At 45.2% G+C, this 144,179-nt stretch overlaps 2 protein-coding genes and 1 pseudogene across 6 annotated transcripts in view; 2 read left to right on the forward strand and 1 right to left on the reverse strand.

Annotated features, from left to right (window-relative positions):
• The first annotated feature begins 17,489 nt into the window (after window positions 1-17,489).
• Window positions 17,490-84,765, forward strand: LOC134346132 (torsin-4A-like). 5 transcript variants are annotated; one of them, XM_063047436.1, is made up of 4 exons: window positions 17,490-17,609; window positions 31,987-32,195; window positions 81,363-81,518; window positions 83,670-84,765. In XM_063047436.1, exons 3-4 carry the CDS (start codon window positions 81,379-81,381, stop codon window positions 84,757-84,759), a joined length of 1,230 nt encoding a protein of 409 aa, XP_062903506.1. In that variant the 5' UTR covers window positions 17,490-17,609; window positions 31,987-32,195; window positions 81,363-81,378; the 3' UTR covers window positions 84,760-84,765. The 5 variants fall into 5 exon arrangements, with proteins under 5 accessions (XP_062903506.1, XP_062903507.1, XP_062903509.1 ...); XM_063047437.1 differs by having other exon boundaries at window positions 31,987-32,184; XM_063047439.1 differs by lacking the exon at window positions 81,363-81,518.
• Window positions 84,766-136,668: 51,903 nt separating this feature from the next.
• Window positions 136,669-139,671, forward strand: LOC134346135 (torsin-4A-like; annotated as a pseudogene).
• Window positions 139,672-143,804: 4,133 nt separating this feature from the next.
• Window positions 143,805-144,179, reverse strand: part of LOC134346136 (uncharacterized) — a 7,979-nt gene continuing 7,604 nt past the window's right edge. Inside the window, exon 3 of the mRNA XM_063047441.1 lies at window positions 143,805-144,179. This exon is cut by the window's right edge and continues 210 nt beyond it. Within this exon, the coding sequence (XP_062903511.1) occupies window positions 144,015-144,179 (165 nt within the window). The 3' untranslated portion in view covers window positions 143,805-144,014.

Genomic DNA, 144,179 nt, shown 5'->3' on the forward strand with positions numbered 1-144,179 from the left:
GTTGCACCACGAGTTTGTCCACCTTACTTGCTACACACATTTAAATACAACAGCTTCAGTCCTGCATTCTTCGCCCTTTTGAATTTAGCCTCTGTGATACAATTTAACTTGTTGCTCTGTCTGCATTTGTACCCAATCATTGGCTTGTTCTTCTTTACATTCACCTACTTGTAAACCTGCTGGCTCATCCACAGCTCTATCACACTGGTTCCTATCCCCCTGCCATATTAGTTTAAACCATTCCCAACAGCTCTAGTAAACTGACACGCAAGAATATTGGTCCCCCTCAGAATCAAGTGCAACCAGTCCCTTTTGTACAGGTCACACCTACTCCAGAAGAGGTCCCAATTATCCAGAAAACTCTCGTAAACCCCCTGTGAACCCTCTCTAATGCTGGCATATCCTTTCTTAGATATGGGGCTATACACAAATTGGCCACTTGTAACTAGAGATGAATTGTATTAGGATGAGACAGATAAGTTTGAACTCTGCAATAGCCAAGATTAAAGGACACAGCAAACACGAGGAAATCTGCAGATGCTGGAATTTCAAGCAACACACATAAAGATTGCTGGTGAATGCAGCAGGCCAGGCAGCATCTCCAGGAAGAGGTGCAGTCGACATTTCGGGCCGAGACCCTTCGTCAGGACTAACTGAAAGAAGAGCGAGTAAGAGATTTGAAAATCAAGAGCTAGTAAGAGATTTCAAATCATTTCGGATCTCCCCTTCCCCCTCCCACTTTCAAATCTCTTACTAGCTCTTCATTCCGTTAGCCCTGACGAAGGGTGTCGGCCTGAAACGTCGACTGTACCTCTTCCTAGAGATGCTGCCTGGCCTGCTGCGTTCACCAGCAACTTTGATGTGTGTTGCAGGACACAGCAAAGTTGAGGTTGCAGTCAGATCTGCTACAATGAATGGGCAGAGCCACCTAGAGGAGCTATCTTGTCCACTCTGTTTTACGTTATCAGATCATGACAGGTTTGCAGTGATAAGCTTACAAATTTCTCCGGAGTATTTCTAGGGTTTTCCAGAATACAAAGCCAGGACAGCTCCCACAGTAGCTCCTCCGAGATGAATACTCTCCTGAGTTGACTGTGTCAACACAGAGACAGGTTTCTAACAGCTGTCTGTATACAAGGCTCTCTCCTTTGGAGCAATGTTTACATGGATGTTCTACCAGAGATTCTTCCAAGGACAGTGGTATGGGGACTTCAGAGACCCTTGTTTCTGCTTCAGGATGCGTGTGGTCTTCACCAGCTCTCAGTTTGGATAGTGTGGAGGGCTGTCAGAGGTTACAGCAGGATATTGACAGGATGCAAAACTGGGCTGAGAAGTGGCAGATAGAGTTCAACCTAGATAGGTGTGAGATGGTTCATTTTGGTAGGTCAGATATGATGGCAGAATATAGTATCAATGGTAAGACTCTTGGCAGTGTGGAGGATCAGAGGGATTTTGGGATCCGAGTCCATAGGACACTCAAAGCTGCTGCGCAGGTTGACTCTGTGGTTAAGAAGGCATACGGTGCATTGGCCTTCATCAATCGTGGAATTGAGTTTATTAACCGAGAGGTAATGTTGTGGCTATATAGGACCCTGGCCAGAACCCACATGGAGTACTGTGCTCAGTTCTGGTTGCCTCACTACAGGAAGGATGTGGAAACCATAGAAATGGTGCAGAGAAGATTTACAAGGATGTTGCCTGGATTGGGGAGCATGCCTTACGAGAATAGGTTGAGTGAACTCGGCCTTTTCTCCTTGGAGCAACAGAGGATGAGTCATATTTAAAGCAGAGGCTGATAGGTTTTTTGATTACTAAGGGTTTTAAAGTTATGGGGAGAAAGCAAGGGAATGGGATTCAGAGGGAAATTAAATAAGTCACAATTGAATGGCAGAGAAGACTTGATGGGCCGAATATCTTGGTCTCATGTTCTTATAGCTTAGATATTCTATCTCCTGTTGGGCTTCAGACTTCTTCCGGGTGGGAACTCGAGTAATGAACGCATTTCCAACTTGGAAATTAACACAGAACATAGAATATTACAGCACACTACAGGCTGTTTGACCAAATATGTTGCACCCAACCTTTTAACCTACTCAGAGATCAATCTAACCCTTTCCTTCTGCATAGACGTCAATTTTTCTATCATCCATGCATTTTCTAAGTGTCTCTAATGGATCTACCTCTACCTCCATCTGTAGCAGTACATTCCATGCACTCATGGAATAAAAACTTACCTCTGACACCACCTATACTTTCCTCCATTCATCTTAAAATCATGCCCCATCATATTAGCCATTTCCGCCCTGGGAAAGTCTTCGAGGTATGCACTCAGTCTGTGCCTCTAATCATTTTTTTAAATTGTTATTTTTATTTATAGATGCAGCGTGAAATAGGCCCTTCCAGACCCACCCACCCAGCAACCCACCAACTTCAACTCCAGCCTAATCACAGGCCACGTACAATGACAAATTAATCTACTAACCCCGTAAGTCTTTGGAATGTGGTAGGAAACCGGAGCACCTTGAGGAAACCGCACCCCCCCCCCCAAACACACACACACACACACACACACACACACACTGGGAGGAATGTACAATCTTACCTACAGAGGATGCCAAATTAAACTCCAAACCTCAGCCAGCCTTTCCTTGTGAATGTCCTAGGTAATTTCTAAGGTAAGGACATGTTCGGCACAGCTTTGTGGGCTGAAGGGCCTGTATTGTGCTGTAGGTTTTCTATGTTTCTGTGTTTCTAAATCTGAATCCTCGACTCATGCACCAATTCTTCAGCTGCACATTTATATGCCTCCTTATTAATCCTAACCTAATCACAGGACAATTTACAGTGATCAATTAACCCACTAACAGGGACGTCTGTGGACTTTGAGAGGAAAGCAGAGCACCTAGAGAAAATGCGTGCATTCCTTGGGCGGGAAATACAAACTCCTTTGTAGAGGATGCCGGGACAGAACTCCAAATTGCATAGCCCCAACCTGTATTCGCATTGTCCTAACCACTACGCTACTGTGATGCCCCTATTTACAGAGAGCGGGAGGCATTTATCGGGAGGTGGAGGCATTTTTGGGGAGGGGGAGGTATTTATAAGGTGGGATGATCTTACTGAGGGGTGAGGTTTATGTGCAGGAAGAAGATGTTTTTAGGGAATGAAGTAGTGTTTATGGAGGTGTGCGAGGCTTGTGGAGAGAGGGATTTGTAGGGAGAGACGGATTCATAGGGAGAGAGGGTTTATAGGGAGAAAGGGTTTATAGGGAGAGAGGGATTCATAGAGAGAGAGGGATTCATAAGGAGAGAAGGATTTATTGGGAGAGAGTGATTCATAGGGAAAGGTGGTGTTAATGAGGGTGAGGATTGGTGGGGATTTAAGAAGTTGCTTCCGGAAAAGTGGTATTTTGTTTCCAGCATTGGATTGTCTATGGGGTGAAGTCCTCCCTTATTTGGCCAGGGAATGTGATGAGTAGTTTACAGTGCTTTCTCAGGCTCATGCTCTGCCGTATATGGGAAGACGGCGTGCAGTGTTTGAAGACTGCAGGCACAGGGGTGGGAAACCTGTCTGTGAGATATCACCAGTGATCTGTAGGTACACAGGCACGCTCTCATCCTGCATTGGCCACACTTGTCATCTTTTATAGCTTTTGTTATATGGCTGCTTGTGTAACAGTGCCAATAGCATTATACTGCCTTACATGAGCATGCACATTGCTCTTTATATCAACCTGTCAATCTTCATGCCATTCCATGCAGGGACCTGTGCGAATGTTATTTCGAGACTGTATGGGTTGGATCATAACTATGCGTTCTGTGTGTGACCACCAGAATTAGGTTTCGAACCGTGGCCCCGGAGGAACGATGTTTCATTTACGTTATGCAAGCATAAAGTTGAATGGCACAACCTAGGACTAAAACTTGAATATCCCTGCCCTTAGTGACAACACCCTCTGAAGCCTCCAGCTCATGAACTGCCTCCATGAATCACAGTTGCCCAACAGGAAGCTCTGGTTAACACTCCGACCATGCATCCTGCTTTTGTGACTGGTTGAGTCAACACTTCCAATCTCTGCTTTCCTTTCTTACCTTCGGAAAATTTTAATCACTGCTCTGAAAACTTATTGCTTCTGGAGATGCTCACTGCTGCTTGCTCAGGTTCTCCCGGAAGTGGGCATGAACGTGGTCCGGGATGACAGGTTTTGGTCTGGGACAGCTAACAACATGCCCAAGTTTGTTACATCTGGCCCACTGTTCCATCTAATATATAGAGCAGTTTCTTGAACACTGAGGATTGTAGGTATTGAAGCGACCATTGGTCTGTCTTTGGCAGGCAGAGTGACAGAGTAGACGGCAATAGCAATGCAAAATCATAACAACATAGGTTGTGAAGACAGGAATCCATCTTATCAGACAAGCGGCTGTTCAAGAGTCTGGTAACAGTGGAGTGCAATGTGCTTTCAGGCTTCTGTATCTTCTACCTGATGGGAGAGGGGAGAATGTCTGCGATGGGTGGGATTTCTGATTGTGCTGGATGCTTTACTGAGGCAGTGAGAAGAATAGACAGAGTCCTTAGAGAAACGGCTGGTTTCCGGTTGTAAATAGCGCTGGTGATGCCCAGTGACTACTTAACGGCAGGAAAATATAAAACCAAATAAACGACTGAACACATTATTGATAGCACTTTATTAATAGTGATCACTGATAATATGGAGAGCAGAGGGGTGCAGAGGCGAGGTTAGGTGAGTGGAGGCAGGAGGAAGTGTAGGCGAAGGTGAAGACGAAACACGGAGGAGCCAACTGGAGGCGGCGGAAGCGAGAAAAGTGCCGATGTCTGGTCAATTTAAGCGCCAGGCCAAACTGGAAATGTTAGGGACGGGCTGAATTGTGGCAGAGGGGTCCAGGCCCCACAGCTATCCGAGAGTGAGGAACGACCCAGTGTAGGCGCAGGACTAAATTCAAAAGGTCAGAGTGTCAGGACCGGAGACGAGGGAAGCGCCAGTTGTGCCTGGTTCTGCTCGGTGCTCTGCGACGTTTACTCAGCCCTGTGATGAACTGAGGCGGTGGCCTGCTCCAGGGGCAGTGACACCTGGCTCCACGTCTTTCGTAAAACTTTAGTTCTGAATGCTATTTGTTTGCTTTTTTTGCTTCCATGGCTTCTGTTTCTCACTGCGCACTGGGTGTCTGACAATCTCTTTTTTTCAGTTGCTATAGCAACCCGTTATGCATCCAGATAGGATAGTTTCTATTGAATTGAATTGAATTGACTTTATTCCTTACATCTTTCACATACATAAGGAGGAAAAATCTTTACATTACGTCTCTGTCTAAATGTGCAATGTGCAATCATAGTAATTTACAAAGTTGTATAATAATCTATAATAAATAGAACAGTCAATGTAATATAGAGTACACTCAAATCAGCGTGAGTTCATCAGTCTGATGGCCTGGTGGAAGAAGCTGTCCCAGAGCCTGGTGGTCCTGGCTTTTATGCTGCAGTACCGTATCCCGGATGGTGGCAGCTGGAATAGTTTGTGGTTGGGATGGTTTGGGTCCCCAATGATCCTACGGGCCCTTTTTACACACCTGCCCTTGTAAATGTCCTGAATCATGAGAAGTTCACAACTACAGATGCGCTGGGCTGTCCGCACCACTCTCTGCAGAGTCCTGCAATTAAGGGAGGTACAGTTCCCATACCAGGCAGTGATGCAGCAGTCAGGATGCTCTCAATTGTGCCCCTATAGAAAGTTCTCAGGACTTGTGGGCCCAAACCAAACTTCCTCAACCGTCTGAGGTGAATGAGGTGCTGTTGTGCATTCTTCACCACACAGCTGGGTTGTACAGACCGTGTGAGGTCCTCGGTGATGTGTATGCCGAGGAACTTAAAGCTATTCACCTCTGGATCCATTGATGTCAAGAGGCGTTAGCCTGTCTCCATTCCTCCTGTAATCCACAACCAGCTCCTTTGTTTTTGTGACATTGAGGGAGAGGTTGTTTTCTTGACACCACTGTGTCAGGGTGATGACTTCTTCCCTGTAGGCTACCTTGTTATTGTTTGAGATAAGGCCAATCAATGTAGTATCATCAGCAAATTTAATCAGCAGATTGGAGCCGTGGGTGGCGACAGTCATGGGCGTACAGGGAGGGCTCAGAACGCAGGCCTGTGGGGCTCCTGTATTGAGAGTCAGAGGGTTGGAGGTGAGGGAGCCCACTCTTCTATGGTGCATTGATAAAAATTGTTAAGGGTTGACCAAGACAAGTTGAATATCTTTAGACTCACGAGAAGTGGGGGCATTGGTGAGCGTCCTTGGCTGTGATATTTATGTGCTTGGACCGATGTTAATTGGCTTTCAGTGATGTTCACACCTAGGAATTTGAAGCACTGATGCCAGATGGTCAGGATTCCTGGGAAAAAAAGATAGTGGATTATAGCATTGCTGAATACTTTTGTTTATTTAGTACATATATATGTTTTTAAAAAGTGAATAAAATCATTTGTAATACTGAGCAAGTTGGCCAGTTTGCTAAGTGCTGTGGAATTTACTTCACTGGATGGTGCATCAGTGGATGATAAGACCAGGATCCTTCTGATCTTTGTATGTGTCTTTAGTTTGTCATGGATTCTATTGCCTTCCTTTGTTCTACTATGAATGCCCATGATAAAACAAACCTAATGGTGACAGATACTTCGGTACTTTGATAATGAATTTACATTTGTGATGGGGTCCTGAATTACCCCTATGAACTGTGCTCGATTACCCCTATGAACTGTGCTTTTGAAAAGAGAGAGAGACGAAGACTGCTCATAGGTTGTTGATACTTCCCAAGGACATTTGCCTGCTTGCATTTCTTACACACAGAGAGGAAGAAGGAGTTATTTGAATGACAGCTGGTATCCCATACGGTGAGATAAATAGGAGGTCAGGTGATATAGACATCAGGCACATGTTTTGGGACACTGATTGAGCTTTGTTGTGTCCGCAGAAAAAGTGGGTTTTTGGAGGATTGATCAGGCAGATCGATCAGCGGCTCTTGCAGTGAAAAGAAAAGGCAGTGACCGGTGGGGAGTTGTCCATGTGTCCACCCTTGCCTGGGTGATAGCTCCACCACAGAAAACCGGTCCCCTTTGTTGTGGTCATAGTCAGTGACTTTTAAAGGATTTCGGAGGACAATGAGAAGATTGACGGCGTCAGTTCACCTGAAGACTCAAATCTCTCCCTCTCTCTCTCTCTCCATCACTGCTCAACTAAACACCACGTTCTGAACTGAACTGAACTTTACTCATCATAGTAAGACTGTATTTTTTTTTACCCCTAGACTTAAAGCTTGGTTTTTCATACATATATTTCCACATTTATTGATTTACTTACCTATATATAATCATTGCTAACCTGTTTGATTTATCTACATTTATATTACTGTATTGCGTAGTTACTAATAAATATTATTAGCTGATAGCAATACTGGACTCCAAAGTGTTTTCCATTTCTGCTGGTTCTTTATTCCCATCACGGGGTACGTGACATATTAAACCTTGAACAATGTCACATCCCTTTGTTAGGTGTGTACAAACCCATTGCCTGAAGCTTATCTGAATATCCGGATTCTAACGAAGCTTACAGAATAAAATTAAACTTCCTTAATGTGAATTACATCCACATTTAGTAACGAGGAAGGAGTTAATCTACCTCTGTGAGATTTGCAAGAAGCGACGACATACGTCTTTGCTACTGATACAAACATTGCCAATGTAAGGCAGGAAACTCCAAAGGAAGCAATATATCAAGGGAAGGTGCACAGTAAATGTCAACATTTTAGAAAACCCCACAGAAAAAAGAGGAGATTGGGGAGGGGGAAGAAAGAGAGAAATGAGGGGGAGGGGTGTCAAGGAAAAGAAAGGGTGAGCAGGAAACAGGCAGAGAGGGAAAAGAGATGAAAGATGGGGAGAAGAAAATAGAAGGAAATAAATGGATGGAAAGTGAGTAAGGGGCAGACAAAACAAAAATATATTAAAAGGTTTCTGTTTAAAGTGAGGAATCAATGACTCCAAAACCAACACCACACAGCTCACTTAGTGTTAATCATCACTTGAGATTAAAAATGCACTTTTAATGGTACAAAAATGATACTTTACCACACTAGAAGAGCAATAAAGTCTGTTTCATTCCACCACATCAAATCCAGAATTCCTTGCTCCTAGTGGGCTGTAAAAAGCCATCTCATAGACATTCCACAAATTTCACCACACACAAACTGCTGGAGGAACTCAGCAGGCTACAAGTTGCACAATGTCTCTTCCCATAGTCTATGACCTGTCTCATTTTCAGAATCAGAATCAGGCTTATTATGTTGTGAACTTTGTTGTTTTGTGGCAGCAGTCCTGTGCAAGATATATTTAAAAATTACTATAGTCTACAAGAATAAATAAACAAATAAATGAATGAATGGATAGGTAGACAGATAGATAAACGGTGGGTGGTAGATAGTGCAAAAGAGGAATAGTGAGATAGTGTTCAATTTTGACCAGTCAAAAATCTGATGGCAAAGGGGAAGAAGCTATTCCTAAACCTTTATTCATCCTGTACATTTACACGCATTAGGAAATTGGTGTGGTGATGCCGTCCCAGTCCTGCTCACCCGACCTGGAACATCTTGTGATCAAGTGTCATCCATTTATTCTGCCCTGGGATTTTACAGCCATCCCACCTCAGGCCAATGTCAAACAGACTCTAGATCAACTGAGTGACGTAATTAACAGGCATGAAACAGCACACCCTGATGCCTTCCCCGTCATTTTTGGGGGATTTTAACCAGGCTAGCCTGAAAAAGTCTCTAGATAATTATTACCAACATTTCACTCGTGAAACGAGGGGAGACAACAGACGGGAGCACTGTTACAGCACCATCAAGAGCACTTAACCATGCCATCCTGCAACCACGGTTCAGGAATTCTGTTCACCTGGCTATACTTCCACTCCCTGAATACAGACAGAGACTGAAGACCGCAGCACCGGTAGGGAGAACCAAGAATGTATGGACAAGGGAAGCACAGCAGTGCTCACAAGACTGGCCTGTATCTTTGACTCTGAATGAATACACCACAGCTGTCACTGACTTCATTAAAACCTGTGTGGATGAGTGTGTGCCTATGAGAACTTACTGTACATACGCAAATCAAAATCCACTGATGAACATAGTCATAGTCATAGTCATACTATATTGATCCCAGGGGAAATTGGTTTTCGTTACAGTTGCACCATAAATAATAAATAGTAATAAAACCATAAATAGTTAAATAGTAATGTATAAATTATGCCAGGAAATAAGTCCAGACCAGCCTATTGGCTCAGGGTGTCTGACCCTCCAAGGGAGGAGTTGTAAAGTTTGATGGCCACAGGCAGGAATGACTTCCTATGACGCTCTGTGTTGCATCTCGGTGGAATGAGTCTCTGGTTCAATGTACTCCTGTGCCCAACCAGTACATTATGTAGTGGATGGGAGACATTGTCTAAGATGGCATGCAACTTGGACAGCATCCTCTTTTCAGACACCACCATGAGAGAGTCCAGTTCCATCCCCACAACATCACTGGCCTTACGAATGAGTTTGTTGATTCTGTTGGTGTCTGCTACCCTCAACCTGCTGCCACAGCACACAACAGCAAACATGATAGCACTGGCCACCACAGACTTGTAGAACATCCTCAGCATCGTCTGGCAGATGTTAAAGGACCTCAGTCTTCTCAGGAAATAGAGATGGCTCTGACCCTTCTTGTAGACAGCCTCAGTGTTCTTTGACCAGTCCAGTTTATTGTCAATTCGTATCCCCAGGTATTTGTAATCCTCCGTCATGTCCACACTGACCCCCTGGATGGAAACAGGGGTCACCGGTACCTTAGCTCTCCTCAGGTCTACCACCAGCTCCTTAGTCTTTTTCACATTAAGCTGCAGATAATTCTGCTCACACCATGTGACAAATTTTCTACGTAGCCCTGTACTCAGCCTCATCTCCCTTGCTGATGCATCCAACTATAGCAGAGTCATCAGAAAACTTCTGAAGATGACAAGACTCTGTGCAGTAGTTGAAGTCCGAGGTGTAAATGGTGAAGAGAAAGGGAGACAAGACAGTCCCCTGTGGAGCCCCAGTGCTGCTGATCACTCTGTCGGACACACAGTGTTGCAAGCACACGTACTGTGGTCTGCCAGTCAGGTAATCAAGAATCCATGACACCAGGAAAGCATCCACCTGCATCGCTGTCAGCTTCTCCCCCAGCAGAGCAGGGCAGATGGTGTTGAACGCACCGGAGATGTCAAAAAACCTGACCCTCACAGTGCTCGCTTAGCTTGTCCAGGTGGGCGTAGACACGGTTCAGCAGGTAGACAATGGCATCCTCAACTCCTAGTCGGGGCTGGTAGGCAAACTGGAGGAGATCTAAGTGTGGTCTGACCATAGGCTGGAGCAGCTCCAGAACAAGTCTCTCCAGGGTCTTCATGATGTGGGAGGTCAATGCCACCGGTCTGTAGTCACTGAGGCCGCTGGGGCGCGGCGTCTTCGGCACAGGGACGAGGCAGGACGTCTTCCATAGCACAGGAACCCTCCGGAGCCTCAGGCTCAGGTTGAATACATGGCGAAGTACTCCACATAGCTGAGGGGCACAGGCTTTGAGCACCCTGGTACTGACACCATCCGATCCTGCAGCCTTGCTTAAGTTGAGACATTTCAGCTGTCTTCTCACCTGTTCAGCTGTGAAGCCCACCGTGGTGGTTTCGTGTGGGGGAGGGGTATAGTCATGAGAGCAGGGTGGGGGACTGTGAGGAGGGGTAGGAGGGGAGAGTGGAATATGTGTTGGTTGGGGACCGACAATAGGTGACTCATGTGGGGGATGGACAGGGGCTACAATGTCAAATCTGTTAAAGAACAGGTTAAATTCGTTGGCCCTGTCCACACTGCCTTCAGCTCCTCTGTTGCTAGTTTGCTGGAACCTAGTGATGGTCCTCATCTCCCTCCAGACCTCTCTCATGTTGCTCTGCTGGAGTTTCCACTCAAGCTTCCTCCTGTACCTGTCTTTAGCCTCCCTAATCCTGGCTTTCAGGTCCCTCTGTATTTCCCTCAGCTCCTCCCTATTTCCATCTCTAAATGCCCTCTTTTTAGCATTCAGGATGTCCTTAAAGTCCTTTTTGTTACCCATGGCTTGTTATTTGAATAACAAAGGACAGTTCTTGTCAGAACATTGCAGTCCACGCAGAAGTTGATGTAATCAGTCATGCACTCTGTGAGCCCATCAACATCCTCTCCATGTGGCTCAGGAGGCTCGTGGTCTGCTGAGGTCTAGATCTGTGGCATTCAACTTCAGTGATCCACGACTATTCAGGTATGACTTATGGAGGGCTATCTCAAGAGCCAAAGAGGAACTCGATTGAGGTTCGAGGCAGAATCGGATGCACATCAGCTCAGGCAGGGTTTGCAGGCCATTACTGCCGAAACAGCAAAGCCTAATATCACGAATGGCAGTGAAGCTTCACCCCAGATGAACCAACACCTTTTATGCTCGCTGTGAAGGGGAGAATAAAACTGTAGCCATGTGGATTCCTGCCGCACGCGGTGACCCTGTGACCTCTGTCTCAGAGGCCGACGTCAGGCTGTCTTTCAAGAGGGTGAACCTCACTGAGCGACCAGCAGCGGTGGCATACCGGGTAGGGCTCTGAAAACCTGTGCCAACCAGCTAGTGGGGGTGTCTAAAAGACACTTTCAGTCTCTGATTGGTACAACAGGAAGTTCGCACCTGCTTCAAAAGGGCAAAAATTATACCAGTGCCCAAGAAGAGCAGGATGAGATGTCTTAACGAATATCATTCAGGTGAACTCATAGTTATGGTGATGATGTGTTTTGAGAGGTTGGTTATGGCTGGAATTAACTTCTGTTTCAGCAAGGACCTAGACCCACTTCAATTGATTTGAACTGAATTGACTTTATTTCTTATTTCCTTCACATACGTGAGGAGTAAAAATCTTTACGTTACGTCTCCATCTAAATGAGCAATGTGCAATCATTGTAATTTATAATAATTTATAATAAACAGAACCGTCAACGTAATATAGAGTACTTTCTAATCAGCATGAGTTCATCAGTCTGATGGCCTGGTGAAAGAAGCTGTCCTGGAGCTTGTTAGCCCTGGCTTTTATGCTGCGGTACCGTTTCCTGGATGATAGCAGCTGGAATAGATTGCAGTTAGGATGACTTGGGTCCGTTTTACACACCTGTCCTTGTAAATATCCTGAATCATGGGAAGTTCACAACTGCAGATGCACTGGGGTGTCTGCACCACTCTCGGCAGAGCCCTGCGATTAAGGGAGGTACAGTTCCCAAACCAGGCAGTGATGCTTTCAATTGTGCCCCTTCAGAAAGTTCTTAGGATTTGGGGGCCCATATCAAACTTCGTCAACCGCCTGAGGTGAATGAGACACCGTTGTGCCTTTTTCACCACACTGCTGGTGTGTACAGACCACATGAGGTCCTCATTGATGTATATGGTGATGAACTTAAAGCCATTTACACCCTCAACCCCAGATGCATTGATGTCAATATGGGTTAGCCCATCTCCATTCCTCCTGTAATCCCCAACCAGCTCCTTTGCGACATTAAGGGAGAGGTTGTTTTCTTGACACCACTGTGTCAGAGAGATGACTTCCATGTAGGCCATCTCTTTATTGTTTGAGATTAGGCTAATCAATGTAGTGTCCGAAAATTGAATTACCAAATTGGAGCTGCTACAATAAATCTACAGCTGATGAAATCTCATTGCCTCTTCATGCCGCCTAGGGTCACTTGGGCTATACTAATATTTATGTCAGGCTGCTGTTTGTTGATTACAGCTCAGTGTTTAACATAATCATTCCTACAGGTCTGTTCAAAAAGCTCCAAACCCAGGCTTCTGTACCTCCCTCTGAAACCGGATCCTCGACTTCCTTGCCAGAACACCACAGTGCATGCAGATTAGAAACAGCATCTTCTCCTCAGTGATAATCAACACTGGCACGCCACAGGGATGTGACCTTACCACACTGCTCTACTCTCTCCACACCTGTGACTGTGTGGCTGGACACAGCTCAAATGCCAACTACAAATTTGCTGACAACACAAATGTTGCTGGCAGAATTTCACGTGGTGACAAGAAAGCATACAGGAGCAAGATACATGCTGGAGTCAAATGTTAAGAATGTGGTTTTGGGTTAATTAAAGGCGCATGATAAAATAGGTATCGCTTCCTCAAGGGAAAATCTTGCCTGACAAATCTGTTGCAATTCTTTGAAGAAATAACAAGCAGGATAGAAAAAGGAGAATCATTGATGTTATGTACTTGAATTTTCAGAAGTCCTTTGGCAAGGAGCCACACATGAGGCTACTTAGCAAGCTATGATCTCATGGTGTTACAGGATATTAATACAGATAAAGCAGTGGCTGATTGGCAGAAGGGAAAGAGTGGGAATAAAGGGAGCTTTTTCTGGTTGTCTGCCACTGACTAATGGTATTCCACAGGCGTCAGTGTTGGGACCACTTCTTTTTACATTGTAAATCAATGACTTGGATGACAGAATTGATGACTTTGTTGCAACATTTGCAGATGATATGAAGATGGGTGGAGGGGCAGGTCGTTTTGAGGAAGTAGAGAGTCTACAAAAGGGCTTAGGAAGATTAGGAGAATGGGCAAAGAAGTGGAAGATGGAATACAGTGTTGGGAAGTGTATGATCATGCACCTTGGCAGAAAAAATGAAAGGGTAGACTATTGTCTAAATAGAGAGAAGATTCAAAAATCCAAGGTGCAAGGAGACTTGGGAGTCCTTGTGCAGGATTCACTAAATGTTAATTTGTAGGTTGAGTCAGTGATGACAAATGCAAATGCAATGTTAGCATTCATTTCAAGAGGACTAGAATATAAAAGCAAGGATGTAATGTTGGGGCTTTATATGATGAGGACATTGCACTTTAGATAGAGATGTAATGGAAAGATTTTTACTCCTCATGTATGTGAAGGATGTAAGAAATAAAGTCAATTCAATACACTGGTGAGGCTCACTTGGAGTATCGTGAGCAGTTTTGGGCCCCTTATGTGCTGACACTGGAGAATGTTCCAAGGAGGTTTGTGAAAATGATTCCGGGATTGAATGGCTTGTCATATGAGGAGTGTTTGATGACCTGTATTCACTAGAATTCAGAAGAATGAGGGTGACCTAATTGAAATATATCGAATGTTGAAAGGCTTTGATAGAGTGGATGTGGAGAGGATGTTTCACATGGTGGGAGAGTCTAGGACCAGAGGACACAGTCTTAGAACAGAGGGTAGAGTCCTTTTAGAATGAAGATGAGGAAGAATTTCTTTAGCCACAGAGTGGTGAAACTGTGGAATTTGTTGCCAGAGGCAGCAGTGGAGGGCAAGTCTTTACATATATTTAAGGCAGATGTTTATAGATTCTTGATTGGTCCGGGCATGAAGGCAGGAGATCGGGGCTGAGAGGAACAATGGATCAGCCGTGATGAAATGGTGGTACAGACTTGATGGGCCAAATGGCCAAATTCTGCTCCTATGTCTTATGGTCTTATATCAACTGAATGAGTGGTGTTGCAGTGTGAACCTTGCACTCAGTATCAGTAAGACCAAAGAACTGATTGTGGACTTCAGAAAGGGTAAGACGAGGTAACATAACCAGTCCTCACCAAGGGATCAGAATTGGAAAGAGTGAGTAACTTCATGTTCCTGTGTGTCAGCATTTCTGAGGATTTATCCTGGGCCCAACAGATCGATATTAAGATGAAGGCCCAACAGCAGTTATATTTCTTTAAGAGTTTTAGGAGATTTGGTTTGTCATCAAAAGACACTTGTGAATTTCTACAGATGTGCTGTGGAGAGCATTCCAACTGGCTGCCATCACCGTCTGGTATAGTGAGGGCGTGGGGGGGGGGTGGGGACACTGCACAGGATCGAAATAAGCTACAGAAAGTTGTAAACTCAGTCAGCGCCATCACGGGCACTGACCTCCCCAGCATCCAGAACATCCTCAAGGAGCGATGCCTAAAAAAGGCAGCATCCATCACTCAGGAACCCCATCACCCATGACATGCCCTCTTCTCGTTGCTGTCATCAGGAAGGAGGTCCAGATGCCTGAAGACTCACACTCAGCGATTCAGGAACAGCTTCTTCCCCTCTACCAACTTATTTCTAAATGGACATTGGACCCATGATCACCACCTCACTATTTTTTTTTGCAACCTTTGTTTAATTTACCTTTTTAATACCTACACCTCTTAGTAATTCAAAGTTTTTATTGTTATGTCTTGCATTCTACTGCTGCCACATAACAACAAATATGCCGATGGTTTCAAACCTGATTCTGACTCAAAGAAACAGCAACGTTCATGTAGAATAAAGAATGATATAAAAATAAAGTTAGAAGCACAGATATGGACTAAACTTTGCATAAATACATTATATAGCTTGTATCTACAATGTAAACAGCATTATGTAAATTGATTTAAGGTGTTTACAGTGGCGTAATAGATCGAGGGCAGCAGGTTCATTCAGTTAGAATGGCTGATCATCTTAACTGCCTGGAGGAAGAAATGTTTTGAATATGCGTCTTCAAGCCCGATTTCAGTAATGAGATGAGGGCAAGGTGATATGTACCAGCTTCTTCATATGTTCATCCACTATGTGTTCCCATGGCTTCACATGACCCTGAATGGGAGGACTAAGCAGGTGCTACACCTTGTCCAAGGGTGACCTGCAGGCTAGCGGAGGGAAGCAGTGCCTTACACCTCCTTTGGCAGAATCGCATTTCCACCCCAACACCCTAGGCAGCCGTATATTTGTAAAAGCAATTGAGTTAACTTTGTGAAATGTATTGACTAACTGATACTAAGAATGCAAAGAATCTTGCACTGTTTTTCTTTCATATATGCCTTTTGATATGATCAAGTTTATTTTTGAAATAATGAAAGGAAGAGTTACAAGTCCCGTAGGAGTGGGCCCCTCGTATCTTTAAAGGGAGTGCTCATTCCAAACGCTTCACTCACTTGGGAAAGGCAGGCTCCTGTGACTTTATCTTGATGTCTCAGACCGTACCAGGTAGCATTAGAAGGTCAGGTGTGATGTAGTGTGGTGACTGCAGACGTAAGTATTGTATCATATATCACTGAACGTTTTTCACAAGGCAGAAGGGGGTCAATAACTCGAAAAATTAGTGGAAGGTATGACAGCAAACAAAAAGTCATTCGGCCCCTCGTGCCTGTTCTATCATTCTGTAAAGACATTGGTAAATTAGTTAATTAATGTCACAGGTACTGAGGGAGGGTGAAAATCTTTATTTTGCATGCAGTCCATATGGATCTTCAAGTTCAAGATTAAGTCTAATTGCTATTCAACCATACACATGTATACAGCTAAACAAAACCTCGTTCCTCTGGGGCCAGGTGCAAAACACAGTACATACCGTCACACACAGCACATATAGTTACGATCCAGCACATACAGTCACAGAAAATAATACTAGCACAAGTCCCTGAGTGGGCCTGGCCTGAAGATTGAATGATCATTTCCTCACGTCAGCACAAGGGAAAACTGATAACTGAGCGCTGAATGAAGTGTTACAGTTTCAGAAAAAGTGCGCACAGGACGACAATAAGGTGCAAGAGGCATGGCGAGGTAGATTCTGAGGTCAAGAGTTCATCCTCAACATCCTCAAACATTTGAAACTAGTCTCCTAAACAAGAGAAGGCAGGAGAATGGGCCTTCGAGAGTTTTTAAAAAAAGTCATAAAATAGGAAGGAGTTAAATTTGCCAGAAGTCATATTTTAGCCAGAGAGTAGTGCAATGTCACAGACTGCGGTGAAGCCCACGTCCGTGGGTATATTTAAGGTGGAAGTTGATCGTTTCCTGATCAGTCAGGGCATCAAGGATATGGCGAGAAGGCAGGTGCATGGGGTTGAGTGGGATCCGGGATCAGCCGTGATGGAATGGCGGAGCAGACTCGATGGGCTGAATGGCCTAATACTGCTCCTATGTCTTATGATCTTGGTGCATGGATCAGTATAACACAAATTGGAGATTTCTAAGATAAAATGGTGTTTGCCTGAAATGTGGGTCTGTTGTGAGAAAGTAAAAGAGGACTATTCCACAGTGAATGCTCTGAGAACTAGCAAGAGCATGAGTCTACAGATCTGAGAGTAGATAACGGTGAAAACCATGCTTTTCTGGGGAAAGGAATGTGTTTGTGTGGGTGCAGGTTCCACCAGGTACTGTGCCATGGGAAAGTAAAGGTAAAGAAAGATAAGCTTTACTTGGCAGATCACATCGAAACATTGAAATCTACAGAGAAATGCAGCGTTTGTGTCAGGGAGAATGTGATGGGAGTGGCTCTCGGCTGTCAGTAACATTCTGCTGCTAACATAGCATGTACTCTGCACTCTAGCCTTTACGTCTTTACAAAGTGCGAGGAAACTGGAGCGCCTGGAGGAAAGACGCATGGTTACCGGGGGAGACTGCGTAAACTCCTTACAGACAGTGTCAGAATTTAACCCGGATCAATGGTGCTGCAACAGTGTTAGGTTAACCGGTATGCTACAGTGCTACTTGACAAAGTACTGCGGTAAGGGGATCTGAAGGGTATGAACACGGGCAATTTCTGAGCACACCTTGGAATCTTTGAGGATTTTCACTTCATCTGGGTCACAAATGATGCAAAAACATGTGGAGAGAGAATGAGAGTGAAAGTGTAAGAGAGAGAGCGAGGGAGATAGAGAGGGAGAAAGAGGGAGCGAGAAAGGGGGGAGAGAGATAAGGAAGGAGAGAGAGAGCTACAGAGGGAAAAAAAGAGAGATATGAGGGAGAGATAGGGAGGGAGGGAGAGAGAGATAGCGAGGAAGAGAGTGAGAGAGAGAATCTGTGAGAGAGAGTGTATGAGAGAGAGAGAGGTGAGATAGATAGATAGATACTTTATTGATCCCAAAAGGAATTATGGTGTCACAGTAGCATTACAAATGCACAGATATAAATATTAGAAGAGAAGTAAGAAAGAATAAAAAAATAAGTTACCACAAACAGTCTAACAGGAGGGGGTCATCACTTCCCCAGCTTTAGGTTGAGTCATTATAGAACCTAATGGCCAAATGTAAGAATGACCTCATATCGAGCTCTTTGGAGCAGCACAGTTGTCTCTGTCTGTTTCTAAAAGTGCTCCTCTGTTCAGCCAAGGTAGCTTGCAGAGGGTGAGAAACATTCTTCAGAATTGCCAGGATTTTCTGTGGGGTCCTTTGTTCTGCCACAGCCCTCCAGTGTGTCCAGTTTGACACCTATAGCAGAGCCAGACTTTCTGATCAGTTGATTGAGCCTGTTGGCATCACCCGTGTTGATGTCATTGCCCAGCACACCACCGCGTAGAAGATTGTACTGGCGACATCAGACTGGTAGAACATGTGAAGGAGAGACCCGCATTCTCCAAAGGATCTCAGTCCCCTCAGGAGTTAGAGGTGACTCTGGCCCTACTTATACACAGACTCATTGTGTGTGCTCCACTCAAGTCTAGCATCCAGCTGCAGCCCCCAGGTGCTTGTAGGTCCTCACCACAAGTACATCTTCACTATCAATAGTGACAAGGAGTAGTGCAGACTTGGCCTTCCTAAAGTCCATCACCGTCTCCCTTGTTGTACTGATGTTGAGCTACAGATGATTCAGCTTGCACCATTTGACAAAGTCCTCCACCAGGGCCCTGTGTTCATCCTCCTGTCCTCCCGTTATACACCCAGCTATTGCTGAGTCCTCACAGCATTTCTGCAGATGACATGACTCAGTGTTGTATCTAAAGTCTGAGGTATACAGGGTAAACAGAAAGGGAGCCAATGTGGGGCCCCAATGCTGTTTATAGCCATATCTGACATATAGCTCTGAAGCCACACAGACTGTGGCCTGCCAGTCAGGTAGTCCATGATCCAGGATACAATGGAAGTGCCAACCTGCATTGAACAGAACTTTTCTCCCAGCAATTAGGGCTGTATGGTATTGAAGGCACTTAAGCAATCAAAAAACATGATCCCTGCAGCGCTCCTGTACTTTTCCTCATGGGAGTAGGCTCTGTTCAGCAGGTAGATGACAGCATCATCGTCTCCAATGTGCTCCTGGTATGCAAACTGCACAGGTTCCGGTGCTGATGTGACCAGGGGTTAGAGGTGAGCCAGGACCAACCTCTCTGGGGTCTTCATGATGTGTGAGGTCAGGGCAACTGGACGATATCATTCAAGACTTTCGGTCGGCCCTTCTAGGGTACCAGGACCACACGTGATGTTTTCGGCTCAGTTGGGACCCTTTCCAAGCTGAGAATGTGCTGGAGAACTCCACACTGCTGTTCCTCACACTCCTTCAGGACCTTGGGGTTCACACCGTCCAATCCCAATGCCTTGCCATATCTGACTTTTCCCCCGAGCCCTTCTCACCTGCTCGGTAGTGAAGGTGAGTCCGTGATGACTGGGGACTTGGTGCAGGTGGGGGCTGGGGGAGGTGAAGATCGAGACAAAAGTAGTTGGTATGTGGAGGTGTGGATGGTAGTTGCAGGGTAAGGGGGGGTGTAGACAGTGGTAGAGAGTGTATGTGAGAGAGAGAGTGTGTGTGTGAGAGAGAGGATTGTGAGAGAGAGAGCGTGAGAGAGAGAGAGTTGTGAGAGAGACAGAGAATGTGAGAGAGAGAGTGTGTGTGAGAGAGAGAGTGTTGTGAGAGAGAGTGTGTGTGTGTGAGAGAGAGAGAATGTGAGTGAGAGAGAGACTGGGTGAGAGGGAGAGTATGTGTGTGTGAGAGAGAGTGGGTGAGAGAGAATGGGTGGGAGAGAATGTGGATGAAAGAGGGAGTGTGGGTGAAAGAGGGAGTGTGGGTGAGAGAGAGAGCAAAAGGCTGTCAGACACTTACGCTTCCCTCTGGCATTTTATAGACTGGCTCTGTGGCTGTCTGATAGGTATTATTTTGTTTCCTTCACCACCTCACTAACTTTCTACTTTCTACTGTGTTATATTCTTTCTATGACTCTAATAAGGTGCTCTGTTATAACCTGTCATGGCATGCCTGATGAGAAAAGGGTGAGTGAACTCAGCCTTTTCCCCCTGGAGCGACAGAGGATGAGAGGTGACCTAACAGATGTGTACAAGATGATGAGAGGCACTGATCGTGTGGATAGTCAGAGACTTTTTCCCAGGGCTGAAATGGCTAGCACGCGAGGGCATAGTTTTAAGGTGTTTGGAAGTAGGTACAGAGGAGATATCAGGGCTAAGTTTTTTACTCAGCGAGTGGTGAGTGTGTGGAATGGGCTGCCAGCAATGGTGGTGGAGGCGGAAATGATAGGGCTTTTAAGAGACTCCTGGATAGGTACATGGAGCTTAGAAAAATAGAGGGCTATGGGTAACCCTAGGTAGTTCTAAGGTAAGAACATGTTCGGCACAGCTTTGTGGGCTGAAGGGCCTGTATTGTGCTGTAGGTTTTCTATGTTTCTCTGTTTCTATGTTTCAGGTATGGTGAGACCACACCTGGAGCACTGTGTACAGTTTTGGTCTCCAAATTTGAGGAAGGACATTCTTTCTATTGAGGGAGTGCAGCGTAGGTTAACAAGGTTAATTCCCGGAATGGCGGGACTGTCATATGTTGAACGATTGGAGCGACTGGGCTTGTATACACTGGAATTTAGAAGGATGAGAGGGGATCTTATTGAAACATATAAGATTATTAAGGGATTGGACACGCTGCAGGCAGGAAGCATGTTCCCGCTGATGGGTGAGTCCAGAACCAGGAGCCACAGTTTAACAATAAGGGGTAGGCCATTTAGAACGGAGTTGAGGAAAAACTTTTTCACCCAGAGAGTGATGGATATGTGGAATGCTCTGCCCCAGAAGGCAGTGGAGGCCAAGTCTCTGGGTGTTTGCAAGAAAGTGATGGATAGAGCTCTTAAAGATAGCAGAATCAAAGATTGTGGGGATAAGGCAGGAACTGGATACTGATTGTGGATGATCAGCCGTGATCACAGTGAACGGCAGTGCAGGCTCAAAGGGCCGAATGGCCTACTCCTGCACCTATTGTCTATTGTCTATTGTCTATTGTTTCTAACCTTCAATCTATGTACAGAGTCTCCTTCGTTTGCTGATACTTCTTACTGCTGAATCAGGAAAGAACAAAGAAGAAATCTCAAAATATTTTGGATGAAGTGAGATGGTGCAAAGGAAAATCAATAACAGAATGTCAGTGGTACAGTGAGAGAGAAGTGCAGCTAGACAGTAAGGGCGCAGGGATCACAGTGAGGTAGATTGTGAGGTTAAGAGCAACCTAGGTGGTTGTTCAATAATCCTGTAACGTGCTTTCAGGTTTTTATATTACAAGCGTAGATGATCTTCTAACTGGGGGGTTGGACTTATCTCTACAGCTCTTCCTTTGGATGGCATAGACACAATGGGATGAATGGCCTCATTCTAACCCCTTGGATCCCTATGATATAATGGTAATAGATAATGTACAAAATAGCACAGAAACAGGCCCTTTGGTCTATCATATCTGCGCTGTACATCAGGTACCTGAGGACAGAGTACAGGGTCAATTGCAGAATTCTTAGCAGTGTGGAGAAACAGAGGGATTCTGGGGTCCATGTCCATTGATGTTGCCACACAATTTGATCGGTGGTTAATAATAATAATAATACTTTATTGTCGCCAAACAATTGGTACTAGAACATACAATCATCACAGCGATATTTGATTCTGCGCTTCACACTCCCTGGATTACAAATATTAAATATTAAAGATATTAAAAATAGTTAAAATTAGTAAATATTAAAAATTTAAATTATAAATCATAAATAGAAAAATAGGAAGTAAGGTAGTGCAAAAAAACCGAGAGGCAGGTCCGGATATTTGGAGGGTATGGCCCAGATCTGGGTCAGGGTCCATTCAGCAGTCTTATCACAGTTGGAAAGAAGCTGTTCCCAAATCTGGCCGTATGAGTCTTCAAGCTCCTGAACCTTCTCCTGGAGGGAAGAGGGGCGAAAAGTGTGTTGGCTGGGTGGGTCGTGTCCTTGATTATCCTGGCAGCACTGCTCCGACAGCGTGCGGTGTAAAGTGAGTCCAAGGACGGAAGACTGGTTTGTGTGATGTGCTGCACCATATTCACGATGTTCTGCAGCTTCTTCCGGTCTTGGACAGGACAAGTTCCATACCAGGTTGTGATGCACCCGAAAAGAATGCTTTCTATGGTGCATCTATAAAAATTAGTGAGGGTTTTAGGGGACAGGCCAGATTTCTTTAGTTTTCTCAGGATGTAAAGGCGCTGGTGGGCCTTCTTGGCAGTGGACTCTGCTTGTTAATGCACCTTCATTAGTGGGGGGAATTAAGTGCAAAGGCCGCATGGTAATGTTGCAGCTCTATAAAACCCCGGTAAGACCACACTTGGAGTATTGTGTTCAGTTCTGGTCACCTCATTACAGGAAGGATAGAGAAGATTTAGAGAGGGTGCAGAGGGGATTTACCAGGATGCTGCCTGGCTTAGAGGGAATGTATTCTGAGGAAATGTTGAGCAAGCTTGGGCTTTTTGCTTGGAGCAAAGGAACAAGAGAGGTAACTTGTTGGAAGTGTATAAGTACATAAGACGCATAAATTAGGTGGACAACCAGGACATTTATCCCAGGGCAGAATTTTAAGATAATTTGAGGAAAGTATAGGGGGAGATGCCAGAGGTAGTTTTTTTTAAGATGTAGATATTAAGTGCCTGGAATCCACTGCCAGGGATGGTGGTCGAAATGGACATTTTGGGCTGAAACTCTTCAAACTTCGGAATGTTGCCAGGACTTGAGAGCCTGAGACAGGGAGAGCTGTGGCTGGCTGGGACTTCACTGCTCGGAATGTGGGGGACTGAAGGAACACTTTATAGAGGTGCGTAAAATCACGAGGAGCATTGATAGGGTGAGCGTACAATCGTTCCCCCAGAGAAGGGGAATCAAAAACCGGAGAGTGAAGACTTAAGGGGAGAGGAGCAAGATTTAAAAAGAAACTGAGGGGCAACCTCTTCATGCAGAGCATGGTCTGTATATGGAACAGGCTTCCAGAGGAAGTGTTAGAGTCGGGTATAATGACAACGTCACGGCTGTGATCAATCAGGACAGACTGGAGAGATGGACTAGCGAGGCTTTACTGGTGGAACTGAGGAACAAGAAAGGTATGACTACGTTAACGGGATTATATTAAAGACCACCCAACAGTCTGCAGGATTTGGAGGAGCAAATTTGTAGAGAGATTGCAGACTGTTGCAAGAAACACAAGGTTATGATAGTAGGTGATTTTAACTTTCCAAGTACTGACTGGTACTCCCATACTGTAAAATTGCAGGATGGGAAACAGCATGTCAAAAGTGTCAGGAAAATTTCCATAGACAATACAAAGTTATGATTGCACTGCTCCTGGGGAACACTGTCTCATTCTGCCCTGCAGAGCTAATGTATGATTAGAATGACAATAAAGTTTTTTGACTCTTTGAATCTTGAAGACATCCCAATGAGAGACAGTGTGATACCAGATAATCCTGTTAGGGAATGAGACAGGACAGGTGACAGAAGTTTGTGAAGGGAAACACTTTGAATTTCATAATCATAGTGCTATTAGTTTCAAGGTAATTATAGAAAAGGGCAGGTCTGGTTATTGGATTGAGTTTCTAAATTCAAAACAGGCCAATTTTGATAGTATCAGAACAGATTGGCAAGTGTGTATTGGGACAGGCTGTTTTCTGGCAAAGGTGTGCTGGTGAGTGGACTGTACCAAATAAAAAGTGAAATGTTGATAGTACAGAGTTTGTTTGTTCCTGTCAGAATAAAAGGCAAGGATAACAGGTTTAGGAAACCTTGGTTTTCAAGAGATATTGAGGCCCTGATTAAGAAAAATAAGGAGGTGCATAGCAGGTATATGCAGGGAGAAACAAATGAGGTACTTGAACAGTATAAGAAATTCAAGAGAATACATGAAAGAAATCAGGAGGATTAAAAGAAGGCATGAATTTGCTCCAGCAGACAAGGTGAAGGAGAATACTAAGGGCTTCTACAGATATATTAAGAGGAAAAAGATTGCAAGAGACAAAATAGATCCTCTGGAAGTTCAGAATGGTAATCTATGCGTGGAGCCAAAAGAGACAGGGGAGATCTTAAACGGATATTTTTGCATCTGTATTTATTAGGGAGACTGACACGGAGTTTACAGATGTGAGAAAGTGCCGCTGTGAGGTCATGGGCCCGATACAGATTACAGAGGAGGAGGTGTTTGCCGTCTTGAAGCAAATTCGGGTGGATAAATCCCCAGGGCCTGACAAGGTGTTCCCTCAGACCCTGTTGGAGGCAAGTGCAGAAAATGCAGAGGCCCGAGCAGTGATATTTAACACATCCTTAGCCACAGGTGCACTGCCAGAGGATTGGAGGAAAGCTACTGTGCGTTTTTTTTTGTTTAAGTAAGGCTCTAAGAATAGCCAGGAAATAATAGGCCAGTGAACCAGACATCAACAGTGAGAAAGTTATTGGAGGTATTCTAAGAGTATTTGGATAAATATAAGTATTTGAATATACGAGTACTTGGATAAATGTGGAATGATTAGGGGTAGTCAGCATGGCTTTGTATGTAGTAGCCAGTGTCTAACTAACCTTATAAAGTTTTTCAAAGAAGTAACCAAGAAATTTGCTGAAGACAAGGCAGTAGATGTTGTCTACATGGACTTTGACAAGGTAGTAGATGGGAGATTGATCAGGAAGGTTCTGTCACTTGTCATTCAAGAACAGGTAGTAAATTGGATTAGCATTGGCTTCACGGGAGAAGCCAGACAGTGGTAGTAGATGGTTGCCTTTTTGACCTTAGGCCTGAAACTAGTGATGTGCTGCAGAGATCAGTGCTGGGTCCATTGTTGTTTGTCATCTGTATCAATGATCTGGATGATAATGTGGTGAACTAGATCAGCAAATTTGCGGGTAACACCTAGATTTGGGATGTAGTGGACAGCAAGAAAGACTATCAAAGCTTACAGCAGGATCTGGATAAGATGTTGGTGAGACCTAATTTGGAGTATTGTGTGCAGTTTTAGTCATCTACCTGCAGGAAAGATATAAATAAGACTGAAAGAGTGCAGAGAAAGTTTACATGGATGTTGCTGGGACTGGAGCACCTGAGTTATAAGGAAAGACTGAATTAGTTAGGAACTTATTCCCTGGAATGTAGGAGATTGAGGGAAGATTTGATAGAGGTATACAAAATTATGAGGGGTAAATGAAAGCAGGTTTTTTCCACTGAGGTTGGATGAGACAACTAGTGGTCATGGGTTAAGGATGAAAGGTGAAATGTTTAAGGGCAGCATGAGAGGTATCTTCATGCAGAGAGTGGTGAGAATGTGGAATGAGCTGCTATCACAGATGGTGGACATGGGTTTGATTTCAACGATGAAGAGAAATTGGTATAGATGCTGTACATGGATGGCAAAGGGAGGGGTAATGGCAGGGCCTATTGTACGGGTACAGGTCGATAGGGACTAGGCAAATTAATGGTTTGGCACAGGCTTGATGGGCTGAAGGGCCTATTTCTGTGCTGTAGTGTTCTGTGGCTCTATGACTCTGTAGCAACACTTAAAAGATATTTCGGCAGGGACATAATTTAGAGTGGGCCAAACTTGGTCAGAATGGATGAGTTGGACCAAAGGGCCAGTTTCTGTGTGCAGTATCCTCTACAACCCTACCAGCGTGGGCCAGCTTTATGGGTGTGGGTGGGACGTGGCTATCAGTAGGACTCTGGCCACTCAGGACTGTGAGGTGAAAGGGTTCATAACCTTTCTTCCTGTACTTCTCCTCCAGGCTGGGTAACTGAAAGGAGTCAGCTGAGGGGCAGGGGTGAAGAGGTTGTTCAGAGGAACTGAGTGGTGACAACAAGGTGACGTAGCAAACACGTTTCTGGCTCCCAACCCTTGCGTAAGCTCCCCCTTTGCTCCGGGACTTCCCAAATTGTTGATGACGCAACATCCTGCCAGATACTCACTCATGACCCAAGGGCAAATGGTGGAAGGAATTTGAGTCAGCTGCTTCCCTTGGTACCCGTTGCTCCATCTGCACTGACAGGAAGAACCAGTATGAGCACTGGTGGAAAACGTAGATTGGTGGGCAGCAGATGGAGGCCATTCTGCCCACAGGCTACATAAGACAAAGGAGCAGAAGTAGGCCATTCGGCCCATTGAGTCTGCTCCGCCATTTTACCATGAGCTGGTCCATTCTCCCATTTAGTCCCACTCCCCCGCCTTCTCAACATAACCTTTGATGCCCTGGCTACTCAGATACATATCAATCTCTGCCTTAAATACACCCAATGACTTGGCCTCCACTGCCGCTTGTAGCAATAAATTCCATAGATTCACCACCCTCTGGCTAAAAGAATTTCTTCGCATCTCTGTTCTGAATGGGCGCCCTTCAATCCTTAAGTCATACCCTGTTGTACTAGACTCCCCCATCATGGGAAACAACTTTACCACATCCACTCTGTCCATGCCTTTCAACATTCGAAATGCTTCTATGAGGTCTTCCCTCATTCTTCTAAACTCCAAAGAATACAGTCCAAGAGCGGACAAACGTTCCTCATATGTTAACCCTCTCATTCCCGGAATCATTCTAGTGAATCTTCTCTGTACCCTCTCCAATGTCAGCACATCTTTTCTTAAATAAGGAGACCAAAACTGCCCACAGTACTCCAAGTGAGGTCTCACCAGCGCCTTATAGAGCCTCAACATCACATCCCTGCTCCTATATTCTATTCCTCTAGAAATGAATGGCAACATTGCATTCACCTTCTTCACCACCGATTCAACCTGGAGGTTAACCTTAAGGATATCCTGTACAAGGACTCCCAAGTCCCGTTGCATCTCAGAACTTTGAATTCTCTCCCCATTTAAATAATAGCCTGCCCATTTATTTCTCCTGCCGAAGTGCATAACCATACACTTTCCAACATTGTATTTCATTTGCCACTTCTTTGCCCATTCTTCCAATCTATCCAAGTCTCTCTGCAGACTCTCCGTTTCGTCAGCACTACCGGCTCCTCCACCTATCTTCGTATCATCAGCAAAGTTAGCCACAAAGCCATCTATTCCATAATCCAAATCCTGGATGTACAACGTAAAAAGAAACGGCCCCAACACGGACTCCTGTGGAACACCACTGGTAGCCGGCAGCCAACCAGAATAGGATCTCTTTTGTTCCCACTCTCTGTTTCCTGCCAATTAGCCAACGCTCTATCCACGTACGTAACTTTCCTGTAATTCCATGGGCTCTTATCTTGTTAAGTAGCCTCATGTGTGGCACCTTGTCAAAGGCCTTCTGAAAATCCAAATATACAACATCCACTGCATCTCCCTTGTCTAGCCTACTGGTAATTTCCTCAAAAAATTGTAATAGGTTTGTCAGGCAGGATTTTCCTTTAAGGAATCCATGCTGGCTTCTGACAGAGGAGGCTTTTCAGAAAGATGCACTGGCCGTGGAGAGGGTTCAGAGGGGGCTCACAAGAATGACCCCCAGAGTGAGGAGCATTTAATATCCCTGGGCCTGTACTCGCCAGAGTTCAGAAGGATGAGGGGGATTCTCTTTGGAACCCTCTGGATAGGGAATGGCCTGGATAGAGTGGATGTGAAGGGGATGTATCAGTTAGTAGGGGAATCTAGGATCTGAGGGCACAGCTTCAGGATCGAAGGCTGTCCCTTCGAGACTGAACTGAGGAGGAATTTCTTCAGCCAAATGGTGAAGGTTCTGTGGAATTCGTTACCACAGAGGGTGTATTTAAGGCAGAGACTGGCAGGTTCTCCATTGGTAAAGGGTTTAAGGGTTATGGGATGAAGACAGCAAAATGAGTTGAGAGACAGGATCGGCCATGATCGAAAATGGAAGAACAGACTTGATGGGCCGAATGGCCTAACTCTGTTCCTATATCTTATATTCTACAACAGTCTTTTCCTTTCCTCAGAACCAAGCATTCGTTACCTGCCACACAACAACCTGCCCATCATGTCCATGCAGAACAATCCTCTAATCCCACCCACTGCCGCCGCGTTGCCCTCGCCTGTCATCCCGCAGATTACTCACCCTTCCATGCCTGACCTGTTGGCCTCAGATGGGACATGTGGCGCAGTGCTGCGGCAGGTAGTGCCTCTACCTCATTGTGGGCGATAGGGCGGGGGTGGGGGGGGGGGGAGGTCCCGGTTCTGCCTCACACTCCAGCACTGCCCGTGTGGAGTCAGCATGTTCTCCCTGTGGCTGTGCAAATCTCGCCCAGGTGCACCGGTTTCCTCCCACATCCCAAGAACGTACGGGTCGGTAGGGTAGTTGGAAGCAGCAAGTTGCCCCTGGTGAGTGTCTGTGAGGGGTAGAATCTTGGGGGGGAGTTGGGTGGAGAGTAATTAGAGAGTTACAGGGAAATAAGGAGAAGGGGAATTGGATTAATGGGCTACCATAGGCTTGATAGACCCAAGGGCCTCTCTTTGTGTTATGGCTACTTTTAATTCTGATGCCAGGTTATCACAGCATAGCACAGCAACCCCTCTGCCCAAGGACATAAGAAACTGCAAAGCGTCGTGGACACAGCTCAGCACATCACAGGAAAATCCTCCACTCTGTGGTCTCTGTCTATACTTCCAGCTTCCTCAGTGAGGGAGCCAGCGTAATGAAAGACCCCTCCCACCCGGGATGCTCTCTTTTCTTCACCCTCCCAATCGGGCAGAAGATACAAAGGCCTGAAAGCTCATAGTACCAAGTTCAACGACAACCTTCTACAGTGCTGTTATAAGGTTATTCAATAGTTCCCCAGTACAATAGGTTGCAGTCTTGACTTCAGAACTACCTCAGTATGATTTTGCACCTTATTGCTTACCTGCTCTCTATTTTCTCTGTAGCTGTTACACTTTTTTTTCTGCATTGCTGTTGTTTTACCCTTTTCAGTCTCAATGCACTGTGCAGCGAATTGTTTCCTATGAACGGTAAACAAGATGCAGCCCCCAGAGCCCTGAGTGAATTCTGTGAGTTGTAAGGCGATACTGTTTGTTTGGATCCCAGAGTCTCTGAAGACTCTGTGATTGAGTTGTCTGTGAGCCTTACAACTAACTTCATGATTCTGAAGCAGTCTTGTAAAATCAGCAGTGGGGGTTGACTGCAAAACCCTGGTGCCCCTTCCCTGGTGTGGGTTCCCCCCCCCCCACCAGCTGCTCCGGTTTCCTCCCACAGTCCAAAGACGTGCTGGCTGGTGGGTTGATTAGTTATTGTAAATCGTCCCATGATTAGGCTAGGATTAAACTGGGGGTTGCTGGGCAGCACGATTGGAGAGGAAGCTGTTGCCCATGTAGCCAGCTCCCCCTCTCCATGCATCTGATGAACCCAAAGGAACGGCAGAGACCGATACAGTTTGCTACCAGCAGCATCGCAGGAGTTGCCAGTCAGCGCGTTGAACTCAACATAGGACTGCCCTAGGGGCTCCAGCTCCGGAAACTTCCCTCAGGATGTACTCCCGAAGCCTTCCCCATGAGAGGGCACAGCCGCAAGGTAGTGGAGGCCTGAGATCAGAGTTTTCCTAGATGAGCTGCCAACCACGGCTGGTGAATCCCATCCGCCCGAAGCGACTGATTTTAAGGTGCCACTAACCCGCCTTTGCCACTTCTCGTGTCACTAGAAATGGTTTCACCGGACTTAGTAGCTAAGCCACACGTGAAGGCTAGAAGCTGGACTTGGTTGACAAAGGCTATTTGAGGCGTACACCATTGAATTAGAAGTAGAATTGGAATTTTATTTCTTACATCCATCTCGCAGCATGAGGGAGTAAAAATCTTTATCTTGCGTTTCCGTCGCTTTGTACAAGCAATAAAGAGGGGAAAGGTGGGAAGATATTGCCCAAGCACTAAGTTTGTATACATAATTGTTTTGTATAGATGTACATACAGTTAGGTACAATGTACAGTCAATGGGAGCATTTACTGGGTGCTTGTCCCCATTACCTCCCCGGCTTTAACACCCTTAAGGAACCATGTATAAGGATAAAACTTACAAGATTTCTCTTTCTGCAGATGATCTTTTGGTTTATATCTCGAACACTGAAGAATCTATTCCTAATCTTTTGGATTTTTCCCTTTAAATGTTCCTGTTTTTATATATAAGGATATTCCATTTAGAATTGTGAATTCTTTTAAATATTTGGGTATTATCGTTACAAAAAAATAAGGATCTTTATAAAGCTAATGTAGTTCCTTTATTGGACTCTCTGAAACAATTATTTTCTAAATGGAATCCTCTTACACTTTCTTTAATAGGTCGTATTCATGCCGTGAAAATGATGATTTTACCTAGACTTTTATATATTTTTCAAAAAATATACCTATCTTTCTAACCAAAAAATTTTTTGATCAAATTGATTCTACTATTTTGTCCTTTATTTGGAATAATAAAAAAAGCAAGAGTTAATAAGTATTTACGATGTAAACAGCCCGTTAAAAGTGATTTAAAATGTTTACAGTGCAGTGACCGAGGTTATAGATGGGGAGGGTGGGGTGGCTAACTAGAATAGTCGATCAGACTTCAGGGAACAATTGTCGACACTCTGGGTCAAAACATAGGATGCAGAGAACACTCCCCCCATCCCGCCTCAATGATGCAGCTCAACCCACAACGAGATCCGCCTGCGGAAAGAGTTGTCCCAGAAGGAAATGCAATGTTAGCATTCATTTTGAGAGGATTGCAATATAAAAGCAAGGATGTAATGTTGTGGCTTTATAAGGTACTTATCAGAGCACATTTGAAATATTGTACGTGGTTTTGTGCCCTATATCTAAGAAAGGATGCGCTGGCATTGGAGGGGGTCCTGAGAAAGCTTACAATAGTGATTCTGGGAAGGAAAGGGATAACATATGAGGAACATCCAATGGTACCAGGCTTGTCACTTGTATTTGCTGGAGCTTGAAAGAATGAGAGGGAATCTCATTGAAAATAGAAGTCATAGAAAAGGACTGTGCAGACACAGGCCCTTCAGCCCATCTGGTTCATGCCAAACCATTTAAACTCCCTCCTCCCATCGAAAGCCTACCAACTATTGAGATGTAAACAACAGGAATTCTGCAGATGCTGGAAATTTAAGCAACATACATCAAAGTTGCTGGTGAACGCAGCAGGCCAAGCAGCATCTATAGGAAGAGGCGCAGTCGACGTTTCAGGCCGAGACCCTTCGTCCTGACGAAGGGTCTCGGCCTGAAACGTCGACTGCGCCTCTTCCTATAGATGCTGCTTGGCCTGCTGCGTTCACCAGCAACTTTGATGTATGTTGCAACTATTGAGATGCTTGGATAGAGTGGATGTGGAGAACATGTTTCCAATAGTGTGGGAGTCTAGGATCAGAGGGCACATCCTCAGTATCTAAGGACGTCCCTTGAGAACAGAGATGAGGAGGAATTTCTTTAGCCGGAGGGCGGTGAGACTTTGGAATTCATTGCCGCAGATGGCAATGGGTAAATTTAAAGTGGAGTTTGACGGATTCTTTATTAGTAAGTGCATGAGAAGTTATGGGAAGAAGGCAGGAGAATGGAGTTGAGGGAACATAAAACAGCCATGATTGAATAACAGAGCAGACTCGATGGGCTGAATGGCCTAACTCTGCTCCTATGTGTTGTGGTCGAATGGATTGCAGTATCTGTCTTCAGGAAAACAATACCCCATAACAGAGGCAGATTCCCCACGAGAGGATAGGATTTAGGGTAAATGGTGAGGGGAGGGGGGGAGGTGTAGGAAGTTTTGGAGGGGATCTAAAGCGTATCTTTCTCACCCAGAGCGCAGTTATTACCTGGAATGTGGTGCCGGGGGAGTGGTGGAAACAGAGTGATTGACAGCTCTTGGGAGGTGTCTAAATGTGCTGAATTTTCTCAGAAGCTTGTTTTCCATTAAGGTGCAGGAGTCAGCCTCGGGACGGGGCGCGGAGACGATCTGTTGACTCTCAGGGCAGGATCACCTGACTACAGCACAGGACTGTTCGATTCTAACCTGCAGGATTGGAAGCGGAACAGCAGAAACAAAGCGGGAGCAATATGTTGTGAGGACCCCACTCCGTGAGTCTGTCCAGGAGGTTACAAGGTCAGAGAAAGAGGTAACTTCCAGGTAAATATTTAGAAGTTTGATCAGGAAGTTGGCAATGAATACACCTAACTTCCCACAGCTCAGATGCCCCCTAGGTGAACTGGCTGCTATGTCTTCCACAGTAGCACAGTGGCCACAACTCAAAAACAAATTCAAAGAAATTTATTATCAAAGTAGACAGGTGTATATGGTTGGCACGATAGCGTAGTGGTCAGCACAACACTTTGCAGTGCAGGCAACCAGGGTTCAATTCCCGCTGCTGCCTTTCTTGCAAGCATTTACTGGAAAATAAGGAAATACATTAAAATGCACGAGAAACTATATACAAGCAGAGACAGGCAACCATCCAATGTGCAGAAGAAAATAATACTGAGAACGTGAATCGTAAAGGGTCCGTGAAAGTGAGTCTGTAGGTCATAGAAGCAGTTCAGAGTTGAGGTGAATGAAGTCACCATACCGGTTCAAGAGCCTGATGGTTGTAGTGTAATAACTGTCCCTGACTCGGTGGTGTGGGAGCTAAGGCCCCATACCTTAGCCTGATGGTAGTAGCAAGGAGTGGGCATGGCCTGGATGGTGGGGGTCATTGATGATGGATGCTGCTTCCTTGTGATAATGCTCCATACAAATGTGCTCATTGATGGGGAGGGCGTTGCTTGTGATGGGCTGGGGTGGGCTGTATCCATCACTTTCTCTAGGCTCACCAGACATCCTCCTGAATGTAAGCCAACACACAAAATGCTGGAGGAACTCAGCACCTATGGGAAGGAATAAACAGTCGACATTTCGGGCTGAGATCCCTATGAAGGGTCTTGGCCCGAAACATTGACTCCTTATTCCTCTCCGTAGATGCTGCCTGACCTGCTGACTTCCGTCAGCACTTCTGTGTGTGTTACTCTGGTTTTCCAGCATTTAGATAGATAGTTAGATAGATAGATATACTTTATTGATTCCGAGGGAAATTGGGTTTCGTTACAGCCGCACCAACCAAGAACAGAGTATAAATATAGCAATACAAAAACCACAAACAATCAAACAACAAAATGCAAACTATGCCAGATGGAAAATAAGTCCAGGACCAGTCTATTGGCTCAGGGTGTCTGACCCTCCACGGGAGGAACTGCAAGTTTGATGGCCACAGGCAGGAACGACCTCCCATGCCGCCGAGTGTTGTATCTTGGTGGAATATGGCCAAAGTCCTACAGTAAAAAGTTCAATATCCGGTCTACAAACACGTTCCTCGATTGTAATATGACCCGGAATGCACCATCTGTTGTTAACCAGAACAGTAAGCACCCAACTCTTTTACGCTTACCGCTCTCAGTGCACTTCCGGTCAGCCGGAACGGTCTGGAAGTCGTCCATGGAAAAGTTTTGATCGGTTATGTCCTCGTGCAGCCCCATTCCAGTGAAACACATGACACTGCACTCCTGAAATGTTCTCTGATGCCTGGCTAGCACCGTGAACTCGTCCTTTTTATTACCCACCGAACTCCTCTTCTCCATAAGTCTCTGTTGTCTCGACCCGGTCCTTTTTCCTCGACTTTGTGATCCCCCTCTGCATCCTCTGTGTGTTTTCCTCCAGATTTCAGCAGGGGTGTCCGCCGCTCTGCTCGCTAAACCAGCCGGCATTAGCGCAAACAGCTGGTCCCTGGAATGAACAATGCGACCATGCTTCTGTCCCGCTAATAAGACATGTCGGAATGTAACTATTTCCAGCGCTAAAAACCCAAATAAAACTCTCTCCACCAGCATGTTAGAGAGGGTGCAGCTTCGACATGTCACTGTGAAAAAAAAATACAAAAAATAACGTAAGTTAAAAAGTAAGAAGGAAAAAGTAACAGGCTGCATGCACGACCTGTGCATGCACACTAGATGCAGACTCTCTTGGGTCCATGAACATAAAGCAAGTTTGACCATGCTCAGGGGCTTGTGAAAGGAACGAGGTTGCTAGCATGGAAATGGTGGGCCGAAGGGCCTGCATCAGAGCAGTATGACAAAGACTAACGAATTCCCGCTTTCTTTCCTGCACACTGTGGTTGAGGTTTATGTTCAGGTGTGTTGGGCGCTCATTTATCAGGGCCTTTTTTGGTTTGGTTTGGTTACTGCATCACGATGCAGTTAAAAGCTTGTTTTGCATACTGTTTATACAGTTCAAATCATCACCAAAAGAACATAATGAAGTAGATTGTGAGGACAAGAGCCCACTAAGTCCACAGGAGTCTGATTTAACAGCGGACTGGAAACTGTCCTCGAGCATGGTGTTCATGCTTTCAGGCTTTAGTACCTTCTGCCCAGTGGGAGAGGGGAGGGGAGAATGTCCGGGGTGGGTGGGGTCTTCAAATACAAACAACAAGAATATCTGCAGATGCTGGAAAATCCAAAGCAACGCACACAAAATGCTGGAGGAACTCAGCAGGTCAGGCAGCATCTATGGAAAAGAGTAAACAGTCGATGTTTAGGGTGATGTCAGCACGAATGGCCTAGGATAGGTTATTGACGATGTCCACATTTTTCAACTTGAAGCTCTCAATCTCAACGTGATTGTTGTGGACAGGAATATGGGCACCACACCATCACCCCAGCGCCCACACACACGTTCTGAAGTCAACACCGAGCTATTTTAACTTTTTTGACATTGAGGGAAACATTTTTGTCATGACAGAGTGGTGGGGTCCTGGAATGCGCTGCCGGGGGTGGTGGTGGAGCCAGATACAATAGTGGCTCTTAAGAAGCTTGTGGATAAGCATGCGACTGGAGCAATATGGACGAGTGCAGGCAGAAGGCATCCATAAGAACATATTCAAATCAGAATTATGCCTTTTAGCCCACTGCGCCTGCTCCATGGCCGATTTACTTCCCCTCTGAACTCCATTCTCCTGCCTTTTCCTCATTACCTTTGTCACCCTTAATAATTGAGAACCTATCAATCTTTCCTTTAAATGACCTGGCCTCCTCAGCCATCCGTGGCAATGAATTTCTCAGATTCACCACCTACTGACAAACTAAGTTCTTCCTCATATGTTCTAAAGTGATATTCTTCCATTCTGAGGCTGTGCCCTCTCTCCTAGACTATCTTACTTATTGGAAACATCCTGTCCATGTCCACTGTCTCTAGGCCTTTCAATATTCGATAGGTTTCAGTGAGATTGCCTGTCATTCTTCTAAACTCCATTGCGTGCAGTCCTGAATCATCAAATTGTCTTCACATGTTAACCTTTCAATTCCTAGGATGATTCTTGTAAACCACCTCTGGTCTTCTCCAACACCAGCACATCCTTTCCTAGATTTACACTAGGACACAAAACTCCTCATAAAACTCCAAATGTCGTCTGACCAATGCCTTATAAACCCTCAGCATTACATCATTATCTTTATCTTCCAGTACTCTCAAAATGAATGTTCACATTTCATTTGACTTCCTTACTGAACTCATAGAGTCATAGAGCACTACAGCACAAAAATAGGCCCTTCAGCCCATCTAATCAATGCCAAATTGTTATTCCGCCTAGTCCTTTTGAACGGCACCTGGACCACACTGCTCCCACCCATGTACTTTACAAATCTCTTTTAACTGTTGGGATCAAACCCACATTCACACCAGCATCTGAGTGAAGAAATTCACCCTCAGGTTCAACTTAAACATAGAAACATAGACAATAGGTGCAGGAGTAGGCCATTCGGCCCTTCGAGCCTGTACCGTCATTGTACGATCATGGCTGATCATCCAACTCAGAACCCTGTACCTGCCCTCTCTCCATACCCCCAATCCCTTTAGCCACAAGGGCCATATCTAACTCCCTCTTAAATATAGCCAATGAACTGGCCTCAACTGTTTCCTGTGGCAGAGAATTCCACAGATTCACCACTCTCTGGGTGAAGAAGTTTTTCCTCATCTCGGTCCTAAAAGGCTTCCCCTTCATCCTCAAACTGTGACCCCTCATTCTGGACTTCCCCAACATTGGAAACAATCTTCCTGCATCTAGCCTGTCCAATCCCTTTAGAATTTTATACGTTTCAATCAGATCCCCCCTCAAACTTCTAAATTCCAGAGAGTATAAGCCTAGTCGATCCAGTCTTTCATCATATGAAAGTCCTGCCATCCCAGGAATCAATCTGGTGAACCTCCTTTGTACCCCCTCTATGGCAAGAATGTCTTTCCTGAGATTAGGGGACCAAAACTGCACACAATACAAGAATTCTGCAGATGCTGGAAATTCAAGCAACACACATCAAAGTTGCTGGTGAATTCAGCAGGCCAGGCAGCATCTCTAGGAAGAGGTACAGTCAACGTTTCAGGTCCTGACGAAGGGTCTCGGCCTAAAACGTCGACTGTACCACTTCCTAGAGATGCTGCCTGGCCTGCTGCGTTCACCAGCAACTTTGATGTGTGTTGCACAATACTCTAGGTGTGGTCTCACCAAGGCCTTGTACAACTGTAGTAGAACCTCCCTGCTCCTGTACTCGAATCCTCTCATTATAAATGCCAGCATACCGTTCGCCTTTTTCATCGCCTGCTGTACCTGCATGCCCACTTTCAATGACTGGTGTACAATAACACCCAGGTCTCGTTGCACCTCCCCTATTCCTAATTGGCCACCATTCAGATAATAATCTGTTTTCCTGTTCTTGCCACCAAAGTGGATAACTTCACATTTATCCACATTAAATTGCACCTGCCATGAATTTGCCCACTCACCCAACCTATCCAAGTCACCCTGCATCCTCTTAGCATCCTCCTCACAGCTAACACTGCCACCCAGCTTCGTGTCATCCGCAAACTTGGAGATGCTGCATTTAATTCCCTCATCCAAGTCATTAATATATATTGTAAACAACTGGGGTCCCAGCACTGAGCCTTGCGGTACCCCACTAGTCACTGCCTGCCATTCTGAAAAGGTCCCGTTTATTCCCACTCTTGTGACCTTTTATTCTCGTCTAAACAAAAATATTGAAAAAGCTTGCTTGCATTTACCTGACATGTACTCTTCATAATTTTGCATGCCTTTTTCAAATCTCCCTTCATTCGCTTACGTTCTGGGGAATAAAACCCTAACTTATTCAACTTTTTCCCTAACTCAGGTCCTCATGTCCCAACCATATCCTCGTAAATTTAATCTGTAAAATTTCACAGGACTGTGGGGAAAGTAAAATAGCATTCTAGGGATTTGAAGAATTAATGCACATTTGGCTTGGCAAAAATACAATGGCCAAAGGGCCTGTTTATTGATGATTTCTCCTGATATAACGTCATACAAAAACCACTCTGCTCCATAATCTTGGCTTCTGAGCAATTATGGCTTGCTGGGATTTCACCTGTCCAGGACTCAAGAATTCCAGCCCTACGGCTCTTCATGACTTTATCTGCCATTTTCCATTTCTCTGTCTGACTGTCTGTCCTGGTGTCTGTATTTCTTTCCCCTCTCCCCCTCACCAACCCCCACCTCTGAATCAGGCTTATTGTCTCTTTCTTATGTGACATGGAATTGATTGAATAGTGGCAGCAGTATAGTGCAAAGACATAAAATATGTACAAAACTTATGTAAATTAGTTTAAATTATTACAAAAAAAAAGTGCAAAAAATATAGAATAGCAGGGCAGTATTCATGGAGAATTCAGAATCCTGATAGAAGGGGAGAAGGGGTTGTTCCTGAATCACTGAGTGTCAATTTTCAGGGTCCTGTACCTTATTCCCAATTATCATAACTATTTCTTTTATCTCTGTCTCGCTCTCCCACTTTCTTACTTTCTCTCTCTCTCTATTCCCCTATGACTCTCTTTCTCTGTCTCTGTATTTCTCTATCACTCTCTTACTTTTTTCTTGCTTTAATTTTCTCCTCAAAACTTGCCTTGCTTTCCAAGCATTTGCTGAGTTGTTCAATTTTATGTGATTTGGAGTCAGTTTGTTTTTCCTGCCTTCTGCTTTTCTGACTGGGTCCTCAGTTGGGATGGTGAAGAAGCAAGTGAGGTATTGTCAAGTTGGGCAGCGTGTGACTCAGAGAGGAGCACATGGGTGTTGGTGTTGTCATGCACAGTTCCCTGAATATGACCTCACCAACATCTTATACAACTTCAACATAACGTCACATCTCCTGTACATAAAATCGGCTTGTGAAAGCTCCCTTTATGACCCGCTCTTCCAGTGACGTCACTTTCAAGGAATTATGGATCTGTATTCCCAGATCCCTCATTTCTACCGCAGTCCTCAGTGCCTTATCATTCACTGTGTAAGTCCTGCCCTGGTTTGACCTCCCAAAGTGCATTAAGTTGTTCACATTGGATTCCACGGACCATTTCTTAGCCCATTCTTCCAAATGATCCAGATTCCGTTGCAAGCTCTGATAGTTTCTCGCTGTCCACCACACACAACCTTGGTGACATCCACAAATTTGCTGATCCAGTTTACCGTATTAGGTTGGGTGAGTGGACAAATGCATGGCAGATGCAATTTAATGTGGATAAATGTGAAGTTATCCACTTTGGTGGCAAAAATAGGAAAACAGATTATTATCTGAATGGTGGCCGATTAGGAAAAGGGGAGGTGCAACGAGACCTGGGTGTCATTATACACCAGTCATTGAAAGTGGGCACGCAGGTACAGCAGGCAGTGAAAAAGGCGAACGGTATGCTGGCATTTATAGCGAGAGGATTCGAGTACAGGAGCAGGGAGGTACTACTGCAGTTGTACAAGGCCTTGGTGAGACCACACCTGGAGTATTGTGTGCAGTTTTGGTCCCCTAATCTGAGGAAAGACATCTTTGCCATAGAGGGAGTACAAAGAAGATTCACCAGATTGATTCCTGGGATGGCAGGTCTTTCATATGAAGAAAGACTGGATGAACTGGGCTTGTACTCGTTGGAATTTAGAAGATTGAGGGGGGATCTGATTGAAACGTATAAGATCCTAAAGGGATTGGACAGGCTAGATGCGGGAAGATTGTTCCCGATGTTGGGGAGGTCTAGAACGAGGGGTCACAGTTTGAGGATAGAGGGGAAGCCTTTTAGGACCGAGGTTAGGAAAAACTTCTTCACACAGAGAGTGGTGAATCTGTGGAATTCTCTGCCACAGCAAACAGTTGAGGCCAGTTCATTAGCTATGTTTAAAAGGAAGTTAGATATGGCCCTTGTGGCTACAGGGGTTCGGGGGGTATGGAGGGAAGGCTGGGTTCTGAGTTGGATGATCAGCCATGATCATAATAAATGGCGGTGCAGGCTCGAAGGGCCGAATGGCCTACTCCTGCACCTATTTTCTATGTTTCTATGTTTCTAAATCATGAATGCAAATGGCAAACACGAATAGACTTGGCAACGATCCGTGCAACACAGCACTAGTCACAGGCCATCAGTCTGAAAGGCAACCACCCACTACCACTCTCTGGCTTCTCACATTAAACCAATGTTGAATCCAATTTACTACATCATCCTGAATTGAATCAACTCAATCTTCTGAATCACCTTCCCAAGCAGTATTTTGCCAAAGACCTTGATAAAGTCGAGGGAGACAACATCCACTGTATCTCCTGCATCAACTTTCCTGGTAACCTCTTTGAAAAGGTCAGGAGGAATGGTTAGGCATCATTTACGACACACAAAGCCGTGTTGACTATCCATGATTAGGCCCTGACTATCCAAATACTGTCAGTCCCTGGGGAATTTATCCACCCTAATGTGCCTCAAGATAGCAAGTGCTTCCTCTTCGGTAATCTGGATACAGTCCATGACCTTGCTGCAGTTTTGCCTCAGTTCTATAGACACTGTCTGTCTCCCAAGTAAATATAGATGCAACAAATCAATTTAAGAACTCCCCTATCTCTTTCAGCTCCAGGCAAAGATGACCATACTGATCTTCAAGTGGATTAATTTTGTCCCTTGTTATCCTTTTGCTCCTAATATATATGTAGAAACCTCTGGGATCGCCTTCACCTTGTCAGCCAGAGCAACCTCAGGCCTCCCTTTAGCTGACCCAGCTTCTCTCTGAAATGTCTCCTTGCATTTCTTATACTCCCTCAAGTTCGGCATTTGTTTCCTGCTACCTATATTTTCAATAGTCTTCTTGTTAGTCAGGTTTTCAATATCCCTCGAAAGCCAAGATTCTTAAAACCTATTATCCTCGCCTTTGTTTTAACCGAAACAGAGAGATTCTGTACTCTCAGTGTTTCACTTCTGAAGACCTCCCTCTTACCAAGAATCCTTTTGCCAGAAAACAAGTTTTCAAAATCTATACTTTAATTATTATTACCTGGATTAATTTAGTACAATATTGCAGGCCGAAGGGCCTGTTACTGTTCGATACTGTTCTATGTTCTGTAATTGGACTGCTGGGATGAGCCCACAGAAGATGATAACCCGAATGGGCTATGATTAGATTAGATGTACATCAAAATATCAGGTGAAATGCACTGCAAACCAACTGTCTAAGGATTCGCTGGGGGCAGAATGCAATTGTCACCATGCTCCTGGCAACAACACGGCATGCCCACAATGTTCAACGGAACGATACGCAGCTAACAAACCACAAGACAGGCACTCACCAGCAGAATGGGCTGGAAAATGGCAGATGGAGTTTAATGCCAAGAAGTGTGAGGTGTTGCACTTCAGTAGGGCCAACCAGGGTAGGTCTTACACAGTGAACAGCAGGGAACTGAGAAGTGTCGTAGAACAAAGGGATCTGGGGATACAGGTCCATAATTCATTGAAAATAGCATCCCAGGTAGACAGGGTCGTAAAGAAAGCTTTAGGCACATTGGCCTTCATAGAGCAATGTATTGAGTACAGGAGATGGGATGTTATGTTGAAGTTGTAATGGAGAGGCCTAATTCGGAATATTGTGTGCAGTTTTGGTCACCTACCTACAGGAAAGATGTAAATAAGGTTGAAAGAGCACAGGGAAAATTTACAAGGATGTTGCCAGGTCTGGAGGACATGAATAATAAGGAAAAATTGAATAGGTGAGGACTTTATTCCTGAGAATGTAGAAGATTGAGAAGAGATTTGTTGGAAATATACAAAATTTTGAGGGGTATAGATAGGGTAAGTGCAAACAGCTGTTTTCCACTGAGGTTGTGTACAACCAAAGATCATTGGTTAACGGTGAAAGGTGAGAAGTTTAAGGACACTGTGTGTGCGTAGGTGTTTGGGAGGGAGAAACAGGGCCTGTGCTGGGGTTTAGATGGGATGGGTGGAACGGGACTTGTCCTGGGGTTTAGAGGACTGTGTATATGCGTCGGAAGATGGGAGAATGGAACGAGGTTTATCCTGGGGTTTACAGGACTGTGTGTGCGTGTGGGTGTGTGAGAGAGTGGAACGGGGTTTATCCTGGGGCTTACCGGACTGTGTGTGTGTGTGGGTGTGTGAGAGAGAGGAACGGGGTTTGTCCAGCGGTTTACCGGACTGTGTATGTGTGTGGGTGTGTGAGAGAGTGGAACAAGGTTTATCCTGGGGTTTACAGGACTGTGTGTGCGTGTGGGTGTGTGAGAGAGTGGAACGGGGTTTATCCTGGGGCTTACCGGACTGTGTGTGTGTGTGGGTGTGTGAGAGAGAGGAACGGGGTTTGTCCAGCGGTTTACCGGACTGTGTATGCGTGTGGGTGTGTGTGAGAGAGAGGAACGGGGTTTGTCCTGGGGTTTACAGGACTGTGTTTGCGTGTGGGTGTGTGAGAGAGAGGAACAGGGTTTGTCCTGGGGTTTACCGGACTGTTTGTGCGTGTGGGTGTGTGAGAGAGTGGAACAGGGTTTGTCCTGCGGTTTACAGGACTGTGTGTGCGTGTGGGTGTGTGAGAGAGTGGAACGGGGTTTGTCCTGGGGTTTACCGGACTGTGTGTGCGTGTGGGTGTGTGAGAGAGTGGAACGGGGTTTGTCCTGGGGCTTACCGGACTGTGTGTGCGTGTGGGTGTGTGAGAGAGTGGAACGGGGTTTGTCCTGGGGTTTACCGGACTGTGTGTGCGTGTGGGTGTGTGAGAGAGTAGGACGGGGTTTGTCCAGCGGTTTACCGGACTGTGTGTGCATGTGGGTGTGTGAGAGAGTGGAACGGGGTTTGTCTTGCGGTTTACCGGACTGTGTATGTGTGTGGGTGTGTGAGGGAGTGGAACGGGGTTTGTCCAGCGGTTTACCGGACTGTGTTTGCGTGTGGGTGTGTGAGAGAGTGGAACGGAGTTTGTCCAGCGGTTTACCGGACTGTGTATGTGTGTGGGTGTGTGAGGGAGTGGAACGGGGTTTATCCTGGGGTTTACAGGACTGTATATGTGTGTGGGTGTGTGAGAGAGAGGAACGGGGTTTGTCCAGCGGTTTACCAGACTGTGTATGTGTGTGGGTGTGTGAGAGAGTGGAACGGGGTTTATCCTGGGGCTTACCGGACTGTGTGTGTGTGTGGGTGTGTGAGAGAGAGGAACGGGGTTTGTCCAGCGGTTTACCGGACTGTGTATGCGTGTGGGTGTGTGTGAGAGAGAGGAACGGGGTTTGTCCTGGGGTTTACAGGACTGTGTGTGCGTGTGGGTGTGTGAGAGAGAGGAACAGGGTTTGTCCTGGGGTTTACCGGACTGTTTGTGCGTGTGGGTGTGTGAGAGAGTGGAACAGGGTTTGTCCTGCGGTTTACAGGACTGTGTGTGCGTGTGGGTGTGTGAGAGAGTGGAACGGGGTTTGTCCTGGGGTTTACCGGACTGTGTGTGCGTGTGGGTGTGTGAGAGAGTGGAACGGGGTTTGTCCTGGGGCTTACCGGACTGTGTGTGCGTGTGGGTGTGTGAGAGAGTGGAACGGGGTTTGTCCTGGGGTTTACCGGACTGTGTGTGCGTGTGGGTGTGTGAGAGAGTAGGACGGGGTTTGTCCAGCGGTTTACCGGACTGTGTGTGCATGTGGGTGTGTGAGAGAGTGGAACGGGGTTTGTCTTGCGGTTTACCGGACTGTGTATGTGTGTGGGTGTGTGAGGGAGTGGAACGGGGTTTGTCCAGCGGTTTACCGGACTGTGTTTGCGTGTGGGTGTGTGAGAGAGTGGAACGGAGTTTGTCCAGCGGTTTACCGGACTGTGTATGTGTGTGGGTGTGTGAGGGAGTGGAACGGGGTTTATCCTGGGGTTTACAGGACTGTATATGTGTGTGGGTGTGTGAGAGAGAGGAACGGGGTTTGTCCAGCGGTTTACCAGACTGTGTATGTGTGTGGGTGTGTGAGAGAGTGGAACGGGGTTTGTCCTGGGGTTTACTGGACTGTGTGTGCGTGTGGGTGTGTGAGAGAGTGGAACGGGGTTTGTCCTGGGGTTTACAGGACTGTATAAGTGTGTGGGTGTGTGAGAGAGAGGAACAGGGTTTGTCCAGCGGTTTACCAGACTGTGTATGTGTGTGGGTGTGTGAGTGAGTGGAACGGGGTTTGTCCTGGGGTTTACTGGACTGTGTGTGCGTGTGGGTGTGTGAGAGAGTGGAACGGGGTTTGTCCTGCGGTTTACAGGGCTGTGTGTGTGTGTGGGTGTGTGAGAGAGAGGAACAAGGTTTGTCCTGCGGTTTACAGGGCTGTGTGTGTGTGTGTGGGTGTGTGAGAGAGTGGAACGGGGTTTGTCCTGGGGTTTACCGGACTGTGTGTGCGTGTGGGTGTGTGAGAGAGTGGAACGGGGTTTGTCCTGGGGTTTACCGGACTGTGTATGTGTGTGGGTGTGTGAGGGAGTGGAACGGGGTTTATCCTGGGGTTTACAGGACTGTATATGTGTGTGGGTGTGTGAGAGAGAGGAACGGGGTTTGTCCTGCGGTTTACCGGACTGTGTATGTGTGTGGGTGTGTGAGGGAGTGGAACGGGGTTTGTCTTGGAGTTTACTGGACTGTGTACGCATGTGGGTGTGTGAGAGATCGGAACGGGGTTTGTCCTGGGGTTTACCGGACTGTGTATGCGTGTGGGTGTGCGAGAGATCGGAACGGGGTTTGTCCTGCGGTTTACAGGACTGTTTGTGCGTGTGGGTGTGTGAGAGATCGGAACGGGGTTTGTCCTGGGGTTTACAGGACTGTTTGTGCGTGTGGGTGTGTGAGAGTGTGGAACGGGGTTTGTCCTGGGGTTGACAGGGCTGTATGTGCGTGTGGGTGTGTGAGAAAGTGGAACGGGGTTTGTCCTGGGGTTTACCGGACTGTGTATGCGTGTGAGTGTGTGAGAGATCGGAACGGGGTTTGTCCGGACTGTGTGTGCGTGTGGGTGTGTGAGAGAGTGGAACGGGGTTTGTCCAGCGGTTTACCGGACTGTGTGTGCGTGTGGGTGTGTGAGAGAGTGGAACGGGGTTTGTCCTGGGGTTTACCAGACTGTGTGTGCGTGTGGGTGTGTGACAGAGTGGAACGGGGTTGTACTGCTGTTGCCTCATTGGCATTTGATATGTTCTATGCTGTTTCTTGCCAGTCATCTATCTACCTGTTTATACAGTTTGTTTTCTTTTACACACTGGTTGTTTTTCAGTTTTTGTGGATGGTGCTGTGACTACATGGACTCTATTGTATTTCTTTATTCTACTGCGAATGCTTGCAAGAAAATGAATCTCAAAGTAGTATATAATGACTACTTTGTACCTTGGCTTTTCTTGGAGAAGGTCCAACTGCCAGTTTGGACAAGCTCGACTGAGGAAGGCAGCTGTCGGGGAAGAATTCAGTTAAATTTGGCCATGTGCCCGTTTTGAAGTTTTATGGAAAATTATCTGCAATCAAATTCTATAAACCAGAACGAAGGAAAGCAGAGAAAAGGAAAGTTTTTCACCCCAGTTCTATGTGTTTGACTGCAAAAGTAGTCATTGTATCTCCATTAACTCACTCCTTCCCACTCCAGGAGGACAGGCCAAATATTTGAGAAATTATGAAGACTGCAAATGCTGGAATATGCAACAAAAAAACACAAACTGTTGGAGGAACTCAGTAATTCAGGCAACGTCTGTGGAAACAGAGGGTGACCATAGAACTATAAAGGCATACAGTACTGTGCAAAAGTCTTAGATACATTTATGTAGCTAGGGTGTCTAAGACTTTTGCACAGTATTGTCGCAAACACGAGAAAATCTGCAGATGCTGGAAATTCAAGCAACACACACAAAATATTGGTGGAACGCATTTCCTGACGAAGGGTCTCGACCCGAAATGTTGACTGTACTTCTTCCTATAGATGCTGCCTGGCCTGCTGCGTTCCACCAGCATTTTGTGTGTGTTGCACAGTACTGTAGTAATTTTATGTATTGTATGTACTGCTGCAAAAAAAAAAACAAAATTCATGACATATGTGAGTGATGATAAACCTGATTCTGATATGGGTCTCTATTGTGGACTGAGACTAGGAAGGGGGCAGGGAGAAGGGAATAGGGGAAGAGAATGGGGAAGCACCAGAGAGTCATTCTGCAATGATCAGTAAACCAATTGTTTGGAATCAATTGACCTTGCTTAGTGTCTCATGGCTAGGTGTGTCTGCATCCATCCATTGCAATGCCCACCCCCATCCACTCCTGGATTCATTTTCTGCTACTGTCCCATACCCTTCCCGCAGTGCTCTACCCTCATCATTCCCAACATCCTCGGATTCTGCGAGATTTATAAATTACTCTGTGCTCCACATTGACAAATATAGTACTGTGCAAACGTCTTAGACACCTAAGCTTTATAACAGGACAGTCCTTTTGCATAGTCCTGTTCGAGCAGAATTAGGTCATTCAGCTCATCGAGTCTGCTCCACCATTCAACCATAGCTGATTTATTATACCCCTCAACCTTATTCTCCTGCCTCACCCCGTAACCTTTGACACCCTGACTAATCAAGAACTGATCAACCCCCACTTTAAATGACTTTGCCTCCACAGCCATTTGTGACAATGAATTCCACAAATTCACCACCCTTTGGCTAAAGAAATTCCTCCTCATCACTGTTCTAAAGGGACATCAATGTATTCTGGTGCTGTGCCCTCTGGTCCTAGACTCCTCCACTGTAGGAATTAACCACTCCACATCCACTCTACCTGGATCTCCACCCCACCCATTCTTCTATTCAATGTGATTTGACATCAGGACTGAGAGGGCAGAGGAGAAGACAGACAATATAAAGAGGAAAGAGGGTTGAGACAGGGTCTGGTAGGTGATATGTGGAATCAGGTAACCAGATGGGAGAGGAGGAGGCAGAAGCTGGAAGGGTTAACCAGGGAGGGACGATGGTTGGCTGGGACCGGGACGGGCAGGGTAACAAATCTGGGTGACGAGGGAAGGCAATGGGGATCAGAAAAGGTGAACAGCCTCAGAGGATCCTAGGAGTGTCAATTCAAATTTAAGTTTATTGTCATAGGAATGCATCCTAGGGTATTAATGTCATGAAATTAGCTTCTTGCAACAGCAGCATACTACATTGTAGGCATACATTAACATACAGATAAATTAATATAAATTACACCACAAAATAAAGTAACAAGTGCAAGTTTTAAGAGAGAGTGAAAAAATACTGTAGTCAGAGGTAGAGTTAGGATTTTTTTTCAGGTGAGTTAAGGATCCTGAGGGCAATGGGGAAGAAGCTGTTGCTGAACCATGAGGTCTGAGGCTTCAAGCTCCTGTACTTCAAGCCTTATGGCAGTATTGAGGAGGGGGCATGATGCAGAAGGTGGGAAAGTGACACAAATGTGGAAAATTTTTGATTGCATTGCATTATATGCTAACCAAGTGGAACATGAAGTGCTATTGATGAACATGAGTAAGTCTGCAGACGCTGGAAATCCAAAGCAACTCACACAAAATGCTGGAGGAACTCAGCATCTATGGAAATGAATGAATAGTCAATGTTTCAGTCCGAGACCCTTCCTTGGCCCGAAACCTCGGCTCCTTGTTCGTTTCCACAGATGTTGCCTGACCTGCTGAGTTCCTCCAGCATTTTGAGTGTGTGCTGTTGATAAAGTTTGTGGTTGGCCTGACAGTAGTGTGGAGAAGGCTAAGGATAGACATGTCAGTGTGGGAATACAAAGGGGATCTGAAGTAACTTGTATTTGGGAGCTCAAGATTCCTAGCAGCTCCTGGGCATGGGAGCCTATCGAATGCTGACCTGTTCTGTTGCTTCAGAGATTCATCAGCAGAAAGGCAATGGATTCCAATGGGAGAATGCAGAAAGGGAATACAAATCGGGAAGGTAGCTGGGTGGGAATGAGACAAGCATTCTCATGGGTCCAGTGGCATCTTCTTCCCTACTTGATAAGTCCCTCCAATGGTGAAGAAGTTCAAAGTTCAACAGTCAAAGCAAATTTATAATCAAAGTATGCTTATGTTACCACACTCTACCTTGAGACTGATTTTCTTTCAGGTATTTACAGAAAAGAAACACGACACAGTATAATTTACAAAAAAAAACATAGCCAAAGACTGACGAACAACCAAAGTGCAAAGGCAGACAAAGAGTGTGAATAAAAAGATGATACTTAGAGGATAAGTCATAAAGAGTCCAAGAAAGTCAACCTGTCAATAACAAGAACGTCACTGTAAACTGCCTCGGGAAGTGTGTAGTGAGTGTGGGGGAGAATTGACAGGAATTTGGAGAGAGTAAAATAAGTTAGAATAACATTATAGTGGTTTGACGGACTGATGTAATTGTGGGTTGGCGAAAATACAAAGGCCAGGGGGCCTGTTTCAACACTGTTTCTCTTGATATGACATCAGATAGAAATCACTCCCCTCCGTAATCCTGGCTTCTGATAAGATATGGCTTGTTGAGACTTCACCTATCTGGGATCACAGACTTCCAGCCTGACAGCTCTTCATGATTTGTCATTTCTTTTTATCAACTTTCTCTCTCATTGTTGCCATTATCTCACCCTCCTTCTGAATCTGAACAGAATCAGTTTTATTATCACTGTCTTATATGACATGAACTTTGTCATTTGGTGGCAGCAGGAGAGTGCAAGGATATAAAATATCTGCAGGTAACAAAAAAAACATGCAAAAATATAGAATAATGTAAATTGGTTCTTGGAATGTTCACGTCCAGTGGCGGACGCAGGAGCTCTGATGGAGAACCTGGTAGGGCTGTGGAAACCTGTGCCAACCAACTGGTGCAAGTGTTCAAAGACAGTTTCATCTCTCATTGCTACAATAGGAAATTCCCACCTGCTTCAAAAGGGCAACAATTGTACCAGTGCCCAAGGAGAGCAGGGTGAGCTGCCTCAACGACTGCCATCCAACTGCACTCACGGCTAACGGCGACGAAGCGCTCTGAGAGGTTGGTTATGGCTAGAATGAACTCCTATCTCAGCAAGGACCTGAACCCGCTGCAATGCCTTTCGCCTCCATAGGTCGATGGCAGCCGTGATCTCACTGGTTCTTCACATGACCTTGGATCACCTGAACAATACATAGAACATAGAACATAGAATATTACAGCACAGTACAGGCCCTTCGGCCCACAATGTTGTGCCAACTCTTAAACACTGCCTCACATATAACGCCCCCTCCCACAAACCTGTCTAGTAGTCTCTTAAATTTCACTAGTGTATCTGCTTCCACCACTGACTCAGGCAGTGCATTCCACGCACCAACCACTCTCTGAGTAAAAAACCTTCCTCTAATATCCCCCTTGAACTTCCCACCCCTTACCTTAAAGCCATGTCCTCTTGTATTGAGCAGTGGTGCCCTGGGGAAGAGGAGCTGGCTATCCACTCTATCTATTCCTCTTATTATCTTGTACACCTCTATCATGTCTCCTCTCATCCTCCTTCTCTCCAAAGAGTAAAGCCCTAGCTCCCCTAATCTCTGATCATAATGCATACTTTCTAAACCAGGCAGCATCCTGGTAAATCTCCTCTGTACCCTTTCCAATGCTTCCACATCCTTCCTATAGTGAGGTGACCAGAACTGGACACAGTACTCCAAGTGTGTCCTAACCAGTGTTTTATAGAGCTGCATCATTACCCCGTGACTCTTAAACTCTATCCCTCAACCTATGAGAACTAACATTCCATGAGTTTCTTAACTACCCTATCTACCTGTGAGGAAACTTTCAGGGATCTGTGGACATGTACCCCCAGATCCCTCTGCTCCTCCACACTTCCAAGTATCCTGCCATTTACTTTGTACTCTGCCTTGGAGTTTGTCCTTCCACAGTGTACCACCTCACACTTCTCTGGGTTGAACTCCATCTGCCACTTCTCAGCCCACTTCTGCAAACTATCAATGTCCCTCTGCAATCTTCGACAATCCTCTACACTATCCACAACACCAGCAACCTTTGTGTCGTCTGCAAACTTGCCAACCCAGTGTCCTACCCCCACATCCAGGTCGTTAATAAAAGTCACGAAAATTAGAGGTCCCAGAACAGATCCTTGTGGGACACCACTAGTCACAACCCTCCAATCCGAATGTACTCCCTCCACTATGACCCTCTGCTTTCTGCAGGCAAGCCAATTCTGAATCCACCTGGCCAAACTTCCCTGGATCCCATGCCTTCTGACTTTCTGAATAAGCCTACCATGTGGAACCTTGTCAAATGCCTTACTAAAATCCATATAGATCACATCCACTGCACTACCCTCATCTATATGCCTGGTCACCTCCTCAAAGAACTCTATCAGGCTTGTTAGACACGATCTGCCCTTCACAAAGCCATGTTGACTGTCCCTGATCAGACCATGATTCTCTAAGTGCCCATAGATCCTATCTCTAAGAATCTTTTCCAACAGCTTTCCCACCACAGACATAAGGCTCACTGGTCTATAAATGACCCAAATTATCTCTACTACCTTTTTTTGAACAACGGGACAACATTCGCCTCCCTCCAATCCTCCGGTACCATTCCCATGGACGACGAGGACATAAAGATCCTAGCCAGAGGCTCAGCAATCTCTTCCCTTGCCTCGTGGAGCAGCCTGGAGAATATTCCGTCAGGCCACGGGGACTTATCAGTCCTAATGTATTTTAACAACTCCAACACCTTCTCTCCTTTAATATCAACATGCTCCGGAACAGCAACCTCACTCATATTGTCCTCACCATCATCAAGTTCCCCCTCACTGGTGAATACCGAGGAGAAGTATTCATTGAGGACCTCGCTCACTTCCACAGCCTCCAGGCACATATTCCCACCTTTATCTCTAATCAGTTCTACCTTCACTCCTGTCATCCTTTTGGTCTTCACATAATTAAAGAATGCCTCGGGGTTTTCCTTTACCCTACTCGCCAAGGCCTTCTCATGCCCCCTTCTTGCTCTCCTCAGCCCCTTCTTAAGCGCCTTTCTTGCTTCCCTATATTCCTCAATAGACCCATCTAAACCTCATGTATGCTGCCTTCTTCCACCTGACTAGATTCTCCACCTCACTTGTCACCCATGGTTCCTTCACTCTACCATTCTTTATCTTCCTCAGCAGGACAAATTTATCCCTAACATCCTGCAAGGGATCCCTAAACATCGACCACATGTCCATAGTACATTTCCCTGCGAAAACATCATCCCAATTCACACCCACAAGTTCTAGCCTTATAGCCTCATAATTTGCCCTTCCCCAATTAAATATTTTCCTGTCCTCTCTGGTTCTATCCTTTTCCATGATAACGTTAAAGGCCAGGGAGCGGTGGCCACTGTCCCCCAGATGCTCACCTACTGACCTGACCCAGTTTGTTACCTAATAGTAGATCTAGTATGGCATTCTCCCTAGTCAGCCTGTCAACATACTGTGACAGGAATGCGTCCTGGACTCACTTAACAAACTCTGCCCCATCTAAACCATTGGAACTAATCAGGTGCCAATCAATATTGGGGAAGTTAAAGTTACCCATGATAACAACCCTGTTATTTTTGCACCTTTCCAAAATCATCCTCCCAATCTGCTTCTTGGTATCTCTGCTGCTACCAGGGGGCCTATAGAATACCCCCAATACAGTAACTGCTCCCTTCCTCTTCCTGACTTCTACCCACACTGACCAAAAAGAGGATCCTGCTACATTACCCACCCTTTCTGTAGCTATAAAAAGCTGCAAAAGCTTTTATAGATATGTAAAAAGGAAAAGACTGGTAAAGACAAATGTAGGTTCCCTACAGACGGAAACAGGTGAATTGATTATGGGGAACAAGGACATGGCAGACCAATTGAATAATTACTTTGGTTCTGTCTTCATTAAGGAGGACATAAATAATCTTCCAGAAATAGTAAGGGACAGAGGGTCCAGTGAGATGGAGGAACTGAGCGAAATACATGTTAGTAGGGAAATGGTGTTGGGTAAATTGAAGGGATTAAAGGCAGATAGATCCCCAGGGCCAGATGGTCTGCATCCCAGAGTGCTTAAGGAAGTAGCCCAAGAAATAGTGGATGCATTAGTGATAATTTTTCAAAACTCGTTAGATTCTGGACTAGTTCCTGAGGATTGGAGGGTGGCTAATGTAACCCCACTTTTTAAAAAAGGAGGGAGAGAGAAACCGGGGAATTATAGACCGGTTAGCCTAACGTCGGTGGTGAGGAAACTGCTGGAGTCAGTTATCAAAGATGTGATAACAGCACATTTGGAAAGCGGTGAAATCATCGGGCAAAGTCAGCATGGATTTGTGAAAGGAAAGTCATGTCTGACGAATCTCATAGAATTTTTCGAGGATGTAACTAGTAGAGTGGATAGAGGAGAACCAGTGGATGTTTGGATCCAAAAGGTATATTTGGATTTTCAAAAGGCTTTTGACAAGGTCCCACACAGGAGATTAGTGTGCAAACTTAAAGCACACGGTATTGGGGGTAAGGTATTGATGTGGATAGAGAATTGGTTAGCAGACAGGAAGCAAAGAGTGGGAATAAACGGGACCTTTTCAGAATGGCAGGCAGTGAATAGTGGGGTACCACAAGGCTCAGTGCTGGGACCCCAGTTGTTTACAATATATATTAATGACTTGGATGAGGGAATTAAATACAGCATCTCCAAGTTTGCGGATGACACGAAGCTGGGTGGCAGTGTTAGCTGTGAGGAGGATGCTAAGAGGATGCAGGGTGACTTGGATAGGTTGGGTGAGTGGACAAATGCATGGCAGATGCAATTTAATGTGGATAAATGTGAAGTTATCCACTTTGGTGGCAAAAATAGGAAAACAGATTATTATCTGAATGGTGGCCGATTAGGAAAAGGGGAGGTGCAACGAGACCTGGGTGTCATTATACACCAGTCATTGAAAGTGGGCATGCAGGTACAGCAGGCGGTGAAAAAGGCGAATGGTATGCTGGCATTTATAGCGAGAGGATTCGAGTACAGGAGCAGGGAGGTACTACTGCAGTTGTACAAGGCCTTGGTGAGACCACACCTGGAGTATTGTGTGCAGTTTTGGTCCCCTAATCTGAGGAAAGACATCCTTGCCATAGAGGGAGTACAAAGAAGGTTCACCAGATTGATTCCTGGGATGGCAGGACTTTCATATGAAGAAAGACTGGATGAACTGGGCTTGTTCTCGTTGGAATTTAGAAGATTGAGGGGGGATCTGATTGAAGCGTATAAAATCCTAAAGGGATTGGACAGGCTAGATGCAGGAAGATTGTTCCCGATGTTGGGGAAGTCCAGAACGAGGGGTCACAGTTTGAGGATAAAGGGGAAGCCTTTTAGGACCGAGATTAGGAAAAACTTCTTCACACAGAGAGTGGTGAATCTGTGGAATTCTCTGCCACAGGGAACAGTTGAAGCCAGTTCATTGGCTATATTTAAGAGGGAGTTAGATATGGCCCTTGTGGCTACGGGGGTCAGGGGGTATGGAGGGAAGGCTGGTGCAGGGTTCTGAGTTGGATGATCAGCCATGATCATAATAAATGGCGGTGCAGGCTCGAAGGGCCGAATGGCCTACTCCTGCACCTATTTTCTATGTTTCTATGTTTCTATAATAGTAACCCTGACCTCTAATCCCACCCCTCCTCCCCTTTTCCCACCTCTCTATCCATTTTAATGCACTGAAATGCAAGAATATTGAGAATTCATTCTTGCCCTGGTGCCAGCCAAGTCTCTGTAATGACCACTACATCATAATTCCATATTTGTATCCAAGCTCTCAGTTCATCACCTTTGTTCCTGATGCTTCTTGCATTGAAGTACATGCACTTTAGCCCTTCTACCTTACTATCTTTACACCCTTCATTCTGCTTCTCTTTCCTCAAAGCCTCTTTATATGTTAGATCTAGCTTTACTCCATGCACTATACTTGCAGTTCTCGCATGACCTTTAGCCTCCTCCATCTCACTATTTGCTCTAACACTCTGGTTCCCCTTCGCCTACAAATCTAGTTTAAACCCCACGGAGCAACACTAGCAAACTCTCCCACAAGGATGTTAGTTCCCCTCCAGTTCAGGTGTAACCTGTCCCGTCAGAACAGGTCCCACCTTCCCTGGAACAAGGCCCAATTGTCGAGAAACATGAAGCCCTCCCTCCTGCACCAACTCCTTAGCCACATATTTAGCTGCATTATCTTCCTATTTCTAGTCTCACTAGCATGTGGCACAGGTAGCAATGCTGAGACTGCAACCCTGGACGTCCTGTCCTTCAACTTTGCATCTAACTCCCTAAATTCTCTTTGCAGGACCTCCTCCTTCTTCCTATCCACGTCATTGGTCCCTACTTGGACCACGACATCTGGCTGCTCACCCTCCCTCTTGAGAATACTGAGAACTCGATCCGAGATATCACGGACCCTGGCACCAGGGAGGCAACAGGCCAGACGGGATTCTCGAGCTCTCCCACAGAACCTCTTATCTGTCCCCCTAACTATCGAATCCCCTATCACGACTGCTCTCCTCTTTTCCCTCCTTCCTTTCTGAGCTGAAGGTCCAGTCTCTGATGTTCCTCCTCTTTCCCTTTCTTCCGTGGTCTTCAACCTTCTCCTGTCAGACTCCTCCTCCTTCAGCCCTTTATCTCTTTCACCAATCAACCTCTCAGCTCTTAACTTTACCCTGTCCCCCTCTCCCAGCTTCACCTATCACCTCTCACCTTGTACTTCTTCCTCCCCTTCTTCCACCTTCTTACCCTGACTTCTCATCTTTCTTTCCAGTCCTGATGGAGGGTGTCAGCCCGAAACGTCAACTGTTTATTCTTTTCCATGGATGCTGCCTGACCTGCTGAGTTCCTCCAGTGTCTTGTGTGTGTTAATTAAACTAGTAATTGAATGCCTAGTTAAACTAATCCCTTCTACCTCCACAATGTGCACATTTGTCCATTCTCGGTATATTCATGTGCCTACCTAAGAGCCTCTTGAACACATCTGTTGCTTTTGCCTCCGCCACCACCCCAGGCAGTGCATTTCAGATGCCCATGACTCTCTGGTATTATAAAACAATCTTGTCCCTAGCACCTCCTTTCAACTTCCACCTCTGATCTTGAATGTATGCCCTCCGGTATTAGGCATTTTGGCCCTGAGAGAAAGCTACAATCTGTGCACTCTGTCTATGCCTCTCATAATCTTACAAACCTCATGTGTATCACACGGCAGGGTCCTCATGATTGGCAAAAGTCCCATTCGTTTTAAGGAATATCAGAGTCAGAGTCAGGTTTAATATCACCGGCATATGTCATGAAACTTGTTAACTTTGCAACAGCAGTACAATGCTATACATGATAATACGGAAAAAAAATTGAATTACAGTAAGTATATAAATGTGTATTTAGTTAAATTTTAGAACTGCAAAAATGGAAAAATATATTAGAAACTGAGATTTAATGTCCATTTTGGAATCAGATGGCAGAGGGGAAGAAGCTGTCCCTAAATCACAGATATAATCAAACGCTACTATGACATCATTGACTATGAATGTGAGAATGAAAAGACATTGCATGATTTATTCTGGTAAATACTTTTGATCATGAATAAAGTTTATTTTACTTTATTTGGTGATATAGGGAGGAGTGGACCCTTCAGGCCTTTTGAGCCATTGCACCCCAGCGACCTCCAACAAACCCCATTAACCCCAACCTAATAACAGGACAATTTACAGTGACCAGTGAACCGACCCGGTACGCCTTTTGACTGTCGGAGGAAACCAGAGGACGGGAGAAAACCCTGTATCCCATGAGTACAGAGACTCCTTACAGAACGGCGCTGGAATTGAACTCCAAACTCCTGAGCTGTAATCGTGTCGAGCTAACTGCTGTGCCACCGTGGCAGCCATTTTGAAATGTAGAAAATAAACTTCAAACAGAAGCCCCCTCAGCTTCTGCCACTGTATGTTTACAGAATGCACATATCATAAGACCAAAAGGTATAGGAGCAGAGTAAAACTATTCAGCCCTTCATACTTGCCTTGCCATTCAATCATTGCTGATTTTTTTCTCTCGCAACCTGATTCTCCCACCTCTTCCACATACCCCTTTACCTCCTAACCAATCAGAAGCCTATCAGCCTCTGCCTTAAATACACCTGATGATTTGGCATCCACAGCCCACTGTGGCAATGAATTCCACAGATTCACTAGACTCTGTCTGAAGAAATTCCTTCTCCTTTTCTCTGAGAGACGGAGTTGCCTGGGACTGTACTCGCCAGAATTCAGAAGAATGAGAGGAGATCTTATAGAAACATATAAAATTATGAAAGGGCTAGATAAGATGGAGGGGGAAATTATTTCCACTGATAGATGAGACGAGAACCAGGGGACATAGCCTCAAGATTCAGGGAGTAGATTTAGCATGGAGATGAGAAGGAACTGGTTTTCAATAGGTCAATTTAATGTCAGAGATATGTATACAATATACATCCTGCAATTCCTTTTCTTTGCAGACATCCACAAAAACAGAGGCATGCCCCCAAAGAATGAATGACAGCTAAAACATTAGAACCCCAAAGCCCCCCCCAAGCTCCCCATCCGAAGCACAAGCAGCAGCAAGGCAATGACCCCCCCCCCCCCGCCCAGCCAGAAAGTGGTGAATCTGTGGAATTCTCTGCCCAATGAAGCACTGGAGGCTACTTCAGTAAATATATTTAAGACAAGGTTGGATAGATTTTTGCATAGTAGGGGAATTAAGGGTTATGGGCAAAAGGCAGGTATGTGGAGATGAGTCCATGGTCAGATCAGCCATGATCTTATTGAATGGTGGAGCAGGCTCGACGGGCCAGATGGCCGACTCCTGCTCCTATTTCTCATGTTCTTATGTTCTTGTGTTAAAGGGATGTACCTTTATTCGGAGGCTGAGTCCTAAGATTTCACATTCTCCTACGAGTGGAAACATTTTCTACACATCCACTCTATCCAGATCTTTATCTATTTGCTCTTGCCATTCTGATCTCCAATGTTCTCAGGTCGGCACAGAGAATGGAGGGTGTTGTGTGAATAAAGACAGAAGTACTGGTAGATATGAAGCGGCCTTTCTCTTTGACAAAATGAGACAGACCAGGCATTGTATTGAGACCCCTTTCGGAGGGAAAAAGCCTGCTTGACCCAACACTACATGATATTTTATTTGCTAAAAGTCAAAGGACAATTCCATTTTCGCAATACATCCACAATGCTTCCTTTCAACTACACACAGCCTTCACACCTCCCTCCTCACACCCACACTACTGACACCCAAATAATGAACTTAAATCAGCATTGCCTGATCTTCCAATTAACTGAGGCTCGCAGTTCTTAGGAACCCATTGTTCACAGGTGCATTTTAAATTTAATCGACGGTCTACATTCATATTTGAAGATTGGTGGCCGAAGTCAGTCGCTGAAGTTATTTGCTGTATGTGCTAATCCCGAAAAAAACACCCTAACAGGGGTATATCTTCATGATATAGGCAGAAGGGATGAGTTTGGTGAGATGTTTAGTGACTAGTTTAATTAGTTTGGCACAAAGTTCTGGGTCCAAAGTGCTTGTTTCCGTGCTGTACTCTTCTGTGTCATGCACTATGACTCCAGGCACAGACATTAATCTGTCCTCATACACTAATCATTTCATCTGCGGATTTTAGTGGCACATACAACAGGATTTGACCAGAACACAAAGTTCAACTCCAGAATATCCAGGACAGTTCTCTCTGTTCTTTTAAGATTTATGAAGCAAGTTTATTACATTAAGACCAAGTTGAAAAATAAGGGCTATGTGTAGAAAATATAAGCTACAAGGTATAAAGTCGTACAAAAAGAGGAACTCAGTCCTGCCAAAGGGGTTTCGGCCCGAAACAACGACTGTACTCTTTTGTTAGATGCTGCCTGGCCTGCTGAGCTCTTCCAGTATTTTGCCTGTGTTGCTCGGATTTCCAGCATCTGCAGATCTTCTCTTGTTTGTTACAGGAGGAAGCGCTTTATTGAGTCAGTAGTGGGAATGTGGAGCTCATTGCCACAGGGACTGCTGGAGAGGACACAAATGGATCTCTAGGGAAACCGAAGGGCGGGGAAGGGGAGCGGAGTACATGCTCCTGTTTACGTCAGTGGCGGTCAGGTCGAGAGGGTTGCGAGTTTCAAGTTCCTGGGTGTGCACATCACCAACAGCCTGTCCTGGTCTCACTGCATAGATAACACAACCAAGAAACCTCAGTCCTGCCTCTACTTCCTCAAAAAGCTAAAGAAATTCGGCGTGTCCCTGTTAACCCTCAATAACTTGTGTTGATACTCCATGGAAAGAACTCTATCATGGCTTGGTACGGCAACTGCTCTGCAGGTGACGGCAAGAAACTGCGGAGTGTTGTGGACACAGCTCAGCGCGTCACCAGAACCAGCCTCCCCTCTGTCTACTTGCTGCCTCACTAGCCAGCACAGTCAAAGATCCTGACCCACCCTCCCGGGACATTCCCTCTGCTCCCCTCTCCCATCGGGCAGAAGGTGCAGAACCCTGACAGCAGAATCCGGTTTAATAGCCCTGGCATATATCGGGAAATTTGTTGTTTTGCAGCAGCAGTACAGTGCAATATATAATAATAAAAGCAATAAATTAGTATAAATATATATATATAAATTACTGTAAGGTGTATGGGGGCATAGATACAGGTATATATAAACTAATTAAATAAGTGGTGCAAAAAGAGAGGGAAAAATATTAACTTAATGTCCATGGGTTCATTGTTCTTTCAGAAATCTGATGGTGGAGGGGAAGAAGCTGTTCCTAAAATGCTAAGCATGTGTCTTCATGCTCCTGTATCCCCTCTTTGATGGTAGCACATACCACCAGGCTCAAAGGCAGCTTTTACCCCGCTATTAAGAGACAATTGAATGTTTCACTGTTTCAATAGGATGGCCACGACCTCACAATTCACCTCGTTGTGGCCTTGCACCTTTTTGTTTTCCTGCACAGCACTATCTCTGAAACTACTAGGCTTTCTCCCGTACTCTTGTTATTGTTTTACCTCAATGGTCTGGGTAACAAATTGACTCTATGCAAGACAAGCTTTTCACTGTATCTTGGTACCTGTGACGACAAAAGACCGATTTACCAGTTTGAAGGCTCATTGCACTCGACTTGCAGAGGACAGAGTGTCCCCAGTCCACAGGTTAAATGCAGACAGCGTGATCATTCCCCTTGGCCGAACATCTTCGGGTCTGTTTTGAAGAAATCACTGTTCTGATCCTTTATGCTTCGATTTTCTGCAGCAAAAGCGAGAGGGTGGGAGAGGGAGCAATGCATGTGTACCCCTCTGCATCCTCCTGAACCCTAACCGATCCCACCACCGCGTTCACTGTTCTGTTCAATAGTTTGTTGCTAAAGACGTCTGTAGGAGGGATAAAAACACCATGAAAACTATCTTTCTGCGGCAAATGTGCAGCATATTACAAGACAAGAGTTAGCATCATACTCTTCATAAACTAAAGTTGGCACGGCAGAGTGGCGGTTAGTGTAACACAGTGACAATGCAGTGAGTCAGGTCGAATCCCACCGCTGTCAGTAAAGAGTTACAATGTTCTCCCCTGATGTGTGGGTTCCCTCCCAGTGCTCTGGTTTTCTCCCACTTTCCAAGGATGTATGGGTTAGTGGGTTCATTGGTCAAATAGGCAGAGGCTCATTGGACCAGTTACCATGCTGTATAAAGCATAAAAATAATGGATGAGCATAAATTATACACTACCTACACATGCAAAATAAACATAATGACATTAGTGCAAGTTAAGAGAGAGAAAAGGAAAATACAACCCGAGGTATTGTTAGGGATTTTCAGGTGGGTTCGGGAAGCCGATGCCAGTGACGAAGAAGCTGTGGTTAAACCGTGAGGCGTGAGTCTTCATATTCTTGTACCTCCTGCCTGATGGCGGCTCTTTGAGAAGAGGGTATGGCCTGGATGGTGGGCGGGGGGGGGTGTCCCTGATGATGGACAACCCCTCGTGTACATGTCCTCAGCGGTGGAGAGAGCCGTCCCTGCGATGGAACTGGCAGAGTCCACCACTCCAGGAGAAGCTGGCTCCTCGGGCTTGTGCCAGACTGGAAACGAAGAGTCAATGATTGGTGCTGGAGCCCTTCATCAAGACTGGGAATGAAGGGGGCAGAAGCCAAATAAGAAAGGTGGGGGGGGGGCGAAGGGAGGGGAAGGAAGGAGCATGTTAGAAGGCGATAGGTGAAGCCAGGTGAGAGGAAGGGGGAGGTATCATAGGTGAGAGGGGGAAGGTGGGATGAAATTAAGAAGTTAGTAGGGGACAGCTGGAAGGGCAGAAGATAGAATCTAATAGGACAGGACAGTGGACCAAGGAAGAAAGGGAAGGAGGAGGGGAACTAGAGGAAGGTGATGGATGCCTGGAACACACTGCAGGGGGTGGTGGTGATACACCAGGCACAGTTAAGAGACTCTAAGATGGGCACATGGAAGAAAGAGAAATAAAGGTTTATGGGTTGTGTAGGAGAGAAGAGTTAGGCTGATCATGAGTACTTTTAAAAGTCATGGGCTGAAGAACCCAATCTATATTTGCTGCTCTTTATTCTAAAAGATTGCAACTGGAAGCAGGGACAGCTAAGTTACACGGTGGTGCAGTTAATAGAGCCTCTGCCTCTTAGCTCCAGAGACCCACCTTCGATCCCCACCTCAGGTCTCCCTGTGCTGGAGTTTGCCTGTTCTCTGTGTAACCGTGCGGGCTATGCCCCCCACCCCCACCACCAGGTGCTCTGCATTCCTGCCGTATCCCAAAGACAGGCGGGTCAGTGGGTTAATTGGCCACTTTTAAATTTCCCCAGGATGTCTGTGAACAGACAAATCAGGAATAAAAAAAGAATGGATTACTGTTGGAGAACGACAAATGGGCGGTTGATGATTAGTGCAGACTCGATGGGGGGAAGGGCTTGTTTCCACCATAAATGACTCTGTGACAGTCAATCCCTTCATCCCACCAATCCTGTTCCCAGTTCTCCGGGTGAGAGCTCAACATTCCCCTTTCCAAGCAGAGCTTGCTTCCAATTTTGAAGCCATTCCCTCCACCTTCGCCCTTGGCAACCTCTCTTGTCATTCATCATCCCAGCCCTCTGTTTGCTACACTGTGCCATTGTCATTGTGAACTTGTAAGCAGTCAAATGGTCATTAATACCATGTCGATCAATTATCTAACAAGTCAGTAAGCATCCATGGAGGGAAATGGATAGTGGTTTACCTTCCACAGATGCTGCCTGACCCACTTGTGTTTTGTGCTTGATGCCAGCATTCTTGTGTCTCTGTAAAGCTGCTACACCATATGGCAACCTATAGATTCACTTCCAAGGACTCTAAAACACATGCTTTCTGGTCTCTCACCTCTTCTCACCTGCCTATCGCCTCCTCCTTCCCTTTCTCTTTTGGTTCATTCTCCTCCCCTATCAGATTCCTTCTTTGCCAGCCCGTTATCTTTCCAGCTCACCTGGCTTCACCTTCTAGTTATCCTCCTTCACCTCCACCTTTCTGTTCTGGCATCTTCCACCTTCCTGTCTAGTCCTGAAACATTGACTGTTTATTCATTTCCGTAGATGCTGCCTGACCTGCATTGTATATACGTTGCTCTGGACCATAGCCATCCCATTCCTGTTTAATGGTTTAACATATTGGTTGCTTGTCAGTCTTTGTGTGTAGTTTTTCATTGATTCTATTGTATTTCTTCATTCCACTGTGAAAAGGAATGAATCTCAAGGTAGTATACAGTGACAGATGTACTTTTGTAATAAATTTACTTTGAACTTTGAAACAAGCGTTGCTTTATACAGTGAAGCTCTCTTTCAATTTGTCCACTGTCCTCCCATCGGATAGTTAAACCACTTTAGAATATCGAACAGCACGGTGCAAGAGCAGGAATTACAGCACACAATATCTATGCCAGCCATGTTGTCAAATTAAACTGATCCCATATATTTGCACATGGTCCCACATCCCTCCATTGCTTGTTCATGTCCCTCCCAGTCTCAATGCCTCTTATCTTATACCTTGCTATTATATCTGCTACCACCACCTCCAAGGTTCCCTCGAAGGTGTGTGCTTTTGCGACCAGCACACAAAGGAATTGACAAAAGTTTGTCACCTTCTACATCGTTGGCATATTAAGTATATTTCACCATTGTACACAATCACATTTCTTTTTACTGTTTCTGATGCTGACAACGTGGAATTTGCAATGATTTGTCTGCAGATTTTAGAACTGGTGTATTTATATTGTTTTTGTTGAAGAAATTATTGGTTCACTATGTCAAATTCCAAAGAAGCAAAGGGCGTGAAGCGCAAAAGAACTGCCAGTTTATTTAAAGCAGAATGGCTTAATGAAACAGTAGAAACTGCTACACTGAAAGCTCATGAGGTCAGGAACGTGCAGCTATGAGAAATATTTATGTACAATATAGGAACTGGTGTTACCTGCATGTACTGTCACAATACAAAAGTTGCTGGTGAATTTGGAAGTGATGTGATACTTGGAAGGTTGACTTTTCAAAGCGTCATTTGCAAGTAAATCACATATGGAGAGTGTGCAAAAGCACCGGCAAGAAAATCCTTCATTACCAGCTGGAGACTTGCTGCGTATGTTTTGTGAGAGTGCAGATGAACGAGAGAGAAAATGATCAAACCCAGAAGAGATGAAAGTTCTTATTGACAATATTTTGCTCGCTGTTGAAATGAGTGCCTCGACATATAAAATTCAGTGTGCACATGTTGTTGCCACTGGGCAAAACATTGCACAGCACAAGATTTTCATGCACACTGGTCATTACAAATGAGAGGTAGCATTAATTAAACAGCAAGTTCCAGCCATCTAACACGCTCAGTGTGAAAAGAACTTGCTTTGTAAATTTGTGTGTGTCTGTCCAAATGCCTCCTAAATGTTGCCATTTTATTTGCTTTCACCACCACCACCACCCCCGGCAGCACACTCGTGGCACGTACCACTCACAAAGGAGGTGCCATAACTTACATCCCATACCGCCAGGTTCAGGAACAGTTATCGCCCTACAACCATCAGGCCTCTGAAATCACTCACCTCAACACAGAACTTATTCCACGACCCATGGACTCATGTTTAAGGAATTTACAACTCATGTTCTCAGCATTATTCATTTACTTATCTATTCCAGTATTACTTCTATCTATTTTTTCTCAGCTCAAGCTGGTAAAATCTGAGATACAGGCAAGGCTAAGCACAATCATTTGCTAAGAACTTTCAGACTGTTCTCATGGTGCTTAGTATTGAGGCTTTCTGAAGATTTACATAAATATTGCTGTGTAGGCCTAATTGTTTAATGCTATTGCATAGTGCCTTTGGCATGATATCATTTGCAGTTATTACTATCAGGACAATGTATGTACCCTATGCATATTCCAAAGTCTTTCAATTTCCTCTTTTAATTCAACAAAACTCTGGTGTTTTTCACTTATTGCTTTCTGTAAATAATGTGTGTTTGGAATGGCAACCTCTATTAAAAATATGTATAAGATGATGAGAGGTATTGATTGTGTGAATATCCAGAGATTTTTTTTCCCATGGCTGAAATGGCCAACATGAGGGGGCATAGTTTTAAGGTGCTTGGAAGAAGGTGCAGAGGAGATGTCAAGGGCAAGTTCTTCTGCACAGAGTGGTGGGTGCATGGAATGCACTGCCAGAGACAGTGTTGGAGGTGGATACAATAGTGTCTTTTAAGAGACTTTTAAAGCTTAGAAAATAGAGTGCCATGTGGTAAGAAAATTCCAGGCAGTTTCTAGAGGAGGTTACATGGCCAGCACAACATTGTGGGCTGAAGGGCCTGTAATGTGATGTCGATTTCTATGTTCCCTGTTCTATGTTGCCCTTACTGGTTTATGCTCTATCTGGATGGCTGTTATGGATTGTACTATCCGTAATAACTGGTCGGCCAGAATATAATTTGTGGTATTCTGATTCTAAAACTAGATCAGACTTGTATTTATAGTAAGGTACGTCTGATTTTATGAGCTTGTATTTTAAAGTAAGATTTTGGTGATTGATGTTTGCCACTTGATTGTGCCTGTGGAAGTAATCAGATTGTGTTAAATTGCTACAGGATCCTATAATGTGTTGGAGTGTTTCTGTTTTTTTCTTTTCATTGTTATTATTATCATTATTATAATTACTAGCTGTTTCTTTTAATATTTCATCTCCTTTGCACATTGGTTGCTTGTCAGTTTTGTGTGTAGTTTTTCATTGATTCTATTGCATTTCTTTGAATGTGTGCAAGAAAATGAATCTCAGGGTTGTAGTTGATAATTACTTTGAACTTTGAACTCTGTGTAAAAAAAAATTGCCTCTTAATTTTCTTCAAGCATTCCTCTTCTCACTATGAAGCTTTTCCCTCTGCTATTTGAAACTTCCACCCTGGGAAACAGATTCTGACTCTCTACGTCATCTAAGCTTCGGGTAATTTTCCATCACTTTTTACTCAAAAATAAGGATTTACATAAAATTGACAAACATACTTGTTGTGTATTTAATATTTCAATAATATTTGAGTAATCTTGTGTGTGTATATATAGCTTGATTAATCATTCATGTTTCTTTAAATAATAACTTACAGGTTATAATGGACTAAAAACACATATATTGCACACATCATCACGCTACCACGTGATACGTGCTCACCACGTTTAAAGTAAACCCGAAGTTAGACTCACATTTTGGACCCCCACGTCGTCCTTTGAATTAGTCTGATGTTTTGAAGTTACAAAATATAGCATGGGCATTGAAAACAAACCTGACATGGCTACCGGTTTGTTTAATGGGACATTTGAACTAAAACAAATGCAGCGAAGAGCATTGCGTAAATAAGGTAACTCAGCATATGCAGATGGTTGAGTTATAAAAGCAGCACACTCATATTCTTCAGAAGGGAAGGCATGACTGAGTTTTAAAAAAAAGATTAAATAAACGGAAGAATTCATGGGTTCATGCAGAGTGAGTAACAATCATTAATAAAAAGCAGAATTGTTGCTCACTGCACTGGAAAACTTGATGAGTTTGATTATAGAACAGATAGTTGACTCATGTAAGCTGAGCTAGTGAAACAGTATTTTAAAGCAAATGAAACAGCCACGGTGAAGCAAGTGCCAATTTTGTTACAGAAATTGGGTTTCAAGGCAATACAGTTGGCTTCGAAGTTTGACTGCTCCAATCAATCCTGCAGAAATTATCTTTGCTGCTATTGTAAAAGTGATACAGGAACACTTAGAACTAAAGCCATTGTTGAATGCAGAATGCTTTAGGTTTCAGAAGTGGTATCAAAAACAAGAGGAGTCCATTTTATCATATGTGACTAAATTGAAGACATTGTCTGAGCATTATCAGTTCGATAATGAGCTTAGTGAAGCACTAAGAGATTGTTTAGTTTGTGGAATCTTACAAGGGCGTATTCAAAAATGGCTCCAAACTAAAGCTCAGCTTACATTTGAGACAGCAGAGGAAATTGCTGTTTTAATGGTAACCACAGGCAGAGACGCCACTGAGCTGCTATCAAGAATGAAAGTGCATTGTCTGAACAGTAACCGGCCTGGACAAGCAAATTTTGTTCCCGTTGTGGCAGGGGCTTACGTATACTAAGCAAATGCAGATTTAAAGGCAAAACTTGCAGAAAATGCAATGAAGTAGGACACATACTAGAAGCACGAAAGATAATGCTGAGCCTTTACAAGGCACTGGTCAGCCACACCTGGAGTATTGCCAACAGTTTTGGGCCCCTATCTCAGAAAGCATGTGTTGTCATTGGAGAGAGCCCAGAGGAGGTTCACGAGGATGATTCTGGGAATGAAGGGGTTAAAATATGAGGAGTGTTTGACAGCTTTGGGCTTGTACTCACTGGAGTTCAGAAGAATACAGGGGGAGCTCACTGAAACCTACCGAATGTTGAAAGGACTAGATAGGGTGGATTTGGAGAAGATGTTTCCTGTGGAGGGGGTATCCAGGATGAGAGGGCACAGCCTGAAAACTGAGGGGCGACCTTTGAGAACAGACGTAAAGAGGAATTTTTTTAGCCTGAGAGTAGTTATTCTGTGGAATGCTCCACCACAGACTGAGGTGGAGATCAAGTCCATGGGTATATTTAAGGCGGAAGTTGATAGTTTCCTGATTGGTCAGGGCATCAAAGGATATGGTGAGAAGGCAGGTGTGTGGGGTTGGGTGGGATCCAGGATTAGCCATGATGGAATGGTGGAGCAGACTCAATGGGCTGAATGGCCCAATTCTGCTCCTATGTCTTCTGGAGCATGTTGGGCAAATAAAAATAAATGGACTGCGCGGAGAAGAGAAAAAGATAAAAGTTCAAGTTGTAGTTTCAAAAAGAGCACTAATCTGATGAAACATCTGATACTGATGAGAGTGACCCAGGACTGTGTAGCTTTGACATTTACAATGTGAAACTTAAGAATGGACAATTTTTACGACTTACACCAGAAGTGAATGGCAAATTAGTTAAGATGGAATTGGACACCAGGTTGGCTGCTTCAGTCATTCCACAATATGTGTTTGAACAGAATTTCAAAGATACTGAACTGAAACCTGCTGATATCCAACTAAGAACTTATACTGGAGAAAAGAGAACTCCCCCAACTCCCATCGGTAACAGTGAAGTACAACAATTAACAAGCCTCATTGAGCTTAAATACAGTAAAAACTGAAGGACTATTATTGTTGGGGGCATGATTGGCTGAGACAACTACAACTTGATTGGAGATCCATCCACCGTTTGCCTGCCACATCCCCTGCAATGAGGTCAACTGAAAGAATTAAGAAAAGTACCGGATGAGGCCACAACTGTCTTTGTGCTGTACACCACGAACTGTCGCCCAACAGTAGACAAACAAGCATTGTTGCCACACTCTGTGCCTCTGGATGGAAAGCAAATTGAACCAAGGAAGGACCATGCTACGCAGGGGAATTGTGAAAGTGGCAGAAGCTGTGGTCCAACTATCAGTCAACATAGGCAACATATCTGAGAAAGCTTCTGCAAGGCAGTTACGTGCAAAAATGTGGCTTAGTTTTAAGTTGGAAGAGAGTTCAAGGAGCTTCAGGAAAGTTGCAAGTGTTCGGAAATTGTGAGTATAAAGACCCAGAATCCACTCTGCAAGCAGGAATTTCACCTGCTTGTAAAAGTAGATGCAAAGCCCAAGCCCCAGCTGGATGAATGGAAGGCTAAAGGGAAGGAGTCAAAGGCAATACAAAAGCAGAGGATTCATCAGATAGTGTTCTGGATGAGGAAACCAAGGGGAGAGATTAGGTCGTAAAGGGAGCAATAGAAGGTTTCCTATGGTGGTGGTATCCATAATTAGAGGGCACAGCCTCAAAACTGAGGGGTGACCTTTAGAACAGAGGTAAGGAGGAATTTTTTGAGCTAGAGAGTGGTGAATCTGCGGATTGCTCTGCCACAGACTGCAGTGGAAGCCAAGTCTGTGGGTATCTTCAAGGCAGACGTTAATAGTTTCCCGATTGGTCAAAGGATATGGCCAGAAGGCAGGTGTATGGGGTTGAGTGGAATCCAGGATCAGCCACGATGGAATGGCAGAGCGGACTCGATGGGCTGAATGGCCTAATTCTGCTCCTATGTTTTATGGTCTTATGGTCTAAAGATTAAGAAGAGAATACTCGAGTGAAGATCAAGATGCACAAGCGAGAAGAAGAAAGGAGGAGATGGAGAGGAAGAACGTTAATGAGAAAGAGAATGGTGTGAAAGAGAGAAGGAATGTGAAAAAGAAAGGGATTGAAGATTCAAGATTCAAGATTCAAAAAACTTTATTTTCATTCTAACCATATATCAGCTCTGCAGGGCAGAATGAGACAGCGTTTCTCAGGGGCAGTGCAATCATAACATAACAGACGCAAGACTAAATAATAAACATAACAATAAATAGTAAAACACAACAGCCACATGTCAGTTAAAATCAGTTATAAGTGTCCAGTGCAAGTTAAAAGTGTCCAAAGCAGAGTCAGGTGGAGCAGCTATTTAGCAGTCTGACTGCCTGTGGAAGGAAGCTGTTTAGTAGCCTTGTGGTTTTAGTTTTGATGCTCCTGTAACATTTGCCTGATGGCAGAAGAACAAGCAGTTCACGGAGAGGATGTACCGTGTCTTCTGGAGGCATCGACTCCGAAAAAGGTCTTGGGCAGAAGGTAGGGAGACCCCAATAATCTTCTCTGCTCCCCTAACCACCCTCTGCAAGGCTTTTTTGTCGACAGCACTGCAGCTGGAGTACCAGGTTGTGCTGCAAAAGGTCAGCACACTCTCAACCACGCCTCTGTAGAATGTAGTTAAGATGTTAGTGGGGAGTGATGCTTGTTTAAGCTTCCTCAGAAAGTGCAATCTCTGCTGGGCCCGTTTCACAATCCCAGTGGTGTTCCTGGACCAGGTGAGATTGTCCGAGATCTGCACCCCAAGGAACTTGATGTTTTCCACTCTCTCCACTGTGGAGCCGCTGATGCTGAGGGGTGTGTGCTCAGGCTGAGACCATCTGAAATCGACGATCATCTCCTTGGCTTTGGTGACATTAAGCATCAAGCTGTTATCCCTGCACCAGCTCTCTAGGTGTTTGACCTCCTCCCTGTACATAGATGTAAGTAGATACAGAGAGAGAAAACAAGAAGCTGTCCGAAGCTGTCAGAACCACTTCCTGCAGTCTCAGAATCAACTCCTAAAACCACCACAGAGGAGTTCCCTGAACCCAAAATTGTTTCACAGCCACAAATCTCACATGCCAAGCGGAGTGATCTCCCACCTGCCGGCAGGAAAGACATTATCCTAGAAGAATAAGAAATCCTCCACAGTGATTACATCTTTACGCCCGAGTGGGACAATTTAAAATTTACTCTGCTATGGAAGTTTGTATAAAGTATTTATATTATTTAATAGACTGTGTATATAGTTGAGATGCACTCCCTATTGAATTGGAGTTTACAGCTAAGCAGAGCATTTTACATTTCAATAATATTTGAGCAATTTTGTATTTGTATTGATTGATTAAGCATCCTTGTTTGTTTAAATAATTAATTTGGGGTTATATATAATAATGTACATATTGCATGTGTTATGACACTATCACATGATACGTGCGCACCTCGCTTAAAGTAAACATGATGTTAGACTCACATTTCGGACTCCTTTGTCTTCCTTTGAATTAGTCTAATGTTTTAAGGTTACAGAATATAACAAAACTGAACCTGCAGTATCATGAACAACTTTAGCTGGTGAATTATCTTTTTTTACTGTCATACTGTTTTTTCAGCTGTCAGCTGCAGATCCGTATCATTTCAGGGAATGAAATACTGTTGAAGACGAGTGTTAGAAAGTACCAGGGCCAAAATAACTAAGTTTTAATCTACATATCAGATAGGAGAGTGGAGTCCAGGACTAGTTTCAGCATTATTTTAATCACTGATGCAGCAGATTTGAGGTGCAAAGCCTCATTCGAATCTTGATCTCACATTCCTTGATCTTATTTTAAAAGTATACTTCATTCTGAATATATGCAGAGAATACTGCTGGGACACATTCTTCCTTACCATCATTGTGCTTTCAACCTATAAGGATGATATAGGTTGCCCGTGACGCCACTATCATTTAGGGCAGCAATGAAGATCATTTGTCTCCGTTCATACCTAAGGAAGATTCTTCATTGCTGTTTTTGTAACAAGTTTTTCTTTTGACCCGTCAGGGTTGTTAGCACTGAGCTGAACCCCCGAACCTGGAGGAGCAGTGGACCACTCTTCGTCTGGCCTCTACCCTTTGACTTCTTTCACATGGGTGACCCTACCAAGAGACAAAGCACAAAGCACAAAGCCCTGATTCCAGCCAACATAGCTCTCTGGGTCATTGAGGTACACAAGCCTCCAAACCCTATGACAAAATTGTGGTCCTCTCGGAGGATATGAATGTTTAAAAGGCATTTATTTGATGAAGTTCCCCATTGTAGGCTCATTTAGAGCTACAGCATCTTGGGAATATTGCCTGTGTGAATTTAGAATGGGCTTGCCCATAGAGGGCAGAGGGTGGTTGTAGATGGAGCATATTCTGCCTGGTGGTCTGTGATGTTCCAACAGGATCTATTCCAAGACCCCTCATTGTTGTAGTTTTTATAAATGAAGGGTGGGTTAGTAAGTTTGCAGATGAGTTGTGGATCGTGTAGAAAGTTGCCATAGGTTAAACTGGGACATCGACAGGATGCAGAGCTGGGCTGGGAAATGGCAGATGGAGTTCGCCCCAAAAAGTGTGAAGTGATTCACTTTGGAAGGTTGAATTTGAAGGCAGCACACAAGGCTAATGGTGGGATTCAGCAGTGCGGGGTTCACGTTCATAGATCCCTCAAGGTTGCCAAGTCAGTTGATAAAGTTGTTACGAAGATATATGGTGTGTGGCCTTTATTTGTCGGGGGAGTGAGTTCAAGACCCTCAAGGTAATCTTGCAGCTTTATGAAAGGATAGATAACACTTGGAGTATTGTGTTCAGTTCTGGTTGCCTCATTATAGGAAGGACCTGAAAGCTTTAGAGAGACTGCAGTGGACATTTGCCAGGATGCTGTCCGGATTACAGTGCATGTCTTATGAGGAAAGGCTGTGCGAATTAGGGCTTTTTTCTCTAGTGCAAAGGAAGATGGGAGGTGACTTGACAGAGTTGTACAAGCTGATGAAAAGCATAGATCGAGTGAACAGCCAGAGACTTGTTCCCAGACAGGAAATGGCTTGTACAAGGGGCATAATGTTAAGGCAATGGGAGGAAAGCATGGGGGGGGGGGTGTTGGTGGAGGGTATATGTCAGAGCAAAGCTTTTTCTACACAGAGCGGTGAGTGCATGGAACACACTGCTGGGTTGGTACTAGAGGCACATTTAAACACAGGAGATTGTACAATTGCTGGAAATCGACAGTAACATACACAAAATACTGAAGGAACTCAGGCAGGTCAGGAAGCATCCATGAAGAGGAATAAACAGAAAACGTTTCAGGCCGAGATCTTCCTAATGCTGCCTGACCTGCTGAGTTCCTCCAGAGACGTTTAACACACACTTAGATAGGCACATGGTTGAAAGACAAATGGAGGACTATGTGGGAGCAAAGGGTTAGATTGATCTTGGAGTAGTTAGAAGATCATTGTGGACGGAATGGCCTAGACAGTACTTTGACTATATTCTATGTTCTATGTTCTATGAGGACTGTATCCTTCTATGCCTTGCATAATTGTATCTGTCGAAGTGCCTCTTAAACATTGTAATTGTGGCTGTTTTCACGACTTCAGCTGGCAGAATATTCCAGGTATCAGCTGTTGTCCGTGTAAAAAAATTTACCCCTCTGATCCCATTTAAAACTTCTTCCTCTCACCTTGAACCAGCACCCACTTGTTTTTGAAGCCCCTACCATGCAAGAAAAGTTAGGACCACCAATATTCTCTAATTTGTAATGACCAGTGTGCGATAAAATCTTGTGCTGTCCATTTTTTTTTTTGCCCAGCGACAACAGCTTGTGCGCACTGAATAATTTCTTCAATAAAACAATATAAGTGAGCCAGTTCTAAAATCTGCAGACAAATCATCGCAAGCTCCCACGTTGTCAACACTGTCAGCTTCAGAAAGCTGAAAAGGAAATGTGATTGTGTATGATCGTGAAATATACTCAACATGCCGACGAGGGAGAGGGTGACAACCTTTTGTGCGCAGTTTAAGTTCCCTTGTGCGCCAGCAGCAAAAGATGTGTACACGCGCACATTGTCAGAGGGAACATTGTTGACCGAGGACTTTAATCTTAAATTGTGTTAATAACTCTCCTTTCAAGATTCAAGATTGTTTATTGTCATTCTTTAAGTGTAAAGGGGAATTAAATCTTTGTTACTTTGGATCCAATACAGCATAAAAACCACAATAAGTATAAAAGCAATCCTTTACAAGCTAATGTACAAGTTTGAGTGTGACTGTGTATACATAAGATTAACTTATTTACAAAGACTAATTGTATGTACATGAAGTGTGGGAGTATCTGTACATAAGATGAATGACAAAAAATGACTGAGTGATTAAGTGACTCTTGGCAAAAGGAATTCTTCTAGATAACTGAAGGACATATGGAAAACATGTTAAGACAGTGACTGTATCAGTGTAGTTAGGAGGCGTGCAGTTTCTTAAAGTAACAGTGCATGGGTGATGATGAGTCCTGAGGGGGCTGTGGTTAGGAGGGGGTGATATGTATGTAGTGGTGTTGAGGGAATAGTGTGGGTTAATTGGTGGAGGTGTTCATCAGCCTGATGGCTTGAGGGAGGTGTCGATACTGCATAGCCCCTTCTCTGATGGGACTGGGACATATAGACCATGCGCAGGGTGTGTGAGGTCCTTCATGATATTGCTGGCCTTTTCCCAACACCTTTCTGTATTTTAGCACATAAAAGATAGCAAGCACATATAAGATAGCAGTAAAATACAGTCACCCAAAAAAATTATAGTCCAAGACCCTGAGTGCATGAATGTTGCAGCAGTCTGCAGTGAAAGACAATACGGCTTGTCTTCTGCCAAGCGAACACTGGGAGACAGCACTGACTCCAGCTCGGACACCGCTACACACTGCCTCCGGTGGGCAGCACTGACTCCAGCTCGGACTCCGCTACACACTGCCTCCGGTGGGCAGCACTGACTCCAGCTCGGACTCCGCTACACACTGCCTCCGGTGGGCAGCATCGACCCCAGCTCGGACTCCGCTACACACTGCCTCCGGTGGGCAGCACTGACTCCAGCTCGGACTCCGCTACACACTGCCTCCGGTGGGCAGCATCGACGCCGACGCCGACACCTCTGGACCGGGCGGCTGTCAACAGCTGGCATCTCGGCTTGAGAGCTAGTCCTCACAACAGTCAAAGCTACGCAGTCCGCCAATAAACGGGTGAATGTCCAACGGGGTGTTGCAATCACAAGAAAAGCGACTCACTGTTAGATTGTCCACCGCTGTTGTGCATTGACTCCTCTGTGATGCAGGCAGCAGCATGATCCGCACCAATTCCAACTCCTTCAGCTTCTTCCCCAGCAAGTAACTCACTGATGGAATAGACCTGCAGTACTTTAACTCCTTAAGGTCCAGCAGGCTCTTGTGATCGTTAAAAAGTCACATTTAAAAAGGATAATAACACCTTTGGTTGACCCCATAGAAGCCACTGTGATCAAACACACCGCCATCTTAACAGAAATATAAAACTTCAGTCAAACCACACTTGGAGTATTGTGTGCAGTTCTGGTCACCTCGTTACAGGAAGGATGTGGAGAGGGTGCAGAAGGTTACTGCCTGGATCTCAGGGTCGGACAAGCTCGTGTTGTTCCCCCAACAGCATTGGAATCTAGGGGAGGGGAGCATGAAAGAAGTGTATAAAATTACGAGGGCATAGAGAGGAAGACTCCCAGGATAGAAATGTCAAGCACCAGAGCACGTGTTTTTAAGGTTAGAGGGAGGAAGTTTACAGGTGATGTGCACAACACATTTTTTATGCAGAGAGTTTTAGTTGCCTGGTTAGTGGAAGCAGGCCATTTGGTGGAGTTTGAATAGATACATGAATATGGAGAGAATGGAGGGATATGGATGACACAAACAAGAGAAAATCTGCAGATGCTGGCGGTCTGAGCAACACACACAAAATGCTGGAGGAACTCAGTAGGCCAGGCAGCACCTAAGGAAAAGTGTGTAGTCGATATTTCGAGCCAAGACCCTTTATCAGGACTGGAAAAAAAGACAAGGAGTGGAGGGAGGGGAGGAGGAAACATGGAGTGATAGGTGAAACTGGAAAGGAGAGTGGTTGGAGAAAAGAGTTGGGAAGCTGATTGGTGAAAGAGATACAGGGCTGGAGAAGGGGGAATCTGACAGGAGCAGATAGAAAGAAAGGGCGGGAGGGGCACCAGAGGGAAGTGGTAAGGTGAGAGAAGGAAACGGGAATGGGGAGAGGTGAGGGGCGGCATGACTGAAAGTTTGAGAAATTGATGTTCATGCCATCAGGTTGAAGGCTACCCAGATGGAATATAATCCTGTTACTCCTTCAACCTGAGTGAGGCCTCATCACGACAGTAGAGGAGGCCATGGACTGACATGTCGGAATGGGAATAAGAAGTGGAATTAAAATGGTGATCACTGGGAGATCTTGCTTTTTCTGGCGGACGGAGCACAAGTACGTGGCAAAGCGGTCTCCTAACCCAGTAGATGACCCTACCAGACGCATAGGTGAAGTGTTGCCTCATCTGGAAGGACTGTTTGGGGCCCTGAATGGTAGTGAGGGAGGTGGTGTTGGAGCCAGTGTAGCACTTGTTCCACTTGCAAGGAGAAGTGCCAAGAGAGAGATCGGTGGGGGAGGGACGAATGGAGTCCCTTTGGAAAGCAGTAAGTAGGGATATGGATGATGCACAAGAGGATATTTTGTAGAAATAGCACCAAGATCAGCATATCATCTTGGGCCAAATGGCCTGCCCATTGCTGCACTGTTCTATGCACTTCATTCAGATCATCAGCTCCCCACTAAGGAACAACATTTCTCCAACATGGTCGTACAGAAGTTTAGCCAGCAAAACAGTTCAAGACAGAGCTGTTGATAGGAAGGGAGTGGTTGGGGACGTTTAGCACAGGAACATTAGGTTTCATAAGGGGAAGTTGCTTTAATTTGTAAAAGGAACTAAAGGTTTTTGTTAAACACTGGCAACATTTTGCTTCTAGAAAGACCAGCTAAAGACTTTGTGCAAGCCAAGTGAGGACAACGCTCGTTGTGGGAGAGGTAGGGTCTTCCAATTGAGGACAACGCTCGTTGTGGGAGAAGTAGGGTCTTCCAAGTGAGGACAACGCTCGTTGTGGGGCAGGTAGGGTCTTCCAAGAGGTTCAGGAGTTAGTGCTGAGGTCCAGAGTGAAGTTTGATGCCATTGTCATTTGTTTTATAAGAGAAGAAGGGTTTGTAGTCACATTACCTAGTCCCCTCCTTGGCATATGTCCTTCGGACAGATCTCCGCTGGGATGAAAGCCCCTTTGGAAGAGGACAGAAGCAGGAAATCCAGAAAATCCTAGAGCAAAAGGGACATTTTCTTGGAGGGCCACCTGCAGATGAAGGCTGCCAGATATTTGTCTAGATACAGGTGAGCGCCTTGTCACCAGGCATTTCCTGGAATTGCAGTGTGAGGCCATTCGGCCCCATGTGTCTGTGCTAGCTCTTGGTAGAGCAGGCTTAACCATCTCACCAAATTCTCCCCATCACAGCCTTTTCCCCACTAGCTGTGCAGCCTGTTGTCCCCCAGTTGCTTCTATAACTACCCCTCTGATTGACTCTGTTTCCAAAACAAGTCCCTGATCAAATGGACATGTATCGGGAGAAGGAAGAGGCCCTTCTCTCCCTCAAGCTTTCTCTGCCATTTGGTATGACCATTGCTGTCTCAGAGGGCCATACACCATGGAAACAAACCCTTCAGCCAAACTGGCCTATGCCGAACAAGATTCCATCTAAGCTAGTCCCATTTCCTGAATTTGGCCCGTGTCGCTCTAAACCTTTCCTATCCATGTTCCAGACCAAGTGCCTTTTAAATACCATTATTGTATTTAATCTATTCCCCATTCTGGCCTCTTATCTCTTCTCACCTGCCTATCACCTCCTCCTTCCTTTTCTCCAATGGTCCACTCTCCTCTCCTATAAGATTCCTTCCTCTCCAGCCCTTTTCCTACCCACCTGGCTTTACCTGTCACCTTCCAGGTAATCCTATATCCCTTCCCCTCACCTTTTTATTTTAGTGTCTCTCCCATTGTTTCCCAGTCTTGAATAGGGCTCTCAGCCCGAAACAGTGACATAGAACATAGAACATAGAATAGTACAGCACAGTACAGGCCCTTCGGCCCCCAATGTTGTGCCGACCCTCAAACACTGCCTCCCATATAAGCCCCCACCTTAGATTTCTCCATATGCCTGTCTAGTAGTCTCTTAAACTTCACTAGTGTATCTGCCTCCACCACTGACTCAGGCAGTGCATTCCACTCACCAACCACTCTCTGAGTGAAAAACCTTCCTCTAATATCCCCCTTGAACTTCCCACCCCTTACCTTAAAGCCATGTCCTCTTGTATTGAGCAGTGGTGCCCTGGGGAAGAGGCGGTGGCTATCCACTCTATCTATTCCTCTTATTATCTTGTACACCTCTATCATGTCTCCTCTCATCCTCCTTCTCTCCAAAGAGTAAAGCCCTAGCTCCCTTAATCTCTGATCATAATGCATACTTTCTAAACCAGGCAGCATCCTGGTAAATCTCCTCTGTACCCTTTCCAATGCTTCCACATCCTTCCTATAGTGAGGTGACCAGAACTGGACACAATACTCCAAGTATGGCCTAACCAGAGTTTTATAGAGCTGCATCATTACATCGCGACTCTTAAACTCTATCCCTCGACTTATGAAAGCTAACACCCCATAAGCTTTCTTAACTACCCTATCCACCTGTGAGGCAACTTTCAGGGATCTGTGGACATGTACCCCGAGATCCCTCTGCTCCTCCACACTACCAAGTATCCCGCCATTTACTTTGTACTCTGCCTTGGAGTTTGTCCTTCCAAAGTGTACCACCTCACACTTCTCCGGGTTGAACTCCATCTGCCACTTCTCAGCCCACTTCTGCATCCTATCAATGTCTCTCTACAATCTTTGACAATCCTCTACACTATCTACAACACCACCAACCTTTGTGTCATCTGCAAACTTGCCAACCCACCCTTCTACCCCCACATCCAGGTCGTTAATAAAAATCACGAGAAGTAGAGGTCCCAGAACAGATCCTTGTGGGACACCACTAGTCACAATCCTCCAATCTGAATGTACTCCCTCCACCACCACCCTCTGCCTTCTGCAGGCAAGCCAATTCTGAATCCACCTGGCCAAACTTCCCTGGATCCCATGTCTTCTAACTTTCTGAATAAGCCTACCGTGTGGAACCTTGTCAAATGCCTTACTAAAATCCATATAGATCACATCCACTGCACTACCCTCATCTATATGCCTGGTCACCTCCTCAAAGAACTCTATCAGGCTTGTTAGACACGATCTGCCCTTCACAAAGCCATGCTGACTGTCCCTGATCAGACCATGATTCTCTAAATGCCTATAGATCCCATCTCTAAGAATCTTTTCCAACAGCTTTACCACCACAGAAGAGAAGTATTCATTGAGGACCTCGCTCACTTCCACAGCCTCCAGGCACATCTTCCCACCTTTATCTCTAATCGGTCCTACCTTCACTCCTGTCATCCTTTTTTTCTTCACATAATTGAAGAATGCCTTGGGGTTTTCCTTTACCCTACTCACCAAGGCCTTCTCATGCCCCCTTCTTGCTCTTCTCAGCCCCTTCTTAAGCTCCTTTCTTGCATCCCTATATTCTTCAATAGACCCAGCTGATCCTTGTTTCCTAAACCTCATGTATGCTGCCTTCTTCCACCTGACTAGATTTTCCACCTCACTTGTCACCCATGGTTCCTTCACCCTACCATTCTTTATCTTCCTCACCGGGACAAATTTATCCCTTACATCCTGCAAGAGATCTCTAAACATCGACAACATGTCCATAGTACATCTCCCTGCAAAAACATCATCCTAATTCACACCCGCAAGTTCTAGCCTTATAGCCTCATAATTTGCCTTTCCCCAATTAAAAATTTTCCTGTCCTCTTTGATTCTATCCTTTTCCATGATAATTATAAAGGCCAGGGAGCGGTGGTCACTGTTCCCCAGATGCTCACCCACTGAGAGATTTGTGACCTGACCCGATTCATTAGCTAGTACTAGATTCAGTATGGCAATCCCCCTAGTCAGCCTGTTCACATACTGTGACAAGAATCCGTCCTGGACACACTTAACAAATTCTGCCCTATCTAAACCCTTGGAACTAATCAGGTGCCAATCAATATTAGGGAAGTTAAAGTCACCCATGATAACAACCCTGTTATTTTTGCACCTTTCCAAAATTTGCCTCCCAATCTGCTCCTCTGTATCTCTGCTGCTACCAGGGGGCCTATAGAATACCCCCAGTAGAGTAACTGCTCCCTTCCTGTTCCTGACTTCCACCCATATTGACTCAAAAGAGGATCCTGCTACATTACCCACCCTTTCTGTAGCTGTAATAGTATCCCTGACCAGTAATGCCACCCCTCCTCCCCTTTTTCCGCCCTCTCTATCCCTTTTAAAGCACTGAAATCCAGGAATATTGAGAATCTATTCCTGCCCTGGTGCCAGCTAAGTCTCTGTAATGGCCACTACATCATAATTCCATGTATGTATCCAAGCTCTCAGTTCATCACCTTTGTTCCTGATGCTTCTTGCATTGAGGTACACACATTTCAGCCCTTCTACCTTACTGTCTTTACACTGTTCATTCTGCTTCTCTTTCCTCAAAGCCTCTCTGTATGTTAGATCTGGCTTTACTCCTTGCACTTCTTTCACTGCTCTATCGCTCCGGGTCCCATCCCCCTCGCAAATTAGTTTAAACCCTCCCAAACCATGCTAGCAAACCTACCTGCAAGGATATTGCTCTCCCTCGAGTTCAGGTGCAACCCATCCAATCTGTACAGGTCCCACCTTCCCCAGAAGAGATCCCAATGGATGTGATGCTGAGGCTTTATAAGGCACTGGTGAGGCCTCACCTTCAGTAATGTGAACAGTTTTGGGCTCCTCATCTTAGAAAAACTGTGCTGGCATTGGAGATGGTCCAGAGGAGGTTCGCAAGGAAGATACCAGGAATGAAAGGGTTATCATATGAGGAACTTTTGATGGCTCTGGGTCTGTACTCACTGGAGTTCAGAAGAACAAGGGGGGATCTCGTTGAAACCTCTTGAATGTTGAAAGGCCTAGACAGAGTTGTGGAGAAATTTCTTTAGCCAAAGGGTGCTGAATTTGTGGAATTTGTTGCCACATGCAGCCGTGGAGGCCAGGTCGTTGGGTATATTTAAGGCAGAGATTGATAGGTTCTTGGTTGGACAAGGCATCGAAGGTTATGGGGAGAAGCTAGGAACTGGGGTAGAGGAGGAGATTTTTTAAAAAGGATCAGCCATTTTTGAATGGCGGAGCAGACTCGATGGGCCAGGTGGCCTAATTCTGCTCCCATGTCTTATGGTCTTATTGTCTTAAGTATAGTCATAGTCATAGTCATACTTTATTGATCCCAGGGGGAAATTGGTTTTCGTTACAGTTGCACCATAAATAATAAATAGTAATAGAACCATAAATAGCTAAATAGTAATATGTAAATTATGCCAGGAAATAAGTCCAGGACCAGCCTATCAGCACAGGGTGTCTGACCCTCCAAGGGAGGAGTTGTAAAGTTTGATGGCCACAGGCAGGAATGACTTCCTATGATGCTCTGTGCTGCATCTTGGAGGAGTGAGTCTCTGGCTGAATGTACTCCTGTGCCCACCCAGTACATTATGTAGTGGATGGGAGACATTGACCAAGATGGCATGCAACTTGGACAGCATCCTCTTTTCAGACACCACCGTGAGAGAGCCCAGTTCCAACCCCACAACATCACTGGCCTTTCGAATAAGTTTGTTGATTCTGTTGGTGTCTACCACCCTCAGCCTGCTGCCCCAGCACACAACAGCAAACATGATAGCACTGGCCACCACAGACTCATAGAACATCCTCAGCATCGTCCGGCAGATGTTAAAGGACCTCAGTCTCCTCAGGAAATAGAGACTGCTCTGATCCTTCTTGTAGATAGCCTCAGTGTTCTTTGACCAGTCCAGTTTATTGTCAATACGTATCCCCAGGTATTTGTAATCCTTCACCATGTCCACACTGACCCGCTGGATGGAAACAGGGTTCACTGGTGCCTTAGCTCTCCTCAGGTCTACCACCAGCTCCTTAGTCTTTTTCACATTAAGCTGCAGATAATTCTGCTCACACCATGTGACAAAGTTTCCTACAGTAGCCCTGTACTCGACTTCATCTCCCTTGCTGATACATCCAACTATGGCAGAGTCATCCGAAAACTTCTGAAGATGACAAGACTCTGTGCAGTAGTTGAAGTCCGAGGTGTAAATGGTGAAGAGAAAGGGAGACAAGACAGTCCCCTGTGGAACCCCAGTGCTGCAGATCACTCTGTCGGACACACAGTGTTGCAAGCACACGTACTGTGGTCTGCCAGTCAGGTAATCAAGAATCCATGACACCAGGGGAGCATCCTGTCTTTACATATACATAAAGACTTGGCCTCCACAGCTTCCTGTGATAAAGAATTCCACAGATTTACCACTCTCTAGCTGAAGAAGTTCCTCCTCATTTCCCTTCTAAAAGTGTTCTCCTCTTTTCCGAGCCTGTACCCTCTGGTCTCAGACTCTCCCACCATAGGAAACATCCTCTCCACATCCACTCTATCAAGGCCTTTCACCATTCGATAGGTTTCAAAGAGGTCTCCCCTCATTCTTCTGAATTCTAGTGAATACAGACCCAGAGCCATCAAATGCTCTTTCAATGACAATCCTGGAATCATTTTCGTGAACCTCTTTTGAACTCTCTCCAGGGTCAGCATATCCCTTCTAAGAAAAGGAACCCAAACCTGATCACATTGGTGGGTCAAATATGATGGCAGAATATAGCATTAATGGCAAGACTCTTGGCAGAGTGGAGGATCAGAGGGATCTTGGGGTCCGAATCCATAGGACACTCAAAGCTGCTACGTGGTTAAGAAGGCATACGGTGCATTGGCCTTCCTCAATCGTGGGATTGAGTTTAAGAACCGATAAGTAATTTTGCAGGTATATAGGACCCTGGTCAGACCCCACTTGGAGTACTGTGCTCAATTCTGATCGCCTCACGACAGGAAGGACGTGGAAACCATAGAATGGGTATTACAAGGATGTTGCCTGATTGGGGAGCTTGCCTTATGAGAACAGGTTGAGTGAACTCGGCCTTTTTTCCTTGGAGCGATGGAGAATGAGAGGTGACCTGATAGAGGTGTACAAGATAATGAGAGGCATTGATCATGTGGATAGTCAGAGGCTTTTCCCCAGGGCTGAGATGGCAAGCACGAGAGGGCATAGTTTTAAGGTGCTTGGAAGCAGGTACAGAGGAGATGTCAGGGGTAAGTTTTTTACGCAGAGAGTGGTGAGTGCGTGGAATGGGCTGCCAGCAACAGTGGTGGAGGAGGAAACAATAGGGTCTTTTAAGAGACTCCTGGATGGATACACAGAGCTTAGAAAAAGAGAAGGCTATGGGTAAGCCCAGGTAGTTCTGGGCTGTAGGTTTTCTATGTTTCTGTGTTTTCCATCTCCCTGTTCCAAGAATCAATTCAATACAGTATATAACTCGAAGGAGAATAATACTGAACACCGTACCTCGTGTGATCTTTTCAGTGCCCCAGATACTGAGGGTGATCTCACTCAGTCTGTAAAAACACCCAGGGAATATTCCATTAGCTTCCCTTCTGACCTGAATAATTAATTATGAAGAGTTACCACATATGTCAAATTTCAGTGAAAAGCTGTTTTCCATGCCTTCCAGAAAGATCACAACATCTGTAATTGCATTGAGCAATAAAGGTAACCAGACTGCAGAATATCCTGTTTCAGTTACATTGGAAGTGCTGTTGCAAGTAGGCACAGGTAGACAAGTAACAAGAAATAGCCATGACAAGCTTAAGTGGGAGGTTATGAGGGTAAGGATTCGTCAATTTGTTCAAAAGGTGCGATCAGGAGTCCGGAAAGAATGGGATTATGTTGTCCTTGAGACTTATGGTATGTTTTCGGATTTCAGACTTTTGTAGCTTTCGCCTGATGGGAGAGGGGAGTAGAGAGAATGACCAGGCTGGGTGGGGTCCCTGATTATGTTTACTGCTTCTCCAAGGCAGTGGGAAGTGTAGTCAGAGCCAGTGGAGGGGAGACCAGCTCTGCCGGGTGGAATAGGCTGTGCTCACAGTGCTCTCCAATTTCTTCAGGCTTTGAAGGGAGCAGATGCCATTGCCAATCAAGACACAAGAGACTGCAGATGCTGGAATCTGGACAACAAGCAATCTGCTGGACGAATTCAGTGGATCAAACCACATCTGTGCGGAGACAGGAATTGAAACATTATCAGTTTCTTTGCCCCACAGGTACTCCTCACCGTCCTGTTCCCCCAGCAGATCATTAGTTGCCATAGCAAGCCGAGCTGCATCTGGATAGGATGAACCATAAGCTATTAGATATCGGAGCAGAATTAGATCATTGAGACTCTCCATCATTTCATCATGGCTGATCAATTCCCTTCTCAGTCCCAATCTCCTGCTCTCTCCTTGTATCCCTTCATGCCCTGACTAATTAAGAATATATCAACCTCTCCCTTTAATATACCCATAACTTGGCCTCCACAGCCTTGGCAACAAATTCCACAGATTCACCATCCCCTGGCTAAAAAAATCTTCCTTATCTCTGTTCTAAATGGACGTTCCTCTATTCTGAGGCTCTGCCCTCTGGTTTTAGACTCCCCCACCATAGGAAATATCCTCTCCACATCTACTCTATAGAGGCCTTTTAACATTCAATAGGTTTCAATAAGATCCCTACGCATTCTTCTGAATTCCGCTGTCTACAGGCCCAGAGTCGTCAAACACTCCTCATATGATAAGCCTTTCAATCCCGGAATAATGTTTTGTGAACCTCCTTTGAATCCTCTCCAATGTCAGCACATCCGTTCTTAGATAAGGGGCTCTCAATACTCCAAATAATGCTTCACCAGTGCCTTATCAAGCCTTAACATTACATCCTTGCTTTTATATTCTAATCCTCTTGATATGAATGCTAACATTGCACTTGCCATCCTCACCAATGATTCAACCTACAAGTTAACCTTTAGGGAATCCTGCATGAAGACTACCAAGACCCTTTGCACCTCAGGTTTTTGAATTTTCTCTCCATTTAGAAAGTAGTTAACCCTTTCATTTCTTCTACCAAAGTGCACGACCATACACTTCCCGACACTGCATTCCATCTGCCACTTTCTTGTCCATTTTCCTATTCTGTCAAAGTTGTTCCATGGCCTTTGCTTCCTCAATAGTACCTGCCCCTCCACCTATCTTCATATCATCTACAAACGTGGCCGCAAAGACATCAATTTCATCATCTAAATCATTGACATGTAATGTAAAAAGAATCGGTCCCAACACAGATCCCCATAGATCACCACTAGTCACAGCGAGCCAACAAGAAAAGGCTCCCTTTATTCCCACTATTTGCCTCCTGCCAATCACCAATGCTCTATCCATGCTCGTATCTTTCCTACAATACCATTTTCTCTTATCTTGTTAAGCAGCCTCATCTGCTTGACCTTGTCAAAGTTCTTCTGAAGATCCAAGTCTACAATATCTACCAATTCTCCGCTAGTCTATCCTGCTTGTTATTTCTTCAAAGAATTCCAACAGATTTGTCAGGCAAGATTTCCCCTTGAGGAAACCATGCTGACTATGGCCTATTCTATCATGTGCCTTGAAGTACCCTGAAACCACATCCTTAACAGTCGACTCCAACATCTTCCCAACCAACCAAATGTTATGCCAGACCTGTTACGTATCGTGTATTAGGTATTAGATATATGGATATAGATTCTAGATACATAATTAGTCAGTGCATCAAAGGTCATGGGAAGAAAACTGGAGAATTGGGTTGAGAGGGAAAATAAATCAGCCATGATCAAACGGCAGAGCTGACGCAATGGACCAAGCGATTAAAGGTTAGCTTTATTTGTCATATTTACTATACGTCGAAACATACAGTGAAATCCATCATTTGGGTTAACGATCAGCACTGGGGGCAGCCTGCAAGTGTTATCACGCTTCTGGCGCCAACATATCATTCCCTCAACTCACGGACGCCTTTGGAATTTGAGCGGAAACCAGAGCAGCCAGAGGAAACCCACACGGTCACGGGGAGAACGTACAAATGCCTTACAGACAGTGGGGGGAATCGAACACCAACCTCACTGTTATGTTTTGTCACTTCAAAACACTAAACTAATTCAAAGAAAGACACGGGAGTCCAAAAGTACAGGTCTGACTTCGTGTTTCCTTCAAGCAAGTAGCTCACGTGTCACATGGTAGCACGATGACAGATGCAATAGATATAACCTGTATTTAAACAAACAAGAATGTTTAATCAACCAGAAAATATATATATATTTCTCTCTGCACCTCAGAGCAATTGACCTCAACCATTTCACATAACATGCTTGCCTGTTTGATATTTTAATGAAGACAATCTCTTCTTCTCAGCAAAAGGAGACAATCAAAGATGGAGGTGGAGAGAAGGCATCGCCTGGGGCGCACCGTGGTGAAGCTACGGCTGGCCAGCCGCATGGCACGAGGCAGGCGCCTTGGGAGGACGAAGGCTGGTGGCGAGCCGGTCCCCCTGCAGCGCCCGAGCAGGAGGAAGACTGCTGCCAGCAAGAGGCAGGCCCAGAAGCAGGGTGGTGAGGGCTGGCTGGGCCCGGATACGGTGGTGATGGGGCTGCTGTATCTGCTGTGCGCGATTGTGGCCGTGCAGATGTACCACGGCGAGGACATGGAGAAGAATATCCAGGCCTACGATATCGACCACCTCGAGAAGACACTACACAGGGAGCTGGTGGGACAGACACTGGCTATCAACAAGCTGACCAAGCTGCTGAGGGGCTACCTGGCCACGTACTTCCATTCCAAGCCGTTGGTCCTCTCCATCAATGGTCCCACCGGCGTCGGAAAGAGCTACCTGGGGAGGCTCATCGCCAAACACTTCAGGTCCGCCCTCGGGTCCTGTGTGGTCATTCAGCACTCCGCCAAGCACCACTCCCCGCTGGACCTGATCTCCCGGGTCCCAGACACCTTCTCCCGAGCGCGGCAGGCCAGTCAGGTCCCGGTGCTGCTCCTTGACCAACTGGAGTACGCTGGCCCGCAGCTCCTGGACTTCCTCAGGCACCTGGTGGCCTCCCCCAGCCACACCAGTGCCGTCTACATCCTCCTAACCAACGTCGGGAGCGAGCTGATTGTCCAGTCCGCCCGCCACGGCTTTGGCCAGGGGGTGACGGGCCAGGTGCAGAGGCTCAGCGGGGAGCTGGCCAGGCTGACAGCCGGGGTGCACCCAATTTGGAGGGAGGCCAAGTTCATCCCCCTCTTCCCGCTGCACCAGCTGCATGTGGTACAGTGCGCCCGGCAGGTGATGGAGCGGGAGGGTTTCTACCCACAGGACCCCCGGGCGGAGGCCATGGCCACCGGTCTGAGCTACTACAAAGCCAGGCAGCGCCTCTATTCCAAGCAAGGCTGCAAGCCCGTGCTGCTGAGAGTCAGGAAAATCAAGCGAGATCAATGGGAAAGGGGCTGGATGTGAGGCAGCACATAGCTCACTCGGGGTGGGAGGGAGGTGGGGGTGCAGTTCCAAAAATTCACTCGATGGAATTTCCCACCAGGTCCCGGCGGTGGGGGGTGGAGGGGGAGGGGGAGAAGATGGCAGTGTGTGACTGAGGTCTAGCTTGTGACCCACTGCCCCACCTGGTCCTACGGGGGAGGGGACAACATGTGACCCACTGCCCCATCCGGTCCCAGAGGGGGAGAGGGCAGTGTGTGATTCCGAGAATGAGAGGGTTAACATATGAGGAACGTTTGTCCGCTCTTGGACTGTATTCCTTGGAGTTTAGAATAATGAGGGGAGACCTCACAGAAACATTTTGAATATTGAAAGGCATGGACAGAGTGGATGTGGCAAAGTTGTTTCCCATGATGGGGGAGTCTAGTACGAGGGCATGACTTAAGGATTGAAGGGCGCCCATTCAGAACAGAAATGCGAAGAAATTTTTTTAGTCAGAGGGTGGTGAATCTATGGAATTTGTTGCCACGGGCAGCAGTGGAGGCCAAGTCATTGAGTGTATTTAAGGCAGAGATTGACAGGTATTTGAGTAGCCAGGGCATCAAAGGTTATGGTGAGAAGACGGGGAAGTGGGACTAAATAGGAGAATGGATCAGCTCATGATAAAATGGCAGAGCAGACTCGATGGGCCGAATGGCCTACTTCTGCTCCTTTGTCTTATGGTCTTATGGTTTTATGGAAACGTCAGGACTGAAGCTAACTGCAAGGAGAGGAAGGTGCTTAAGTAATGAGGTAAGAAGAGTGAAGAGGGGTCTTGTGATGCAGGACCATTTCTGATCCAAACCCAAGGCAAAGGGATTCCAAGGATCTGGTTTAAGGCCATTGTCCCAATGAGCGAGGTGAGAGATGTGGTACTGAAAGAGGGTGTTAGGAAGACAAGCACTCTGTATTACTTTCCCTAGCATCTCTGCCCTGTAGCAAGTACTTTTGTGAGACTGTTTCAATCTAGGTAGTTACTTGCCTATTGATAGAGCCAGTTAGAATGGAAATAGGCCCTTTGGCCCATTGTGCCCATGCTAGCCCATCTGTACTAACCCCATTTTCCACTTCTCAATCCTTAGTCTTCTATTCCTTGTCCATTCTAAAGGCTTGTTCAGATCTTTCTTAAATCTGTGTGAGACTCTCTGCCTCCACCACCCCCTCAGGCAGTGCATTCTAGATTCCGATCTCTGTCCAGATAAGAAGGATTCCTCCTCAGACTGCTTTCGCTTTTGTACCAGCTTGATGTACTGATGTTTCGAAATGATCTGTATAGATGACATGCAAAACAAAATTTTCTCCATACCTCAGTACCTTTGACAATAATAGAACAATTACCCATTTGCAAGAATGGTGACAAAACTGATGGATTAGACAAAAGTACACTGGGGAGTTAAATGTCCAAGGATATATGGTGTCTCGGAAAGATAGGTTAGTAGGCAGAGGGGGTGGTGTGGCCCTGTGTATAAGAAATAATATTAAATCATTAGAAAGAGATGACATAGGATCAGAAGGTGTAGAGTCTCTATGGGTTGAGTTAAGAAATGGCAGGGGTAAAAAGACCCTCATGACAGTTGTATACAGGCCTCCAAACAGCAGCCAGGATGTGGATTACAATTTACAGCAGGAGATAGAAAAGGCGTGTCAGAAGGGCAATGTCATGATAATCGTTGGGGATTTTAATATGAAAGTGGATTGGGACGACCAGGCCAGTACTCAAGAGAGAGAATTTGTAGAATGTCTAAAGGATGGCTTTTTAGATCAGCTTGTGGTTGAGACCACTAGGGGATCAGCTGTGCCGGATTGGGTGTTGTGCAATGATCTGGAGGTGTTAAGAGCGCTTAAGGTCATGGAACCCTTGGGGAACAGTGATCACAATATGATCGAGTTCACTTTGAAATTTGAGAATGAGAAACTAAATTCCAAAGTGTCAGTATTTCAGTGCAATAAAAGAAATTACAATGGCATGAGAACTGGCCAATGGTGACTGGAAAGGGACACTAGCAGGAAGGACAGCAGAGTAGCAATAGCTAGAGTTTCTGCAAAAAATGAAGGAAGTGCAAGACAGATATATTCCAAATAAGAAGAAATCTTTGAATGGAAGAAGGATAATATCGTGGCTGACAAGTGAAGTCAGAGCCAAAGTAAAAGAAAAAGAGAGGGCATACAAGGAAGCCAAAGCTAGTCTGAAGATGGAGGATTGGGAAGCTTTTAAAAACTTTCAGAAGGGAACTAAGAAGGTCATTAGGAAGGAAAAGATGAATTATGAAAGGAAGCTGGTAACTAATATCAAAGAAGATACTAAAAGCTTTTTTAAGTATATAAAGGGTAAAAAAGAGTTGAGGGTAGATATAGGACCAATAGAAAATGACGCTGGATATATTCTAATGAGAAACGCAGAGATGGCAGAGGAACTGAATGCATATTTTGCATCAGTTTTCTCAGTGGAAGACACTGCAATAAACCGGACACTCAAGAGTGTCAGTGAATTGAAGAATGTGCAGTGAAAATTACGACTGAGAAGGTGCTCAGGAAGCTTAATGGTCTGAAGGTGGATAAATCTCCTGGACGTGTTGGAACGCACACTCGGGTTCTGAAGGAAGTGGCTGGAGAGATTGCGGAGGCATTAGCAATGATCTTTCAGGAATCGATAGATTCTGGCATTGTATCGAATAACTGGAAAATTGCAAATGTTACTCCGCTATTTAAGAAGGGTGGGAGGCAGCAGAAAGGAATCTATAGACGTTTTAGCCTGACATCAGTGGTTGCGAAGTTGTTGGAATTGATTGTTAGGGATGAGATTACAGAATACCTGGAGGCACATGACAAACTAGGCCAAAGCCAGCATGGTTTCCTGAAAGGAAAATCCTGCCTGACAAACCTACTGCAATTCCTTGAGGAAATTACAAGCTGGGTAGACAAAGGAGATGCAGTAGATGTGGTGTACTTGGATTTTCAGGCCTTTGACAAGGTGCCGCACATGAGGCTGCTTAGCAAGGTAAGAGCCCTTGGAATTACAGGGGAGTTACTAGCAATGCTGCAGCATTGGCTGTTAGGCAGTAAACAGAGAGTGGGAATAAAGGGATCCTATTCTGGTTGGCTGCCAGTTACCAGCGGAATTCCACGGGGGTCGGTGTTGGGAATGCTGCTTTTTTCGACGTATGTCAATCATTTGGACTACGGTATTAATGGATTTGTGGCTAAGTTTGCCAATGATACAAAGATAGATGGAGGAGCGGGTGGTGTTGAGGAAATGGAGAGCCTGCAGAGAGACTTAGATAGTTTAGGGGAATAGGCAAAGAAGTGGCAAATCAATGTTGGAAAGTGTATGGTCATGCACTTCAGTGGAAGAAATAAGCGAGCAGACTATTATTTAGATGGGGAGAGAATTCAAAGTTCAGAGATGCAAAGGGACTTAGGAGTCCTTATGCAGGATACCCTGAAGGTTAACCTTCAGGTTGAGTCAGTGGTGAAGAAGGCAAATGTAATGTTGGCATTCATTTCTAGAGGTATAGAATATAGGAGCAGGTATGTGATGTTGAGGCTCTATAAGACACTCGTGAGACCACACTTAGAGTATTGTGTGCAGTTTTGGGCTCCTTATTTTAGACAGGATATACTGACATTGGAGAGGGTTCAGAGAAGATTCACGAGAATGATTCCAGGAAGGAAAGGGTTACCGTATGAGGAACGTCTGGCAGTTCTTGGACTGTATTCCCTGGAGTTCAGGAGAATGAGTCGGGATCTCTTAGAAACATTCTGAATGTTAACGGCCTGGACAGGTTAGACATGGCAAAATTATTTGCCATGGTCGGGGAGTCTAGGACAAGAGGACACGACTTCAGGATTGAAGGACGTCCATTTAGAACAGAGATGTGGAGAAATTACTTTACTGAGAGGGTGGCAAATCTGTGGAATTTGTTGCCACAAGTGGCTGTGGAGGCCAAGTCATTGGGTGTATTTAAGGCAGAGATAGATAGGTTCTTGATTAGCCAGGGTATCAAAGGATATGGGGAGAAGGCAAGGGAGTGGATATGACTGGAAGAATTTGATCAGCCCATGATTGAATGGTGGAGCAGACTCGATGGGTCGAATGGCCTACTTCTGCTCCTAAATCTTATGGTCTTATGCCCTCTGGTGCCCTGGGGAGCAAGGAGCTCTTGTCCATAACTGGTCTGGCTATAACCTTGAAATGGTCTGTCCATCCAAGGAGACAGACCAATTAGTCAGCCCATTACAAATATACCTTCTGCTCCTTTCCTTAAGTTGATGCCACACTTCTGCCAGAGGGCAGAGATTCTCATCAGCTCATTTAGTGTCCTTCATAATTTTCATTTGGCTGAAGGGTCTAAGGTGGTTTCTCAGATCACTATTCATTGTTGTTAGCTAAGACAAGAAATCAAACACATCAGAGCTAAAAGTTCATTCTCAAGGCGTGTACGTCACTGACTACGTCGGTATTTATATCCCATCTCTGACTATCCTTTGAGAAGGTGACGATGAGCCTCCTTTTTTTGAACTGGAGGAGCTATTTACATAATGTGGGTACAAAAGCCTATCAGGAACCTAGGCATCCTGTGGTGGGTTTCTCACCACCTAATTCCCCAAAGCCTGTCCTCTATCTACAAGGCTCAAGACAGGAGTGTGACAGGACACTCTCCAGAAGTTAGGGTGATGATCACCCACCCCCACCAACATCACTTGGGTGGGAGGTCAATGCGAGTGCAGAGGTCTAGACCTGGACGTCAGTAGTTCAAAGCCTGAAGGTAGAGGTCAGAAGGAGTTCTGAGGGCCTGGGTCATTGGGGTCGGAGGTGAGTGTGAGTGCAGATGTCAAGGCCGGAAAGTCAAGTTCATGATTGACATCTTGGGGCAAAGTCTGAAGTTGGAGGCCCAATGTCTGCTAGTCAGAGAATCTGGCGACCAGGACTGGAGGCCCGTGCTGTGGCAGTCTGTCCTGGGGCTGTGTGCAGCAGTTCAAGAGGGTCACTGTCTCCACAGTAACTAGGGAAGGGTAGTTAACTGCAGGATGAGGCTGCGAAGCCAACATCTCATGAATGAGTACAGGAAATACTACTTCAGTCTTTTAAAGAGGGGGTTTTGTTGGGGAGGACATGGATGATGCAGTACTTAAGGACCTGAGTTATAGGGAAAGGTTGAGTAAGTAAGGAATTTATTCCCTGAAGCGCAGGAGAATGAAGGGAAATCTTATAGAGGTCTATAAAATCATGAGGGGTATGGATACAGGTTTTATACCCTCAGAGGCCACTTTATTAGATACCTCATGCATAGTTATTTGAGTTGCTACCACCTTCCTGTGAACCAGTCTGCCCATTCTGCTGTGACCTTTCTCATTAATGAGGTCTTTCCCCCAAAGAACTGTTCTCACTGGATGCTATTTTTTTTGGTTTGTTTTTGGTACCATTTTCTTTTAAAATCTGGAGAGCATTGTGCATGAAAATTCCAGGAGGTCAGCAGTTTCTGAGATACTCAAACCACCCCATCTGGCACCAAAAATCATTCCATGAACAGAAGTCACTCAGGTTACATTTCTTACTCGTTCTGTTGTTTGGTCTGAATCTCTTGGCCGTGTCTGTGTGCTTTTATACATTGTGTTATCACCATGCGATTGGCTGATTAGATATTTGAATTAATGAGCAGGTGTACAGGTGTTCCTAATAAAGTGGCCATTGAGTGTATGCAGGCTCTTTTTTCCCCGTCAGGATGGTTGAGACGAGAACTCAAAGTCGTAAGTTTAGGGTGAAAGATGATATATTTAAGGGGATTCTGAGGGGGGGGGAGTTCTTCTTCACTCAGAGGGAGGTGCAAGTGTGGAGCAAGCTGCGTGTGGTCATGGGAAGGCAGGTTCAATTTTACCATTTAAGAGAAGTTTGGGTAGGGACATAGATGAGGGAGGAATGGAGTGCTATGGTCTGGGTGTGGGTAGGTGGGACTGGGCAGGAATTCCGACTGGTACAGAATAGATGGGCCAAAGGACCTGTTACCCTCTATGCTCTATGACTCTATGACCAGGACCAATGTTGTGTAGCTTGTTCAGAGTATTTACTCCCCTCATCCTTTCAGATGGCTGAAGTTGTGGGTTCGAATCGATTTATTGGAATCTTGATTTGTAATCTTGTAAACTTCTTGTAATCTTGATCTTCTCTGGCATGCCAGAGACTGAGGGGAGTTATGAATCGGGTTTACAAAATTATGCAAGGCATAGATAAGGTAGATAGTCCTCCTTCACAGAATGGGGATTCCCTTGCTCCACCTCTGATGCTGTCCTCACCTGCATCCCCTCCATTTCCCAACATCCACTCTCACCCCACCTTCCAGCCGTTTTAACAGTGATAGAGTTCCTCTTGTCCTTACCTACCACCCCATGAACTTCCACATCCAACACAACATTCACCGCAACTCCCGCCATCTCCAACAGGATGCCACCACCAAACATATCTCTATCCCAGGGAAGAAACGTCGTATGGAGTCATAGAGTAAGGCAGATGCTGGAAATCCAGAGCAACACATACAAAATGGTGGAGGAACTAAGCGGGCCAGGCAGGATCTATGGATTTAAATAAAGAGTCGACATTTTCGACCATTTTGACTGCGTTTGGCCAATATCCCTCTTACCCTTTCCTATCCATGTACCCGTTGAAATGTTTTTTTTTTGAGATGTTGTTGCAGCCACCTCTACCACCTTCTCTGGCAGCTCATTCCCAATGCGTACCTCCCTCTGCATGAAGTACAAAAGGCCATAGGGTTAAGGTGAGAAAGGCAAAATTTAAAGGGGATGCATGGGACAAGTTTATAGAGAGTGACAGGTGCTAGGTGTGCTGGTGGAGGTTGATGTGGTAGTAGTTTTAAGGGACTTTTAGACATGCACATGGGAACGTGTGGGGAATGGAGATATGGGCCATGTGCAGGCAGGAAATTTAGGCTAACTTGGAATCATAGGCAGCACAGAACCTAGGTAGGTTCGAGGGTATATTCTTGTACCCTACTGTTCTATGTTCTAAATGCCACCAAAAGATAAGGTGTGGTCAAAGAACATAGAACCACAGAACAGTACAGCCCACAATGCGGTGCCAAACAAATTAAACTAGTAATTCATATACGCCGAAATAAACTAATCTCTTCTGCTTACATAATGTTCCAACCCTCCATTCTCTACATATCAATGTGTCTATGTAAGAGCTTCTTAAAAGCCTCTGTCTTATTTGCCTCCACCACCACCTGTTCCAGGCACCCACCACACTCTGTGTAGGAAACCTTCTGCCACACATCTCCTTTGAACTTAACCCCTCTCACCTTAAATGCTCTCCATTGCTAGACATTTTGATCCTGAGAAGAGCCCATTCCTATTTTACAGTGTTATGAACTTCTGTCAGGTCATCCCTCAGTCTGACCTTCCAGATAAACTCTCTTTATAGGGCACATGGCCCTATAATCCGGGCAGCATCCGGGTAGACCTCCTCTGCACCACTTCCATAGCCCCCACATCCTTTCTGTAATGGGGCAACCAGAAATTAATGGTGGTCATATTCAGTATTTGCCCCATTCCCATACCTCAGCTGGCACCAGCCTGTGGTAAATTCCCAGTTAACGTCGAATGGGGAAACAACAGACAGAAGCTTCACTTTGTTGGAGCAATAGGCCTCATCCTCCACCCAGTTCCACCACTGGTCTAGAGGCCACAGCCCCATTCTTCTGAGGAAATGATAGTTCCAATGAAATCTAAAAGTAGGAACACTGTGGATGACTTGTGGGTTAAATTTAACATGACGAGATATCAGGAGATTATAATATGTGTAATTTGTGAAAACTTGGATATGCTATGGCGAATTACTCAATGCTTGGTAAATAAACGGATTCTGATATCCTTGTGAATGAATAGTGACAGTGTTTCAATTCTTCATTAGATATTTTTGAACTGGGCAGCATAATGTGAGATGATACTGCCACGGTACCACAAAAGCAGGTACCTGGATTCACTTCAATCAAATTGTATGACTTACTCGGTCATGACACAGTTCTGTGCAAAATTCTTGGGCACATACAAGGGGTGATTGATAAGTTCGTGCCCCAAGGTAGAAGGAGTCAATTTTAGAAAACCTAGCACATTTATTTTTCCTACATTTACACACTTAGTCTAGCGGTCGTGGAGCATACGGATCCCTTTTTGTAGAAGTCGGCGTCTTGGACCTCCAGAAGGTGGTCCACAGCAGGGTTGATTGATAAGTTTGTGGCCTGAGGTGGAAGGAGATGAGTTATTAACTTCAAACTTTCTGCATTTTCACTCAAAGAGTTGAACTGCACGTCCACTTAACGAGACCTGTATAACTCATCCCCTTCTACCTCAGGCCACAAACTTATCAATCACCCCTGCTGTGGGCCACTTTCTAGAGGTCCAAAACGCTGACTTCTACAAGGAAGGGATCCGTATGCTCCACAACTGCTGGACTAAGTGCGTAAATGTAGGAGGGGACTATGTTGAAAAATAAATGTGCTAGGTTTTCTAAAACTGACTCCTTCTACCTTAGGCCACAGGCGTATTAATCACCTCTCGTGTTTATAGCATGGTGAGTCCAAACACGTTTGCACAGTATTGTAGTAATTTTATGTATTGCACTGTACTGCTGACGCAAAAAATACACAAGTTACATCACCTACGTGAGTGTTGATAAACCAGATGCCGACATGGGTCTCAATTGTGGGCAATCATGGTTGAGAAAAGGGGAAGGGTGGGGGGAAGGGAATAGGAAGCACTAGGGAGACATTCTGTAATGATCAATAAATCAATTGTTTGGAATCAAATGACCCCGCCTGGTGTTTCAGGGCTGGGTGTGTCTGCACCCACGCCACCCACCCCCCACCCCTGGTACTCCTTCTCTGCCACCTGTCCCACAGCAGTCCACGCTCACCATTCCCAACATCCTTTCCTCCTTCCAGATTTTCAAACCCACTCTCCACTCCACGTTGACAAATCCAGTTCCGTACAATAGCCTTAGGTACCCTAGCTACATATATGAATCTAAGACATTTACACAGTACTGTATGAAAGCGTGTGCCTAATTTGTCCTATGAAGTTGTCCTGGACTCCTCTCCCACCCTGACCACCCGCATTCTCAGTCTCATCCTTTTGTTGTGATGGAATTCCCTCTCCAACACGGAAAAAGCAAGAAAACAGACAAGCTATCCTAAACCTGTGTAGAGTACTGATTAGGCCACAACTGAAATATGAGGTCATGCAGACATAACACCAGGTCTGTGCCAACCATGATGCCCCTCCTATCTGCCTGTATTCCTCCATTCTCTACCTGTTCATGTAACTATCTATCTGCTTCCTAAATGCTGCTGTTGTATGCACTTCCACCACCTCCCCGGCACCAACCACGCTCTGTGTAAACAAACCTGCCTCATAAATTGAGAACGGTCCCAAATTAAATTAATTCCTTTTGCCTGCACTTGATCCTTATCCAAAGTTCCAAGTAATTTTTTATTAAAACACGTATATGCCCAACGATTCAATGATTCTGTTGCGCATGTGGCCTGCTTACACAACTAAGTTATTAATGAAAATGCTGGAGACAGGAACTAAGTTTCATGGTTCTTTACTGGTAGAGTCCGAACTTTGATACACACGTACACACATACACATACAGGTCCATACACGCCTACTAGCACATGGAACGACATGTTACTAAAACATAAGGTAGTCCCTTATTATAATGTAGGCTATACGGTACAGATTCCAAATATACCACATCCACTGGTTCTCCCCTATCCACCCTACTAATTACATCCTCAAAAAATTCTGTGAGATTCATCAGACATGATTTTCCTTTCACAAATCCATGCTGACTTTGTCCTATGATTTCACCGCCTTCCAAATGTGCTTTTATCACATCTTTGATAACTGACTCCAGCAGTTTCCCCACCACCGATGTCAGGCTTACCGGTCTATAATTCCCCAGTTTCTCTCTCCCTCATTTTTTAAAAAGCGGGGTTACATTTACAATCCTCCAATCCTCAGGAACTAATCGAGAATCTAAAGAGTTTTGAAAAATTATCACTAATGCATCCACTATTTCTTGGGCTACTTCCTTAAGCACTCTGGGATGCAGACCATCTGGCCCTAGGGATTTATCTGCCTTTAATCCGTTCAATTTACCTAACACCACTTCCCTACTAACATGTATTTCCCTCAATTCCTCCATCTCACTAGACCCTCGGTCCCGTACTATTTCCAGAAGATTATTTATGTCCTCCTTAGTGAAGACAGAACCAAAATAGTTGTTCAATTGGTCTGCCATGTCCTTGTTCCCTATGATTAATTCACCTGTTTCAGACTGTAAGGGACCTACATTTGTCTTAACCAATCTTTTTCTTTTCACATATCTATGAAAGTTTTTATGTTCCCTGCCAGTTTTCTCTCATAATCTTTTTTCCTTTTCCTGATTAAGCCTTTTGTCCTCCTCTGCTGGACTCTGAATTTCTCCCAGTCCTCAGGTGTGCCTCTTTTTCTGGCTAATTTGTATGTTTCTTCTTTCGAATTGATACTATACCTAATTTCCCTTGTCAGCCACAGATGCACTACCTACCCTGGTTTATTCTTTTGCCAAACTGGGATGAACAATTGTTGTAGTTCATCCATGTGATCTTTAAATGCTTGCCATTGCATATCCACCACCAACCTTTTAGGTATCATTTGCCAGTCTAGCTTAGCTAATTCACATCTCATATCTTCAAAGTTACCCTTCTTTAAGTTCAGAACCTTTGTTTCTGAATTAACTATATCACTCTCAATCTTAATGAAGAATTCCACTGTATTATGGTCACTCTTACCCAAGGGGCCTCGCATGACAAGATTGCTAACTAACCCTTCCTCATTGCTCAATACCCAGTCCAGAATGGCCTGCTGTCTAGTTGGTTCCTCGACATGTTGGTTCAGAAAACTATCCTGCATACATTCCAAGAAATCCTCTTCCTCAGCACCCTTACCAACTTGGTTCACCCATTCTATATGTAGTTTGAAGTCACCCACCCATTACAACTGCTGTTCCTTTATCGCACGCATTTCTAATTTCCTGTTTAATGCCATCCCCAACCTCACTACTACTGTTAGGTGGCCTGTACACAACTCCCACCAGGGTTTTCTGCCCCTTAGTGTTATGCAGCTCTACCCATATCAATTCCACATCCTCCTGGCTAGTGTCCTTCCTTTCTATTGCGTTAATCTCCTCTCTAACCAGCAATGCTACCCCACCTCCTTTTCTTTCATGTCTATCCCTCCTGAATATTGAATATCCCTGAATGTTGAGCTCCCATCCTTGGTCACCCTGGAGCCATGTCTCTGTGATCCCAACTCTATCATATTCATTAACAACTATCTGCACATTCAATTCATCCACCTTGTTACGAATGCTCCTTGCATTGACACACAAAGCCTTCAGGCTTGTTTTTACAACACTCTTAGCCCTTATACAATTATGTTGAAAAGTGGCCCTTTTAGGTTTTTGCCCTGGATTTTCCAGCCTGCCACTTTTACTTTTCACCTTACTACTTTTTGCTTCGACCCTTATTTTACACCCCTCTGTCTCTCTGCACTTGTTTCCAACCCCCTGCCACACTAGTCTAAATCCTCCTGAACAACAGTAGCAAACGCTCCCCCTAGGATATTGGTTCCAGTCCAGCCCAGGTGCAGACCATCCTGTTTGTACCGGTCACACCTCCTCCAGAACTGGTTCCAATGCCCCAGAAATTTGAATCCCTCCCCCGTGTACTATTTTTCAAGCCATGTATTCATCTGAAATAGCCTCCTATTTCTACTCTGACTAGTACTGTAAGCACTGTAAATCTGTAAGAGGGTGACCAGAACTGCAGGCAATGTGGTGTTACCAAAGCTTCATGAAGTTGCAACAAGACTTCCTGACTTACACAACAACTACAGGAAGAACTCACTGGGTCAATCAGCAACTATGTGTGTGTGAGAGGTTGGGGGTGGGTGTGCGGCTGTTCAGGGAAGAAGAATCATTGAGGTTTCAGGTCAAAAACCTTGCATCATACCTAGTTTATAGTTTGGACACAAAACGTCAACAATTCCTTTCCCTCCACTGATGCTGATCAACCGATTGAGTTTCTCCAGTATATTTCTTATGGTAATTTACAGTATTTTTATGTATTGCACTGTACTCCTGCTGCAAAACAACAAATTTCATAACGTGTGAGTGATAATAAACCTGATTCCGATTCAATATGCTGATATTAATGACTGCCTCATTCTCCCTTATGAGTCGAAGGTCATCCAGCTGCTGCTCCAGATTCCTTACACGGTCTTCCAGATCGCCCAGCCATATGCACTTCTGGCAGATGTGACTCTGCGGGAGAGGGGAGTTCCCCCAAGACTGCCACATCTCACATGAGAGGCACATCACCATCTCAGGGGACATTGTAAAAACTAACTGCGAGCTAGCTTGTCCTCCGCCTCTTCTCGTCGAAGCCTCTCGAGTCAAAGCCTCAAAGCTCCACTCCTTCACTGGCCCACTCACTCACTGGCCGCTTCGCTTGAGCTGTCTCTCCATTTATCTGTTTGAGCTTTTCAAAATGCTTGGTCACCTGACCTCAATTGCCGAATCAGCTGCTTTCTGCGGAGTCTGAGCTATTCAAATCCTGATTGTCTAATCAGCTGCTTTCTGCTGATCTATTCAAATCTTGATTGACTTGATTACACAGACCAACTGCCAAAACTGCCAGAATCTCTCGAGTCAAAGCCTCAAAGCTCCACTCCTTCACTGGCCCACTCACTCACTGGCCGCATGGCTGAGACTGTTGTAAATTGAGGGTCGGCTTCGTGGAGAATTTCTCTCCGTCCGCTAAATGCGAAACTCGTCAGTAGACAAATGTGTCTGGGCTGACAGCAAAGGCTTTTGGTGAAGTTTTCAGGGTGTTTTATAGCATTTCCTTTGCCCTCTGCTTTCCTTTCTGTCGTTCACCATAAAGAAGTTAATGGTCTAGCATAAGAGCTACGTGGCCTGCCCAGCCTAACTGGGACTGCATCAGATGGTGTAGGTCCTGGGCAGGCCTGCCTTGCTAAGTACTGCAGTTTCAGGGGTTCTGTCTTGTCACTTAATGCTGAGGAGCTTTGTACGAAGTGCTCGGATGTCTCACCATTGCCCTGAACTCTAGCTTGTATGCCATCATGGAATTGCTGCACCACAGTGATGATGCTCCTTGGGGACCTGTACTTCGCCATGATCTTCCACAGACCCTCTCTGCTTTCAGCGTCAAGGGTCTTAGTTAGATCAACAGCAGAAGAACAGGCCAGCGTTTTGCTCCTGAGAATTCTGTTGCAGGTGCCTTGCAGGAAACACCATGCTCTTTCCAGGATCCACTTTGGCTATCTGATAGGAGGCCCCGGTCAAGGTGTGATGTAAGACAGTTGAGAAGAAGCCTGGCGAAGATCTTGCCTCCGATAAACAGTAAGGGTATTTCCCAATAGTTGTCACAGGACTGTCGATTTCCCTTTCGCTTATACAGATGGATGATGGATGCAACTTTAAATTCCTCTGGAACCATCTTATGCTGTCACATAAGCTGTTGGAACTTTTCAGTTAGCAATGTACCACCTTCCTTGAAGGTATCAACTGGAATTACATTTGATCTAGGTGCTTTCCCGCTAAAGAGCTGATGTATCGATTTCCGAGTTTCTGCTAGGGTTGACGGAACGGCCAGTGATTCATTGGCAGGTACTTGGGGCAGGCGATTGATGGCTTCATCATTTATAGTCAAAGGATGATCCAGAACACTGTTAAAATGCTAAGCCCACCTTTGAAGAATTTTCAGTTCATCTATGATCAGCATGTACCTATGAGCACTAAGGAGAGGGGATAATCCTGAAAATGTGGGTCTTAGATTTCTTTTAGTGCTGCGTAGTTCTTTAAATCATACCTATCTGCTTATGCCTGGATCTAATCAGCTTTATTGCTCAGACAGGAATCCTGTTTCTGGTGCAGTTTGTGTTGTATGGTCCTTTGTATGTTATTGAAGCTTGGGGTCACTGAGGAAAGCTTTGTGGAGATGATGTTTCTCGTCCATCAGTTGTTTGATGTCGGTACAGTTTTCATCAAACCAGTCCTTGCAGGCCCCAGCATCTCTGAAGCAGGGTTGCAGATCAGATCTCAAAGGGTTGACCAAGCAGTTTCCAGATTGGGATTGTCCAGAGATGTGGAGTTTAAAAGGTCTTCCAGAGCATCAACAAAAGATTGCTTTATGTTCCAGCTTTTTAGCTTGGAGATGTTCTACTGTCTCAGGGCTCCATTTCCTTGTGGGTGTCTCATGGGCTGGATATGATGGTCAGTCCAGAATTCAGCACCACACATATGGCCTGTTTCTCACCCTGACAATGAAGTAGGCAATTAGATGCCAGTGCTTAGAGCTGAAATGCATCAACAAAGTTCTGTTGAGAATAGGAAGGCAGAAGGTGGTATTGGTGATCAATAATTCATGTTTGGCACATGCATGGAGTATTAGAAGACCATAAGATATAGGAGCAGAATTAGGCCGTTTGGTCCATTGAGTCTGCTCCGCCATTTCATCATGGCTGTCCAATTTTCCTCTCAGCCCCAATCACTTGCCTTCTCCCCATATCCCTTCATGCCCTGACCAGTCAGGAATCTATCTATCTCTGCCTCAAATATACATAAAGACTTGGTCTCTGCAGCTGACTGTGGCAAAGAATTCCACAAATTCACTCACCTCCTTTCTAAAAGGACACCATCTATTCAGAGGCTCTAGTCTTCGACTCTCCCACCAGAGGGAACATCCTCTCCACATCCACTCTATGAAGGTCTTTCACTATTCGATAGGTTTCAATGAGGCCACCCCTCATTTTTCTGAATTCTCATGAATACAGGCCCAGCGCCATCAAACGCTCTTCGTAAGACAAGACTGTTGCCATTACACCGGCCAACGCTGTATTTCCCAATGACCCTCAGTTGTCAGAGCTGACACTTCCACTGGACTCACCAAGGATGATAAACTTGTCCACTTTAGAAACACTGGTAACAACTGAGTGCAGTTTTTCATAGAACTTCTCCTTGACACCATCTGGGTTGGCCATGGTAGGGGCACAAGCACTGATGATGGTGGCATGCTTCCTACCATGTGTCAGAGGGAGTGTCAGTATCATGAACTGATCATTCACATATTTGGAGGTCCAGCAAGTTTGCCAGCAATCTCCATCTTACTGCAAATCCAACCCCATCCTCACGTGGGTATTGATTTCCTCTTCCACTCCAAAAGGATGTGTATCCCACGCCTTTTCACAAAGTTCGCCCTCTCCTGCAAACCGGGTCTCACTCAGGGCTGCGATATCGATGTTATATTGAGCTAACTCTCTCACTATTACAAGTTCTCCTCGGCGGTCTCGGAGCATCGACTCTGTCCAAGCATATTCCACACACAAATTTAATTTTCTCTTAGACATATTTTGACCACTGTGATAGGGTGCCTGCCAGCCACGGTAGACTGGCCAAGGAAAGAATGGAGCAGACAATGTTTAGGGAACTTATTCTTGCCCTTCCTTACACCATGGAGGTGAGCAGCGCATTCCTGGAAAGGGTAACTCAGTCGGCTGAGACGGCTGCTCCATGCCAGTGGATACCGACGTACGGGTTTGCCGCTATGGCTGCCACTGGACCCTCACCCGCCGCTTCGTCGCTAGCCCGTCACCACAGGAATCAGCTAGTCAGGGTTACCTCCGCACAGTCTGTCAGGTCCAGTCTTTGCCACCTTGGGTAGGCGAGCCCAATCGCAATGTGGGTTTAAGTCCCATCAGTTACCCTCACCTGCCTGGAGCCACAGGTGAGAGCTGAGTGCAAAGTGGGGACCAATGGTGGGTGATCTCCTCCCAAGGGAGCACAACATGCCAGCCTCACCAGAGGTGTTACCCGTCCTGACGTATCCAATAATACATGAAAAACAGAATACCATGTAGGCAAGTGTATGGTCATACCCTTTGGCAGAAGGAATAAAGGGGAAGTTTATTTTCTAAATGAGGAGCAAATTTAGAAATCAGAGGTGCCAAGGAATTTGGGAGTCCTCGTGCAGTTTGAGTTCATGCTATAGAGTTAAATGCAATGTTAGCATTTATTTCAAGAGGACTAGAATATGAAAGCCGGGAAGTAATGCTGAAGCTTTATAAGGCATTGGTCAGGCTGCACTTGGAGTATTGTGAGCAGCGTTATGCCCCTTATCTAAGAAAGTGTGTGCTGGTACTTGAGAGGGTCCCAGGGATGAAAGGGTTAATATATGAGGAGAATTTGATGGCTTTGGGACTGTACTCTGGAACTCAGAGGAATGAGGGAGGATTTCATTCAAAGTTATTGGAATATTGAAAGGCCGAGATAGAATGAACGTGGAGAGGAGTGGGGGAGTCTACGACCAGAGAGCACACCTTCAGAATGTAAAGATGTTCCTTTAGAACAGATGAAGAGGAATTTTTTTTAGCCAGAGTGTGGTGAATCTGTGGATTTTATTATCACAGATGGCTGCGGAGACCAAGTCATCGGGTATATTTAAAGCAGAGGTTGATAGGTTCTGTAAAGGAGGCCTGACCCAAACGTAGAACGGTGGAGCCGATTTAGCGGTGACTTTAATAACAAGCCATAAAGGGCCACAAGACAAGAGAGAACAGATATTTAACACTACAAGGCAACAAGGTAATTGAAGGTTAGTAGAAACTGGCTAAGGCTGGCTGGTTCAATGAATGAGCACGGATTGTCGATGAGAGCTGGGTTTGAATAGGCTGCAGGTGATGATTTGGAATCTGTTAGCAGGGTGGAGGCTAGGAGGTGCTTGCCTGTTTAGGCCTGATTGGACCTCTTCCTATGGCCAGCACTTGATGGCCCACGGTGATCTGGATCGGTCCAGTGGAACTGCTCAATGAGCAATGGATCCAAGAGGAAACAGGACCTCTTCACTGGCCATACGACCAGGTACTGCACGCACTGCCCAAGACACTGAATCAATCAACCAGTGAACTGTGTACACGGAACCACCATCCATCTTCCTAGGTTCCAGAGGTGGATGGTCAGGTGGGTTGGACAACAGGCTTGAGGCAAGACACATGGAAGGTAGGTGTGATCCTGAGGGACGATGGTAACAATAGTATGTGACTGGATTGATGCAGAGGGTAATTTTGAAGGGGCTAGTGAATGGGGGCGAGAGCTTGTGGGAGTCAATGGGCAGGGACAGATCTCAGATAGACATGGTCTCCATGCTGAATTCTGGCAGCGGTGAACAAGGGCCCTGGTAGACATGACCTCCACTGTTGGCTCCTCTATGGAGAAGAACAGGGGTTGATAGCCATGAACAACTGCAAAGAGTGCCACACCCATGGCGGAGGAGGTGTGTAGGTCGTGGGACTAGGTCAGCCCGGAGCAGATACTTCTACTTGGAAGAGTTAGAGGCAGCGATGCAGCACCGAAGCCTTCACTTGCTGAGGGAGACTTTCTGACTGTCCATTGGTCTGCGGATCATAGCCAAAGGGCAAAAGGAGGAAGCAGAAGTCTCACCAGAAGTGGGAAACAATTAGTGGGTCCTAGTCTAACACAATGTCCTAGGGGCGGGGGGGGAGCCTTGGAGGCTAACTACATGTTGGAGAACCAGATTCGCTGTCTCAGTGGCTGATGGAAGTTTGGGGACAGCAATGAAGTGAGCTGCCTTGGAGAATGGGTCCACCTCTGTCAAGATCACCGCTGCCCCTTCAAAAGGTGGCAAACCTGCACCAAGATCCATGGTGATGTGGGACCACATGCGTTCTGAAGCTGCTGAAGCCCAGGGCGCCAGTGGTTGGAGGAATTGGACTGGGCACATTGAAGGCAGGGTGTGACAAACTGGTAGAGTCTGCAGTCACATGGTGTTGCAGAAAATCCCAAGTCCATTGTGTGCTGGATGGCTGGAGAGGGATGAGGAGTGGACCCAATGGAGTATCTCAGAGCATAGGGCCACCGGTATGTACTTGTGAGGTGTGTCGGCTGGACCAGGCTCACGCTGTACAGCCTAGTGAATATGGTTCTCATGGTCCCCAACAATCAGGGTGAAGATCTAGGAGGATGAATTGATGGAAAGAGGGTCAATCTTCAAGGGCCCAGTGATACTGACATGGACTTATTTGCCAGCTCTGTGGTATAGGCGTGAGGATCTGGTGGTAAGTACAGATCAGGAAGTGCTCAACATTTCTCATTGGCCAACGTCTCCTTCCTCCAAGACCCATATAATGGCAAGTAGCTCCCTGTCTCCTACTCCATGACAGCGCTGGGAAAAGTTGAACTTACATGAGAAGAAGACACACGATGTCTTCTAGTTCAGTCCTCGCTGGGAGAGGATGGACCCAAAGCCCACATCAGCTGTGTTACCTCTACATAAGAGGTCCAGAGGGGTTTGAATGGCGGCGAATCGGAGCAATTATGAAGCATCTCTTGAGATCCTCAAAAGTGTGGTCCAGGGCAGCAGATCATGTTGTCCATGAAGAAGGTTACTTGGTGAGGGAGGTGAATGGAGTGGTAATTTGGCTGTGGGTTCTAATGAACCAGTGGTAGAAGCCCAAGAGTGGTACAGCTACGTGAGGGGGCGCAATCGGGGCCATTCAACGATGGCACACATTTTCTCTGGGAGGGGGCTGATCATACAGTTGTGTCATCCGTGAGCATGAGGCAGCAGTTTGGAAGCCTCCCTTTTACTGAAGGCAATGGCTAAGTCATGGTATTCCTGTGGGAGTTTGGTGAGGTTGAGAATTTCCACCACCTCCACACATTTACAGGGTGGGGTCAAGCAGGTGGATGTCCAATACAGCAGTGAACCGGATGACTAGGCAAAGTGAGGGTCGTGAGCCGAGAGCCAGTGGTAACCCAAGATGATACAAATGTCAAGGAGGAATTGGATAGACTTGCAGAGCTGGAGTTCCAACCATCCCAGACTCCAAGGGATGACCATCAATGGCAACGATGCAGAAGGGGTGGCAGACAGGCTTGGTAGGGGTCCAAGCTGCACAGGCCCAGAAAACTATCTGCTGTCTCGGAATCCACCAGAGACTCCCGTATGCATAGAGCCGCTGGGATGTGGAGGACAGGAAGAGCCAGTCAGGCTATGGCGCAGGAATGAGGGGTCAGGGGGAGCTCACCAGATAGAAGGCCCCTTGTCTCTACCTGGTGACACCATTTTCCTGGAAGCAGTGGGCATTCAGTGTGGGGATAATCAGCTGCTCTGCAGTAGGGCACACTAGCTTTTTTCTCCAACAATGCTGTCACACTCGGGGAAGTTAAGGGAGCTCTCCCTAACTGCATGGGTTCCGGAAGTGTTGCTGAGGAGGGTCCAGCAGCCTGAAATGGTCTTGGGAACAGAACTGGCCAATGATCTGGAGGCTCATTCCATAGTACACTTGTCATTTCATGAGGGCCACAGTGTTGAGGTTTTTCAGGTCAATTGGGTAGACTGTAATTTTTCAAGCCCTTGACCATGACCGGCCAACAGTGTTTCCACATTCCAGCCGCACTCCACTGTGAGGGTCTGGAATTCCGCAGTTTAATCCAGCGCCAAGCGTGAGCCTTGACACAGGCGAAGTACCCAATCCACCGCCTCCCTTCCACTTCCTGGATGGTGGACAACCTACAGCCTCTCAGCAGCGTGTTCCTCATTGTTATTGGAGATGCTGGTTTTATTGTTTTAGTGGCCCAGGTCATAGCTCGCCCGGTCAAGAGAGAAATTACAAAAGAAATCTTGGCTCGGCCTGTAACAAACAGAGACAGCTGGATCACAGACTGGGACAGGAAGTTGCAGCATTGGGCTGGGGATCTGCCAAAGCATTTGCGCTCAGTCGAAGACTCCGGGACTCTGAGGGAGAAGGTTGACTGATGAGGGGTTGCTGTAGTGCAGAGGAGAATTGGTTGAGAGTGGCGAGCAGGTGGTCAGTGGTTTCCTGCTGCTTCTGGACACGTCAACGGATGACTTCCTTTTGGCAAGCAGACTCCACTGGGCCAATCGTTGGTTCACTCATCTCAGGAAATGTAGAAGGGGCTTGACCCAGATGCAAAGTTGAGGTAGACTGTGCAGTTAATCATGCAAGAGGTCTCCTCAAAGATGTTATAGCACTGTGCATTCACTTAATTGGATTATTCAGGATCCAGCAACCTTTGAGGATCAATGAATTCAACTTCACCTATTTGCTCCAAATCAGATTCAGATTCAGATTCACTTCTTTGTGACCCGTACATCAAAAGAAACAGCAAAGTGCATCGTTTGCGTTAACGATCAAAACCTAAGAAGGTGCTAGGAGCAGCCTACAAGTGTGACTACACGTTCCAGCCACATCATAACATGCCCACAGTGTTCAGCAGAACAACAAGAACACAGCAAAACTGAACACAACAAGCAACAAAGCAACAACAGCAAAAAAAGCCCCTTTCCTTCCCACCCCCACCCCCAAATACAGACAGTCCTTCAACATCAGGACAGGCCTCCAGGTCTGCAGCATCTAGGCTTTAGCCATCGGGCTTCAAATTCCAAACTTCCAATCAACTTGTGAGCTTCGATCTTCGATATTGACCTCTGGACTAGCCCAATACTCTGAGCTCGCCAACTTACCAGCCCTCTTGCCTCCTGACATCCTATCCCAGAACCTACTGACCCATGACAGAGTGGCAACAGTGATATCATCACCTCTCCTGCCCACCTACCCCAGCTGACAGAGAAAGCAGACACTCATTATTGCCTTGCAATGATCAAACCGGATATGATATAAATAAACCTAAGATTGCAAGAATTGCTGAGGGGTGGGAACCAAACTGGAGAGACTGGGGAAGACGAGGTTGGCTCACAAATAGAGAAAGCTTGTAGACAGTGCAAGAGGGAGGATAGGCAGGTGAGCGAGAAGGGTCGCGCTCAGAGCAAAGAATTGAGATGCGTCTATTTTAACGCAAGGAGTGTTGTGAACAAAGCGGATGAGCTTAGAGCGTGGATCAGTACTTGGAGATATGATGTGGTGGCCATTACATAGACTTGGATGGCTCAGGGAGAGGAATGGTTACTTCAGGTGCCGGGTTTTAGATGTTTCAGAAAGGACAGGGAGGGAGGCAAAAGTGGTGGGGGTGAGACACTGTTGATCAGAGATAGTGTCACGGCTGCAGAAAAGGTGGACATAATGGAGGGATTGTCTACGGAGTCTCTGTGGGTGGAGGTTAGGAACAGAAAGGGGTCAATAACTTTACTGGGTGTTTTCTATAGGCCTCCCAATAGTAACAGGGATATCGAGGAGCAGATAGGGAAACAGATCCTGGAAAGGTGTAATGATAACAGAGTTGTCATGATGGGAGATTTAAAATAGGGAGATTGGCATCTCCCTAGAGCAAGGGGTTTAGATGGGGTGGAGTTTGTGAGGAGTGTTCAGGAAGGTTTCTTGACATAGTATGTAGATAAGCCTACAAGAGGAGAGGCTGTACTTGATTTGGCATTGGGAAATGAACCTGGTCAGGTGTCAGATCTCTCAGTGGGAGAACATTTTGGAGAGAGTGATCATAATTTCATCTTCTTTACAATAGCATTGGAGAGAGAAAGGAACAGACAAGTTACAAAAGTGTTTAATTGGAATAAGGGGAATTGTGAGGCAATTGGGCAGGAAATTAGAAGCTTAAATTGGAAACAGATGTTCTCAGGGAAAAGTACAGAAGAAATGTGGCAAAGGTTCAGGGCATATTTGTGTGGAGTTCTGCAGAGTTACTTTCCAATGAGACAGGGAAGTTATGGTAGGGTACAGGAACTGTGGTGTACAAAGGCTGTAATAAATCTAGTCAAGAAGAAAAGAAAAGCTTACAGAAGGTTCAGAGAGCTAGGTAATGTTAGAGATCTAGAAGATTATAATAGGAAAGAGCTTAAGAAGGAAATTAGGAGAGCCAGAAGGGGCCATGAGAAGGCCTTGGTGGGCAGGATTAAAGAAAACCCCAAGGCATTCTACAAGTATGTGCAGAGCAAGAGGATAAGACGTGAAAGAATAGGACCTATCAAGTGTGACAGTGGGAAAGTATGTATGGAACCAGAGGAAATAACAGAGGTACTTAATGAATACTTTACTTCAGTATTCACTATGGAAAAGGATCTTAGTGATTGTAGTGATGACTTGCAGCAGACTGAAAAGCTTGAGCATGTAGGTATTAAGAAACAGGATGTGCTGGAGCTTTTGGAAAGCATCAAGTTGGATAAGTCGCCAGGACCAGATGAGATGTACCCCAAGCTACTGTGGGAGGGGAGGGAGGAGATTGCTGAGCCTCTGGCGATGATCTTTGCATCATCAATGGGGACGGGAGAGGTTCCAGAGGATTGGGTGGTTGCAGATGGTGTTCCTTTATTCAAGAAAGGGATTAGAGATAGCCCAGGAAATTATAGACCAGTGAGTCTTACTTCAGTGGTTGGTAAGTTGATGGAGAAGATCCTGAGAGGCAGGATTTATGAACATTTGGAGAGGTATAATATGATTAGGAATATTCAGCATGGTTTTGTCAAGGGCAGGTCATGCCTTACAAGCCTGATTGAATTTTTTGACAATGTGACTAAACACATTGATGAAGGAAGAGCAGTAGGTGTGGTGTATATGGATTTCAGCAAGGCATTTGATAAGATGACCCGTGCAAGGCTTATTGAGAAAGTAAGGAGGCATGGGATCCAAGGGGACATTGCTTTGTGGATCCAGAACTGGCATGCCCACAGAAGTCAAAGAATAGTTGTAGACGGGTCGTATTCTTCATGGAGGTCAGTCACCAGTGGAATGCCTCAGGAATCTGTTCTGGGACCCTTACTCTTCGTGATTTTTATAAATGACCTGGATGAGGAAGTGGAGGGATGGGTTAGTAAGTTTGCTGATGACACAAAGGTTTGAGGTGTTGTGGATAGTGTGGAGGGCTGTCAGAGTTTACAGCAGGACATTGATAGGATGCAATACTGAGCTGAGAAGTGGCAGAAGGGTGAAGTGGTTCATTTTGGTAGTTCAAATATGATGACAGAATATAGTATTAGTGGTAAGACTCTTGGCAGTGTGGAGGATCAGAGGGAACTTGGGGTCCGAGTCCATAGGATACTCAAAGCAGCTGTGCAGGTTGATTCTGTGGTTAAGAAAGCATACGGTGTATTGGCCTTCATTAACCGTGGAATTGAATTTAGGAGCCAAGAGGTAATGTTGTAGCTATATAGGACCCTGGTCAGACCCCACTTGGAGTACTGTGCTCAGTTCTGGTCGCCTCACTACAGGAAGGATGTGGAAACCATAGAAAGGGTGCAGAGGAGATTTACAAGGATGTTGCCTGGATTGGGGAGCCTGCCTTATGAAAACAGGTTGAGTGAACTTAGCCTTTTCCCCTTGGAGCAAGAGGGTGAGAGCTGCCCTGATAGAGGCATATAAGATGATGAGAGGCATTGATCGTGTGGATAGTCAGCGGCTTTTTCCCAGGGCTGAAATGGCTGCCACAAGAGACACAGGTTTAAGGTGCTGGGGAGTAGGTACAGAGGAGATGTCAGGGGTAAGTGTTTTACTCAGAGTGGTGAGTAAATGGAATGGGCTGCCGGCAACGGTGGTGGAGGCGGATATGATAGAGGCTTTTAAGAGACTTTTGGATAGGTACATGGAGCTTAGAAAAATAGAGGGCTATAGGTAAGCCTAGTAATTTCTAAGGTAGGGACATGTTCAGCTCAAATTTGTGGGCCAAAGGACCCGTATTGTGCTGTAAGTTTTCTATGCTCTATTATGTCTAAAAATAGTCACACCCAATGAAGGCTCAATTGTCTGGCTGAAAATCAAATTTCCACTCCCTGGGAATCCATGCCTTTTTTCCTTGTTTGTTGGGATTTTATGTCAGGCAATAACAAATCAAAGATTTCCTTGTATTTGATGGTTATCTTTAACTGTTTTAAATGACACAGTTCAGTACCAGTTCATCAGACACCAGTACAACATCGAAAACTGACAGACTGAAGTAAACATAGACTTACTGAGAACAGACCCAGGTCTCTTCACCTCGTGAGTCGGACCATGCAATTTACACCCATCCTCCCACATTCCCGTCAATTCCCCCCAGGATCTGGCACCCGCCTACACATTAGAGGCAATTTACCGCAGTCAATAAACCTGCCGACCTGGGACTTGGGGGAAACAGGAGCAGCCGGCAGAAAGCAACACACAATCAAGGAGGACGTGCGAACTCCGCACGGACAGTACCAGATGTCAAGATCAAACCCGGATCTCTGTCACCGACATCTGAGTCAATGGTTCGTTTGCTTCTTCTGCTGTACCTTCTATAGGTTTTTAAATTGTGTTGTAAAAGTTACAGTAGATCTATTCATTGTCCAGCAATTTAATGTAAAATATAAGGAGTAGAGGTCTATGGATCTTGTGTACTCAGGACTGGCATAGACATTGTGAACTGAAGTACATTCCCGAACCATTCGACACTCAGAAGCCACTTTAGATTCCTCCTGTGCCAAATGAAGGAGCCTCTGTGTGTGTGTTCATGGTCTTCTGTGGTTGTTGCTCATCCACTTCTTGGTTTGACATGCCATCATTCAGGCGAGCTTTTCTGCACACCACCATTGTAACGCCTGGTTACTTGAGTTGCTGTCGCCTTCCTGTCAGCTTGAACCTGTCTGGCCAGTCTCCTCTGACCTCTCTCATTAACAAGGAGGCTTTGCCCCCAGAACTGCTGCTCATTGGATGTTTTTCTGTTTATTGCACCATTCCTGGTAAACTCTAAAGACTATTGTGTGTGAAAATCCCAGGAGATCAGCAGTTCCTGAGATACTCAATCCACCCCATCTGGAACCAACACTCACTCCTCAGTCAAAGACACTTAAATCACATTTCTTCACTGTTCTGATGTCTAGGCCCAATTGAATCACTTGACCATGTCTGCATGCTTTTATTCATTGAGTTGCTGCCACATGATTGGCTGATCAGATACTTCCATTAAGAAGCAAGTGTACAAATGTATTTTTTTTGTCTCTGTAACCACTCAATCCCCACTCCCCTTCCTGCACCCAACAGTTCAAACTTCCGGGTTGAGCTGGTGCTGGTGTAGCAGGCTCTGGTCTGACTGTACGCTCCGTTTGGGAGTGTGTGAGAGCGAGTGAATGAGTGTGAGAAAGAGGTTTGGTTGACCTGGCTTGCAGCATTCTTCTGTTCAATTTTAAATCCTAGATGCGGCTGCTCATATAACTTGTGTTTGGTCACCTTACAGGGGCCGCAAAGGAATTTTTGTTCTGGCCTATCTCTTGTTTTGGGCGGTCATCTTTGCTTAAGCAGTTTTCTCATGGTAATAGAGGCGCTTAGCATGTTTTTAGGGTGTTTCCAGGTATCTGCTGTTCTTGTCCTTCTAGATGGTAGTGGTCGTGGGTCTAGAAGGTGCTGCCTTTGGAACTTTGCTGTGTTGTTGCAGTGTATCATGTAGATAGTACGCACTGCTGCAACTGTTCAACAATGGTGGAGGGATTGGATGCTTGTGGAAGGGTACCAGTCAAGTGGGCTGCCTTGTACTGGATGGTGTCAAGCTCCTTGAGTGTTGATGCAGTGCACTCATTCAGGTGAGTGGCCAGTATTCCATTACACTCCTCACCTGAGCCTTGTAGATGGCAGTCAGAAGGTGAGTTACTCACCACAGGATTCCTAGCCTTTAACCTGCTCTGGTAGCCACGGTGTTTATGTGGCTAGACCAGTTCACTTTCCGTCAATGGTAACTCCCAGGATGTTGATAGTAGGGGATTCAGTGATGGTGATGCCTTACCTTTTGCACAGGTGTGCTGGGCTCCTCTATCATTGAGGATGGGGATTTTGTGGAGCCTCCTCCTCCTGTGAGTTGTTTGATTGTCCACTACCATTCACAGCTGGATGTGGCAGGAGTACAGAACTTAGATCTGATCCATTGGTTGTGGGAGCACTCAGCTCTGTCTATTACTTGCTGCTTATGGTGTTTGGCATACAAGCAGTCCCGTATTGTGGCTTCACCAGGGTGACACCTCATATTGAGGTATGCCTGGTGTTGTTCTTGGCATACCCTCCTGCACTCTTCATTGAGCCAGGGTTGATCCCCTGACCTGGCGGTAATGTTAGAAAGGGGGTCATTAGAGATTACAGATAGTAGTTGAGTACAATTCTTCTGCTGCTGATGACCCACAGCGCCACATAGGTGCCCAGTCTTGGGCTGCTAGATCTGGTCAAATTCTATCCCATTTAGCATGGTGGTAGTGCCACACAGCATGGTGGAGGGTTGTTTCAATGAGGAGACAGGATTTAGCCTCCACAACTACTGTGCGGTGGTCACTTCTACAAATGCTGACATGGACAAATGCTTCTGCAGCAGGCAGGTTGGTGAGAGTGAGGTCGTGTGTTTTTCTCTCTTGTTGGTTCCCTCACCACCTGCTGTAGTCCCAGTCTAGTAGCTGTGTCGGGTAGGACCCGGCCTGCTCGGTCTGCGGTGGTACTACCTAGCCACTCTTGGTGATGGACACTGAAGTACCCCACGCAGGGTACATTCTGTGCCCCTGCCATCCTCAATGCCTCCTCCGAGTGCCACTCAACATGGAGAAGTACTGATTCATCGGCTGAGGGAGGACGGTTATGGGGAGAAGGCAGGAACTGGATACTGATAGTGGATGATCAGCCATGATCACAGTGAATGGCGGTACTGGCTCGAAGGGCCGAATGGCCTACTCCTGCACCTATTGTCTATTGTCTATTGACGGTACGTGGTAATCAGCAGGAGGTTTCCTTGCCCACGTTTAACCCGGTGCCATGAGACTTCACGGGGTCCAGGGTCAATGTTGACAGTTGCCAGGGCAACTCCCTCTCTACTGTACAACCACCTCTGCGAGGTCTGTCCTGCCAGTGAGACGGTCCATACCCAGGAATGTTAACTGTAAGGTATGATTCTGTCGGTACAACTATGTCAGGCTGTTGCTTGACCAGTCTGTGAGACAGCTCTCCCGACTTTGACACAAGTCCCCAGATGTTAGTAAGGAGGACTTTGCAGGGTCAACAGGGCTGGTTTTGCCGTTGTCAATTCCAGTATCTAGGTTGATGCCGGGTTTTCCTTTCAGCAGCTGGATACAACTGAATGGCATTTAAGAGTCAACCACATTGCTGAGGCAGGGATCCAATCGCAGGCCCAGTACTGTGCACACAGTGATATTAATTGAGTAACAAATCCCGAGGTGCAAATAGAGTCGGCATCAATGTTCAGGCAGAGATCAGAACATCCAGAGAAATCCAAACACCAGAATCTGGAAACAGGCAGAGTCGATATTCAGACAGATAGAGTACAGATAGAAATGCTGGAAAGGCGCAGGAAAATTCACTGACACAATCTGGCAATAAACAGGTGAAAACTCAGGACTGAAATACACTGAGCAATAAACAGAGAGGCAGATGATAGGTGGAGCACAATGAGACAGAAGTGGCAGCAAAACAGGTAATAATGAGAAACGGGTGAGAGGCGGAGTACTCAGTAATACAGGGGTCGGGGTAGAGTAGGAGCGGGGTCAGAAGCACATGGCAATACAAAACCACAGACTGACAACTGGGGGAAACACACAAAAAGACAGAGTTCAGCTGGAGGTACTGACAACCAATGACATCACTGTTATTGTCAGAATCTCTCTGATGGTGATAAAGAGGCACACAGGAGTGAAAAACAGAAATGGTAGGATAGCATAGCAGTTAACACCGTCAGTCAGTGATTTGGGTTCATTTTGAGCTGCTGGCTAAGGAGCTTGTATGTTCTCCCTGTGACCATGTAGGTTTCCACTGGGTTATCCAGTTATCTCCCAAATTTCGAAGACTTATAGGTTAAGGTTAGTAAGTTGTGGCCATTCTATGTTGATGCCTGAAACACGGTGACACTGCGGACTGCTCCCAGCACATTCTTGGACTGTGTTGTTCGTTGATGCAAATGATGCATATATCTGTCAATGTTTTGATATATTTGACAAATAAAGTTAATCTCTGCATTTAGCTTTTGAATGGCTGGTCAAGTGGTTTTGCACCAATAGCTTTAGGCTTAATGTCAGCAAGAGCAAGGAATTGATTGCAGACTTCAGGAAAAGGAATCAGCAGAGCACACCCCATTCTTCATCGGTGTGGATGGGGGGTGGGGTGTCAGCAGTGGAAAGCTTGAGCAGTTTCAAGTTCCTGGCATCAACATCTCAGAGCATCTATTCTGGGGCCAACATATTGATCCAATCACAAAGAAGGCATACCAGCTGCTATACTTCCTTGGAAGTTTGAGCGGATTTGACATAACACCAAAGACTAGCAAATTTATACCGGTATACTGTGGAGATCATTCTGACTGGTTGCATCACAATCAGGTATGGAAGGACCACTGCACAGGATTGTACGAGGCTTCAGAAGGTTGTGGGCTCAATCATGGACACAGTCCTCCCCATCAATGAGGATTTCTTCCAAATGCAAAGCCTCAAGAAGGCAGCATCCATCATTAAGGACCCTTATAATCCAGGATGTGCCCAATCTCATTACTGCTCTGAGGGAGGAGTTGAATTAGCCTGAAGACACCTACATTTAGTAACAGCTTCTTACCCGCTGCCATCAGCCTTCTGAATGGTCCATGAACCCGTGAACACTGCCTCACTATTCTTCTTTTGCACTATTTTTAAGTTGTTATTTATTTTGCCTACACTGTACTGTTGCCACAAGACTACAAATTTCATGACATATGTCAGTAACAGGCCTGATTCTGATATACCAATGAAATACAAAATCAGTGCATGACTTCCTTGACATTCATAGAAAATACACTTAGTAACCACTTCGTTAGTTACACCTGTGCAACTGCTCATTAATGCAAATATCAGCCTAAAATCAGCCAATCACATGGCAGCAACTCGGTGCATAAAAGCATGCAGACATGGTCAAGAGGTTCAGTTGTTTTTTTCAGACCAAGCATCAAAATGGGGAAGAACTGTGACCTAAGCGACTTTGACAGTGGAATTATTATTGGTACTAGATGTAGTGATTTGAGTATCTCTGGTGATATCCTGGGATTTTCATGCGCAGCAGTCTCTAGAGTTCACAGAGAATGCTGTGAAAACAAACAAAAATCTATTGGGCAAAAGTGCCTTTATTAATGAGGGAGGTCAGAGGAGAGTGGCCAGACTGGTTCAAGCTTACAGGACGGTGACAGTAACTCAAATACTCATGCATTACAATAGTGGTGTGCAGAAGAACAACTCTGAATGCACAACACATCAAACCTTGAAGTGAATGGTCTACAGCAGTAGAAGATCATGAACATACACTCAGTGGCCACTTTATTCGGTACCTCTGTAGTCTTCTTTTGAAATAGAAAAGAAACGGAAATGTGTGAGTGGCTGCTCACCCTTTCACACTAAGCTAATTGTGTGAGACTCTATTCTCGTACGTGAACAAATATATCATTTATGGTGCATAGTAGCTTTGAGGAAACTGCAGCAAGTTAAGGGTTAATTAATGTTAATTAGGCAAGAATAGATGACAGATAAAGAATGGAGAACCCTGGGAGTGGAGTCCTTTGAAGTGAAGTGTTTGATAAACATCGCTTATCTTCCGAGGGGCAGGACACAGGAGCTATTTTGGTCTACTGAGGTAAGGTAAGAAAGTAACAGAAGGATTCAGGAAACACGCACCAACTAAGGAACAATTACCTTACAAACTTTTAGCTTAACACCTGTACTGTGATGACAATTGATCTTGCAAGTAAGAGATTCAAGTATGTACAGTTTACCCAATGGTCAATATCCATAACTTCTAGTTAAAAAAACTGCGAGTCAGTTCTGACCTCCAACGGGATCCCACCACTAAGCACATCTTTCCCTTCCCCCGCCCCCCCGCTTTCCGCAGGGATCGCTCCCTATGCGACTCCCTTGTCCATTCGTCCCCCCCATCCCTCCCCACTGATCTCCCTCCTGGCACTTATCCTTGTAAGCGGAACAAGTGCTACACATGCCCTTACACTTCCTCCTTTACCACCATTCAGGACCCCAGACAGTCCTTCCAGGTAAGGCAACACTTCACCTGTGAGTCGGCTGGGGTGATATACAGCGTTCGGTGCTCCCGATGTGGCCTTCTATATATTGGCGAGACCCGACGCAGACTGGGAGATCGTTTTGCTGAACACCTACGCTCTGTCTGCCAGAGAGAGCAGGATGTCCCAGTGGTCACACATTTTAATTCCACATCCCATTCCCATTCTGATATGTCTATCCACGGCCTCCTCTACTGTAAAGATGAAGCCACACTCAGGTTGGAGGAACAACACCTTATATTCCGTCTGGGTAGCCTCCAACCTGATGGCATGAACATCGACTTCTCTAACTTCCGCTAATGCCCCACCTCCCCCTCGTACCCCATCCGTTATTTATTTATATACACACATTCTTTCTCTCTCTCTCTCCTTTTTCTCCCTCTGTCCCTCTGACTATATCCCTTGCCCATCCTCTGGGTTTCCCCCCCCCCCATTTTCCTTCTCCCCGGACCTCCCGTCCCATGATCCTCTCATATTCCTTTTGCCAATCAACCGTCCAGCTCTTGGCTCTATCCCTCCCCGTCTTGTCTTCCCCTATCATTTTGGATCTCCCCCTCCCCCTCCCACTTTCAAATCTATTACTAGCTCTTCCTTCAGTTAGTCCTGACGGAGGGTCTCGGCCCGAAACGTCGACTGTACCTCTTCCTAGAGATGCTGCCTGGCCTGCTGCGTTCACCAGCAACTTTGATGAGTTCTGTATAAAAATGTCTTTTCTCTGTTCAAACTTTAGAACAGTGCTGTGATAGGGAGCATGCTGATCTCCTTGTGCACAAGTAAATAAAGTATGGTTGAAGAACAAGTGTGAGCTTTCAGCATCAAGGTGATCAGCAACAACATCTTCGAAGGTCAGTTTAATTTCCTGGAAAACAGACTCCGAAATTCACTCCTTCCTTTGAACCCAGCTCCTTGGTCAAGTTCTTGCTCTCATGTCACAATGTAGACAAAAGAATCTATATGTACTTGAAGCTAATAGCAACCCTACCCTTTCAGCTTCTACCACTCACCTCAAAGCCCAGACCCCTCCTTTCAGGGACTGAGTCACTCTCCTCCAACATTTTGGATATCTCATCCCAAATCCTCTACCCTACCCAGGACCTGAATTCTATGAACCCAAAGGCCAACTTTTCAGTGAACAGGCAAGGTGCATTCCATGGAGATTCACTTGCTAGCTCTCGTTTGCAGTGGAATCTGACAGTGAGAAACCGTGGCAGAACACGTGCATTTAGCGGGCTGTTTAATGCACTTTTCCTGACACCAATGCCTTCTTGGTTCTCCAACTGTGCCTCAGCATTGCTTCTTGATGCAATCTCCTGTGCTTGCAAACTATTTAGTTCTTGAATCAATTGGAACAACCCTAATCACTGCAGTTTAACAACACGATAACAAGCAAAGAATGGATGCAAATCTCAGGATATTGTTATTGTCCTGGGAGATCTAAATGCTAAAGTAGGACAAGGTGCTGATGGACATACCATAGGAAAATTTGGATTAGGGGAAAGAAATGAAAGAGGTGAGAAATGGGTAGAATGGTGCAAGATGAATAATCAGGTCATTATGAATACCTACTTTAAAAACCATCCAAGACGCTTATGGACCTGGAAGAGTCCAGGTGATAACATTAGAAATCAAATTGACTTTATTACTATAAACCAAAGATTTAGAAACTCCATTACTCAATGCAAAACATATCCAGGTGCAGACTGTAATAGTGACCATAACCCAGTAGTATGTCAGGTAAAAATAAAACTTAAAAAACTAAAGAAGCAAAAACCTGAACAATCCCTTGACTACTCGCAATTAATTAAAGAAGAAAACTTAAGACGAAAATTTACAGTTGAAGTAAGGAATAGATTTCAAAGTCTAGAAATAGAATCCCTTGAAGATGATAGCAATCGTGTAGATATGAAATTTAACTCTCTAAAGGATGCCTCGGTAAAATCAGCAAAGTCAGTGATTCCTAAAAAGGCAAAAAGCACAAAGAATAAATGGATGACAGATGAAATCAAAAATGTAATGGAAGAAAGGAGCTGGAAGAAAGCAAATCCTATAGAATATAAATCCTTAGATAAGAAATTTAAAAGCTTATGTCAAAAAGCCAAAGAAGAATGGTTAAACCAGGAATGTGAGCAAATAGAAAGAATCCCTATTACTGATCCAAAAAGGTTACATCAACGAATCAAGAATATCACTGATAAAAAGCTCCTCTGTTCTTCAGGTGGATGTTTGAGAGCAAAGGACAGTATCATTATCATGGAAAAAGATGAGATTATGAACAGATGGACTGAATATATTCTTTTTTAGATTATTTAGATTAGATTATGAGGACACAGTCCTCTTTTATTGTCATTTAGTAATGCATGCATTAAGACATGATACAATATTCCTCCGGTGTAATATCATAAAAACACAGGACAGACCAAGACTGAAAAACTAACAAAACCAGATAATTATAACATATAGTTACAACAGTGCAACAATACCATAACTTGATGAAGAACAGACCATGGCACAGTAAAAAAGTTCAAAGTCTCTCAAATGTCCCACATCTCACGCCGACGGGAGAAGGAAGAAAACTCTCCCTGCCATGCCTGACCACAGTCCGACTCTGAGTTGTCTGAAAACTTCGAGCTCTGATTAGCCCTCCGACACCGAGTACCCAGCACCATCTCTATCCGAATGCTTTGACGTCAGCCTCGGTCACCAGCAGCAGGCAAAGCCGGGGATTGTGGGGCCTTCCCTCCGAAGATTCTCGATCACACAGTAGCAACGGCAGCGAAACCAGGCATTTCAGAAATTTCTCCAGACATTCTTCTGCTTCTGAAGTCTGTCTTCATCAAATCAGGGTTGTCCACAGCCCCTATTTAACAGATACAATATCATTTCACCAGAGAGTTGCGCGCACTGCGTCGCACTGCCATCTTCTCCTCCCTGCAACTATTCAGGAATTGTTTGAAGATGATGGAGGCAAGAAACCAGAAATTAAAAAAAAACATTGAAGATCCAAGTATTTTAGAATCTGAAGTTCATAATGCAATAAATAAGATGAAGAAAGGAAAGGCAGCAGGTCCTGATGAATTAGTAATAGAACAAATTATCACCCTTGAAGATTATGGAATTGAAAAACTTACTGATTTAATCAATGACATTTATGAGACTGGAATAATACCAGAAGAGATGAAAAAATCAGTATTTATCACTCTTCCTAAGAAACTTGGAACAATAGAATGTGAATTACATAGGACCATAAATTTAATGAGTCATATCACCAAGATACTTCTAAGAATTTTGATGACGAGAGCTAAAAGTAAGATACAAGCTGAAATAGTTAAAGAACAACGTGGCTTTGTGAAAGATAAAAGTACAAGAAACACAATATTGATGTTAAAGATACTATCAGGATGAGCTACTCAAGTGGAAAAATATTTCAAGCAACACACATCAAAGTTGCTGGTGAACGCAGCAGGCCAAGCAGCATCTCTAGGAAGAGGCGCAGTCGACGTTTCAGGCCGAGACCCTTCGTCAGGACTAACTGAAGGAAGAGTGAGTAAGGGATTTGAAAGCTGGAGGGGGAGGGGGAGATGCAAAATGATAGGAGAAGACAGGAGGGGGAGGGATGGAGCCGAGAGCTGGACAGGTGATAGGCAAAAGGGGATACGAGAGGATCATGGGACAGGAGGTCCGGGAAGAAAGACGGGGGGGGGGGTGACCCAGAGGATGGGCAAGAGGTATATTCAGAGGGACAGAGGGAGAAAAAGCAGAGTGAGAGAAAGAATGTGTGCATAAAAAAGAGTAACAGATGGGGTACGAGGGGGAGGTAGGGCCTAGCGGAAGTTAGAGAAGTCAATGTTCATGCCATCAGGTTGGAGGCTACCCATACGGAATATAAGGTGTTGTTCCTCCAACCTGAGTGTGGCTTCATCTTTACAGTAGAGGAGGCCGTGGATAGACATGTCAGAATGGGAATGGGATGTGGAATTAAAATGTGTGGCCACTGGGAGATTCTGCTTTCTCTGGCGGACAGAGCGTAGATGTTCAGCAAAGTGGTCTCCCAGTCTGCGTCGGGTCTCACCAATATATAAAAGGCCACATCGGGAGCACCGGACGCAGTATATCACCCCAGTCGACTCACAGGTGAAGTGATGCCTCACCTGGAAGGACTGTTTGGGGCCCTGAATGGTGGTAAGGGAGGAAGTGTAAGGGCATGTGTAGCACTTGTTTTATTGACTACACAAAAGCATTTGATAAAGTGAAGCACAATAAGTTATTTGAAATATTACAGAAAACTCTAGATCTAGATTTGAAAGACCTCCGCCTAATCAGAAATCTGTACTGGGAACAAACTGCCGCTGTAAGAATAGATGGAGAAGTGAGTCAGTTTATGAAAATCAAAAGAGGTGTTAGACAAGCGTGTGTTTTCTCCCCTGATTTATTTAATGTGTACAGTGAAACAGTATTACAAAAAATAAGAGACATCTTGGGAATCAAAGTTGGCGGTGAAAACATCAATCATTTCAGATATTCAGATGACACTGTGTTAATTGCAAGTATGGATGAAGAACTACAAAACTTAATTGATATAGTTGTTGAAGAAAGTGCAAAAATGGGTCTACCTATCAATTGCAAAAAGACAGAATGTATGGTGATATCCAAAAAGAAGGAGAATCCTATCTGCAGGCTGAGAAAAAATGGGGAAGACATAAAACAAGTACAGAACTTTTGCTACTTAGGAAGGTGGGTGACATCAGATGGCAGGTGCGACATGGACATCAAAAGAAGAATAGGGATGCAAAAGCCACCTTTATGAGAATGAAGAGTATACTGACCAACACTAAACTAGGCATGACAACCCGCCTTAGAGTAGTGAAATGTTACGTTTATCCAGTTATGTTATATGGCTCAGAAGGTTGGACAATACCTAGTAACATGAGGAAACGAATTGAAGCAGCAGAGATGTGGGTTTTGAGGAGGATGGAAAGAATATCATGGACGAAACAAATATCTAACGAGGATGTCATGAACAGAGCAAACACAAAAAGAGAAATAATGTATGAGATCATGAAAAGACAACATAACTTCATTAGACATGTGATTAGGAAAGAGGAGTTAGAATGTACGGTAATTATGGGAAAGACTGAAGGGAAGAAAGCAAGAGGAAGGCAAAGACAAATGATGATGGAGACAGCAGCCAGAGAACTGGAAAGAATACCAATGAATTGATCCACTTGACTCGAAACAGGAGTGTGTGGGCCATGGCAGTCAAAGCTCAAACTGGGCATGGCACCTGATGATGCCATTAACTGGTGATAATAACCTTGAACTAAAATGAACTTTCATTCTTTTTCTGGTAATTGTGTCCTTTCTTGCTAAACTAATGTATAATTTATGTTTCTTTCATAATTTTCTTGTGAATGTGTAGCTTTTCTGATGCTGCATGCCAGCAGGCAGATGGTTTCATTGACTCTCTGCATGCATGTACTTGCGCATATATGTCATTCTGCGTATGACAGTAAGCTTGACCTTAAATTTGGCTTTGCTGTTGGTCGACTGATAAACGCATCACAAACCACAACAAGAATAGGGCCCGATATTATTCTGACATTGGCTCCACAGGTGCTCAGAGAGCTCCTCGTCTGCTGTCATACCCCAGGATGACACTTAGAGCCATGAGTGCACTGCTTGGGATGTGACCAGTTTGGGATATTGTTTCAATGCGTCAAACTGTAAATGATATGTTGTATTTTCTCAGAAATAATTTTGTTAAATGAATGAGGATGAAACATATCAACTCATGCATGAGAAGCAAATTAGATCTGCTCCAACAGGCCTACCAGAGCAACAGGAACAGAGCAAATTCCTTCTCGCTTGCTCTTCACTCAATCCTGGAACATCTGGACAGCAAAGCTGCTCACATCAGGATGTCCTTTATCAACTACAGCTCGGCATTCAATACCATCATCCCCTCAAACTAATCAACAAGCTTCAAGACCTTGGCCTCAATACCTCCTAGTGCAATTGGATCCTCAATTTCCTCGCTTGCAGACCCCAGTCACATTGGATTGACAATAACAGCACCTCCACAATCTCCACCAGCACAGGCGCACCACAAGGCTGTGTGCTTTGTCCTTTGCTCTACTCCATTACATAGTCATAGTCATGCTTTATTGATCCCGAGGGAAATTGGTTTTCGTTACAGTTGCACCAACCAAGAATAGAGTATAAATATAGCAATTTAAAACCATAAATAATTAAATAGTAATATGTAAATTAAGCCAGGAAATAAGTCCAGGACCAGCCTATTGGCTCAGGGTGTCTGACCCTCCAAGGGAGGAGTTGTAAAGTTTGATGGCCACAGGCAGGAATGACTTCCTGTGACGCTCTGTGTTGATGCTCTATGACGCTGCATTACGCTTATGACTGTGTGGCTAAGGACAGCTCCAATGCCGTATTTAAGTTTGCCAATGACACCGCTCTTATAGGCTGAATCAAAGGTGGTGATGAATTAGCCTAAAGGAGGGAGATTGAAAATCGGGCTGAGTGGTACCGCAACAACAACCTCTCACTGAGTGTCAGCAAGACCAAGGAGCTGGTTATTGACTTCAGAAGGAGGAAACCAGAGACTCATGAGCCAGTCCTCATTGGAGAACCAGAGGTAGAAAAGAACATCAACTTTCAATTCCTCGGTGTTATCATTTCCAAGGACCTGTCCTGGACCCAGCACGTTAGGGCAACTATAAAAAAAAAGCACGGCATCAGCTCTACTCCCTTAGGAATTTGTGAAGATTTGTCATGACTTCTAAAAATTTGAAAAAACTTCTATAGATGCGTAGTGGAGAGAATATTAACTGGCTGCACCGTGGCCTGGTATGGGGCCACGAATGCCATTGAATGAAAAATCCTACAAAAAGTTAGTGAATACGACTCAGTTCATCATAGCTAAAGCCCCACTATTGAGCACATCTACATGAAGTGTCGCAGGAGAGCAGCATCCATCAGCAGAGAATCTCACCACTTAGGTCATGCTCTCGTCTCACTACTGGCATCGGTAAGAAGGTTCAGGAGTTTCAGGACCCACAGCACCAGGTTCAGGAACGGTTATTACCCTTTAGCCACCAGGCTCCTGAACCAAAGAGGATAACTTCACTCAACTTCATTTGCCCCATCATAGTAATGTTTCCACGACCTGTGGACTCACTTTCAAGAACTCGCCATCTCTTTCTTTTTGTATTTGCACAGTTTCTTGTCTTTAGCACAGTGGTTGAATGCCCAAGTTGATGCAGTCTTTCATTGATTCTATTATGGATTTATTAAGTATGCCAGCAAGAAAATGAATCTCCGGTTGTATATGGTGACATAATGTACTTCGATAATAATTTTACTTTGAATGATGTAAAATGACTGTTTAAAGAATTGTTTATTTTAGATTGCCCAATAAAGTCACCCTGTGCATTAACCACAGCATAAAAGGCAGGACCAACAGGCTCTGGGGCAGCATCTTCCACCAGGCCATCAGACTGATTAATTCACAGTGACACAATTGTAGTTCCGTTCCTCCTGTAGTCCATAACCAGCTCCTTTGTTTTTGCGGCATTGAGGGAGAGCTTGTTTTCTTGACTCCACTGTCTCAGTGGATGACTTCTTCTCTGTAGGCTGCCTCATTATTATTTGAGATAGGGCCAATCAGTGTGGTGTTGTCGGCAAATTTAATTAGCAGATTGGAGCTGTGGGTGGCGACACAGTCATGGGTATACAGGGAGTAAAGGAGGGGGCTCAGTACACAGCCCTGAGGGGCACCTGTGATGAGGGTTAGAGGGACAGAGGTGAGGGAGCCCACTTTTACCACCTGCCAGTGATCTGACAGGAGGTCCAGGATTCAGTTGTACAAGGCAAGGTGAAGGCCAAGGTCGTTGAGCTTCTTGTCGAGCCTGGAGGGAATTATGGTCTTGAATGCTGAACTGTAGTCCAAGAACAGCATCCTCACATAAGCATCCCTCTTCTCCAGATGTGTAACAATGGTGTGTAGAGCTGTGGCTATTCTGTCATCTGTCGATGGGTTGTGTCAGTAGGCGAATTGTAGAGGTTCCAGTGTGGGTGGTAGCAAGCTGCAAATGTAGTCCTTGACCAGCCTCTCAAAGCATTTGTTTATTATTGAGGTGAGTGCGACAGGACGCCAGTCGTTCAGAAATGTTACCTTGGTCTTTTTAGGTACAGAGACAATGGTGGGTGTTTTGAAGCAGGAGAGCACTCTACACTGGGAGAGGGAGAGATTAAAAATGTCTGTAAGCACACCTGCCAGTTCTGCCACGCACATCCTGAGTACTCGTCCGGTCCCGCAGCCTCGCACCGGTTGACACTTGCTAATCGCCATGGCACTTAATCCGGGATGTTAGGTTGTATTCTCTTAATGGAGAACACCTGTGCAAGACTTCGTTTAATGTAGGGAGGCTGATGCATAGACAGCCACCACACAGCCCCTTGCCAGAACTGGGTCAGTGTTCAGTGACATAGAATGCCAGACAACTGGGGTCCTTTCTCTGTCGCAGCCTTCCTTCTGCCTTCGCTGCCATTGTGATGTGTCATATTCTTCAGCCAGCTCCACTGTTGCAGTCTTCATTGGATCACTTTGTCTGGAACCTCCCCCATGGGTGGTCCTACCAGGAACAAACACACCAGACATCGAACTCCAGTCAGCATCACTCTCGGGATCTCGGGGACTCACGAGCCTCTCCACCGTGACAAGATGATGATCCTCAGACAGGATCCACATAAGAAATCCATTCCAATCCAGGTCACGTCCTGCTAAATCTCCTCTGCACCCTCTCTAAAGCTTCCACATCCTTCCTACAATGAAGTGACCAGAACCGAGCACAATACTCCAATTCTGGTCTAATCGGGGTTTGATAGAGCTGCAACATTACCTTACAGCTCTTAAACTGAATCCCCCAGCGAATGAAAGGCCAGCACACCATATGCCTTTTAACACTGCCCTATCACCATGCACTGTGACTTTGAGGGATCTATGGATCTGAATATCAAGATCCCTCTGTTCCTCCACACAGTTAAGAATCCTGCTATTAACCCTGTACTCTGCCTTCAAGTTCAACCTTCCAAACTGAATCACTTCACACTTTTCCAGATTCAACCTACCACTCCTCAGCAGAGCTCAGCATCCTATCAATATCCTGTGGTAAGCTACAACACCGCTAACCTTTGTGTCATCTGCAAACTTACCCGACCCTCCACTCCGGCATCCAATTTATTTATACGTATAACAAAGAGCATGGGTTCCCAGAAAAGTTCCCTGTGGAATATCACTGGGCATCAATCTCCAGGCTGAATATGCTCTGTCTACTACCACCCTCTGCTTTCTCTGAACAGGTCAGTTCTGAATCCACACAGCTAAGATTTCCTGACTCCCATACCTCCTGATTTTCTGAATGAGCCTGCCATGGGGAACCTTATCAAATGCCTTACTCAGATCCATATACTCCACATGAGACTGCTCTACCATCATCAATGTGCATGAAGCATGACCTGCCTCTCATAAAGCCGTGCTGTCTATCCCTCATCAAATAATACTTCTCCCGACTGTCTCTATGAATCCTCTAACACACATGAAACGCTGAAGGAACTTAGGAGACCAGGTAGCTTCTTTGCAAAAGAGTATAGTCCACGTTTCGGGCCAAGACCCTTCATCAGGACTGAAAAAATTTATGAGGAGTCAGAGTAAGAAGGTGGGGGAAGGGAAGGAGGAACCACAAGGTGATGGGTGAAACCGGGGGTTGTGGGGGGGGGGGGTTAAGTAAAGAGCTGAGAAGTTGATTGGTGAAAGAGAAACAGGGCTGGAGAAGGGATAAATCTGATAGGAGAGGACAAAAGTCCATGGAAGAAAGAAAAGGGGGAGGAGAACCAGAGAGAGGTGATAGGCAGGTAAGGAGATAAGGTAGAGGGGGAAATGGGAATAAGGAATGGTGAAGGGTAGGAGGGGGTGTGGAATTACCGAAAGTTCAAGAAATCAATGTTCATGCCATCAGGTTGGAGGCTACCCAGAAGGAATATAACGCGTTGCTCCTCCAACTTGAGTGTGGCCTCAACGTGACAGTAGAGGAGGCTGTGGACATGTCAAAATGGGAATGGGAAGTAGAAATAAAATGGGTGGCCGCTGAGGCATTCCACTTTTTCTGGCGGATGAACCATGGGTGCTCGGCAAAATGGTCTCCCGATCTGCATCGGGTCTCACAGGAGCCCACACTGATACAGTAGAATATCCCAACAGACTCAAGGGTGAAGTGTTGCCTCACCTGGAAGGACTATTTAGGGCCCTGAATGGTAGAGAGAGAGAGTGAGGGAGGAGATATAGGGGCAGGTGTAACACTTGCTCTGCTTGCAAGAGTAAGTGTCCCGAGGGAGATCAGTGGGGAGGGATGAATGGACAAGGGATTCACGTAGGGAGTGATCCCTGTGGAAAGCAGAAAGTGCGGGGAGTGGGAAAGATGTGCTTGGTGGTGGGATCCTGCTGGAGATACGGAGAATTATGTGCTGGTTGCAGAGGCTGGTGGGGTTACAGGTGAGAACAAGAGGAATCCTATCCCTGGAGAGATGGCAGGAGGATGGGCTGAGGGCAGATGTGCGCAGAAAGGAGGAGATGCAGTTGAAGGCACCATTGATGGTGGAGGAAGGGAAGCCCCTTTCTTTGAATAAGCAGGGCATCTCTTTAGATCTGAATATAGCTTGCCTGCCACTGACATAATTACTAGAATTATTCTTATTACCTTTCTTGGATAAAGGAATGTCATTTATCACCTTCCATTCAGCTAGTGCCACTCCTAAGGCCATTGAGGATGCAAAGATCATCTCCAAGGGTGCAGCAATCTCTTCCCTTGCTTCCTGTAATAAACTGGGGTATATACCATCTGGCCCTTGGCACTTATTAGACCCGTAGAAATGTACTGCACAGAAACAGGCCCTTTGGCCCATCAAGTCCGTGCCGAGACATTTAAACTGCCTACTCTCATTGACTTGCACCAGGACCTTAGCCCTCCTTACCCCTACTATTCATGTACCTGTCCAAACTTCTTTTAAACATTGAAGTCAAGCTCGCATGCACGACTTGTGCTGGCAGCTTGTTCCACCCTCTCACAATCCTCTGAGTGAAGAATGTTTTTTAATAATTTTTGTTTTTCTTTAATCTTAACCTTAATGTTTTTTTAGAAGTTCTTAATGCTGAAAAGTTCCAACATACCAATCTGTTCTATGCTGAGCTCACTATTTTCCTAGTTTATTGAAATCATTAAGTGAATTTGGAAAGTTTTCGGGATATAATCTAAACTTTCATAAAAGTGAATTATTTCCTCTAAATGATTCTGCTTCTATATATGACGACATTCCTTTTAAAGTTACGGACTCTTTTAAATATTTAGGTATTATTATCACTAAAAATCACAGAGCCCTTTATAGAGCTAATTTGATTCCTTTAGTGGATTTTATGAAACAACTATTTTGTAGATGGAGTCCACTTACACTTTCGTTAGCTGGCCAAATTCATGCAGTTAAAATGATGATTTTACCAAAATTTTTATATGTATTTCAAAATATTCCTTTTTTTTAACTAAGAAGTTTTTTGATCAGGTTGATTCTATTATTTCATCTTTCGTTTGGAATAATAAAAGAAGAAGAATTGGAAAATATCATTTACGAAAATTAAAGAAGGATGGACGTCTAGCTCTGCCTAATTTAAAATGTACTATTGGGCTGTTAATATATGTTATATGTGTGCTTGGTTATATTGGGCTGATAAAAATGAACGACCACCTTGGAATTGAAAGCTGTGAAACAATTTTACTTAACTTCATTTTTAGAAGCTTCTTTACCTGTACAACTGGCTAAAATTTCTAATCTAAATTTATATCCTATGATTAAGCAGTCATTACAAATTTGCTACCAGTTTCATAACTTTTTTAATCTCAAAACATTTAACCTTCTTAGTTTAATTTATCAAAATTATTTATTTAAACTTTTTTCTTTGGAGGAATAAAGGAGTCTATTCCTTCATGGATCTGTTCCAAGAAGGCTGATTGATGTCTTTTGAGAAATTAGTAACTAAATACTCTCTCTCGTACTCACATTTCTTGCAATATCTTCAGGTCAGACATTTCTTACAAGAACATTTAAGTAATTTTCCATATATACAGGATTCTGACCTGTTAGACATTATTTTAAAAATGAATCCTTTAGTGAAAGGTTTTATTGGGAAAATTTATAATTTACTATTACAACAGTACAATTATCTTTCATTCAAGGTTAAGCAAGATTGGGAAAGATAGCTTAACATGACCTTGATAACAGAGGATTGGTTGCGAATTTTGAATTTGGTTAACTCTTCTTCGATTTGAGCCAGTCACTCTTTAATTCAATTTAAAATTGTACATCATTACTATTTGACAAAGGAGAGACAGTCTAAAATATTTCCTAATGTTGATAGTCAGTGTGATAGATGTAAAACTGAGACAGCTACATTGACACATATGTTTTGGTTGTGTTCTGTATTGAAACAGTTTTGGAAATCTATTTTCTCTACAACTTCTAAAGCTTTAAAAATTAATTTACAACCTAATAAATTGACAGTTTTGTTTAGTATAATCCCTCAATGTATTCATGATATTTCTATATCAGCACAACATGTAATTGCATTTGTTACATTATTGGCCAGAAGGGCTATTTTATTGAAATGGAAAGATGCCTCTGCTCCCACTTTGATTCAATGGTTCTCTCAGGTGATGCTATGTCTTAGTTTGGAGAAAATCAGAAGTTGAATTTTTGATCCTCGATTTGACTTTGAGAAAAGGTGGGGCTCTTTTGCCCACTACTATCATCTGATTTGAGTTAATTAAGAGGGTTTCCTTCTGATTCTTTTTTAAATGGATTTGAATTGGCAGATTGATATTTTTCTTTTATGGAAGCTTGTATGGCGTATAGCTCTGGGGTTGTGCTCCCAATGTTTTTTTTTCTCTTTTTTTTTGTTAGCAGGGTTTTTTTTTGTTTTAGTTAGTAGGGGTTCTTTTTAACTTCTTACTTTTTTCCAAAAAAGAACAGTTTTAACACTTTATTTTTTCTTCTTATTATTGATATATTGTTTAGCTTTGTTAATCAGTTATTTGGCAATTTAATTCCTCATTGTACATATTGACATGCTGACTTGATTACTTTAATGTATTTTCATTGATATTCAATAATAATTAAGGAAAAAGATTTAAAAATGAAATGAAAATGACAGGGTCCGTCTCACTGCTGAATACTGAAGCAAAATACACATTAAGGGTCTCCTCTACCTCCTCTGATCCCAGGCATACTTTCTTTTTTATCCCTGATCAGTCTTACCCTCACTTTAATCATCCACCTGTTCTTCACATATCTGTTTGAAAGGTTGTCCCACAGGACACAATCCCTCAGTGTCCAGTGATGTCAGCACCGTGTGGTCCTTCCCCACAGGGCATTCCCATTGAGTGCACTAAGCTGGAGTACATCCTTCAGCTTGTCCTCCCACATCCTGGGATGTGCCAGTCAGTGGATACTTAGAAACCATCCCCTTAATGTGACCAACAATCTCCACTGATGTCACAGACAAATATCAAGATCCTCTGAAAGGTTTATGCAAGCCGTTCATCAGAAAATCACAGTCACCCCTGTGTGGGAAGCGAACAGTCTATAGTCTTCCCCTCTCCTATTTTCCTTACCCTTATGCAAGAAATGAAATGTAAAGAATGTTGTGGGCTTGTCTACACACCGCAATTTTCCTTGGAAAGCCAACATGCCCTGATATGTCTGATTACATTGAAGTTGGGCCATATGCTGAGCAATAAAGCCACCAGCATTCAGCATTCAGTGAAGGCACATGGATATTTTTCAGCTGATGCAATCATCCTGTCTCTGTCATTATTTAAAAAGAGTTCACTCAATGCCTCTCTACCCCTGTCTGACTACCTGAAAGCCCTGAAGCAATATCACTTAAGATCCTTACGAAAGATCTTGAGGATCAGCTGGAAGGACGCCAGCATACAAGGGGAGGTCAACATGAACAGCATTTCCACCGTGATAAAGTATCACCAACTCTGACGGATAGGTCATGTCACCTGGATGCCTAACTCTTGTTGCCCCAAATAGATCCTTTACTCCCAGTTGAAGAAAGCTCGGTGCCCCTGGTGGGCAAAGAAAATACTTCAAAGATAAACATCAAAATCATTCTGAAGGAATTCAACATTACATCTAAAAACTGGAAAGTTTGCATCTGGAGGAAATCTGTTCAAGATGGAGCTGCGCTGCACAAGAGTGACCTCAGCTGTGCTGCAGAGAATAAACGCCTGTTGCAAAAAGAGAGACTAACTAACCAAAAGACCCAACCACTATCCATAGCCCATACAGCACCAGAATATGCGGATCCTGGATTGGCCTTGGGGAGCCTTCAATAGACAATCACTTAGGAGAGTATCATACTCAACTTAAGGGATCTCTCTATCACTATCCCTCCTATAGCATGGAATAACGCATGAAGAAATTCCTTCAAAATTACTGCTGCACTGCAAGGAAAGGTATAGCTGGAGTAGAATGATATTTGGCCCATTTCCATTATTAGTGTCCAGTGACAAACTTGTACCTTGATGCCCTGGTGGGATTTCCAATGGTGCTGGAAAACTTTTCCAGACATGAAACTGTCCCCAACTGACTCCAAAGCCCTGAGGTTGTTCACAGCAATATATTTAGTAGACCGAAGAACAGCTGGAGTCACAGAGTTGTACAATCATGCAGCAGGAAACAGGTCCTTTGATGCAACTATCCCATCCCAGGTGAAATTCTCTGAAGAAATAACAAGCAGGATAGACAAAGAAGAAACGGTTGATGTTATGTTCTTGCAGTTTCGGAAGGCTTCTGACAAGGTGTCAAACATAAGGTTGCTTAACAAGCTACAAGCCCATGTTACTACAGGAAAGATTCTAACAGAGATAAAGCAGTGTAGCAAGGAGAGGGGGGATTTTCTCTGCTTCCTCCCCAGCCCAGCAGCAGCAGTGAGAGTGGGAACACATTTCTGCCGGCCGGTCAGGCTTCCCCAAAGCACAGGCAGCCAAAGGGCACAGACAAGTCCTAGCAGAGAGCTCTGTGACAACCTCCTGCCGGGCTGACGGTCTTGGGGGTGGGCAGCCTTTGCGAAAACAACTGTTGAACCCCAGATGCCCACTTCAAACACTTCAACCAAGATCCCTGCAGAGTCAACACTGTCCTCAACTTGGGAATGGAGAAGAAACAGGCCATTCGGCCTCTCGCTTCTGTTGCACCATTCAACATGATCATGGCTGGCCTTTGACCTCAATACCACTTTCCTGCTCAATTCCTGTTTCCCTTGATTCGCTTCATACCCATAAATGTCTCGATCTCTTTCATCTTGAATAAAAAGTCCCAAAGATTCACCATTCCTCTGGGTGAAGAAATGTCTGCTTCCCTAGGTCCTGCATGGGAGACGTCATATTCTGAGCTGGTGACTTGTGGTTCTAGTTACCCCAGCCAGCAGATTTCTTCGCCTCACATCCATCCTGGAAGAATGTTGCATGTTTGAGAAAGAATGTAGAGCATATCAGAATCAGAAACAGATTTAATATCACCCCATATCATGCAATTTGTTAACTTAATGGCAGAGTACAATGCAATACATGATAATATAGAACAAAAAATAAATAAGTAAATCAATGACGGTAAGTGTACATATGTATGTTAAATAGTTAAATTAAAACATAAAAAATGTGAGTTAGTGTTTGTGGGTTCAATATCCATTCAGGAATCGGATGGCAGAAGGGAAGAAGATGTTCCTGAATCGCTGAGTGTGTGTGCCTTCAGGCTTCTGTACCTCCTTTCTGACGGTAACAATGAGAAGAGGGCATGTCTTAGATGATGGGGGTTCTTAAGAATGGATGCCACCTTACTGAGACATCTTGAAGATGTTTTCGATACTATGGAGGCTAGTACCCAAGATGGAACTGACCAGTTTTACTTCTTACGATCCTGTGCAGTAGTCACCCTATACCAGACAGTGATGCAGAATGCTCTCCATAGTACATCTGTACAAGTTTCCTAGGTGACAAACCAAATCTCAAATTCCTAATATACCAGTCCACTTAAGCGCCCTTGTAGAATGAACCCCACCAGCATACCACTGCAAGAATCGGTCGGTCAAACTTTCATTGTACTCCCCTTAGTACGGCTATATAATTTATGCGTAAGGGAAGCCAGGCCTGCACATAATGTTGCAGGAATGATCTCACCAGAACCATGTATGATTGTAGTAGAGCATCTTACAGGGTCGATCGCATTCTGGAAGGTGCAGAAACCTGGGTCTGCGGGTCTCTTGCAAGTCCACTGGGGAAGTTGAAGCCCAGTGTCTATGAATCCCTAAGTCTGCTGCAGGCTGACTTTGGCCTGCCCTGGGGTTGGAGGACTGTGTACAGTAGGTGAATGGGAGAGAGGAACAGGGCTTGTTTTGCTGTTGTTTTAGTCTCCGTGTTCTGTGCTGTTCTGCCAAGCATTGTGGGCATGTTATATTGGTGCTGGAATGCGTGGCGACATTTGCAGGCTGCCCCATCACATCATTAGGTTGTGCGGCGTGTTAATGTGAACAATGCATTTCACCATGTTTCAATGCACATGTGATAAATAAATGAATCTGAACCTGATTTATTGCTACACTCAAATCCTCTTGCAACAAAGAACATCATACTGCTTGTCTTCCTAATTGGAGAACATTAACCTTTTATGATCTGTGTACAAAGGCACCCACGTCCCTCTGAATGGCAACATCTCATTACCTAAATGATAAGTAGTCCACAGTGTGAATGACCTCACATTCCTTCATATGAAACTGTTCTCTACCTTTCATGTAGACTGTCCATTGCCACCTCTCCATCTTCTCCTCATACACTGTCACCTAGCTGGATCTTGTTAGCAAACTTGGATATATTATACTTGATCTCCTCATTCTGAGTCACGGATTTAGCATCTCTAGCACTGTGCCTCAGAGCAGACCATTGGTACAGCGAGAGCTCAGGGAAACCAGCATCGGATTCCCTGTATGTGTCCACATACTTGGCGATAATAAAGGATTCTGATCCTGTCAATTTGAGAATGGCCCACTAATTTTAGCAGTCTATTTTCTTTCTGTTAACATAATGTCAATCCACACTTTCTATTCCAGAGATCATTCATGTCAACCTCCTTTGGACTCTCTCCAGTTACAGCACGTCCTTCCTCAGATATGGAGCCCAAAATTGTTCACAATCACAACTTCCCCATCGTCCTCCCGGGGGAAACTGACCTCCACCCTTTCAAACGAGAGGCAGCAATGCTGATAACAATACCATGGGGGAAAGTCATTCAGGTTGCCCCCATTGTGTAGGCTGCCAGGAGGTCTCAGTCCACCAAGAGTTTGGTGGCAAAATAGGGGATCTGTTCTTCTGTGACCTAAGGGCAGCTTCATTCAATGAATGAAGGAGGAATCATCCCTGTGTCACAAGAGAAAGATTAAAGTCCAAATTAAAAAGCTGAGACATTTTTTCTGAATTGAAGCAACAGGCTGAGGCTGGCAAGCCTGCTCAGTAAATATTTCCCAGGGACAAGAAAATTCCATTAACACTTCGGAAAATGAAGCATATTATTCACTGGAACTGGAGGAGAGCCAACCTAGCTGTTTGCCACTGAAATGAAGGTGATCTGCCAGAACAAAGAAATATCAGGACATGGGAAAGGATCTCAGTGAAGGATGTGACTGTTCAGTACCGCGTATCAGGGCCTGGCTGAAGATTTTGAAAACAGAGCTCCACTGTACTGAGGTCCTGGGAACAAAATCAAATCCTAGCAGGGGTAAAAGGCAAGACTATATTTCCAACATTAGAGGATTAAGGAGGACAAGAGACCTACAGAGTAAATTACATGGCAGTGTTCCCTCATAGGGAGGGTCATTGGAGGAGTCTTGGCCCAAAATGACAACTGTTTATTCCACTCCATAGATACTGACTCACCTGCTGAGTGTCATTTCCAGTACACAAGCGTAAAGAAAAGTTAAATAATTGTTACTCCGAATTTGATGCAGCACAAATAGAACACAATAAGATAAAGAACACAATAAATTAAGAAGCACAATAAATATAAATACATAAGATAGCTTACAAACATCGATTGACTATTTGTCCATGAAGTGACACTAGGTACATGAGTGTCTGTACATAAGGTGACTCTGACAGGAAATTATAAAGTAATAGTGGGGTGGGTTAGTAGGTAGAGGCCATTCAACCATGTACACATGTACTGCCAATGAAACAACATTCCTCCAGACCAAGGTGTACAACACAGTACACATACTCACACACAATACATGTAGTAATATTACCACAAATAAATTAACAAATAATAACATATATTCCTGAAGATTGACCTTTACCATAAGGAGTATTTATGACACGTTAAAATGTGAATAGCTTAATGCTACTGGTCATTCCTGCGTGATGAGACCTGGGTGGTGGTAAGGAGTTCATTAGTTCCATGGCCTAGGGAAGAAGCTGGTTTCTATCAGAAAAGTCCTTGTCCTAATGGTCTGGCCTGATGCTAGGGGGTCAAAGAGATTGTTGGACGGGTGGGAGGGGTCCTTGACTAAACTAAACTAATCCCTTCTGACTACAAGATGTCCCCATCATTCAATTTCCAACACATCTGTGTCCCTATCTAAGAATCTCTTGTACCCCACTATTGTATTTGCCTCTAGCACCATCCCTGTCAGTGCATTCCTGTCACACATCACTCGCCATGCAAAACACTTGCCCCGCACATCTGCTTTGAACTTACCCCCCTCACCTTAAATGCATGTCCTCATTTCAGCCCTGGGAAAAAAAGATAATGTCTGTCTACTCTAACTATGCCTCTCATAATTTTATGAAACTCTTTCAAATCTCCCCTCAGCCTTCATCACTTCAGAGAAAATGACCCAGTTGTCACCTTCCCTTTATAGCAGGCAGCATTCTGGTGTTAAGTTTTCTACACCCTCTCCAAAGGTTCCTATAATGGGTCAACCAGAACTGAATGCAATATTTCCAATCTAGCCAAACTGATGAAGGTTGTCAGCTTGAAATGTTGACTGTTCATTTCCCTCCATAGATGCTGCCTGACCTGCTGATTTCCTTCAGCATTTTGTGTGTGTTGCTGCTTGACTGAAGCTGATTTTGCATAGCCACAGTCAGAAGGAATCTCAAGCAAAGCAATTCATTTCAGCGACACAGGTCTGGACTCGATTGTAATCAGTCTGGTTACTGGGTCTGAATGTTAAGAAGACAGTATTGGACAGCTTCAAGATAGACAAAAACACACCTCACACTGTCCTATCATGTACTCCCAGACCAGGCAGCACAGGTTAAGAATAACATTGCTGTTCAAGTGAATACAAGACTACCCTGTCAACATTTCCTCACAAGATAACCAGCACATCCATTCCAGGTACCAGTCCAAATAAACCTTCTCTCAGTTGCCTCCACATAGAATAAAGCACCCCACAAGCTGCTAGATCAGGGTCTAAATTGCTATTTAAATTGTTATTGATCGGACTTTCCTTATGCTTGCCTATATGTTTGAATAAGTGAGCTGGGTAGTCAATGCCCCAACTGTGCACTCGATAAGGTGATTCAAGGAGGAGAAACTTCATCTCTTAAAGGGATGTGAATGCTTGTAACTATCTACCAGAGGCTGTGGAAAAATGATTTTAAAGATAAACTCTATTGTCACTGTACATTAATACATACGATGAAATGCAACATGTTTGCATCAAATCTAATCAGCAAGGAATTTAACAACACAAAATGATGGAGGAACTCAGCAGGTCAGGCAGCATCTATGGAGATTAATATATAGTTGACATTTCGGGCCAAGACTGTTCTTCAGGACTGAAAAGGAAGGGGGAAGCAGCCAGAATAAGAAGGTGGGGAGAGGAAAAGGAGGCTAGCTGGAAGGTGAAAGGTGAAGCCAAGTTGTTGGGAAAAGTCAAGGACTAGGGAAGAAGGAATCTGATAGGAGAAGAGGGTGGTCCATAGGAGAAAGGGGAGGAAGAGGAGACCCAGAGGGAAATGATAGGCAGATGAGAAGAGGTAAAAGGTCAGAGATGAAGCGATGGGGGGGGGGTCATTTTTTTTTACTGGAAGGAGAAATTGATATTCATGCCATCAGGTTGGAGGCTACTCAGACATAAAAATAATATGTTGCTCCTCCACCCTGAGGTGGCCGGATCTTGGCAAAAGAGGAGGCCATGGACAGACATATCGGAACGGGAATGGGAATGGAAATTAAAATGTTTGGCCACTGGGAAGTTCTGCTTGTGGAAGGTGGAGCAGAGCTGCTCAACGAAGTGATCCCTCAATTCACGATGGGTCTCTCCAACGTGGAGGCGGATGCATTGAGAGAACCAGACACGATAGATGACCCCAGCAGATTTCTAGGTGAGGTGTTTCCTCACCTGGAAGGACTGTTTGGGGCCCTAAATAGAGATAAGGGAGGAGGTGTATGAGCAGGTGTAGCACTTGAGCTGTCTGCAGGGTTGTGCCAGCAGGGAGATTAGTGGGGAGGGATGAATGGACAAGGAAATCGTGGAACAAACTCTATGAAAAGTGGAGGGGAGGGAGGTCAAGATATGTTTAGTGGTGGGATCCCTTTGGAGATGGCAGAAGTTGTGGAGGATATGTTGGATGCAGAAGCTGATGGGGTGGGAGGTAAGGACAAGACGAACTCTATCACTATTAAGACTGTGGGAAGACGGAGTGAGCGCAGATGTTCGGGGAATGGAGGTGATGCGGGGGAGGGCAGCATCAATAGTTGTTGTTCCTGGCCATGTCTCATGGAGCATTGGCCAGCACTCTTGCTATTTCTTTAGCATTTTTATCTTTTTTTTATGTGTTTCCAGCTTGACGCTCAACCCAGCACAGATGGAAAGCGTACAAGGAGCCAGCCAGATTTGAACCTGAGACCTCTCGCCCCGTCACAGATACCACTACACCACCGGTCACCCTAGCATCAATATTGGAGGGAGGGAAACCCTGTTCTCTGATGTCCTGGAATGGAAAAACATGTTCTGAGAACAGATACAGCAAAGGCAGGGGGACTGAGGAAAGGGAATAGCATCTTTAGAGGAGATAAGTTGGGAAGAGGTATAGATCGACACAACTCTGGGAATCAGTAGGTTTATAAAAGATGTCTGTTGGCAGTTTGTCTCCAGAGATGAAAATAGAGAGATCAAGAAAGAGGAGGGAGATGTCAGAGATGGACCAAGTGAATTTATGGGTAGGGTGGAAGTTAGAGGCAAAGTTGCTGAAACTGATGAGCTCACCTTTCATTGGGAGGATGTTGGGTTTGTACCCTCTTTCTCAAAGGGCCATCTTAAAACAAGGACAGATAAAACCTTGATAAGTAGGGGAGAGGTAAAAGTTAGAACAGCAGGGTGACTGTCGTTATCCTGATAAAGGGTCTCAACTGTTTATTCCCCTCCACAGATGCTGACTGGCGTGCTCGGTTCCTCCAGAGTAACACATACAAAATGATGGAGAAACTCGGCAAGTCAGGCTGGATCAGAATATGGGGGGAGGGGGGTAAGTAGTTGAGTGGGAGAGGGGGATGAAATAAGAAGCTGGGAGGGAGAAGAAAGAATCGGATAGCAGAGGACTGTGGACTATGGGAGAAAGGAATGGAGGAGGGGCACCAGGGTAAAGTGAAGGGCAAGTGAGGAGAACAGAAGGGTTAAGAGGGGAGCTAGAATGGAATGGGTAATGGAAAAAGAGAGAAGGCATGTGTGTGTGTATGTATGTGTGTGTGTGTGTGTGTGTGTGTGTGTGTGTGTGTGTGCGTGTGTGTGTGTGTGTGTGTGTGTGTGTGTGTGTGTGTGTGTGTTGCTCTGGATTTTCAGCATCTGCAGAATCTATTGTGTTTATGACTGCTGTAATGAGAAGGCAGATGGGACGGAGGCCGAGTGTTCTCTTACTCCCCCCGGTACCTACGTCGGTTCATGTCCTTTCTAAGCAATGGGACATATCTTAAAAGATTGAAGAACGCAGCTGCAGACTTCGTGTTGGGGCTAAGTTTAGGGACTGGAAGAGTGCGAGCTGGAATCGATTCACCGCTCAAATTCTTTCGGTAAGACTGTATCTACAATGTCGACAAAAGTAAGCTGCTAACTGTCAAAACAGCCAGGCTGTAACTTGCACTGGTTTTCTCTAGGCTCTCCAGAGCTTATTTTCCGAAATAAAAAGGGGATCTAACGTGCTGTCTCAAAGCTGGTGTAACAGGAGGCGGGATCAAGGGCATCCAATCGGTCAGCGAGAGCTGAGAAAGGCGGGGACCGGCTGCGCATTAAATTGCTCCCGCGTCTCTGGAAAACCTCAGATGGTTTTTCACCTTTGCAGGTTGCTGCCGAGTTACGCCCTCCAAGAAGCCATGTGTAGGGGCTGCCACTACCCCCAGCGAGCCTCCATGGTCCCCGGGCTCTCGCTGGAATATAGGGGCGACCCATTCCTGAAGAAGCAGAGGAGCATCGAGCCGGAGATCTTCACCTTCGAGCCCATCGCCCCGGTCAAGAGCAGTACGTCGGTCAGTGGCCGGAGCCCGGGAAGGCGCCGAGCTGTGAAAGTCCTCTATCCGGCGCAGGTAAGTGCCCCCATCTCCCCTTACGCAAGAGGCCATTCAGCCCGTCGCGTACGTACCTCATCGTATTAGCTGTTAATGCCACGCTGCAGATAATTAAAGTGAGTGGGTAATTTCTTCAGCCAGGGGTGGTATAGCTGTAGAGCTCACTGCCACAGACAAGTCCTTGGGTATATTTAAAGCGGGGATCAATAGACTTGATTCGCAAGGGCGTCAAAAATTACGGGGGTAAAGCCCACGAATGGCGTCGAGGGGGGTTTAAAAAATCAGCCATGATAAATTGGCGAAGCAGAGCTGGGACGAATGGCCTAATTCTGCACCCATGTCTTGTGGACCCAATGAAGGCAGATAGGTTTATTGTAGCCACGTACGGGATGCAGTGAAAAGCTTTAGTCTGCTCGCCATCCAAGCAGGTCATACCTAAATGCATCCATGCACTTGGGAATGGCACAATCTGTCTGGATGGTATGCAAAGAAGAAGAGAAGCGGAGTGCAGAAGACATTGAATGATCTTAAACCCATCTCCATCGATGAGCAATGTGCGCTGCCCTTTTAAATCGGAGCCAACCGCTGAGTACGTCAAGCACCCGACCCCATCTTATCCGGCGAGCTCCCAAGCAGATTGTAAGCGCTAAGCAGGGGCGCATCTGCATGTCAGGATCAAAGCTAAAAGAGGAGCCACTTGCAAGTTAAAGTAGATTGATTTGGACCGTTTGTATTGGCTGGGAGTGAGAGGGCGTGAAGGGGAGTCTGCAGGAGGGGATTGTCAGCCCCTCTTATTTCTGTTTGGTCACGTTGCTCCAAGACTCGCGCAGATGTGAACGGGAAAGGTCCTTCCTAGTGTCAGTCTCCGGGATTGGAGGGGCCGAGTGGCCTAATTGTGCAGACCTTCCTCAAGCACGTTGCTCGAGGGAAAGGTGGGAGGGGTGGCAGTTTGCAGCTTGGGCCAATTCTCCATGTTACCGCCCCACCCCCTTCCCCGCCGCTGTTCGGGTTACTTACCGCTGAAACAATGTCCCATTGAGGCGTGCGGATCTGATGATTGCTGTTTGTGGGAAAGTTTCTGTGCGCAAACTTCGCGATTATGAGCAGAAGTCAGAACATCTTCCGTTGACTGTAAAGAGTTTTGAATTATTGCTATTGTATTTATCATGGCTCAATGTTGATCGTTTCTCTTATTTATCTGCAGGTCAGAAAGTATCTCCCACCGAAAAAGAAAGACTGGGTAAAGAGGATGTTTTTCCTGTTCCTGTCCATTGTCCTGCTCCAGGTGTACGAAGCCACGGAGGGCAACGAGGAGCTCGCTGTTGCGGCGGCACCGTTGTTGCCCACCAACAGATCCGCCCTGCTGCTGCCAAACCTGCCCATGCCGGGGGCTGGCGCCACCGCTAGCCCAGCCCTCGGAATCCCACGGGTCAGAATCGCTGGATCTATCGCCCAGGTGGGCGGAGGGAACGGGTCGTCTCTCCACCAGGGCACTGTCAGGGATCTTCCTGATCGGCGGTGCGTCGTCTTGGACCTCCGAGGTCAAGAGCGGGGACGGCCTGAAATCCAGTTCCCTTGCTCTGTGAAGAGATAACGCCGGCCTTTAGCGCTGGGAAGTTTGACTCGGGCTCTTCCCGCCTTATAAGATGAGCCACGGTTTCAGCGTGATCGCCAAGAAGCACCGCTTGCAACTCAGAGGGGAGATGGAGGGGGGAATCTTTCCAGGTCTTGTCAGGACTTGGGGTTTGAACGTGGGGGGGGGGGGCACTCTCTGCAGGACTTTGCAGACAGACAGAGAGAGTAACTGTTCAACTTCGACCACGCTGAGACTTCGCCAGTTACTCGACTACCCCCCACAGCATATGCAATCCTAGAGCAGTAAATGCCACCTAACCTGTACATTAACTATTATCTATTTATCTAATATTTTATTTATGTGCTTGCTGTGCGAGCGACTTTGGTTTGATTGATGGAAATATAAAGTATTTTGGAACACAAGCTGTTCAGGACTTGCTTTGAGAACTTGTTTGTAACTTCATTCATAAAAGTTTAAACCATATTAACTGTATGTTCCGTGAACACATGGTAATAAACTATTATTGGGGAATATCTTACCTTGTGGTTTTACTGATAGGCAATGAGGAACTTTTAAAATAAGCTCAATGGTAATTGCAATGTTTTGAAGCCTAATTTTGGACAGACCGGTGGCATTTTAATATCGCAAACCCGAGTAAATCTGCAGATGCTGGAAATTCAAGCAATACACATATTAAAAAAAATGCTGGTGAATGCAGCAGGCTGGGCAGCATCTATAGGAAGAGGTACAGTCGACGTTTCGGGCCGAGACCGAGACCCTTTGTCGGGACTAACTGAAAGAAGAGATAGTAAGAGATTTGAAAGTGGGAGGGGGAGGGGAGATCCGAAATGATAGGAGAAGACAGGAGGGGGAGGGATAGAGCCAAGAGCTGAACAGTTGATTGGCAAAAGGGATACGAGGCTAGAAGGGAGAGGAACATTGGACGGGAAGCCTAGGGAGGAAGAAAGGGGGAGGAGAGCCCAGAGGATGAGCAAGGAGTTACAGTCAGAGGGAGAAAAAAGAGAGGAGAAAAAAAATAAATAAGGGTTTGGGGTACAAAGGGGAAGTGGGGCATTAATGGAAGTTAGAGAAGTCAATATTCAGGCCATCAGGTTGGAGACTACCCAGACAGAATATAAGGTTTTGTTCCTCCAAACTGAGTGTGGTTTCATCTCGACAGTAGAGGAGGCCATGGATAGACATATCAAAATGGGGATGGGACATGGAATTAAAATGTGTGGCCACTGGGAGATCCTGCTTTCTCTGGCAGACAGAGCATAGGTGTTCAGCGAAACATTCTCCCAGCCTGCGTCAGGTCTCGCCAATATATGGAAGGCCATTGGCATTGGTACTGTAACTACTCTGTGACAAGATGGGACTCTCTCATGTTATCCCATCTGTTCATGTCGACGGTGTCTGAATTTCACTCCCTTCTCACAGCAAATTATGTCGGTGTTGTTTTCATATCTTGGAACTCACTTCTCCACTGCAGGTTGGCCACTGACAGTCATGCCCTTCTCAATGCCCTCTGACATCCATACATATATAAACCATCCCAACCTTTCAATATGGTTTCAGCCTGTTACTCACTCCAAGCTATTCATTAATCTTCACAAAACCTTAAATTAGATTCTAGCCTGTATCTCACCTTGAGGGATCCAATATCTTTATATAAAAGATCTGAACCCCTGGATTATATTCCAGCCTGTAATTCACTCTTGGGGATCCATGAATCTGTACACGTAGTACTAACGTGATCACTTGAGTTGAGTACAATAGTCTCCAAAGGGGTTCCAGATGTTAGGATGGATTCCATTAAAGGAGAAAACCCATGCATGACTTTGTTTAACATGGAGAGGATGAGCACGGCCAGCAACCACATGGTCTTTGACAGATCGGAGTCAGGACCTGTGACATGGAATGCAAGACGGCTGTGGATCCTTCACTGCTGCAGCCTTCCTCCACCTTCACCGCTGTCATCATCTTCTGCCAGCTCCATCAGTGAGGTCTTGGTTGGATCGCTCCCTGCCTGAACCTTCCCCTTTGACCTTACTGCCATGGGTGATCCTACTGGCAGCTAAGCACCAGATGGCTAATCTCCAAACAGCATCGCTTTCTGGATCTCAGGAACTCACAAGCCTCTTTACCACAACAAGGTGATGATCTTTGGAGAAGATAATTCTATATATACAATGCCTGAATCTGTGGATCAGACCCCAGTGTGACTCACTCCTAGTGGTCCGTTATGCCATATTGTATCCTCTGAACCCCTGGATTAAATTCCAGCCTGTAATTCACTCTCAGGCAATTTTTTATTCCATTTATGAGATAAACCCTGGACCAATCCACACCAGTGACTCCCCGCCAGGGGTGCATTATTCTATACATAAAAATGCCTGAACCTCCGTATTAGATCCGAGCCTGTAACTCATTCCTTGTTATTCATTAATTTATATATCAATGCCCTAAATCCTTGGATTGTATTCCAGCCTGTTCTCATTCCCAGGGATCAATTAGTTCATATATAAACCCCCGAACCCCTGTATTACATACCAGCCTGAGATCACTCCATGTATCTGCTATTCCACTAGACGCCAGCCTGCGGCACTTTACACTCAGCTTCAACACATGACGCATTGTTTATAATAGTTGTACAAAGCAGCACTTGGAGTCTTGTGTGCAGTTCTGTCACTGCACAGCAGGAAGAGACGGGGTTACAATAGAGAGAGTGTAGAACAGAGTCACGTGTATGTTAGATTGGAGGGCTTGAGTTATGAGGAGAGATTGGATGGGAGGGGGGGGGGTCTGTTCAGCCCGGGGTGTAGGAGACTGAGAGATGACAGGATAAACATATACATTTTAGGGTAGACAGCCAGTGTCTATTTTCCATGATAACAGGAATGACTACAACTGGATGATAGGGATGACTAGAACTAGATGGCATAGGTTTAAGTGAGAGAGCGCAGGGTTAAAGAGAGTCTGAGTGATAAATTTTTTGCACAAAGAGCAGTGGTTACCTGGAGCGAGCTGGACCTGATGGAGACAAGATCAGTAACAACATTTACCAAGTCCTTTGATGGTATTTGATGCCTGAAGTTGTTTTTTTGTTTGTAGGTGGTCAGTGCCGGGAAGGCACTGCTGAAGATGATGATTGAGGTTGGTACAATAGGGACATTTAGGAGACTCTTAAATAGGCACAGGGATGGAAGAAAAACAGAGAGTTGTGGGCTATGTAAGACGGAAGAGTTAAATTGATTGTAGAGCTGTTTATATTGGACATCCCAACAATGTGGTTAAATTCTTCCTACTGTGATGTCTCTATTTTGCTTTCTCATGGTGTTGTGGGGTCCTGTTGGGATCTTTGATCTACAGCGGCATTCAAACTACGGTTCTGCATGGCTGCTCTTGGAACTCGCAGATTGGCCACGTTTTAATATGTCCGGGTTTGGCCTGAAGTCTGACTAATTATTGCCAGTGTCATGAACTGAAGTATAGTGGGAGCTGGAACATCAAAGACAGTGTGAGTGTCTGTTGGAGAAATCTGATCACTCTCTGAAATTGGCAATGGAGAGTTTGCTGCCGATTCTCAAGTCACGGAACTCAAAATAAAAACCGATGCTTTGAACTGTAACCTCGAAACAATGCCTGAATGTCTCCTCTCTCACTGTGGAAAGGGTGATATCTGTCTGTCCCTTGTGAGTGAGGGAGGGTGCCTGTGGGATGTCAAAAACATTGGAGTGAACAGTTAGTTTTTGATGTACTCTCGTGACCTTTGCTGTTGCTTGCATGGTGATTGGTGGGAATACTGATGCTTTATATTAGAATGAGGGTGGAAAGGGGTATGGCTGATGCTGCTGGTGCATGGGAGGCTGGCAGGGGGCTTTGGGGTTTTTACATTTTTTCTGTCATTCACTGAGTTTTTTTTCCTGTTTTGAGGATGTCTGTGGAGAGTAAGAATTTCGTGTTGTCTATTGTATACATTCTCTGAAATTAAATGGAACCTTTGAACTGAAGGGCCTGTTCTGTACCCTTCTACAACTCAAGAACTCTAACCCATTATTCTATGTAAAACTATTAAAATTCTTCAATTAGATCCAGCTTGTAACTCACAAATGGGTACTTTTTAGATCACAACTAAAGCATAGCAGTGACATGGGCAGTTTTCAATGCTTATGGGTCATCTACAGAAGAATTAAGGTGGAAAATAATGAACCTACTCCTACTCCTGTACAGTATTGGAACACAAAGACAGAATATTAAAATGTTGCAGTTCTGTCCAAAGTTACGCTTCAAACATTGCAATTACCATTGAACTTACTTAAAAAGTTGCTCATTGCCTTTTAGTAAAACCATAAGACAAGATATTCCCCAATAATAGTTTATTGCCATGTGTTCATAGAACATACAGTTAATATGGTTTAAACTTTTGTGAATGAAGTTACAAACAAGTTCTCAAAGCGAGACCTGAACAGATTGTGTTTCAAAATACATTATATTTCCATGAGTCAAACAAATGTTGCTTACACAGCAAGCACATAAATAAAATATTAGATAAATATATAATGTTTAATGTACAGGTTAGGTGGCATTTACTGCTCCAGGATTGCTGCGGGGTAGCCTAGTAAATGACGAATAAGTAAACGTGGTCGACGTTTAACAGTTATCTCCTCCGTCTGCAAAGTCCAACAGGGAGTGGCCCCCCACATTCAAGCCCCAAGTCCTGACAAGAGCTGGAAAGACACCTCCACCTCCCCTCTAAGTTGCTAGCGGCGCATCCTGGCGATCGAGCTGACACCGTGGCTCATAGTATTTGGCGAGGAAAGCCCGAGTCAAACTTCCCAAGCGACTGAGGCCGGCCTCGTCTCTTCACAGGGCAAGGAAACTGGAGTTCAGGCCGTCCCCGTTCTTGACCTCACGGAGGTCCAAGACGACGCACCGCCGATCGGGAAGATCCCTGGCAGTGCCCTGGTGGAGGGACGACCCGTTCCATCCGCAGACGTGGCTGGCCCGTGGGATCCCGAGGGCCGGGCT

This window comes from Mobula hypostoma, chromosome 5 (assembly GCF_963921235.1).
Source record: "Mobula hypostoma chromosome 5, sMobHyp1.1, whole genome shotgun sequence".
Taxonomy (NCBI): Eukaryota; Metazoa; Chordata; class Chondrichthyes; order Myliobatiformes; family Myliobatidae; genus Mobula; species Mobula hypostoma.

Coding starts and splice junctions, on each gene's coding strand:
- LOC134346132 (XM_063047436.1), top strand. CDS start 81,379: ATGCCATTGCCAATCAAGACACAAGAGACTGCAGATGCTGGAATCTGG. Junction 81,519..83,669: donor TCAGTTTCTTTGCCCCACAG/GTACTCCTCACC, acceptor TCTTCTTCTCAG/CAAAAGGAGACAATCAAAGA.